A 143,308-nucleotide genomic window follows, 5' to 3' on the forward strand; every position below is an offset into this window, starting at 1 on the left:
ACAAATTCTGGTGATATCAGGCTTGTTGAAAAAGCCCAGCTTAGGTTAAATTACAACCCAACGGGTTTGTCACTTTTTGACACAACAATGGGTTAAAACAATGCTATCTTGTGCCAATTCGTAAATTTTTTACACAGTGGCTGCTAATTCAATCAATTTATACGACATTTGTGCATTTTTGAAGGATTTGCTTTTGCCGCCATGACGTTGAGGTTAGGGGTTGGGTTTTGTTATCAATTTATCATCATAATCGTATGTTTTGTATGATTCACTTCGTACGAATTCATATGAATTAGCCAACTCATAAAATATGTACAAATTCTTGAGATCTGGCTGGATAAAAAAGCTCAGCATGGTTTAAATTACAACCCAATGGGTTCATCTCCCAACAATGGGTTAAAACAATGCCATCTCATGGCAATTCGTAAATTTTTTACACTGTGGTTGCTAATTCAGTTAATTTATATGAGCACATTCGTGCATTTTTGAAGGACTTGCATTTGCCCCCATGACGTTGGGGTTAGGGGTGTGGTTTCGTTATCATTTTTTTTTAATGATAATCGTTTTTATATGATTCACTTCGTACGTTTCATGTTATGAATTCTGGTGATATCAGGCTGGTTGAAAAAGCCCAGTTAAATTATAACCCAACGGGTTCGTCTCTTTTTGACCCAACAATGGGTTAAAACAATGCCATCTCATGTCAATTTGTAAGTTTTTTACATGGTGGCTGCTAATTAAATTAATTTAAACGAGCACATTCGTGCATTTTTTAAGGATTTGCTTTTGCCCCCGTGACGTTGGGGTTAGGGATGAGTTTTTGCTATCTTTTTTATGATAATCATGTGTTTTTCATATGAATTATACCACTGGTCTGTTAAATGCTGTATTCTGATTGGCTGAGAAATGTTCCGTGGGTATGCATTAATTTCTGATAACCGCACACCTAATTTGTCAAATGTCTTAAAAATAGGCACCAGAGCAATGTTTGTGGTAACCGTGGTATAAGAGGAATAATTGACTCCGGTCCTTTGAATTATTTGAAAATAATGCACACCCGCGTTGTAACGGTACTCCGCTTCACGTCGTGCCGCATTGCACCTTGGGTGTGCATTATTTTCTTATAATTCAATGGCCCGTCCTCAATTTTTCCTTACTTGGCCAACTTGTTAAATATGAAAGAATTCTTGTGAGACCAGGCTGGATAAAAAGCCCAGCATGGTTTAAATTACAACCCAACGGGTTCGTCTCTTTTTGACCCAAAATGGGTTAAAACAACCCAGCATTTGGGGTTGAAACAATAGTATCTCATGGCAATTCGTACATATTTCATGAGGCAGCTAATTCAAGTAATTCGTACAACCACATTCATACATTTTTGAACGCCTTGCTTTTGCCCCATAATGTAGGGGTTAGGGGTGGGTTTCATTATAGTTTTTTTATGATAATTGTATGTTTTTGTATGATTCACTTTAGCCAACTCATAAAATATTTTATGATTTCTGGTGAGATCATGTTGGTTGAAAAAGCCCAGCATAGGTTAAATTACAACCCAACGGGTTTGTCACTTTTTGACAATTTTCCAAAAATGGGTAAACTAATGCCAAATAAGAACTATTTTTGGTTCCCCTATAAGGTTCTTAAAATAACCACTTCTTTTTACTGTACAGCCTGTAAAACCTTTATCCACTGTGCAACAGAAAAGGTTCTGTGGATGTTTTAGGTTGGAACCATACAGACCAACAAAGAAAAGTGTAAACCACACGATAATGCTACAAGAGCTTGGTACAATTAAAAACGTTAACTCGCAAATCAAAGAAATTAAAATCAATACTTTGTTTCAATATCCAACTAACCCTTTACCTGGGCATAATAAATTGGAGTTTGAACAGGCGCCCATATTTTGGCATATTAAAACCTTCAACGTTCCCCATTATGCTGATATGCAGGCTGGACCCTGACTTTCACCTAATTGTGTGTATTTTAAAAAGCCATTTTCTGTTACACTGCACAAATCCATTATATCAGTGACTCTCGCTGTAATAATGCGACTGAATTAATGCACCAAAACAGATTCTGCGGCCTGCAGAGAGAGACAATGACAGATGCCCTTATTGCCAGCGCGCCACCTCTCCGCCCCGTTATCAATACTATTAGTGCTGGTGTTAATAAGGGGGAAGTATTAAAAAGCCCTTGTGTGTGTCAGTCAGTGAGTGGATGTGGAAAGAGCCTCAAAGTCGCTGATAAACCCTGACACCTCACAGCGGGGTTAAAGTGACAGACAAAGCATCTGCAGAGAGACGGGAAGGAGGGGCTCTTATCAATGTGGTAGAAGGGTCCAGATTCCCTTTCGAATTTTTTCAGCAAATGCAGGGTTGCATTATTCAACTTTTTAGAAACGTGCAAATACGGCCAATCTGGATTTTTAAAAGAGATTAATGTAAAGACTCACTGTATCAGAGAAAAGTGGTTTGCTTATTTGAAAAGAGAAACAAACATCATAAATAAATTATCCTGAAATTAAAACGCAGGTCAACCAACATCATCATCTTTGATACACTAAATTAAATCTTTGTTTCAATATCTATACAAGCAAATTTACATTAGTAATCACTTTTTATCAACTTGATAAATACATCAACTTGATATACCAATTTACTGTAAAAAAATAAAAATGCAGCATGAAGGTAAAACAACTTGGTTTGAGTTGAGGTCTGAGACTTAAAGTTGACATCACAAAACAAGTTAACTAAATTTGTTAATTTAAAGAAACATAAAAATATATGTTGATTTGGAAAAAAATGCACTTTTTAACAGCGTAAAGAAATTGCTTTCTGCTACGACACAAACAATCTTCTTCTTAAATAATCTGTAGGTCACATTTGCTACAAATAATGTTTGCAACGCTCTCCATGTAAAGCAAATAAACACAAACAAATGTTAGAAATAATAAAACAGATTTATCATTAATTTTTGCAGTTCACAAAAAAATGGTGCTAAATAGCACTAAGAGTGCTCGTAATCATAAGGGAACCATTTTTAGGGCTATAAACCTCACCTATGTAAAACCATATTGTGCCATGTTGAACCATAGTGGTGCTTCATGCTTTAGCCTCACTAATGGTTCTTATAGGTGCTATAGGTGCTCTTTAGCGCTAAAATGGTTCCCCATATGATTATGAGCTTTAAGAAACTGTTTAGCACCATTTTTCTATTGTTAAATGTATTGCAGAGGATTTTCTTTTTCCGGGTGGATCATCAAGACTATTGGTCCTCCTGGTTGTCAATAAGGAGTGTTGCGCAATTGCATTTTTTAAAAAGTGGAGAAGGCGGTTCTTTTATAAAATTCGAGAAAATCCTCGGCTATACCTTTAAATATTATAACATGAATTATATCAAAACAACTTAAATAAATGAAGTAATTAGACAGAAAAGTTAGTGTTTTAAAAGCATTTATGTTCTTAACAAAATCAAAACGTCTATAAGACGGAGATATTTTTATTTCAGTCAAATACAACATTTGTGACCCTGGACTATCTTTAGTATTTATCATTATAATATACATACATACATATATATATATATATATATATATATATATATATATATATATATATATATATATATGTGTGTGTGTTGCCAAGGGCTTCATCTGAACAACTTTAAAAGTTATTTTTCAATATTTAGATTTTTTGCACCCTCGAATTTTCAAATAGTTGCATCTTGACCAAATACTGTCCTATCCTAACATCAATGGAAAGCTAATTTATTCAGGTTTTAGATGATGTATAAATTTCAAAACATTGACCCATACTTTACTTTCTTATTCTAAGTGAACTGTAAAATAGCATCACGACTGATGTTGATAATTCCCACAAACATGCTTCAACAACATGTTTGTTGTAACTTTCTTTATTGATATTTCATAATGTTAAACATTCGTTCCTCCAGAGGCCTGATTTATATTAAGTCAGCTTTATTTAGTCTGATTTTCATGCGTGGAATATGTTTTGTCTGCCGCCGAGGCGAAGGGATTAATTTATGATTGTACCAAATGAATATCAAACAACATGTTTATTCTAAAAGCCAATAATGACTAATGACGTTTGTCATAAGGCCTATATGAATATTTAATGAAATTAATATATCTGTGACAGCCTATTTCATTTTGCCTATATTACAAATGTGTAAACACATGGACTGAGGCTGAATGCGCGCGCGTGTGTGTGTGTGTGTGTGTGTGTGTGTGTGTGTGTGTGTGTGTGTGTGTGTGTGTGTGTGTGTGTGTGTGTGTGTGTTACCCTCCTCTCTCACAGGGCTCTTATCTCCAGGCTAGTGATCACAGAGTTTATCTTTTTAATTATGTGGCAGGTCTCTTCTAAAGACAGACGGGATGTGTGTGTGCTCTCCTGTGTTATTTCCGCGTCTCGGTCCCCACTCATTCAACATCAAAATCAGCCTATTCCCATTGCACCCCCTCACCTTTCTATCAGGACCTTTATGTTAGGGGAATCGGGGGTCCCCGTTCGACCTGCATGTGCTGGGAAAAACGCTGATAAGATTTTTGCTTCTGTTATGTTCTTTTATGGCATCGCTCCTTTATTTTTAAGAAGGTACAGAATTAAAATTATTTGTGTCTTGCTCTGAACTCAAAGCTGCTAAATAAGCATCTGCTTTTTTGACCAACAGATCAATTTTTTATAACCCAAAAAAATAAATGTCAGGAAACCAGCATGAGGTACAGTACCGCGTTTCCTGGTATAACTTGGGATAGTCTACCATGAGATTCTATAGGGTGCATTATTATCAGTCATCTTGATATAATGTGTCAAAAGTACCTTTAAAATCTTTGCCTTTCAAGGAGGGGTACTGATCCGCGGTTTGCGCCTGACATCCGCTCAATATATCGTCTAAGGTCAAGCATACACATACTGCATCGTGGAATGCTAAGACTGTGGATTTTGAAGCCTCTCTCAATTTAGCATTCGGTCTGGAGTTTTAACAAGCAATGCCAGTACGCTACGGTTAAATCTTGGGAACCCAGACGACACATGGTACCACTATAATCTCGAACATCTTTCAAAAATACAGAGGATGCATGCATGTGTCAAAACAGTCATTACTGCATAACTTCAATCCCTGCTGAGCCACATGCACACAATATATCAGTGTTAAATACTTGTTTGTTTACATAAATATATCACAAATAATGTAACTCGCGAATGTCAGGCGAGATGTTTATAATTTTATACAATTATTGACAATATCTAGTTGCAAAACATTTCAATAAAACCCAATAAACAGCTTCTAGATTGGTATTTAATGACAGGATCCCATTGTGACAACTTGCCCCATAGTAAGTGTCACAAAGACCTAAAACATAGACAACTGGGGTTATGTAGCTTTGAAAACCTAAGGTATTAATATGATGCTGGAAATGATTTCATTTATTTAAAGGTGCCATATATTAAATTAAATAATAAATGTATAGTCATAGCATCAAAATTGCATTTGGGAGTTTGGCATATCGTACCGCACGATGGATTATTACTTACCGAATTATAAAGTTGAGTAATATAACCATTCAAGTGATATGTAACCTCAATGAAATATATAAATGTATACACAAAATGAAAACACATATGCCGAAAATCTATTGCTCCTAGCAGGTAGGGCGACTCATCTGAATAAATCTATTTTGTGGCCCCTCTAGGAGCTGTCAGCTGACCCTGTGTTGCAGGTTAAGGGTTAAATGGCTGTAAATGGCGATGACTAAAGCTGTAGGTGGTGGCTTTGGGAGATAACCTCCTCATGATGCCGCCTACCCTCACATTAACCCTAACATGAGGGGAGCCACCCACATCACCGGAAAACAGCCCCGACTCGAATGCAAATGGAGTGCTCTGTCAGTAAGCCTCCGTGTATGAGACGTCCAGCAAAGACAAAGGGTTCAAATACAACAATGTTCAATTCTGTCAAATGTCCTATTAACTTGACTTGGAAACAATAACCATTATAAGAAGATAATGTCTCTTTAAATCAACGGTTGACAGTAATTAGTCTAAAATGTAATTTCGGATTTTGATGTGATATTATTTTGCCTGTTTGTGCATACAAACAGTAAAATAAACAAAAATGAGCACACTATACTTAATCTAGAATACCGTATATGCTATAGACAAAAATATACCTCTTTTTCTTCATGCACCTTACAGATTACAAAGACCTATAAGTCAGTCTATGAAAGACAACACAAAGCACTATACTGTAAACTTACCATCCACATATTTTGTTGCTTATGATAACACTTATATAAATTTCATTTCAATGATTATAAAAATCATTTTCAGTATGTATTGAATTTTTCTTACAGAAACCCTGCATGATCACTTTAATTTTTTCTTTATTTAGCCATCAAATTATAAATTATGCTTACTGTATATGGTTAAGTATACGGGATGTAACTTGTAATCTAAATCTTGTGGTGGTCAGGTGTACAAATAAGGTGATTTTTATTTTCTATTTGCCTTATAAATTATAGTAAGTTCAAAATAAGTTTAGCGCACAAAATTTTTTTAATAGAAAATTATATAAAAGTTTAATACGACAGTATTTTTGTGATATTTTTGGTGAGATACTACACTGTGAAAAATTTTGTTGAATCAACTCAGATTTACAAGTCATTTCAATTTACTATTATTTATCTTGACTAGAGATGAGATATTATAACTACAGATGAGTTGTTATGACTTATAAAATATAGTTGGAAAAAGTCAACTTAATTTTATAAGTAGCAGCAACTCAACTCAAGATAAATAAAAGTAAGTTGACATGACTTGTAAATCTGAGTTGATTCAACAAAAAATGTAAGGCAGCAAGATTTTTTTACAGTGTATTTTGACAAATTAAGTACAAATATAGTATAACAAAGTATAAAGTTTAAAATGCTGACCATTTTCAGGTCAACACAGGGGTACATTGTAATAAGTTGGATCAACTTAAAAAAAATACTTTAACTGCACTGTAAAAAATACTTTGCTGCCTTAAAATTTTTTGTTAAATCAACTCAGATTTACAAGTCATGTGAACGGAGATGAGTTGTCACAACTTATAAAATATAGTTGAGAAAAGTCAACTTAATTTTATAAGTTATAACAACTCACCTGTATCTATAACAACTCATCTCTATTCAAGATAAATAATAGTAAGTTGAAATTACTTGTAAATCCGAGTTGATTCAACAAAAAAAATTTAAGGCAGCAAAGTATTTTTTACAGTGTGGTAACACTTAAAAATGTAAGTTATTTCGACTTATTAAAAATAAAATACAGTAAAATATAAAAAACGAATATATACTATATAAATTATGCATTTAAAAGCTTAGGAGTGTTTTTTCAATATTAAAATGCTCACTTGAGAATCCTGACAGATGTTATTTTTCTCCATAATAAACAGTTACAGTAATCTGGGGTCAAAAGTGAAGCACAGAAAGTTTACACAGGCCTGCGAGTGGATTTGGCCAAGGGTGTGAAAGCTTTAATGAGCATTGGGGAGGTCTGGTTCTGGAGTGGTTCACATTATCTATATCCAGGACCTGAGTTTTTGATCTAACTCTCGTACTAGACCTCCACGACTGCAGCATCATAGAGGTTATACTCATGTCAACACTGCAAATCATGCTATAATGACTATCCCACATGCTTCGTTCTAAACTAAATGCTGAATCCATCCATTGTCTTTTAACTGTCCGTTTCCATTTCGCTAACCCCATTAGGATGGATGTGGTCCACATATGATAGAGTTTGGTCACAGCTGTCTTGCTTTGCAATAGTAACCGAAAATATACAATAAACAGTGAATCCAGCCACCAGTGTAAAAAACGGATTAGGGGGTTTTACGCAAATGCAATATACTTTGTTCAAGAGCAGAACATTGACAGTGGCCCTAAATTATTTTTATTGTTAGCGTGAAGCATGTCTCAGATACACAGACATGTATACACTTGCCTAGGATATAATGGCGATTAAATATTTACTAACTTTTTGGTTCCCCTTTATAGGCGTCTTATAAATGCTTACATAAGGAAAATTATAGTATGCATTATGTACAGTACATACATGTTGTTAAATTGTACATGTACTGTAATTACATTCCTGACTTTATGGTATGAGCACAGTAATATCAAATGCTTTTTTCTTGTGCAAGTACATATATTAACCCTAACCCAAAATTTAAAATTCTGTCTTGATTTACTCACCCTCATGTTGTTCCAAACTTTTTCTGATAAACCCAAAAGAAGATATTTTGATAAATGATGATAAGCACAAGGCTGGTGGAAACCATTGACTTCCATAGTAGGAAAAACAAATCCGATGGAATCCTGTGAAATTCAATAGGAACTGTCAACTCGTGCTTACCATCGTTTATCAAAATATATATCATCATTTATCACAATACTTCCACAGTATTTATTTAAAATACTATGGAAGTCAATGTTTTCCATCAGCTGTGTGCTTATAATTTATCAAAATATCATTTTTTGTGTTTATCAAAAAAAAAAAAAAGAAATTCATACAGGTCTTAAACAACATGAGGGTGCGTAAATGACAGAATTTTTATTTTTGTGTAAACTATCCATTTAAAACACCTAATATAAAATAGGAACTACTTTTTTACAGAATAATTAAATATTAGGGATGTTTAAACACACTATGAATTAGTTGCTGTAAATCTTATTGGCGTTTTGTGCCTTCACATACTTTTTATGGTTTATATCTGTATATTGTGAATATCTTTTTTTATCATTTATTTCACACACTGGTTTAGTTTTGTCAAACTTATCAAACTTGATGTATTTACATTTAAATATTTAGCATCCAGTGAGTGTGTTCTTGTGTTTATGCAGCATCTGTTTGTATGATATCCCAGTGATTCTGAAGGCTGAGGGCCTCCCGGTGCAACCATGGTACAGTGATCGGCTTTCTCAAGTGTGACTGCAAGTATTGTTCTGCCAAACAAAGTCCTCACACTGATGTGTAGAAACCGCTTAGCAGACAGAACTTCTTTAACTTTATACTGTTAAGCTGCAAAACACAGATATCAAGATTTACGTTCAGCCGCAGGAACACATCCAATGTAGAATTCGATTTTGAATAACAAACAATATTTGACCCTTACTGTAAAATGGTGACAACAAATTAAAAACGAAGAATGTCTGAAATATTTTACAAGTTCACTTACTTCAAACCTTTAAAACTTTACTTTTAATTTTGGGTTTATTTTTTAATTGTAAACATTTTTCTGAAAATATATGAAGGTTTAAATGTTGATATAACTGCCCTTATTCACTATACATTAAGTTTTTTATGATGCATAATCAATAACTGTATATAATTGTAAAGTTTGCTAGAGAACTAGTTAGTTGGGGAAGAGCCTAACATGACCCCTTTATTGTTCTGTTTCTTGACCAACATGACTCATGATTAGATCTTTGACTGGCAGCTCTATGGCATTAGTAAGATCCACAATGGGAAAGGGCAGCAATAGGAAGTGCATCTTTCCTCACTTACTAACCACTGTCTATTAATGAGCTATTCTGGGGGCTTCTAATGTGATATAATTTAACTATAAAATGCAAAATAGTTCAGATATAAGGGAGAGAGAGGAAGGTATGTTGCATCAATGATACATTCACTTTTTAAGATTAAAAATATTTATTTTTACTTCCATTATTAATACTTTTTGTTTTAATATTAATAAACGTTTTAAATACTTAAACATGCATAAACACAACTAACTTACAGTTACGGCTAAGCACAAATAGCACTTAATATTAATAGAAAAATAAGCATTCATTGCATAATAAAAGCGGGCCAAAAAAAAAACTAAATACAAAAGTGTACGTAAACAAAGACGTGTAAAATTCACCGATCAGTGTGGTGACTGCCTGAGGCAAAATCACACAAAATAACTCTATCCGATCTCTATCTAATATATGATTGGATTTTAACATGACATATTTCATCAGTGGTTTGCAAAACCGCTATTTGACGTCTTAAAAACAGTATTTTAATGTTTTAGCTTTAGGTTGTATTTTATTTTGAAAATTGTAACAATGAAATTTTAATTAAGTTTTGCATCACGAAAGATAAATGCTTTATTTTCGAATTAAACAAAACATATATAAATAAATTAAAAGTGTATATTTTAAGAGATATTTTAATTATAACTTAACAATTTTGTATTTGTTTCAATCACGTTTGATAACCTACAAAAATAGTCCAGATTAAATTCTATAAAAAATAGAAATATTACGTAAATAAAAATTCATAGTCGTGTACTGAAGTATGTATTTATAGTTCCTCAAATCGGCAAATTACACTCACGCTTAATAGACTTCAATGGTATTTGAGTATGAATTGAAAGCACGGGATTTATAATAAATAAATTGCCATGAATTGTATTAAAAAATTATATTTTTGGATCTCAATTTCGTTGTTGCAATCCGTGTTTATATATTAATTTTGCAAACATTCTTATCTACGGAATATTAAAACGTTTATTATTTGTTTATTTTCCCATTTCTTAATTTATTTAAACGATATATTACTACAGACGAAATACCAAACTGATGAATATATCGAATATGTACAAAATTAAATCTTTAGTAAACGAAAAAACGATTGCATCACGATGACATTCAGTAACTCACTTGTATGTATTCTCTATTAAACGCGCGGTCTCTAGAAACGGGTCTGTACAAATGTCTGCTGAAGTGTCTGTGTTCTCACGTCACCTTCAACACATCTCAGTCCCCATGAAACTGCTCGGGTGAATCTGAACATGTTCAGCAGATATTAAAGGTGGACATGAAGCTATAAGGCGTTTTTTAACAAGTGACTGTGCGCCACCTCCTGGGGATTTACAGAAAATTCATCAGGACACCAAAACTGGGAAAAAAAATAGCCTGATAAACAATAAACACTATCAAAGATATTAAAATGGGATAATGGTGGGAATTGTATTTTTTTATGGTCTCACTGGATCTAGTATAGTGCGTTAAATCATACTGGTCTGGGATAAAACACACTACATACAAAATTGTGCTTTGGCTTGTTTTTTATGTTTTTTTTTTGTTTTTTTTGCTATAAAAAACATTAAACATAAGCATTTGAATTGCAGGTAACGATCATTTGTCATAAAAATGCATCTCATTTTCTAATGTTTATTTTAGGCAATGCTCAAATTGTAGTTTGAATTGCAAAGTAGCACGTCGGAGGCCTTTTCCCTTGACATCGCGTCTCATGGATAAAGACTGTAATTAGCGCGCTTTGACGTGCGGTTAAACGTGGCATGTTCATTACCGCACTGCTACCGCAGCCACTATGAATTTATCTCATCGTATAGGTCTTTTTTACCGCAGAGGCTCATTGTGATGGGTTAGGAGAGAGAGAGGCCAGACGAATCCAGTTACCTTGACACCCTAATAGACTGCTTTCTTCAACCAGTGCAATCGAGCAAACCAATGGAGCAAAAATCATTTGGGTAAGCAACGTAATCACAATCAGATCACTGCCCCCCTCTTTATTCAATCTTTGTAGTTTTGGTCACGATGCCGCTTTATCAAGAATATATTGCATACTCTCCTTTATCCTCATCTGTATGATTTTGTTTTCATCCACTCTTTTGCGTCATTTTACCATCACTTCCCCTCGTATATTACATCCTCCAGTTATAAAGAGATGCTGACTTCGCCACTGTTTAATCTGCGCGCGGAAATGACCTCTCGGATGAGCCCGGGTCGCTATCTGCGGCTATAGAAGTATGTTATCACCGTTATTAGCGCCCGTTAAACAGTGGCGGAGTGTGTCGAGACACTGGGCGAAATTGGAAGCTTATTGTGATTGATGGGTTCCTATTAGGCGCGCGCCGTTATCGCGGCGGATCGAGGGGAACGGGGCACTGAGTTGTAACACAACAGATTACCTGAGCCTGTAGTCTCCCGAAGGATGTTTAAATAAAACATAGTCGTTCTCTTTCTTGCTTTTTTCTCTCCACACCTTCATTTTCACTCGCGGGCCTCTCCGCCTACCCAACGTCATGTGCAATTTGCCCGAGCCGCTCCACTCAATAAACTGACATTGCGCTCATATTTCCTTTTATTTCCCCGACGATAAAGGAGAGAGGAGTACGGAGAGGGAATCGTATTTTGCTCCGCGCTCTTCCACTGATTTTTCTTCCCTTCCTTTCCTTTTTGGCGCACCGTGCCAACATGATTGATTGTGACTCGCAAACCGGGTGTCCGGCTCTGCCCAACAAATGACTTTGGCCCCTACCAGTAGACCTTGACCAGACAGAAATCAATATTTCACCATTAAAATCTATCAAAGAAGAGTTAAGGTTGCAGCTGTCCAAGGCGCCCTTTTGGCGCGGTGCGCACATTAAACTCGACACTTGTAGTACACGGGTAATCAATATATAGTGGTTCACTGTTCACATATCATTTGTGGTCACCTTTTGGGTCGTGATGGATACTTGGAGTCGTCGTGATTCATTTTGTCACCCCATTACAAAGAACTGTGTCAAGTCGTTCATTCGTTTCATCTGGAAAGAGATTCCTATTCCTCAAAATATAGGCGTGTGAGGTGGAACCAGCAAATAGGAGTGTAAGAGCACTAGAACCTAGAGATTTTTGCCAGTGGGAATGTTAAAATCTCTTTGAAATAAGACAAACATTCTCTTGAGACCAGATCACATGGTGACAACATTTATGCGATTACAAATTTACATTTATGCATTTAGCTAGTGATTTTATTGAAAGCACCTTTCAAGATATTTTATTAATGTTTCTTCCTTGGCCATCTAATCCATGATCATTTGCACTAATGCTCTACCAATTAAGATATAAGAAAACCAGATTAAGCTTAATCTGGTTAAACTGTGCTTTAAGTTATAAACAACAATCATTTAAGAGCACTAAAAAGTAAAATATTAGTTTACGTGTTAACAAAAAAAAGTACAATACCTAACTATGTCATTTTTGTTTTTATTCTATAAAGAAATAATTTTATCCTCTGCAAAGTTTTATTTTGAAACCTTCCTCGTCCAATTTAGTTAACCTCACAATGAAATGCTTGAGGTCTGTTTAGCATTCAGGAAGGAGCATCATTTCCACTCAACCTCAAAAACAGCCTGCTGTTCAGCATGATTACTTGCATGTATAGATATCCAAAGACTGCATTCTCCTTGAACTTTGCTGATTTTCTTTACCCATAGTGCTTACAGCGAAGGTCCCCAGCCATATCAACCCATATGCTACATCTTACCTGCTGCAGAGACAATTATTAGTTACTAGCAACCATCATTAAAATTGGATTTATTCACCCTCCGCTGGGAGCAAGTCTGCACTCCTGACCATGTGTGTGTGCCCTCATACAGTATTATGATCTGGTCTGGCACAACAGCCCTTGCATACAAACCATTAAACATGGATGCCAAAAATATGTTTGCCAAATTTCTAGGGTAACGGTTTAGTTACTTACATGTCATGGGAAGACTCTTTCTAGTCTAGTCATTTTTGCACATTTGTTTATACAGAAATGCTGCTGATTATATTATTGATTAAAAGATACATTTAATGAATAGTATGGAGTGTTGTCACACGGAAATACGTTTAAAATATTTAATTAAATAGTTGACTATAAGCTATTTGGTGGACTATAAGCTATTTGGTGTGACAACCTGCCTCTAACCTGATATATAAACTGATAGTGTGATAACGTCTCCTTGTGACAACTAGTACTCTGACAAACTGTTGGCACCATATGTGAGAAACCATACAAATTGTGGTGGAACAAAAGTCTCTCAGGTACTCATATTCAAATATATCGCAACATGATGGATTTCCTCAACAACAAGCCAATTCACCATCTGTAAATACAGTATTATCATTTTCAGCTCCCTGATGTAAAAACGTTGCAAGATTCAGAATGCTTGTTGGAAGATTTATTGCTTCCTAGATAAGGAGATCTCGAAAAGACAATGAATATTTAGGTCGGAACCGGCAAAACGGAGATGGTAGTTCTGACATGGAGGAGGAGGAGGAGGGAAAGAGGCTGCAACGATAAGTGATTATAGTCGGGTGCTCTATAAATCATCTGCTGCTGAGCACATTCTTCAGGGTCTTCACTGTTATCAGCACTATATAGACCGAATGTCAATGCCCCTGAATAAATCTCGCTCTTAGTGTCTATGTCGAACGATTCACCATTACGAGACCTTGATCCTGCTTGATCACCACATCAACCCTTCTAAAGGCTGGTGTATGGAAAATACACCTAAACCTTACAAGTCACTAAGAAAACAACCTTGTATGGAAGTGGTTTTTAACTTAAAAGTGTTGCTGTGGTGCAAAGGTCATGGGTTTGATTCCCATCAAATGTATTTTAAATGCACTGTAAGTTGCTTTGGATAAATGCATCTTCTAAAGTGGAAGTAAGGCAGAATTTGCATTTAGACTTTATATGACCTTTTCTTCTCCATTAACAACTTTTTGTCGCACATTTGTGATAATGGACCAAGGCTGCCCAATGAAAATGAAAGCCACAATTCTTGTGTCAAGTCCTGTGGTCATCTCATTTTTTACACTACGTGTTGATGCAACACGTTTCGGGCTGGTTCAAGGTTACTGCGTTTACATGGGTTTTCTGCGCCCCGGTGGATAAACTAATGCGCTATTCCGACAATGTCCCGGCTTTGTTGATCCTCTTTCTGCTCGTTTCTCATGATGGACGATGCGGTCAACAAGCCCATTCACTGCTATAAAGGAGCTTAGTGTCCTGTCACTCTGTATCAGCACCCCTGCGTCGTGATAGAGGTGCGCGCGCATGATGCATTTCTTAACCTCACAAAATTACCTCAGCGACAGCACGAATGAGCCAGTAAGACAAAACAACCATATTAATATATCATAGTTAAACAGAATTGGGAATTTCTGCACTCGGATAACAATTTAGTGCGCACAGTAACCATTACGCGAACATAAGCGCAGAGGAAAAAGCCTTATCAAAGGGACTGCCAACAAAAACATGCATTTCTTTTTGGGGCCGTGCGTAAAAGCTCGGGTATTTTAGTGACTGCAGAAGAGGGTTCTGCTTGCCTGCGCATCCGCTATCTGTTAATTGAGGCGAGGGAGAGCGCAGTTACCAGACCTGTCAATGTTAATCAAGCCTCATCTCTTAACACAAGCCGCGGCTTTGCGACGAGCCGAAGATTAATATTCCGAGCGAAACAGATGATAAATCATTTGTACATAATTAGCGCTAGGCAAGGTTATAGCTGACACGAATTTTTATCTTAATTACGGAGGAAATTTGTTCCATTAATTTAATTTGTCGCGCACGGACGCGCACGCTCCTAACAAAGTTAATCTTACACCTGTCAGCGCGCTGCTGAGGTGGGCTATATCTCCAAACCTCGATTCAAACCTTGTGATCTAAAAGTCTGAATTTTAACCCAACTGGGACCTCGTATGCGCGTGATGCCAGTTGCGCAACTTCGTTAACGGCAACTGGAGCGCATCCGAGGAAGTTTTGGTTTGTCAGCGAGACTATGGCTGTTAATTGGTCAACAATTTCAACTGACTGCGTATATAACCAATCAGATGATGCGACGACATTTCGTCATGACGTCATCACACCTTATTTAACAGAATGGGCTACTGGATTTTGCTGCGTTATCTGCTTAAACACATTTGAAATCTGGTTACAGTGCCAAAACGCCTTAACCTACGTTACATTTTTGCATAAAGGTGGATAAATTGTGTGTTTACTATTGTTGAATTGTGCATTCAGACCGCAAATCAATGCAATTACGAATATAATTGGCTTATAATTAGTGAATCAAGAGTTTCAAAGGCATTTGCCTCGCTTGAATAACTATTAAATCCACTCTTCGTTACCAAAGTAAAAGTCTGCTCACGAAGGTGGATATAATGCAGGCATATAATGTTTTATAAGATCTTAATTACAAGATGAGATTGATAGTGTTGATATTTTAACAAACAATATCAGATAAAAAGGTGAAACATTACAACAGAAAGCTCTTTAGTGCAAATGAAGCATCACCCGAATTGTAGGACAATATTGCCCTCTGCTGGACGTTAGTTCTCGTTTCAGATTATTAGAGATCACATTTTAAAAGCAGCAAACACAAAATTATACATCTTTACAAATTCTTAAGCACATTTCATTAAAAAAATAAAACAATAATAATGAATAATTTGTGTGCGTCTTATTTTTTAGCTGTGTATTAGCCCCGCCCCCTACACTATTCATCCCACATACGTTTATGTTTGTGTTCACTCGTAGTCTTTTAGCGCCCTCTCCTGGTCACGTTTGTAGTCACATCTGATGGTCAAATCAACACATTCAAGTCCAGTTTGACTTCGAGTTTTAATTTAATAGCAAGGTACGTTACCGTATAAATTGTTCAAATACAAGTTAAACGAATAAAGCAATTATGAAATATTTCGATACAGTTTTAGTACAAACATGAAATAATGGAAAAAATAAACACTTTTCTGTATTCAAAACCTTGTGCAGATTCATGTCTTTTGAAATATAAATGGAAAAGATTATATTATGAAGTATATGTAGTATAACAATTATATGCTTACATATATGCAGTTGTAAATTATTTAACTTACAGTGGTTTCCATTCCGAGTAACTAGCAGCTGCTAATATGTTAAACTACAGTTATGTTATGTACGACAGAGAGATATACTGAGACAGATAGAAAGAGATTAATATTCATAAATATTTCCACCAAGTATTTAAGCCAATATTTTATTCATTTGAAGATTTTGCATAAGGAAGCTGTTGGGATTTAATTTAGCAAAATGTGATATTTATATTTCTGTCTCATTATTTCCACGAGTGATTAAAAAAATACATTCAATTGTGCATTTTAGCTTTCTCGTGTACCACTGTGATAAAATCACACACCATCAACGGTGTTTATATGAATCTGGTTGTTTTAATTGCAACGGACTGCTAAAATAAATAACCATAAAATAAATGCATAGGCTACCTTTGATTTATAAAAAGATTCTTCTCTGGACCGCATGCCTTTTCAGTTTGTCTTTGAATAACGTGTACTTTTTTTGTAAAGTGTTTAGCTTCTGATCCACCATAATCAATCTTCAGGCGTTCATGCTTGTTGATTAATATTCATAATTAGGAGACTTTAGTCCAATGAGATTTCACTTTGGGCGGGACTACCTGGCTTGATAGAAACCAACCTACTAAAGCTACGTTTCAACTCGGATTTAGGATTTTTCAACTCAAACAGAAAATAAACATCTACAACGGCACTTGGGGTAGGAAATCCGACCTCTGATCTGGGTCAGATGGATCAACCCCGGACGACCTTTGGGAGACGCGTCATTCCACACGTAACGGTCCAGATGGGCGTAGCTTTATCCCATCAGCCATTACCGTTTAAAATGATGCCTCCAGTGAGCGCAAAGCTATCTTGTGAAAACATAAAATCAAACGTACAAAAAGTCCTTTCACAGCACAACATGATAAAAAACTAAGTCTCTTTTGTACGTTTTATTAATAAATTCAAATAATAAATATGCTTTAGGCGCTTAAAGGCGAGGTAGAAAATTTAAAGTTGCAATGAAAATAAAATGAAAAACTGTCATTTGTTTTGGAATATTGTGGTATTTATTACAAATGACTTATCTGTGAGCTTCATTGTTTTTTTAAAAATTCATGTGCCCTCATATTTAATTAAAAACGCAAATCTCCTCTCCTCCACAAAACGATTTCTCTTTACTTCCGGTCATATGGTACGGCAGGTGGGCGGGGTCCGGGAAAGGTCGCAGCAAATAGCAACATGACCTAACTTTAAACGATCCAATCAGTTCTCGACGGAAGAATTAAAGTCCAGCCCTACCTTTATTTCATTTCAGAAGCAGTTTCGCTCAGATCACCTTAAGACAATCACTACCTCCTTTTCACTTTAAACCGGGATTTAATGTTAACACAAAATACTTTAAATGTTACTTAATTCAGAAGTTATTTCCGATTTTGAGGTGGGATCCCAAATCTGAGTTGTCTGGAACGCCTTATAACTACAGAATGTAGTATTGAAAACAGATTAATGCAGGTGTATCGCGCCCTATTTGGTTAGGACAGTATGTATAGTTTTAATAGTTTATTATGTATTATTTTCACTTCGAGCAAATTAACACAAAAACATCAAAAAATGTTTTTGCCTGGTTTCAACAAGGCTGTGGTCATGAAATTGTGATGAAAGTCAGCTGGGAATATTGTCCTTGTCCTCTTGATGAGGTGTCCACCAATGTCCTCTATATTATAGCTTTTTCATTAGGCAGGAGAAAAACAGGCCACCCATAAAACGTTTGCTCCGGGCCCCTTGAACGTTAGTAATGGCCCTGGATTGCCATCAAGCAGATTTCCTACACAAATACCTTTCTTTGACATTTTTGACATTCAACAAAGCCAAAATGTGTAAGAGAAGAAGAGAGAGCTGCAAACTGTCATTCTCAAAAGGAGAACTAGTGCAGGGCTGCGAGGTCTATAGTGTGCTTAATCTCCTGTCTCCCGTCTAAGGAAGGGAGGGACTTGCTGTCTCTCCTCATATTTCGTCTAGGTAGTGTCACACTTGCAGTCACACTCTCAGCAGGAAGAGGCAATGATCTTCTCCGATATGTCACGATCTGATTTGGCGACAAGAAACCGGAGCCGTCCTCCCCCCAAACGAATCGAATCCACAGCACTTCAAAAGAGAGGCAAAGACACATTCGATTTGGTTAACAGAAGATTAATGTATTTCTATTCTAAAGGAGAATGCCGGCTGATTTTTACAGTAACATCTTGATATCAAAAATACATATGGTTGTGCTATGAGTCTGTGTGTGAGAGATAGTGTACAGTATACAGAGAGCACTAACCTCTGATAGTCTGCTCCAATGAGACTCTTCCCATTCACTGCCAAGATTCTGTCACCAATGCAAAGTCTTCCATCTGCAGCAGCTGGTCCATCTGGAATCAGTGTCCTGATGTAGATTCCCGGAGAGTTCAAAGGAGTATGCTGTATAGAGAAAGAAAAAATAGTAAAAGAAAAGAGATGTATTATTCACCTATTTAAAATGTAGAAAATGGGGAATTGTTGTGAAAGCATGACTTTATTTTTTTTCTTTTGGCATTTTTTATTTATAGACAGTCAGAAGACGGAAAGTGATGGAAAGAAGGGAGGGAAACAGGATTGGGAAATGTTCATGCCAGACTCAACTCATCCTTTGTGAGCACCACTGCACAATGTGTTAAAAATGTATGCAAATTACAAAATTTCAAAACACAAAGCAGAAATCTTAATAGCAATTTAAAGTCCCCCTAGTTTCAAGAAATTCTTATTTGTAATGAAATATTGTAGTGTTTATTATAAATAATTTATCCGTGTACATTATATATATATATTTTATTCATGTTTCCTCATAAACTTAAATAAAAATATAAAAATCTACTTCTGACGTCTTGTGACAATCATTTTCTAATGATGTCAGCAAGACGGTTTGGGCGGGGTATCCGTTAACCCCGCCCCCTCCAACTGTCAGTCGGCTGCGAGTTCCATTTCTGAATGAAACGCCCACTTTTTTATATTCAGGCAATTCACAGTGGGAAACACAAGCAACGGCCACTATTTTCATCGTGTGATATTCCATATTATTCGTAAATACGTCAAAACATTGAAGCAAAGTCAATTTCCAGTACATATGGAAATGAAGTCCATAAACAGCATATTATATTATAAATAAAGTCCACAAGTGGTACATAAATTTAAAGGGATAGTTTACCCAAAAATGAAAAATTTGTTATTATTTACTCATTACCCTCATGTCGTTTGAACCCCCAATGTCTTTCTTTGTTCTTCATAACCCAAATGCAGATTTAAAAGTTTTTACTTTTACAAGTTACAAGTGTCCGAGGCAGTCATCATCCACTCCCATAGTAACCAAAAAACTTTAAACAACCCTTCTTAAAGGAAAACACCACCGTTTTTCAATATTTAACTATGTTCTTACCTCAACTAAGATGAGTTAATACATACCTATTGTGCATTTTTAGTTTTTTTACAGCGCTTCGTGATTGTGTTGGCATTTAGCCTAGCCCCATTCAATCCTATGGCTCCAAACAAAAGTTTTATTTTGTGGCACCATACTTACTCATGTAACTACTCATGTAAAAGTCTTTAAATAGGGAAAACATTTAAAGAAGGCTTATAAATTCATCCCTGTTTGGAGCCATAGGACTGAATGGGGCTAGGCTAAATTAACACATTCACAATGCGCTGTACAAAGATTAAAAGTGCACGCATTGAAAAAAGATAGGGATGTATTAATTTGTTTAAGTTGAGGTAAGAACATAGTAAAATATTGAAAAACGGTGGTGTTTTCCTTTAAAATATTTGCATTTGGTAAGTGATGTGACGTATTTCCCTTCTTTGTGCGAAAAAAAAAATACTATGGAAGTAAATGGGGTCCACAAACATTTCTCTAAATATCTTCCTTTGTGTTCATCAAAACAACGAGGGTGAGTACATGATGACAGAATTTTCATTTTTGGGTGAACTATCCCTTTAAATCTAGCATTTGGGTGAACTATCCCTTTAAGTCTGGCATGCCTACGATGCCAATGTTATCTAGGTTTTGTAACAGAGCTTTAGTGTAATGTGGTGCACACCGACATTGACCACCACCAGCAATATAAAGGAGACTCACAAGTCCATCGATCAGTCCCATTCCCAGGCCGTATGGTCCTTTATCCAGGTCCACTACAAAGACGGAACAGATATCATCAGAGTTTGTGCCCAGATTGTGGGAGACATGGACAGGGAAAGGAAAGCCACAACCACTTAAAGGGCCTGGAGTACGGCAGGAATAAAACAAACACACACAGGACTCAGTTCCCATCTGACAAACACACAGACTCGTACGTTGTTCCTATAAACAACATCAGTATGGGCACAAAAAGGTAATCTAAACAGAAATTAAATGATGCAAAGTGTAAACACACCCACACAATACTAACTATATGCAGACTTATTCAAGAAATAAACACATGCAACTTATCCAAGTGAAACACAAGCAGTGTACACAAATCAGTCATGCCTGTCATCAAACAACAGCTAACATGTGCAGATGCTGACGGAGTCATATCTATTACGTATGCAGTGCATTGTCATGTTCCCAAAATGTATATACGGTATATCATAAATTGTATAAAAAATGCACAAGAGGTGCACAATTTATTTAATAAATGCTGTTTGAATACCGCATAACAGTAATGACCCGACAGACAAACACACAAGAACACACACATCCACGACCCAAATGACGTTTCTTTGACTTGCCTTCGACACCATTGCTGATGAAGCCATTGATTTTCTTGTGTTCTGGGGTGGATCGCATGCAACCGTTAGATTTAGTGTGAGAGTGTGTATGTGTGTGCTCTTGTGAAGCATGCTCAGAGTAGTGGGTTGTATTGGACTGTGTATTTGAGTGTAAATACATGTGTTCGGGATAGAGGGGCGTATTGGGGGGAGTCAGTATACAGGAAGAGTCTGTCGATTGGGTTTGGTTGGTGTAGCGGCCGCCGGTCCCGTTTCTGTAGTGAATGCTATGTGGCGGTTTGTCACGTGGGCGTTCCTCGGCTCCGGCCCCTTCGCCTCTTCCAGCGAGACCAGCTGGGGAGCAACGCACCTCCCCTTCACCTTCCCCGCGCAAAGGGGGTGCTGGATGCGGACTGCTGTGGGGCTGATGAGGGTCACGCTGGAGAAAAATAATTTCATGTTAACACAAACAGAAACAAGCATGATATTTGGGGTAAAAATGATAACTTAAATGTCTAAATGTGGCCTGTTTATGGATTAAAAGCCTTGAAGAAAAAATTATACAGTATGGGATAATGTAGTCTCGGGTAGCCAGACCTTCATACTGTAGGCCAAATGAATGACACGAAAAGCAACCAATCACGTTTTGCTTTGTGCCGCATCATGTTTAGGGGCAAGAAAATGTCTCCATAATAACAGACTGGTGTGCAACAAGTAAATCATTCATTTAAAACGTCTTTGAAGTTCATAACAACACTGGCAAAATATCTCTTTTAGATTCCACTAACTGTGTCGAGCAAAACTTTTGGAAGTCTTTTAAAGACTATATCGTAAAACTTGCATAATTTTTGGCTTTGGAAATCCTGTATAATTCAACCAATCAAAATATACACAGAGTTTAAAATGTTGTTGGATTCGTTTTTGCTTCAGTTTTTTTATAAATTGGGTAAGAGTGCCATCTAGTGGATAATAGCGTAATTACAGATTACCGTAAAAACTCGTCAGGGAAGCGTCATTGGCAGGGAAATGTTTAAGATGTTAAATGGTTAAGATAAAATATTATTCGGCATTGAATATCTTTCTTGAAATGTTGTTAAGGGTTTAAACCACAAGACACTGTCACAGACATGACCCATAACCAGAAGTAAATACAGAGCTAATCTTATAATCAGATTAAGAATGTCTCTCGTGTCTAGAATTTAAATCTCTGTGTTTTAGGCCACCACCCTTTTAAAAAAGGGCTTTTGTTAAGCAGTATGTTGCCATAAAGGACCTTTAAAGGGTTAGTTCACCCAAAAATTTTAATTATCCTACGAGTTAATCACCATCAAAACATCCTTGAAGTATATGATCATCTTTATTCAGATGAACACAATCAGAGTTAAATTAGAAAAATCAATTATAAAAATGGTAGTAAATGGTGCTTCTGATTTAAAGCCCAAAATCCATTCTTCACACAGCTCCAGGGGGTTAATAAAGGTCTTCTGAGGGCAATCAATGAGATTTTGTAAGAAATATATCAATATTTAAAACTTTACTATCTCGTGGAACATGCGTTGGTCATTACCGGAAGCAAGTTATTTTTGTTTGTAAAGTTTAAAATATTGATCGATTGCCTTCAAACGGCCTTTATTAACCCATTGGAGCTGTGTGGATTACTTCTGTGAAGGATGTATGGACTTTTTTGGGCTTAAAATCAGAAGCACCATTCACTACCATTATAAAGCTTGGAACAGCCAGGACATTTTCTAATATAACTCAAATTGTGTTTGTCTGAAAAAAGATAATCATATACATTGAAAATGGCTTGAGGGCGAGTAAATCATGGGCTAATTAAAATTTTTGGGTAAACTATCCCTTTAACATCCACAGAACCTTTATGTTTGACAAAAGATCCTTGTGGTGAAGAAAGGTCCTAAAGAAAATAATAAGGCCAGAGAGAAATGGTTCTTGGTGGAACCAAATGTGCTTCTACTTTTTTAGCAAATAGTGCAATTAAAATAAAAAAAACTTTATAGCCATGATCTGATCATTGTTTTTTAAATAATAGTTAAAAAGCAGTTGTTTCTGTTATTACACACTTGTGTGTGTGAAAGTGAACTACATTACCTGGGATTCCTGGCGGTCTGCGCAGCCATTAGAGGAATGGGTCTTGGTGCGCAGACCCCACAGAAAGTGACGTACATAAAGCAGTTGCCGGTATATACTGTCCTCAACACAATCACTCTCCAGATCAACTTTAAAGCCAGCGCTCGGCAGCACAATAGGAGGATGATTCTCAAAACTCTCCAGTAGATCAACTATTGAAAAGACACATGCGGAAAAATGCATACTAGCATTTAAAATTTCTATGTATATACAAAGGAAAATATTGTGGCTATGCTATTACAAAAAACATATATTTGACAAATACATATGCAACAAAGTAAAAGGTGGGTCTACCTGTTCTGTATATATAAGCCTCGTCTTCACTACTGGGTTGCCAGATTGGCACAGGACCCAGTTCAGCCATGAGCTGGTACTGTGTTAGGATTCTGTGGAGCTGGACGGGCTTTATAGAGGGATGCTCTGCACATAAAGCTTTCCAACTTATCTACAGACAAACACACACAAATGCATGAACACTAAATGTCCTCAAATTAGCATAGAGGAAGAATTAAGTAACTTTGCAAGCTAATGTAAACACATTGTGTACGCATCCGGATATGCAATAGTTTCCTCTGAATGCATAGATTGTTTTTGTTACCTGTGTGAGCTGTTGAGGGGGCGTGGCCAGTATGCTCAATGTGCTGCAGAACTTTGCGAAAAATTTCTGGGCGAGATGACTATGCCCAGCGCCTTTAGCCCAGTCCAGTACCATCTTAACACAAGCCTGACTCTGCAGAACTCGGGAACGCTGAAACCAGCCGCGTGCAGGGCCTAGAAACAAAACACGTACACGCGTACACTTGTTATGCAAATAAGCATTATTGTAAGTGGTCATTTACATGCATAAATAGACATTTAACACGCTGTGTTTTAAATGTCACTCTTCACACACTCTGTCAGTGTAAGCGGATGTTCGTGTGTCAAGACCACCCATGATGCTCTTTGTCTGTTATGACATAAGGAGGATTACGGGTGTCTGGAGAAATAATCTTCATCTGACCACGAGTAATGCACACATGTACACAAAGAAACGACGTGTTTCCCATGTGTTGCCCTTTAAAAATGGAAACTAGTGATGGTTTAAAAACACTGTGCAATATGGGTTGAAAATTATACTAGATAAAATCATACAGAATCTAATCTAGTTATAAAATAAAATGTGTACAATTTAATCCTCAAGCACATCTAAAGTCTTTAGAGACACAATTAGTGCAGAATTTTAACATTACATGTTTTTGGCATATGTTAATTTATAAATAAAATATCAAATCATAATGACATGCTTGATAAAAGCATGGCCGTAGAGAGGGTTAGAAAATTAGTGATCTCCATGGTGTAGTGTTAAGATTTAACAGATGCAATCTAATTAATTTTGTTTAAATGTTTTTCCATTTTACACTTTGGATACACACTATGTCTGTTTTGGGGGATGGTTGTTGTTATATTGGCCCCTATTTATTTTATAGATCACACTTTGTTAATACTATACTGTTGACTAAGTGTGGATTATTTATTTATTTTTCATGCAACAATGCTTATTATTGTAATTATTTCAATAAAGCTATATTATATGAACAAGAACTTTGTTTAGTGCTTTTATGGATGTTTTCAGCATGACTTTGTTAAAAGAATACTCAATTTTCTTAGTTTGTGATCATTTAGAGCTTTAAATTGCTGCGTTGAAACTGCAATTTTAAACTGCATTGAAACTGTAAACTGTAGGGGTCCAATAAAGTCTATTAAATTAAGAAAACCCCTTAAATGTTTTTCTCAAAAAAACTTTCTTTTAGAATGAACAAAGAAAGACATAAACATTTAGGATGACATGGGGGTGAGTAAATATCTGGATTTTATTTTTAAGAAAATTTAATATTCCTTTAAATTGAATGAGATAACATAGCCTTCTTCAAGGCAGGTGTTTGCATATTTTGGTTTTCTTTATTAAATGTAGTATCCTGTCACCAATAACCTGCCCACGCTGAATTATGTGCTATATTTGATAACTGTCAGTTTAGGTGATGGTTAACGCATGTTGCCAGATATTAGTACAAAAACAAAAGAACATAATAGCTTAAAGTTAAAATCTTGTCTTTCAGAAATAATTCATTGCTTTAACTTACCTGCACCTACTTCTAAACACAGAATCTAAAGAGGATTTTAATAATGGGATCTGGCAACCCTGAAAATGCTGCACCTACGCGCACCCTCACAACTTCCATCAGCGTCTCACGACGACTTGAGTCAATCTCTGTCATTTTACACTAAGCTATACAGTAAACTGGATTATATACACAAGGGCCAATATGAGTCATTTAATTTTTGAAAATTTTGAGAAGTCTGAACCTTGGTGACCTCATAGCTGGCTGTGGCTATGGATAAAATTTACTTGTTAGTGTTTGTTGAAGGTTACCAACTATTTTGTTTTAAAAATATTTACATTCTGCTAAATACATTATTAACTCCTCATGCATTCAATAAATAAAATCATGCAGGTTTCAACATGAATATGATGAAGTTATGCAAATTTTTCTCATACAGATCTCATACAAAACATCCATTGGCTCAACGTTTGAGTATCTACAGTATTGTAACACTAGATGGCAGAATGAAAATATGCCTAGAATCATCACTCTATATTAGTTTTTTTCTATTCTTTGTATTTTTGTCCTCTCTTTTCACCTCGCCTTTATCTTTATCAGCTGCTGACACAATACTCGCACCCTGCTGTTCCCAAAGCAGCACTGTCTGCTTTATAAATATATATCACAGGGTGTGTAAACGTGTCTTTCAGCGTGTGTGTGTTGTGCTAAATATCGGTGAAAATAATCATCAGGTAGAAAACAAGCTACAAAAACACACCATGAATGTGATTTGATCTAACCTTTATCGATGAGTTGATTGAAGAGCGATACGTTGGTGAAGAAGAAGAGGTAGGCGAACATTTGACTCTGAATCTCAGAATGAACCTGGTACTGCTGGAGGAGATCGGCTGTCGTTTGTAACACGCTCACCACCCTCCGCACGGCCTCCGGCATCACACACACGGTACACACACACGCTCCCACGGCCCGACGACACTGCTCGGATGAAGGCTCCGTCCCAAACGGGTTACAGTCTAACAGGCCAGGCAACACAACATACAAGGTCTGAAAAATAAAGAACAATAATTTGTTGTGACAAAACTATTCACAAAGTTTTGGGGGTGGTGAAGACTAAAAGACCAGATCATACAAGCATGCAGGAAGACTTGAATTGAATAATTCATTCCCGGTAGCTCTGGTAACATCCTATTATTTGGTGGAGGCAGATGTAGGATACTAAAATCTACTGCACCTTAGTGATGTAGTAGACGCACTGCTGGAAGGTGTACATGATCACTTCTTCCAGTATGGTCATGGCTTCTTCGTTCGCTGATATAGTTGCTGAGAGGAGCGATTCTTTAGATCCTGCTGCAATAAGAAAAGAAACAAATAAATGACATCAAAGAAACACAATACAGAAAAAAGATGACTAAAGTATTTTTAGTGATCTGCTACAAAGTTGGGCTTTGGACTTGATTCAAATATATAACTCGAGTATTGTACATTGTACAGTCAATGCATTGCTCTTAATTTTTAGTTCAACTTATTTTACATAAATTCATACCAATTCATTTATATTTAAGTTAAAAAGTTACACTTGAAGGGTTCGTTTCCAAAATGCAATAAATCCATTTTGATTAATTTCGGTAAAAATGTGTTTCCTATACCAAGAAAGTGACAAGATGAAAACCACTATTTTCTGTTACAAACTTTCACATAGCATCTTTAGGTTATAATAACATAAAAAATTCAAATCCATAATTTGATTTTCAAAGATTTATTATAAAAACTAATTCTTTTTTCCGCAAAATGCAATAAATCCATGAGATCCAAGTTTTTTCAAAGTGCTATAAATCTATTGAATCAATATATGAAGAGTTTGGTTCCAAAACGCAATAAACGCCATTTTTGAAAAAAATGAGTTACTGCCAAAATCAGTATTATATCAGGTCAGTAGTTAAAAGTAAATAATTAATTTTACGCAAAATCCAATACCCGCCGTGATATTCTGTCATCTTTTCTCCCTTTGTTCCCAAAATGCGACAAACGCCACTCCTCCTTTTTTACAGAACGCAATAAATCCATTCCTGATATTACAGCGGACCATTCACGCAATGTAAACAAACATGGCGGCGCGCTGAGTACACGGAATCCTAATTTTCCTCATCTACTTTGTACTTCGTGATCAACAAACAAAACAAAATAATACTTTAATAGCATTGCTAAACCTGTGATGGTTTTCTGTGACGGGAAAGAAACGTAAGCCATCAACATCTAATAATTTCCGCGAGAGGCACTCGGCTGCTTGTTCTCCAGACAGCATCAAGCTTCTCATGCTAAAACATTGACCCCAGAGGATCTTATGAAAACTTTACATTATTTTACTCAAAGTCAACGAAAATCGAGCGGGACCAAAACATTTTACAGCTGATCGCTGTGAAAATGTAAAGAGACGACGTCAAATATAACCGCAGCAATGTGTTCTTAATATAACAAAGTAAGTGTTTTGGTTAATGCCATTAATGTTTATTTTTTAATCATTGTATACCACTAGTCAACTAAATAAATATAAAATGGTAAAGATGAATGCACATTTATACATTGATTTAATAGATTTATAGCATTTTGAAATAAAAAACTGTCATGGATTTATTGCATTTTGTGGAAAAAATAATTCGTTTTTATAATAAATCTTTGAAAATCAAGTTATGGATTTGAATTTCTTATGTTTTTATAACCTAAAGATGCTATGTGAAAGTTTGTAACAGAAAATAGTGGTTTTCATCTTGTCACTTTCTTGGTATAGAAAACACGTTTTTACCGAAATTTGTCAAAATGGATTTATTGCGTTTTGGAACCAAACTCTTCATATAAATGTGTATTCATCTTTGCCATGTTGTATTCATTTAGTTGACTAGTAGTATACACTGATTAAAAAAATAAACATTAATAACATTAATCAAAACTCTTACTTTGTCATATTAAGAAAACTGTCATTGCTTCTGTTATACTTGGGACGTCGTTGCTGAACTTTTTTGACAGCGATCAGCTGTAAAATGTTTTGGTCCTGCTCATTTTTCATTGACTTTGCGTAAAATAATGTAAAGTTTTTCATAAGATCCCCTGGGGTCAATGTGTTAACATGACAGAAGCTTGATGCTGTTGTGTGAGAACAAGCAACAGCCGGCATTTTTCCGTCACCCGAGTGGCTTAAGTTTCTTCTCCGCCACAGAAAACCACAGAAGGTTTATCAATGCCATCAAAATTGTTATTTTGTTTTTGTTTGTTTGTTGATCACGAAGCACAAAGTAGAAAACTAGGATTCCGTGTATTCAACTCGCCGCCATTGTTGTTTACAACGCGTGGAATGGTGCACTGTGATTGGTTAAGCGGATTTATTGCATTCTGCAGAGAAGGAGGACTGCCATTTAGCGCGTTTTGGGAAAAAATAGAGAAAAGATGACAGAATAACACGGCGAATATCAGATTTTGTGTCAAATTAAGAATGTACTTTTCAAAACTGACCTGATGCAATACTGATTTTGGTGGTAACATTTTTTTAAATGGCGTTTATCGCGTTTTGGAACCAAACTCTTAATTTATTACTTATTAGTAAGCTAGTAGTTTTGGGTCTGAAATTTGTTGTTGGCCGCATTTTTGGCGCTTTTCCCCACGGGTCGTAAGCAGGAAAAATTGCATAGATTCTCAGATCATTTCATCCTTTCAAATTAATAAATGAACATTATATGAAGCAACACAGCTAACATTATTATATAAAAATCTCAATGTTGCATGTATTTGATATTGTTTATATCTGTTTTTACACTGTAGGATCTGCATAATATCTTTCACATAGAGCAACAGAGACTTAACTAGAAATCCAGGAGATTCGAGGGAATAAATACATAGTATTTACAGAGGATTCAGAAAACATCATATCATATGCTTTAATAAAAAAGTCTGGAATGAATGCATCATGTGTCAAGTATGCAAAAGAGAGAATAATGCACCACCACTTCATGTACAGTAGAAGTACAAAATGATATAAAATATCAAAAATGTAACGGGATACAAAAGGTTTTTAGAAGGCACTGGCAGTGCTAAGAAAGGCCAGGAACACTGTGCCAACATCTGCTCCCACACATTAACCACTGTTTATCTATCTATATCAATTGTACATCTGCATTGGCTTGTTTTCTAGTCAGCTCAAAGCTGCTGCACATCAGACAATATATACAGTAATCAGTACTATCTTTTAACAAATACATTTTATTTATTCAGATCTTAAAAATATATAAAACCTCTTTATTTTTTACCTTTATCGTCCATGAGTTCAATAGTCTGCATGTACGTGGGCGATTTCTGCTGGATAAAATACAGTATTTCGATGGCGTTGGACATCCAGAAGAAAATAAATTGGAGGTCGGGTACTAAATCCGAGATGCTGAGCAGAGACAGTGATGCAGGGTCCTGACTGCAAAACAATTTTATTTTAAGTCAATAGTTTGACAGAGGTTACCCTTTCAAAATTGCAGATGGCATACTCAGCATCGTATGACCTTAGAGGGTCACACAAACAAAGACACACAAGTTCACATATGCACGCATTGCAAGGTGTAACGTGATACTTACTGCTGAGCTTGCTTCTGAGCCAAGTCCTTTGTCTTCTCCTATGAGACACACGGATGAGCGGCAATTAATGTCATGGCATTTTGAATAGCTTAATGTGGGAGGTAGAATACAACCTGGTATCATCTCTCTACCTTTAATTTCCCATCAACAGTGTTATTACACCTTTCATCTGCATTTTTTTATTCTTGTTTAATATTCAAGATGACAGTCGACCTTTTATAATTGGATTTTAATAATTAATGGGTTGAGAGACAATTTTAAGCAGTCATTAAATGCATCATAGTTCCTTTGGTGCTGGTGGATCAGTGGGACGTTACCAAATTACACAATTCCTTTGTTCTGTAGCGTTCAAATCTACAATGGCAAATGTTATATTTAGTTATTTTGGCAGCCTATGCAAAGTTCCTAACCTAAGCTTGCATTCAATTGATCAGCTCTGTGCAAATGCATTTTTTGCATTATGTAAACGGGGAGCATTTCTTTAGGGGTGTCATATTATTTCATATTTTCTTTTGCCTTTGGTGTGTTAAAAGCTGTTTGTGCATATAGACAATTTTACAAGATGTAAACAACACTGGTCTGTTTCAGTTTGTAACTGTTTATTTTATTTCACATATATCTTAAAGATGTTTGTTTAACTTTTTGATTCAGTTTTATAAGTTCTGTTGGTTGTATTTTATTCCAACGTTTATTCCAAAACTGAAACATGTAGCACTTCCGGACCAGTGTTGTTTACATCTTGCAAAATGGTTTATAGAAGATCTGTAAAGTCGCAAAGACATCACACGCTTGAGGTATTCGACCAATCACAACGCATTTTCTCATCACGTTTTTCAGAACAATGAGCTTTGTAAAAATCTATGCGTTTTGAAAAAGACAGGGCATAGAGGAGCAACAATAATGTACGGTGTGTGGAAAATAATGTATTTTTTTACCTTAAACTGCGTAAACACATTACACCAAATACACAAAGTAATGTTCTTTTAAGCAACGTCATATGACCCCTTTCAGTAATGGTCTAAAGAATAATGTTTAAATAAACATCTTAACTAAGTCTATTTAGTAAAGATGTAAGGCAAAGCATAGCCAAATATGTCAAATACTGTATTTAAAACCCTTCAATCACTGCCTCCTCTGGCTATCCGACTAGAATATTACCTCACTGTTTACTGCATAATGCAAAGTTTGGTAACATTTTACTTGAAGGGGTGTTCATAAGACTGACATGACACATTCATAATCATGACGTGACACGTGCTATGAACATGTAGGGGATTTTATGCATGTTTATGACAACTGTCATTTGTTCAATTATGTCATTTTTAATGCAAAGATGACATTGTTTGAGATGTCTTTGTTATGGCAACTTGACATTAACCAATACCTTATAACTTGTCATGACAACTTGACATTACCAAGACAACATAACTGACCACTTTTTACCAGTGATACAAATTGATTTGTCGTTAAAATGTCATTAAGTGTTAATACTCTGTAATATAGTTTTATAACAACGTCATGAATATTATTCTTGACCTCAACTACAGTGGTACAAATATAATTTATTATTAAAATGTCATTAAGTGTTAATACTATGTCAAATACACTAAAAAAACTTGTAAAATTTACTTTAAAAAATCCTCGTAACAATTTGCACAAACTTTTTTAAAGTAAAATGTACTTGTTTTTTTAAGTAAAACTTACCTAATAAAATAAAATAAAATGTACTTAATAATGCATGATAAAACATATGTTAAATAATGAAGTAAATGTTACTTCATTATTTATTTTTTTGAAGTTAGATTTATTTTAATCGTTTAGGTAAAGTCTATTAGTTTTTTTTTTTTTTTTGAAAATTGAAGCATTGCTGTACTAAAAATATTAAATAAATCGTATTTACTGTTTGTTATTTTCTTTAACATATTTCTATGGACCTAGTAATTTTTAGTGTTATAAATGGCATTATAACACAAAATTCAAGACTGACTACAAGTCAGTCATTGAATAAACTTGATTCTGAACAGAAATGCACACAAACTGCATTTTTGACATGCATTGTCAGCATTGTGGAGAAAATTACAATATAATGTTCTGAACAGCGTTCATGTAAAGAAACACTGATCACCTGAACGGTGACTTCACAAAATTATAATTTACAACAAAACAACATCAATAATATAAGAGCTTAAACCTTTATGACATTTTACTAACAAATATTTAAGTAGTTAAAGTTCTTATCAGTTCTTATTCTGTGAAAAAGCTTAAAAAAAACATTCAGGCGCAAAGGATTGTGGGTATTCCTTACAAAATGTGCAAATAAATTACTTGAATCTGCTAAAGTTTTTGATTAAAATTTACTTTAGGACTATGTGCAGTGACTATAAAACAGTTAAATAATACAAGAAAATATCTAATACGACTTACTATTCCCACACAGTTAATTTTTTACATGATTAATTGTGTATTTATCATCATTTTACTTAGGAAAATCTAGTTCTCAATAAATGTTAATATTATTATGTAGAAATTATGAGAGATAATCTAATAAATATTACTACACCAAAAAGTTTGTTTTTTCAGTGTAGTTTTAGAACAGCATCATGAATATTTTTCAGTTCATAAGGTTTCCTCCATGCGTTTAACAAATAAAATCAATCATTCAATAATAATAATAATAATTAAAATTGATAAAATTATATTATATTGCATTTGGAGACTGATTCACCTAAAATTAAATGAAAACAGTACAATAATGTGTTAAGCCATGCACCATTGGGTCCATATCACTGCAAAGTTAATTACATTAAATTTAATTGATTAAAGGTTTTGTTAGTTTTTTCTTCTATGTCAGAATATTTCAGAACCCTCTGTGTGAGGAAGAACAAGTTCTGTTAGTTGTCAGCTTTTTATGTATTGTGCACATAAAGTTAAGTATAATCTTTTGACGTCTATTGCATTTTGTTAAGGTATTTACAATTATTTGACAGTATTAACACTTAATGACATTTAAATTAGTGTTTAATGTAATGTTGTCATAAATGTGCATAAAATCTCCTTCAAGTTCATGATACGTGTCATGTCATGATTATAAAGGTGGCATGTCCCTCTTATGAACACCCCTTCAAGTAAAGTTTTACCCAAAGTTTTAATAAATGTACTTTGCTAGATGTCATGGTATACTTTTAATGCAATGAGTGCTGTTTAGTTATAGTATTAAGAATGGAATGAATATGAATTGTATAGCTAATTTTGTGACAGAAAGGTTCAGCTCAATAAAATAATAAGTCAAAAAAAGAGTTCAAGATTGTAGGTAATTCATAAAATGCAGCTATTGTGCAATGCATTGTGGGACACAATATTAAAAACAGTGTAATGTGTGCTTTGTTAAAGTAGGGGACTTATTCTGTGCATAATGTGTGACCCTGAACCATAAAACCAGCCATAAGGGTAATTTTTTTATTAAGATTTATACATCATCTGAAATCTGAATAAATAAGCTTTTCAGTAATGTATGGTTTGTTAGGATAGGACAATATTTGGACGAGATAACAGTATTTGAAAATCTGAAATCTGAGGGTGCAAAATTGTAAATATTGAAAAAAATCACCTTTAAAGTTGTCCAAACTTAGCAACCCACATTACTAATAATAAATTTTTTTTTTATATATTTACAGTAGGAAATTTACTAAATATTTTCATGAAACATGATCCTAATGATAAAATCAATAATTTTTAACCATACAATTTATGTTTGGCTTTTGCTACAAATATACCTGTACTACTTAAGATTGGTTTTGTGGTCCAGGGTCACATTATATACACTTAAGGTGTATTACGAGTAGTATTGTAGCATGCAATTCCAAACACAGCCAAAAACAATCTCAGTACCATGGGTTTCACTGCAATACAGTGTGAGGAACCCAAGGTGAGTATATTTGTTAGGTAATCAGGTCAAATCATGTTATGAATATTGACAAAACTACAAACCCATGCTATGGTTTGAATCCTCTTTGCAATTTTCAGTAATAGTTTACCGAAGCTGCCAGGTGGAAATGTATTAGCTGAGTGTTTGATGCACAGGCAAAGCAGATATGCTGGAGTCAGCTTGTGGTCATCCCCGCTCGGCTCAATAAGCGTCAGCACCCGGCTCACCAGTGTATCCTCATGAGCCCGCTCAAATTCCAACGCAAGTTTTCGTTTCTGTGCATTTCGAACTGTAGCCTTAGTGCTGCGCCGTGACGCCACTGGTTCATGTAATACGGCACCACACATACGACATGCCTCCCCCTTTTCAGGTGACTCGCCATCACAAAGACGTGCCAGCGCTCGAAGTCTAGTGAGGGTTTGGGCAGGAAGAGGTTTTGCGCTCAGTGGGTCTTTGTACAAAAATATGTAATGAGCACCAAATGACAGTAAATCGCCGTGACGCAGTGGAGTGGCCCGCTCGATGCGCATGAAGTTAACTAGTACATTCCCATGGGCAACAGGCTCCAGGAGTAACCGCTGCTCCGAGGATGAACGTCTTGATGGAGCGCGGCGTATTCGGCAGTGAAGTGGAAGGACATCTGGAGATGAGAGGCAGATATTCGGCCGGGCTGACGCTGTTTCCTGACCTACTGTGTGTTGATCCCTGTTCAACAGGTAGACCAGGCAATCCTGAAAACCAAAGCAAATGCAATCAATCAAATATGCATCAAGCACATGTTTAAATTAACTATAAGTTATAAACATTTTGAATTGCTTACAGTTTCTCAACCAATAAACAGGGAATGAGCAAATCAAGATGCACACTCACCTGTTGGTTGAAGCCTTGAAGGAGCAGCAAGTGTGGCGATTGGTAAAGAGAGTGTTTAACTCCGCCCCCATTATGCTCCCTACGATTCTCAGAGTCCCTTGCAGAGCGTGTTCTGATCGGCCCGGGTAGGGTGGAGTAGTATCGCTTGGGTTCGTCGCCAGGCAAGCCCACTAAGTTAAGGCTGGTTTCACTGAGGCTACGGCAGAAGGATGAGCCGTGCTGGAGCGTCATTGTTCCTTTAGCGCGATTTCTCTGCAGCTTCCTTGCTTGAGCATTTATATCTGTTTCAGAGAGAAAATCAATAAATAGCTTGCTGTCTTCAGCCAATAAATAAACTGCTGCCTGTAATGATCTGTTAAAGAAATGCACTTATAAGTAGGGCCGCAACTAATCTGTGAAATTGATAGTAATTGATTATAAATATAGTTAAAAATTAGTAGGTCTGTGACGTCACTTGCCCACTGCACCACCTTCGCTTTGGACAGCTGATGGTCTTTTCTTTATTCACTCTGTAAAAAATTACTAGTTGTCTATTTCATTGCTAAAAAACAATTTTATTTTGTGTATTTGGTATAATACAATGTGTTCGCTAAAAAAACCCACATTATTTTCCAAAAACCGTACATTTTCTAGCGCCAGATTTCACTGTCTTCCTGAAATGGACAGATTTGAAAAACTCTGAGTCCCTGATTGGCCAGCTAATCTGTATGTTGTTATTGGTCTGAATACCTCTGACGTCAGCTGGAAATGTGACGCTCCGTACCATGTTTAAAGATTTTCACTTATAAAATAATCGTTTGTCTTTGTGTCTGGATAATCGTTTAGCTTTCTAGCTGACTAATCGATTCGATTAATCGGAAAATAATCTAAATATTTCCTAGTTGCAGCCCTACTTATAAGCATCAAAACAAGCATACAATATGTGAAATTATAATATGTTTACGTTTAATTTTTTGCTATCTGTTACTGAAGGGTTTAGCTGAGCGCTGATTGTGATGATATAGCGGAAATGAAAATACGTATTTCAAGCATTCAAGGACAAGATTGCACACAGCTTGGAGTGGATATGAATGGGATATGCAAAGCATAATAAAGATAAATATGTTCATTTTAGTGGTCCATGCCTTGCTGTGTGACCTCCACTTAACCTCACCCAAAGATTTGGCTTTATAAACCTTTCACTTTAAGGAAAATAAAAAAATAAAGATGGTTATATGGCTATATAACAGCATGAAATTGAGTAAATTATTTATTTGATTAAACCTTTACATGCTGGGTTTTAAAAAGAAGAGGTAATTTTTAAAGAAATTAATACTTAGACATATCTATACATACATGCCTGGACAATATACTTGCAAGGGAATATGCACTGTTGTACAGGGTCATGAAATGATAATATGGGGAAGGTATATGGTGGTATAATGTTGGATAAATTCAACACTGGACCGTAACATGGAGTAATATCATAAATAATGGGTCAGCAAAATAATGGAGGTGGGGCTGGTGGTTGACACCATACCTGAGAACAATCCCCACCTTTAACAATAGTTGTACTGGGCTGTACCATACGCCAGCCCCTGGGTGAGCTCCGATAGCATCTACCATTCCCGCTTCTACTGAGGGATGAAGATTGCACAGGGGAGTTTGTGTGGGTCCCTGGGCATGGGCAAACACCACAGGACAATGTATATATAAATCACCAACAAATCTATTAAAATTCAAACAGATGCTGTTTGATTCACTTCATTAAGCCTTTCATGCAAATAACTCCTTATCCACCCTGGATGTTTGTTGACTTCTTGTAATTCACTAAGGAAGCTACAGTAGTTTTGTTTTTTTAATTCTGTTATCTATTGTTAAATGGTGTTGTTGTACACATTTGCATTTTTTCCAAAAAGTGGCAAGTGCAAATCCAACATGACTGAAGAGGATTCATGCTGCAATTTTGTTGTATATACATAAATAGAAAAAAAACACATTGCACTCATTTTTTTACACAAATGCGTGCTTGGAAAATCATACATTTTATATTGTTGTGTCAATCAACAACAGTGTCAAAACTAAGCTTGCATTAAACGGGTAACAGTTAAAAGGTAGTTAAATGTTTTTATCTGAAGCGTTAAACCAACCAACGCAAATGTGAGGTCATGACACCCTTGCACGAATATCCTGATTTTGAAGGGTAAAGATCATCTGAAAATTTTTGCATGTTAACAAATAAATATGTTCTTGTGTTTACACACTGCCTCTGAAACTTTCGTCTGTTATAAAATATTCGGATCAAGTTAAATTTTCTGCGTTTTTTGCATCCAAGAGGTGTTTTAACATCAGAGCCACCGTACAAGCGAACAGCAAAATCCAGAGTAGCGTCTAACAAGTTGATCCACTTCTTCTTGCAGCACAATGTGTGCCAAGCAAAGTACGAAATAGAAAGAGACAGAATATAAAGTCAGATATAAATACAGATTTGTTTTCCGAAACAAATTAATTCATATGCATCGGTGTGCAAGGTTTGTGTGCGTGACAAATTTTTAGGATGACAGATGGGTGATTCTCAGGAAATCGAGACTTAGAAGGTGTCCAGCATCAGATTTTTTTTAAAAGCCCTTGAAGCCATTTTTTTTGTTGCACATATAAGATTAACGTCTGAACTTACTATAACCATTATTTTTAGAGGATTTAAAAATATTTCCTATAGAATTATTTACATTATTTAGATTATCATTATCAAAAATTATCATTACCACAACATGATATTTCATTATATGCATTAACTAAAAAGTTGTCTAGGTACTATGACAAACTAAATTTCAAATTTTATCTGGAGAGAAAAAATAAGAACTGCTTACCTGGTAGCCATTTTGAGTGTCACAGTCAATTATGTCCCTTCCAACTAATTTTTTTTATTTTTTAAATGTTAGTTCATTGAGGGCTTAAACAACGATTTAAAATTGTTGCGGAGGATGAGTTATTTTTTTCTTGGACACATTTATATTCCTTTTTATTGTCTCTACATTTACCAATGATCACCAAATACCACATGTTTCTTTACTGTAAATGTTTATAGTATAACATGCACTGAAGCTTTTAATTTTTTTATTTTTTAATTATAAATATTTCCATGTAAAAGAACCCAAATCCAGTCATGGACACGTTGCGGTAATAAAAGAAATTCCCCTTAAATGTGGAAAACACAACAAAATTGGTTTGTATGATGTCGTTTGAAATCATGTGCAAAATAGTACACGAAGAGATGTTTGTAACTGTATGCTAAGTCTAATTTCGCACGAATCACCCAAATACGAAAAATGTATAGGAAAGTTTTAGACTACAGTGTGCAAAGATCTTAAGTCATGTTCTTGGCTAAGATCCTTTATTGGCACTGGGACTGTCTGTCGAACAAATTATCATTCAAAGGTCAGTTCATACATTTAATCAATTGATGTGAAAATCAAAAAAATGACCTTGTTAGTACTATGCTTCATCTGTTGACATTGTGACACTATACAGCAAAGTCATATGATGTGTGCCTGTGTGTGCAGTAGAGGTGGTGTGCAGAGCCCCTCTTTGTTTATCAGCATCTCTTCACCTTCTCAACCAAGTCGAGTTTAAGGTGACCATAAACAAGCTTACAGACTAGGATCCTCTGATAGGCCTCTAAAAAGTCAATAATGCATTTAGAAACCGCAAACAAGTACTGCAAAAAACAACATGTACCTCTTTAAGAAATTCTGTACCACATAGCGCTGTGACAAACCCAAGGTAAAATTTCCAAAATGCATTACTTAAGCAGATAATTTTACCAATAAGTCAGATAACCAGAGCATCTAAGTTACACAATGCTTTCTTGCTGTGTCTTCTGGAGCGAAACATTTTGTGGTGAGCCCTCGGGTACAGAAACACACACACACACTTGTTCTTTCTACCCACCGCGAAGAAAAGCAGTTCAACCTAAGGATAAATTATCCAGCGTAATGTGCCTGCTGATATTGATTTAACTTCCACCCTGTGTTTTGGCTCAACGGCCACCTTGTTGAATTTGTAATTTAGTACAACAGCATCCAGGCACAACCACAATGACAGAGAGAAAGAGAAATAGAGAGAGAGAGAGAGAGAGTTGCATAACAGTGTTATGACTACTCTGCAATAAAAAATGAAATAGTGAAACTGAGCCCTCAATGCAACAACTGGAAGCTAGCCATACAACAACAGACCCGGTCATGCGTTTATCTCTGGCACCTGCTCCTGACATCTGTGTGTCAGTATTAGTGAACCTGACTAACCCTGAATGACACTTTACTTATTTTACTCCAGCAGCAAAAGATATTGAAACATTTATACTACACAGTGTTAAAAGTTGTGACATCTTCAACACAACTTACAGTACGTCTCCACCTGGCAGCCCTATCATATTAGCCTATGTTTTGCAAATCTCGCCAACATCCATGTGCCTTAGATTTGGACTGTGCCATGATTTTAACCACAACCACCAAAGACAAAACTCAATGTGCAATTTCTGATTGGTTAAAATAACATTGGAAAGGTGCTTACAGCATCCGATGTCTGGTAATATAGATTAGTATTTTTTTTTAAATGTGCAATGTTTTCAACTTTTTTCTAAACTGGTAGAAAATAAATAAAAGCACATGCATTTGTTTATCAATAAAAGTGTTACCTGCAGTTATTGTGTCTTTTTCTTTAGCAGCTAGCTCCTCCACCTCTGCTCTTCGTCTCAGCTCGAATCGTCGAGAATACCCCTCCTTTGGCTTCCAGAGATCTTGCAGAAGAAGAGGTTTTTCGTTGCTCCCCAGCGCCCGGAGGCACTCGGTCCGCCACCGTCGCTCCGGACCCTCAAACCGCCCAATTACGTCACACAACACGTAGCTACAAGCTGAGGCCTTGTTTAAAGAGTATCGGTCAAGCGCCTCCTTGATCAACTCTTGGGAGCTGGAACGAGGCGTCGCAAGGACGCTCTTGTAGTTAGCACCAGCGCTAATTTCATCACCGAATATCTTCAGCACACCTGGTGCTGAGGATTGCGTGGAAAGCTCAGCAGGGTCATCCCGTGCCTGCTCGGGTAGGTCGGTGACGGAACGGCGATCTCGATAACTCAGTGTCCGATACAGAACCTGCGTGAAGGTGCGACTCTGCCGCTTTAGACGGTTCTTGGATGGCAGAGACATGCTGGCTGAAGAGGAACCGTAGAACATGGTGCCGGAATTTGCATTAATTAAAAACTTTCTAAAACAGAGAAAACGACAACAAAACAATCTTGAGCAGCATTAACATCACATTCAAGAAACTGGAAAATTAAACTTTAAGGTGGCATATAACAAGTATATATGTCTGGTACAGTAAACGTATCAGACTAGATGTGCTGTATTCTACTGCACAGTACTGTTCAAGCACATATCTAGTGTAAACACATCCAGCATCTGAGAATAATGGCACAGAAATAGACAGGATGGGCAAGGCTGAATGTTGTGTAAAGCAAATATAGGTGTTGGCAAGTGTCTCATGGAAAATACCGCCTGATGGAAAATATAAGAATAACAGTCCTGGGCAGCTATGATAAAATCATTTATAATATTCAATAGCTAACTGAAATACACAATTAACAGCATAATATCAATACAGACTGTTAAAAATCTATTGAATATGTAGATAAGATGAGATAGATAGGTGAGATAGAAAGATGAGATCGATAAATGAGCTAGATGAGCTAGACAGATGGATGACATAGATAGATAAGATAGATAGATGAGTTAGTAAAATGAGACGGATAAATGAGACAGATAAATGAGATGAGCTAGATAGAGGGATGGATGGATTAGATAGATAGATAGATAGATAGATAGATAGATAGATAGATAGATAGATAGATAGATAGATAGATAGATAGATAGATAGATAGATAGATAGATAGATAGATAGATAGATAGATAGATAGATAGATAGATAGACGGAGGAGATAGATGAAGGAGATAGATAGACGGATAGGATAGATAGACGGATGAGACAGATAGACGCATGAGATAGATAGACGCATGATATAGAAACTGTAGATAGATGAGACATACAGACAGACAGACAGACAGATAGATAGATGAGACAGAGAGATAGTTGAGACAGACAGATAGATGAGACAGACACAAAGATAGACAAGACAGACAGACAGATGAGACAAACAGACAGACGAGACAGACAGACGAGATAGACAGACAGACGAGATAGATAGACAGACAGAGGAGATAGATAGATAGATAGATAGATAGATAGACAGACAGACAGACAGACAGACAGACAGACAGACAGACAGACAGACAGACAGACAGACGGAGGAGATAGATGAAGGAGATAGATAGACGGATGAGATAGATAGACGGATGAGACAGATAGACGCATGAGATAGATAGATGCATGATATAGAAACTGTAGATAGATGAGACATACATACAGACAGACAGACAGACAGACAGACAGACAGACAGACAGACAGACAGATAGATGAGACAGAGAGATAGTTGAGACAGACAGATAGATGAGACAGACACAAAGATAGACAAGACAGACAGACAGACAGACAGATGAGACAAACAGACAGACGAGACAGACAGACAGACGAGATAGATAGACAGACAGAGGAGATAGATAGATGGATGGATGGATGGACGGACGGACGGACGGACAGACAGACAGACAGACAGACAGACAGACAGATAGATAAATAGATAGATAGACGGATGATAAAGATAGACAGATGAGATAGATAGACGGATGAGATAGATAGGAGGATGAGATAGATAGGAGGATGAGATAGATAGACGGAAGAGATAGATAAACGGATGAGATGGATACAGACAGACAGACAGATAGATGAGACAGACAGACGAGACAGACGAGACAGACAGACGAGACGAGACGAGACGAGACGAGACAGACGAGACGAGACGAGACAGACGAGACGAGACAGACGAGACGAGACGAGACAGACGAGACGAGACAGACGAGATGGACGGACAGATGGATAGATGAGACAGATAGATGATACAGACAGACAGATGAGACAAACGAGACAGAGACACACATAGACGAGACAGACAGACAGACAGACAGATAGACAGACAGACAGACAGACAGACAGACAGATGAGACAGACAAGACAGAGACACAAATAGACGAGACAGACAGACGAAATAGACAAACAGACATGATACAGACAGACAGATAGACGTATAGAAATACAGACATATAGAAATACAGATAGATAGATAGACAGACAGACAAATACACAGACAGACATTCTGAGATAGAGAGTCAGATAGAGAAACAGACAGATACAGCAGAAATGAGTGTCTCCAATGCTGCAGGCATAAGAAACACCTCCTAAGTGTGCGTGTGTGTGTGTGTGTGTGTGTGTGTGTGTGTGTGTGTGTGTGTGTGTGTGTGTGTGTGTGTGTGTGTGTGTGTGTGTGTGTGTGTGTGTGTGTGTGCGTGCGTGCGTGTGCGAGAGAGAGAGAGAGAGAGAGAGAGAGAGAGAGAGAGAGAGAGAGAGAGAGAGAGAGAGAGAGAGAGAGAGAGAGAGAGAGAGAGAGAGAGAGAGAGAGAGAGAGAGAGAGAGAGAGAGAGAGACTGCATCAGCTAAAATCCTCACTACTCGGCAGTCTGAACGGAGACCATCTGCTCGTGCGTGAAAACTCTTCAGCGTAAGAACGTGAAGCCTATTCACAAAGTGCGTGTGGATGACAAGCTGCACCTTTTAAATAATCTATCAACCTACAGGCTCAGAGTACATTCGTGTCTATTCAGTGCATTATTGTGCAAAATAACCAATATCAAACGTGTAAATTAAGGGGTAAAGATAATTAAAAACTGTAAATTAACACTTTAACCTTCACAAAGAGTTTACACTACAATGCAGAACTGGCCCTAAGCAATTTCCCATGTGACTAAAATATCAGCACCTTTTCAACAAACTAACGATTACATTTAAAGACAAAGTTTCATTTTTAAAGAAAAAAATTATTTACAGTACGTCAAATATATTTCAGAGCTTACCAGTCAAACGCGTTTTATTCCCTTGTGTGCTGAAGAGAATGTCATGTGAAGGCATTAATTTTACACGAGCGTCTCTTTTTGCGCGTCGGGCTACTGCGGGTGACAACAAAGGCACCTGCTCACGGGTCATAATCCGCTTCTGCGTCTTAAGCAGCCAGTCTCAGTCCTCTGATCCCTCACAAGCCTCTCGATCGATTTCTGTTATGCACATTTGCCAGCATTTCTACTTGTGCATATGTTAAATCGGCTCTACGGGCCGGTGAGATGTAGTTTAGGTCCGCCCAGTCACTGTCATGGAATGCGACAATGTCTACCTGTACAGTAAGAGAGTGAGGTGTCAAACACGCATTATCGTAAAGCGTGTCCTTATTTATGCATTATTTGGCTACACAAGTAAATGCCCCCACCTTAAATGCACTTGCTGGCAACATCTTTCTGATGGTTAAGGTTATACTCACGCTCATTGCAGTAACGGGCTTCATTCCTGTGCGTTCTTTCAGTTATGTGCAGTATTTCCCTTTGTGTCAAATCCATTTGGTATCGAAATATCTTATTGGTAGATTCAGAATGGGCAAATTTATTTTTCACCGCTATTCTTAGTCAGTCGTCGGAGCTTTTTAGTCCTTTAGCCTTGTTTTATTTGCCCGTCTCCACTGACTACACTGTGGTCTGCATGCTTCGGCTTCTGCATTCCACGCGCCGAGTGCAGCCGGGAAAAGCCGAACACGGAGATTGAAGCTCACGTGCGTTGTTGCGCTAGCACCCATAGATATGTATATAAAGGCTAGATGGCTCGTCCGCGCTGATGGCCAATTGAGTTGAACGTCCGCATTTTGGCGGCCATCTTAGGACAGGGCGCTCGCTCACTCGTAGCATTGAGTTTTAATGATGCAGGTACTTTTAAATGACCATAACTTGCTTAATTTTTTACCGATTTTCAAACGGATTGGTTTGTTATAAACGTCAAAGATGTACCTATGACACTGAATACGTATACTAAAAATAAATAAAAAATTCATGAAACATGTTAAAGCATCCAGAATTATAGCCACGTTAATAACGTTTGTAAAAAACCAAACCGTTTGTAAATCCGTCAAGAATTCAGCAAGTTACGAGCATTTTAGTTGGCGTATGTCACTCACCTTCCGTCCACAGCAGCAGGGAGCAGCACTATGGCAGCACTGACCTAAGATGGCCGCCAAGTGACGACACAGCTGACTCCGCCTTGAGCCATCTAGCCTTTATATACATATCTATGCTAGCACCCTCCGGCTGCCAATCTAGGGATCTTGGAAGTTTAAAAAAATGTAAAACGAAGGCTTCAGTGAGCATTTTGACACTGAAGGCACACATAAACAATGCAATTACGTTGGATAATAATATCGATCATATCCAATCAAGTAGCATTTATTTACTATATAGCTCCTGTCTGTAACTTTGGTTAAAAAACAGTTAATTAGGACGAAGAGGTACATAATAAAATCAGCGTTCAAAACTTTTTCCTTACCGTAACCCAATTCGCAATGGTACGCTTATAATAATGATTTATATGTACACCCACACCAGATAATCTAGCTTAAATATAGACTTTATACACCCAGTGATAACTTGGGATCATTCGGTAATGGTAATAATTTTGAAAGTGGTTAAAAATTAGGTTAGAAAAGCACCATTTGATGAAAAACTAAACAGGTGGCGACAATGAAGCGTAACCAACACATAATTGTGACATCTGGCGGCGTGGAGGTGGAAGTGCGTTTTTTTCGTTAAATGAAAACAAATCTTTTCTGCCTTACATTTTTTGTTAAATCAACTCAGCAAGTCATGTCAACTTAATATTATTTATCTTGACAAGAGATGAGTTGTTACAACTCATAAAATATAGTTGAAAAAGGTCAACTTCATTGTATAAGTTATAACAACCCATCTGGTTATAACAACTCATCTCTAAATCTTAGATTCAACAAATAAAATTAAGACAGCAAATATTTTTTTTACAGTGTGTACATTAATAAAACCTATTGTTTAAGCTTGAGCATTTGGCATGACATTTAAACTTAGTAATCAGCATTTAAAAATTACCATAATATTTTTTTCTTATATTCTCACCATTTGGATGGTCAGCAAAAACAGATTTTTTACAAAATATAAAAAAATTCTATTAAAATTGACATTGCCCTGCGGCATGACTGTGTTCAATATTAATTACACAGTAATTACTATGGATATAATGATGATTGAATTAATTGACTGACTGTATAAACAATTAGATGTACCACTTATAAATTTGTCCATTAAGAATGATTGCTATTGCCATTAAATAAACTGTATATAAAGAGTTGCAAGTATATAAAGTGTGCACGAGTTGTCCATACTTTGCATTTATTGATCAACCCACAAACATACAAAATGTATAGAATGCAGGACTCAAATAATGATTCAGCAGGGATGACATTTCATTGATAAAAGCATTGATATGAACAATATCTTCTTAAAGAATACCGATACAAAACCAGGGGCAATACAAACATTGCAGCAAAACCACAATCACAAATACCTTCATGTAAAAGGTACAAAAGACACTTTTGTTAAGCTGAGTAAATCAGTAGAACGGCTAAAACAAAAAGCCTTGAACTGTTCTTTAACACCCAATAAAAGGCACAATGATATTTACAGTGAGGTCAGGGTTAGGTTTCAAGTGGATTCAGTTTAAATACAGGATCCGGTTTTTAACCACCATCACTGAACTACTTGCAGGGTTGATGCATTTTCATGAGAATTAAAATGAGCTTTGGTCAAAATGAGTTTATTTTTCTTAATACTACCATTACCAAAAACAGGGGCAACATGATGCATGTAAAATCTGGCTTTGAATCACAACCAAATTTAAATTATAGATGAAGTAAAATTTATTGAGGTAAATAGTATTACATTCTATTTTTTCACTTAATTTTTTACATTCAGTTAATTTTACTGACACAAATCCTCATGCATCATCTAACTTTCAGTATATTGTTATATTGTTACCAAACCAAAAACTCATTTAATTTCAGTCTGAATGGCAGTAAAAGCTATTCTGCAAATGTAAACAATTTGGAGCAACAGTTCTTAAGACAATCCCAGGTAAACACATTTTGCATTAACCAGACCACATTAAACAAAAAACATTTAAAGACACAAAATGCACCCTCACAAACAAAACAAAACAAGTCACAATCCTTAATTCAACAACATATCAAATGATGATTAAACATAAATTATAAATAATGCAAAAACAATTGCTTGGGTAAACAGAAGTATACATTAAGGTATTTTAAAACCAAACATTACTTAATAAATTATATTTTAACATTAATGATAAAACACTTAATACTGTAGGGTAAAATTACTCTATACATATACATACATTAATAAAGTCTATAATATCCTCAGTGTATTTAAGACAGTGTTTGCTCAGCCCAAAATTAGGGCGGAAGCGAACTGAAACCTTATTCATTTTGGTCCACCAAACATATATCATTTTTCTTGATATGATATCACAATCATACTTTAACGAAAAAAAAAAGACTTTTCATCTGACACCCTGTTCATTCTTAACCCACTTAAGTGGACATTAACATTTTAAATTTTAATGGTACACTTTTAAATAAACAATTAAAAATATTTTAACTTGACATGATTATAAGAGACATCTGTTGTTAATAATAGAATGTTTACTGACTAAAGCGAGGTATAGCATTATGATATGGATTATATACAGCTGATTTACGATTCAAGCAGGAGCCTATTTTAATCTTTATAAAGCCATACATCAAAAAATCCAGTTCTGCAAAAATCACTAATGCATCTGAAAATACTGACTACTAATTGTACATCTCTCAAACCGCGCTTATTTAAAAAAAAAACAAAAAAACATAAATTAAACTGTTTGTACAAATAAATTACAAGACAAACTAACCACTATTTAACACATTATCTACTTAAACATTACTTTGTTTCAGATGTAAAACAATAATAAAATACACATTTAGTAAAACAAATGTTACATTAGATCAAGTAGGTACTTAAAAGGCCATACAAATGTAAATACTTGTTTAAACACTTTTACCGCAGACATAAACTGTATATAAACTGCAGATATTATTGATGTTTGTGTGTGAGTATGTCTCCATTAATCTTGACCAGACAATCTGTGTCGCCCTGATTACAAATCTTGTGTTATAGATAAAATAATTGTTATCTATCTATCATATTCAAGGTGATTTAAAAACTTAAACAGTTACTAACATGTGAATAGCATTGAATGTTTCAGAAATATGATGGCATCAGCCAATGAGAAAACCCTGAGACCAGAAACTTTGGCTGACCAGTCCAATAAAACAAATGGCTGATGGACAGACTTTCAGTGTTAACCAGTGGTAAACCAAAGACAAATCTAAAGTGGTGGAGATCTACAAGTTTTAAAGCCACAATATGTAAGATTTTTGTAATAAAATATCCCAAAACGACTAGCACAGTGTGATATTTTTAATGCAATTGTGTTTATGCCAAAAGTTCCCAAGGATTTGTAAATCCAGATAAATAATTCCTCGTCCCTTGTCTCCCTTGCACCTGTCACCCTTTTAATGACTGAATACAGGGTTCCCATACCTTAGTTAACTTCAAATTCAAGGACCTTTTAAGGACTTTCCAGGTCCAATACCCTCAAATTCAAGGACTAAATGTGGGGACACATTTCAAGTAAGAGCAAGGTTACATCATGTTACCTTTTAAGATACATTGTTACAGTTCCCTTTTGAGGGAACTCGTGCTGCGTCACTGCAGTGACACTTTGGGGTAAGTGCATCTGAATGTGTATAGCAAATTCAACCAATGGTGAGGCTTAACGACATAGAAAAGGTGACGCGAGAGCCAGGATGTATATCGCTATTTGAAATATTACGGGGACACAGGAGGTATGGCAAGGGAGACACAGTGTCTCGTTCCCTTCTCAGGGAACAACAGTTACATACGTAACCTGAGACGTTTTCATGTGTCAAACACAACTATGCAAAAAGCATTTTGGTATGAATCAACATTTGCATGCAAAATATATAAGCATTTAAAGCGAATAGTTTAGCATGTGCGCTTAAAAAGTCTAGAATTTTTATGATTTTATCCTACACTACACAGGGAATAATATGAATTTTCTTTCCAGAAAACTTTCACTGTCAATGACATGTATGTATGTTTTCAAAAACTTCCCAGGGCCTTGAATTATTCCCCCAGATTCACAAACTTTCAAGGATTTCAAGGACCCGTTGGAACCCTGTAAATATCCACGCTATCCTCAGTTTCTGGTTGTAGATGTGAGCAACACAAGTGAACAAATGTGGAAGTGGTGGTTATATAGCAACTAAAACGCAGCTGTTGTGCCTTGCAGCTAATTCATTATGTGATCAAACGTACAAACATTAATTTATTACCACATCCGGTAACATGATTAGCGAATTTCATACGTCTCTGGAGGGTTAAAACGACATCACCCATCAGTCCACACTCCTTCATAACATCATTAAGCTTCACCTTTGTGGTGAAAATCCTACATAGTGTGGCATTAAAGTCTACAATTTAAAAAGATAGTACACTAAAAATGAGAATTATTTCACCCCGTCACTCCAAATAAGCTTGATTTTTTTCTTTAGTGGAACATAAATAAAAGAAAATATTTGTAATGGAAATTTTGTGATTTGTATTTTCTTAATATTAGGCCCAGTCCCATCTGCTTTCATTGGACTAAAAGAAACCTTCTGTAAAAATCTCATTGTATGTTCCACGAAAAACAAAAAAATGGAGTAGGTAAATGATGATTTTTATCAGATCGAACTTCATGTAAACAATCCCTTCAACCACTCTCAAAGCAAGAGCAAGAGCCATGACTAAATTCATTACATCATACTTTTTATATATTATATATATTATCTACTTTTCATTGATACTGAATGAAGTATACTCTAAAAAAAAAAAAAGGTACAAAAATAGTAACTGGGACGGCACCTTTTAAAAAGGTCCTATGTACCATACAGATTATGTACCTTTGAGGTACCAGTATGCACCTTTTAGGCATAGTTTTAAAAAATGTACCACCCCAATGACAACTTTTGTACCCTCTCCTTAATTCTGAGAGTGAATTTCTTTTAAATAACACTTTACATAACCATCTTATTATGGTATGGATTAAAAAAACTGACTCTATCTTTTTTGCCATTAAATCAGACGTCTCCAGGCAAATCTGTCCCTGCACATTGTCACCAAGCACTTGTGGTATATCTTAAAGATGTAATGCATCTAAAATAACTACAACTATACAGTAGCTGCATTTTTCTTTTTCTTGTTGTGGACAGAAATAAGAATATTTCCCCATTGGCAGTGAAAGAAGACGTTAAAAATACCTTAAACTGTACTCAAGTATTTGCTTTCACAAATAAGTGGCAGTGATTTTACCTCTAAAAAACTTTGTAAACTTGAATTGAATCAATAGACTCTTCCAGAAATGTTCATGTTCTGGATCCTTTATCAGTCTGGATTGCACACGGCGTCAGGTCCAAAATGACCCCTGCTGTCTGTAGACTCACAAAGGCTATAGTTGTAATTTCTGTTGTATGTGCTAGTTATAGACCTATCAATAAGTGACAAGAATTATATCAGTCAAAGAAAAAGAAAATCGGATGACACTTTACAGTAAAGTTATATTTGTTGACTTTAGTAAATGCATTGGCTGACATGACCTAACAATGAGCAGTATAGTTTTTCCGCATTAATGTCAATACAATTGCTCATGTTAGTTCATTCTGCATTAACTAATGTAAACTATTACAAAATTTGATTAATAATGTATTAGAAAATGTTGAAGTTAACATGAACTAAGTTTAATAAATGCAGTAGACGTATCATTCATTGTTAGCTAATGCATTAACTAATGTTAACAAAACAACCTTATTGCAAAGTGTTACCATAAATGTAATTTTCAAAGAAATAATATTGTTTTTCTTCTACAACGCACTTTCAACTTGCTTACATATATGTAAATGATTTTGTGGGTGGATGTATGTATATATGTCACCGGGCCGTACTGGTTGGTTGATTGACAGGTTTGTACAGGTACTTCCAGATGGCATAGTAATGGACACCCGCCCCCAATACGACAAAGAGATGCCATATAGCGTGAGCGAAAGGTACTATGCCGTCGCTTTTAAAGAAGACCGTTCCCAACAAATAAAACCCGCCACCAACAAGCAGCTCACACAGACCTGACCTGTCTGCCTACAATGGAAACAAACAGATATATGTGAGAAATTAGTTTGCGCTGGTTTGTCATGACGTTGTCAATTTATAGATGTTCATTTTCTTACCATAGAAAGGATGACAAGGGCAGGAAAAATTCCCATTGCCACGTAACAGATCAGCTCTACAACTTTAAACCTGAAATATAATATACGAAACAAATCTATATGAATATACATTATTTAATAATTTAGGGATGATTTTCTAAGCAATACAGAGAAAATGTCATAAATTAAAACATTTGAAAATAGTAAACACTCCTAGAAGAGAAGTTACAAAAGCTGTCACAGGGATGGTACCCTTTAAATCTTTCCCCGCCAGCGTTTAAAAAAAAGTTGCCAACCAGCGCCAGCATTTTTTTATGAAAAATGTCTTCTTTAAATAAATAAACATACAATATATCAAATAAAAGAACAGACAAAAAAAGTTTCATCCTATCTTCATTTGTTTTGTTTTTATTACCTCTCAAATTTAGGTAGATTTCCTAAAAATACCAAATTTTCAGCTGAGATGAGTGCATTTTTGTAAAGGACTTTTGTTAGAGATCAGATTCAGATTTTTAGATCAGTGGATGCTTCAGTGTTTTATAAGTTGGGTAAGAAATATGGGTTGCCATAAAAACTCGGCATTGGCAGGGAAGCTTTTTCTCTTAATTGACGAAATAACTTGTCAATTGGCAGGGAAAGAGTTAATACCCTTATATGCACCACCTCTGAGATACCAATATGTGCTTTTGAGGTACTAATATGCATCCTTTAGCTATAAGGTGTACTGCCCCATTGACAGCTTTTTGTGTATGGAAAACACACACCGTCGAAAACGCACATGCACTTACCTTTCATGAAAGAAAAATACATAGGCAGTTCCTCCAGACGCCATCACCCAGACAACCCAACGCATGTGAGCGGCCCATGGGCCGAGCTCCCGCAATGTCAACCTGTCAGAAATCCATTAGACTCTTACTTAAAGAACACCTATTATGCAAAATCCTCTTTTACAATGTGTTTGGATATAAATGTGCATTGGCAGTGTGTAAACACAACCACCCTACAAAGAAAACAAAAACAACCCACTTTAATCCCCATTAAACCAAAGCAGTTGTATAATTTTTTTTTATGTGACTTTACACTGATAAAGCCCCGCCCATGGGCACTGAATGACTGTCCTCAATGTGTTGTATGCTTTCCGCCATATCTCAATAGTGAGATACTTTTACAGTCTGAAGGGTCTTTAAAACAGTGCAAATGAATTTCTTAGATTGCTTTTTAAAGATCATTTGTGCTCACCAGGGTGTGTATGAAGCAGCAATGAAGAAGTAGATCACCATCCTGTCGCACATGTGGAAACAGTGTTCAACTGATCTGAAAATTTAATTAAGCCTTGATTAAATTTGGGTTTTAAGTGCATAAGTGTTAAGCTTGTTTTTTAGGCTATTGCAGGAAAGCTTGATAATCAAAATGTTTATACCGAAGATGACTTTTCTTCCAGGAGACTGTATGGAACACTGTGGATATGACGAAAAGGCTTGACAGCCCCGCCCCATAGAGCCATGCTGAAATTTCTTCCCAGTGGTCGTCAGACAGGAAGTACAACAAGACCCCGCCCACAAAGCTGGGAATAATCCAGAGCTGAGGAAATAAGAATCACACAAACACAGGTTTATCGTTGTGTTAAAATGACTTAGTATTACTCGTAGAGAAAAGTACAGGTATTCCAAATATATCATGTTATATACTCATGTTTAAGCCTGCATACACATTACTCACCGCATGTGTGGCACAGTTAGCAGCATGTTCATATTCGGTTGGCTGGTATCTCTTATTAGATGGTGCACGATTGTTCATAAATCTAAAGATTAGAGAAATAAAACCAAAATTGTAATCTAAAGAAAAGCCATCTGTCTTTCATTTTATTCCTTAAAGGTCCAGTGTGGGTTTTTAGCTGCATCTAGCGATATTTTGCCAATTGCAACCAACAGCTCAGTCCACAGTTCAAACCTTAATTTCGAAAAGCATAGAGAACCTACGGGAGCTGCCAAAGGACAAACATGTTGTCGTCTAAGACAACAGCCCTGTCCTAAATGGCACAGGATTTCACACACTTTGATGACATCATGTAGTGCAGACTTAAGGGACCCTTGACACGAGTCCACAAGGGCGCACCGGAGTCGTATTTTGGGACAGACTCGAGCTTCACACCGGAAATAGGAAGAGAAGTGGTGTGAACTCCTCCCATCCATTGTCTTATTGCTCTTTCAAAAAAACTTCTGGGTTGGTAAAGTGTGTGGAGCCTGCAGCAGTGCGTGGTTCGCCGAAGACTTCAACAAGGGTGCAAAGGGGGTGCTGATGAGCACACTTCAGAGCCTACAAACGAGATGGGACACCCTACAGCAGGGGTGGGCATCGAGGGCCACAGTCCTGCAGAGTTTAGCTTCAACCTTAATCGAACACACCTGAATGTCATTTCCAATCAGTCCTGAAGACTTCAATTAGATTTTTCAGCTGTGTTTGATTAGGGTTGGAGCTAAACTCTGCAGGGCTGTGGCCCTCAGGACCAGGAGTTGCCCACCCCTGCCCTACAGACTCGTAGAATAAACGAGCACACGCAATTTAAGGTCACGAGACCGAAAGTCCACATGAAGTGCGCCATTTGGGACAGGGTCAACGTAGGAACAAAACAATCTCTGAAGAACAGTTTGTCCATTTAGGGCTACTGTAGAAACATGGCAGCAACTTCCATGTAAGGGAAACCACACTTTATGTAGAGAAAAAACGACTCATTCTAAGGTCATTTATAAAGCTAAAGTATTATTGTTTGAAATAATTAGCTTATTGTTTGGATGTTGTTGTAAAGCACTGTAATAAAAGAATACAGTTCATCATGCAAGGTCTTTATACACCACTGATAATATAGTTATGTATGCTATATTGCATTCCTGTCAAGAGATCTTTCTAAAAGTTACACATTTCACCTTAAGGCACTGATTTAAGAGACTGATTAAAGTAATAGTTTAAGCAACATCATCATGATGTTACAATCCGGCATTAATTTATTTGTTATGCTGAAAACAAAGGATAGTAGGAAAGAAAAATGCTCAAAAACAATTTGGTTAAAAACATTGCCCAAAATACCTTCCTGTGTGTTCAGCAGAACAAAGACATTTATATGGGTTTAAAACACATGACTGTGAGTAAATGATGACAGAATTTTCATTTTTGGGTGAAATATCCATTTAAAGCCTCTGTATTTGTATTACTAAATCCACTTGTAATGATGAGATAGCAGGCAGAGGATCCAAGTGCAGGTCATGTTTAATATAACAAAAAAAAAAAAAACAAGATAATCCAAATTGGGTACAGACACAGAACAGATAACCAAAGAACAGGACCAATATCACAGTAAAATAATACTTGACAAAGGACGAGAGAAACACTGGGATATATATATACACAGAGAAATTAAGGTTGATTAGACACACCTGGGAGACAATCAAGAACAAGGGCCAGTGGATCAAAGAATTACACAGAACTACAAACATGGCAGACACTGACAAGATTTCAAAAAAGAGACACAAGGCAGGGCAGGTACAGAGCATCCCCCACATCCTAAGAGCGGCTTCCAGACACTCCCAAAAAAACACATAAGAGTCCAGGTGAGCAGGAAACCAAGGATGAGCCAGCAGGGCAGGAAACCAGGGCGGAGCCGGCAAGGCAGGAAGCCAGGACGGAGTCGCAGGTTGAACCAGAGACCAGGGAGGAGGTGGAGGCGTAAATGGAACCCATGGTGGTGCTGGTGGTGCTCTGGAACTGAAAACAGGGACTGGAGAGAGAGAGGCTGCCTCGACAGGTTAGCGAGATTTTAGAAGTGAAAAACAGACATCATTGGCAAAAAGTTCAAGGACAGCCATCCTGGGCAAAGCAGCGAGTTCAAAGAGCTCAGGATCGGCCATCTTGTGCCAGGCAGAGAGTTCAAAGAGCTCAGGATAAGCCATCTTGGGCAAAGCAGAGAGTTCAAAGAGCTCAGGATCAGCCATCTTGGGCAAGGCAGAAGCCGTTTCTCAATGTCAAGGATACTTCCTTGGCAGGACTAGTCCTTAAAAGTCACTTCCTTCAGAGGCTAGGCGAGGCTCCTTTTAAGCATTCGGAGAACACGTTAAATGGAACAGGCTAGCAAGTGCACGTCATTACGTCATTGCGTGATTGAAAGGTGTGCTTTTGGTGCTGCGCGCATAGGATTGTGGGTGATTTCAGCACATGAAGATCGCGAAGGATACAAATTTGCATCCTTTCCTGTATATGGGATATTTCTCAAATGAAGGACTCAGTCCTCGACATTGGAACAGTCCTTCGACGGACGTCGATGACCTAGCATCCTCGAAATTCTAGCTTCCGAGGATCCTTCCTTGACATTGAGAAACGGCTAGAGAGTTTAAAGAGCTTGGCCATCTTGGCAAGGGCAGAGAGTCTATGGAACTTGGCAGCAGCCATGTTGGCTGACCTACAGGTCAAAGGAAACTCAGGGGCGACAATCTCGGCTTTAACAGGAAACTCAGTAAACACAGATACAGGCCTTATAGTCAAAACAGGAAATTCAGAAACCTCAAGCTCAGCCAACTGGGTCAGGACAATAAACTCATAGGATTCGGGTGAGTCTTTTCAGCCATCTCTTCTGTGGATTCTGGCATGGTGGTGGCCGACTCAAGTTCATGAGCTTAGAGACTTCTTGTGAAACAGAAGAGCAGAAACCGCAAACACAAAGAGCACATAGGACAGATGACCAATGGAACAAAAGAACTACACAGAACTACAAACATGGCAGACAATGACAAGACTTCAAAAAAAGAGACATAGACGGGGAAACACAAGACAGGACTGTTACACCACTGTTCTCACTCTATGGTGTTCCTGTAACTGAACTGATTTAAAATTGCACTGGTAGTGCTTTATTTGTGGGTTTAATTCTCAGGAAACCAAAACACTGATAAAAATGTATGCATAGAATGCACTTTGAGTCACTTTGGATAAAAGCATCTGCCAAATGCATAAACGTTACGCAAGTCTGTCAATACATTCTTGGTTAATACTGCAAGTGTACAGTACTTGCCATTGACATGTTTCATTTCATCTCAATTCAGATTCAACCAGGAGTGATTTGATTCAGTGAATGATTGAATCAATTGAACAGGTTAACCAAGCAGAGTATTCACTTCAGGATTAAAGATGCGGTGTCTACGGCTAAATATGGCTACAACCTGAATATGTACAATTGAACCAAGGCTTCAGAGATTGTATCGCGCAAAAATTGGCGTGTGAACATTATTCTGTACAATACAGTATCGAATCGTATAAAATTTAAGCTCATATGAAACTAATTGCCACACTTGATATAACATTGACATTCATCTGAACTTCATCAGCTGGTTGCTTCATTCGAATGAGCTTCTTACAGAAGCAACTGCTATGTGTTTTATTAACCAACAGATGGCGCTGTTTTCGACACTCAAAGCTTTGAATCGTAGTTCGAAACAAACAGAGGAAGTATCGCATTTGAGGCTTAATTTTCCCATCACTACCTGAATGAATACTCGTGTTTGTGTTAGGGGGCTCGGTGGCTCCAGTGCTCATCATTTTAGCCCCGCCCAAATAACTGTGATAACAGTATTTGGAAAAACTTTTTAACAGTGTAACTTCATTCTTTGTAATGTGTTTCAGCAATACATTTCTATAAATGTTTTATTATGTGTTTAAAAACAATTCTTTAAAATGACTTTACACAGACTGCATTTAAACAAACTCATTATTGATAACCTTTTCACTTGGCTGGCAGTGCCTGTTAACCATACACAACCACCAGCCAGCATCATTTATCTTTTACACACAACCCAGCATAGTACTGATGTCACTGTTGTCATGGAAACATATGAGACTGTGACGGAAAAGACATGAGGCTCAGAGGCTGTGTGTTATCACCCCCTCGCTGCCTATTTACCACAAAAGTCACACATTGAAACACAATATACTGTATTGTAAAAACGTATAATGTTTAAACCGTCACAGTTTGTATTTGTCAAATAGAGGAACTTTTTGAAGAATAAACCAGCTTCTTAGAAAGAGAGGTAAAAAGTAGGCTATGTGTCACTAATTTTAAGTGTTGGACAAATGACTGCACATTATAGTGGAGTTGTGTTAATAGACACAGTAAAAGTACATAGCCTAAATATCTGACCTCACAACAGTAAAAACTGAAATCCATTAAAATTAATAAAATATATCTACAAAAAGCATCTCAATGGTATTCAATAACAAACCAGAATAGGTCAAAAAATCCATACAACAAAACGAATGTTGTACTAATGTCATTATTGCCATTTTATTAATCAAGATCAATGTCTTTATTCATAAATATTTCCTCGTTGGTGTCAAATGATCTCTGCCAGTGATCTGACTTTTCGTTGTAAGCTTAGAATTTCTTCTCTTTACTTAGATTGAACGGGTAAGTCCAAGGAGGCTTCCATGTCGTTCCGCCATACTGATAAACTATAATAGCAGAGAGGGATAAAAAGCACTAGCCTAGCAACACGTTTCCATAACGCGTTTTCATTCAGAACACGTGAACTAGCTGAAACGGATAAGAAGATCAGTGATAACATAACGGCTACCGTATGTGATGGGGGGAAATTCTACTTATTGTCCCTTTAAAATGCTCTGTAGGGTCACAGGCAGCACTGAAGTCTGAGCCGGTATGAGATTTTGATGATATGATAACCTTAACCTTAAGCAAAACTGCCACGGTTTCACAGTGTTGCGGTATTGCCATTGCAACACTAAAATGTGTGTTTTTTTTTACGTCTGTTTATACAAAAAACATACAACATGTGTGCCCGGTTAAAATTAAGTCATTAAATTATAATATACTTTAAAAAATATATTTTTTGTAATATATTAAATGTAAACATCAAATCAATTACATGACGATTTAATACATTTTGTGTAAACACAGCTCATACATTGGAATGGTATCGTTACAAGCCCATGGGTGAGGGCATACCCCTGGTTTCAAAAAGAAAAGTTTCACAATTGATGCAAACGTTTTACTTTGAATCGCTCTTGCAATACTTTTGTCACTTATGTTTTATGTCTGGGGTCTCTGAGCCCCCAAACATTATTATTGTAATATTTTTCATGGTTGACTGTTGCATGTTATCAAACAGAAATTGTTTACAAGCACTTTCATGAGAAAAGGTTATGGTATATAACAAAAACAACAATACATGTCTTTTAACATTTAGTAATTTCATATTAGGTTAAATTCTAAATCTATTTCTTAAATCAATTTTAGGCATAACATGCATTTGTCCTCGTTTCTATCACCAGTAACACAAATAGCATGGCCTGATTTTGTTCTGGTACATTATACTGATAACTGACACAACCAACACTCAATTAGCTCAAACCACCCACAAGCAAAAAAATCCAGTAGACATAATGTTAATCTTTAATATTTTGTTCCAAACATAAATAAAGGTACAAAATTTGCAAAATGAATGCAGATGAATCAAGCAAACAGTGTTTAAATGTTACATCCCTGCTGAAAAACAAAAGAAACCATCACAGATATTAATGGATGTAATGGTGTGATAGGGAGATTTATTGGTTTTAACAGAAACTATTATGGTCTCTGTGGGTCACTGGTAATGTATTGGGTTATATTGGTAGGATGTTATGGCAAATAGAAAACATTAAATCCCATTATTTTAAGGCCCAAAACACACTACATACAGACATTTTGTGATAAATAGCTGATGTTTTTGGTTATTTGTAATAGAGGCCATTAAAATGTGCATTGTTTTCCAGCAAGGATTAATTGAATTCATGAAATATTAACGTGAGCCTGCGCAGCATCACTCAAAATGTGTTTCATCCAGCCGCGTGCGATAAAAACTGAACTGATCCAGATGTTACCCCCTCGCATACTAAAACCCTAACATCTTGGTCTTTTATATTTCTCGCTTGTATTTAAAGTCCAATATGAAAGATGGCCACAGTTCTTCAACCAACATCAAAAACATCACCACTCCCATATGCACATCAGTCTGTATGTCACATCGCGTTTGTACAAAACGATTGATACATATGCGTTTGCCTCAGACACTTATTTTACATTTAATGTAGATTTAAACATTAAACCTCTTCAATCATGGATTTATACAACGATTGTAAACACGATAACGCTTCGCTTGTCTTTGTGACGCGTGGGTGGCACGACACAAAAGACAGAGAAGAAACGACAATTGACATATCGCGTATGCACTATATACAAAACAACGCTGTCGTTATTTTACTGTATTTACTCACCTTACAAGTTTCATTTAAAAAGCGTGATGCCCAACAGTTGTGCGCAGAATTGTAACTGTTAGCGATTTAATCCAGAGCTCATGTAGTGCTCGCCTTTCCCCCGAAAAAAGGGATCAATGAAAATACTCATTTGTGTGCAGGAATACGGGACGATTTGTTCATCACTAGCAACAATCCGGAAGTCAGATTGTATAACGGTATCATAAGAAGCGATCTTCCTGCAACTGCAAAAAAATCTACTGTATCATGCGTGTGGGATGCGTCCCACACATGTAGCCTATAAACTAGTAGCATAGTACCCTTATAAAAAAATAACCCTTGTTTTACTTCCATGTTTTTATGGCTTTGTAGTAAAACTGATTACTATAGTAAAGCTACGGTTACTACAAAATAAACCGGTTGTGCAATGGTTACTGTAGGAAAACCATGGTTTTGCCAATGGTAGTCAAATTCCTAAAAACATGGTTACTAAAAAAAAAACATGGTTAATATTTGCATTATACTATAAAATTGGGGTAAATGCAATTTTTTTCTCCAGTATACTATAGTATTGGCTAAACTGTAGTAAAAATTGTAGCACACTTTAAAAAATATATTGAATTAAAGGGATAGTTCACCCAAAATTAAAATTCTGTCATTTACTCACTCTTATGTTGTTACAAACCTGTATAGAACAACGAAATTTAATGAACAAAGATATTTTGAAGACGATTTGTAATCAAACTGTTCATGAGCCCTATTCATTTCCATAGTATTCTTTAATCCTAGTATGGAAGTGAATGGGGCTCACAAATGGCTTGGTTACAAACATTAGTCAAAATATCATCCATCGGTTCATCAGAAAAGTGAAATTTATACAGGTCTGTAACATGATAGTGAGATAGACAGAACTTAAATTTTAAGGTGAACTATCCCTTTAATTGTCACTACTGTTAACAATAAATTATACCAAAATATTAACACTTTAGGCACTGAAAAACTGTCCTATGAAAATTACGCATATCTACTAAATTAAATCAAGTTGGTATTGGGTTTTTCCACATTTTACCCAACTGCGTGTTAAAAGGGACGCATCATTTCTTGGGTGATTTTAACACACCCAATCATATTACTAGACTTTTAACAGCAAATAGCTTAAACCTGGACTTGCTAAAGCAGGGGTGGGCATGAAGGGCAAAGTTCTGCAAAGTTTAGCTCCAACCCATATCAAACACACCTGAAAACCCTAATCAAAGGCTGCAGGATTACTTGGAAATGACATTCAGGTGGGCAGGAAAGCCCACCCCTGTGCTAAAGGTTTACAATTACATAAATGTATATCTGTAGTAAACCTGCAATGCCTTTCCCATAATGTTCAATTTTTTCCAAGGTCATTATCGCATATGATATTGATAGAAATAGCAAATTTACTCATGTTTCACCAGACCGGTGCTTTGAACAACTGAATACTTTTTAAAGTCAGGCAATGCATTGTAGTATGAAGTAAACCAGTGCTTCTACCAATACCAACAGATTCATCTAAAAACAACAAAGTTCAAGGGAATGGACATCAAGGCACCTCAACAAAACAAACTACATAAAATCAGGTTTTGTACATTTATTGAAACTGACAAAATATCAGTAAGAATACTTCAGAACATGTAACAGCATACACCGTGCTGAAAAACACATTTTTTGGATGTTAACTGCAGTAGCACCCACATAGAAAGTCGAAGACCTTGCGGACTCGAACCTGTAACCACACGTTGAGATGGCCAGGGGAATCTTCACCTCTCAAATCTGCAAGACAACACAAACAATCAGAATCCAAATTTGGAAAGCAAACTGCACTTAAAGGCAACTCAGTGTAGCTCAGGGAGAGAGTTTATCATCAGACCCATTAACCATGGATCAGTTTAATAAACAGTTTCTCATCATTGCAGCCTGTATGCAAAAAGCATCTATAAAATAAAACCATAGGCCTGCATGTGCACATTGGGACTAATACATTTGCACTCTTAAAAAACACTTACATCAACAGTAGCAATGTGTGTTTATCTTGTTTAAAGGAACAACTCACCTCTAGATCACCTTTACAACTGAGAACTTCAAAAACCTCTCAAGTTTCTGTGAAATCTGGTGGGAGAAAAAATAACTTCAGTCGAAACTCTACAGTTTGGAAACTTGTTATAATGGGGAAAAAAAACCTTTTATAAGGAGAGCCTCAGACTAAAAAGTAGAATCAACCGCTGACATGCAGCGTTCATACGAGGTGTCAGAAAAATAAGAAAGTCATCAGCGGCTCAATTTCTCAAAAGGTTTATCTACTGCACTGCATGTAATGACTTTTTAAACAGTAACATTTCGGACTTACCATCCCTTTGTCCACACCATGTCGGTTGATTAAACCACAAAAGCAGAGCTTTTTTTAAGTCACACGCATAAGCATTGGCGCCATTTAACCAAGCCCACGTGGTTCTGCGCGTCCCTCGTGTATGCTATAGATAAAAAAAAGGAGAACATAAAATACACGTTTGTTTAACACAAACCGTACAGAATAACTTGTTTAACAAACATCTACGGGATATAAAAATAGTCTAATATGGTTTTAAACTATCGGATAGATAGAAAGCAAAAGTGAAACGGTTAAATGTATAAGTAGCATTGAAGAAATTAATTGCTCCTGAAGAGAAACACAAAAAAATAGAGAGAGACACTTACATGCTTGCAGTTTCAACTTTTTGAAGAAGCCGACATTACGAGCAGCACCTATATCCGCAGTTGGAGAAAGAGAAAGTCGAGAGTCGTGCCATGCTATTTATAAGTGCTCTTCTTTGCGACGTCTAGCAGCGTTTAAAAGATGTGGTGAAACTCGTGTCTGCCCTCTAATGGTTGGCCTTGGCACATTCATATTCTGTTTATTGTCCCGTTTAAAGTTCGCTTTAAAACGAGATTTTTCTTTGGAAATTGAATAATTAAGTAATAAAAATCAGATTGGCGGTGGTTATTATGAGACGTCTGCTAAATATCGCTTCATCTTCTGTAGATCGGCTGCGAACATTGAAAAGTAAGACGTCTGCAATATCTCTGCAAGACGTCTTGGCGAAGTCTTGAAACATTCGAAATCTTTGCGAGCTGCATGCATCTTCTGGAGATCTAGAATCCGAGCAAACGCAGACGAATCAGCTGACCTCAATGCTCAACTCATTTCATTGTTTACACTTATTTCTTGTTTAATTGTATTGAACACAAACTAAAGATAAAAAAAAAACAGCTGCATATAATTTGCCAGTTTTGTAAAAGTTTGGCATTTAGTTTGCATTCATAAAATATTATTTTTTATATACCCTACCTCGTATCACGTGTAATATAGAAACCTAATATATGAAATCATACCCGTATGTATACTGTATGCGTTAGTCCAGTTTCACTTACATATTTTGCAGTAAGGACGAGAGGACTCCTGCATTTACATTGCGTTTATGCTTTAAGTGCAGAATAAAACACAAAAAGGTTCTCAAAGAAAGTACCGTGTGCAAGAAAATAATCTCACTGGCAACATTTTAACAAATATACTGTAACCAATAATAGATAAGCAGTCTCTGCACCGTTCTCTAACAGATGTCTGTATAGATGAAGAAACCTTATACAATGTTGAAACACATTATACATGTATTAATTTGACCAGGTATTATCCAGCATCACAGCATGAATTGTTCTGACAAGTTTGTTTACCAAATTAAATTTATGAAACCTATGTGCTGAATGTTCTTTACATCCAGAGCCTCCTACCCAATATACTGCAAAGCTATGACATTTACCACCTGTTCATTTAATCACTACACAAGACCCAGAGCTGGTCATGACACTTTACATTTTAGACTTTGCATGTTCTACATAAAGAAGGAATTCTTTAAAAATGAATGAATTTATAATAAACCTAAAAATTAATGCATTAAAAAAACTGTGATGTAGTAAGTGCTGAAAGTACCATGTGACACTGTGCATATAATCACAAATATTGGAGACTGTTACACAAGACTTTGATGCGACTTTAATTACAATACAACATTCAGTACACCAGGGGATTTTAAACTGTGGGTCAGGAGGACCCACTTGTCGGTCACACAGTAGGTTAAGGTGTGTTGCACACCTTAATGATGCAACAACAGTTTGGCCAATTAATAATTAACAATGACAATGGTTTTGAAAGAATATACCATAAAATATTTGATATTGCAAATAAACTTATTTACTTTTCAGTGGTTCTCAACGTTATTCCTCGAGGCCCACTGCCCTGCACATTTTGTATGTCTCTCTTATTTAACACACCTGATTCAAATCATCAGCTCATTAGAAGAGATCTCAATGACCTGAACTGAGTCTGTCAGATAAAAGAGACATACAAATGTGCAGAGCAGTGGGCCTCGAGGAATAACGTTAAGAACCACTTCTTCACATTATGAAATATTATGAAAATAAAATGACTCCACTGAAAGAGAACAAATGTGTTTTACCCCATTAAAAAAATGTATATTTAAAAATATTTTAGTGGGTCTAGAATAGATTATACTTGTCTAATAGGTTTTAAAATGAAAAGTTTGGAAACCCCAGCTTTACACAATACTAGTCTCAATTAAAGTTAATATTAAGTTGTAATATAACTGAAATAGCATTTGCAATTGACAGACATTAAATTAAACTGATGGCAGATGAGGTGTGGGGATGATGCTGGGCCAGAGTTGAATCTGTGCATCTTAGTAGATCAGGGTGCTTCATCCTTAAGAGCTGCATAAAAAAAGAGAAAGGATCTAAAAAGAAAAAGAAAAAAATATTTCTCTCAAATCAACATTGGACTATCAACCCCAAATTAATAATAATGCAATTACATGCAAACAAACCTGTCAACCGTCAATATATAACAGATACTACACACCTGTGTCCAATACATCAAGATTCTCACAACATTTTAGGGCTAGCTTAATACCACAGTTCTGGCTATTCTTCATATTCTGTGTGGTTGTTAATTTGCAACTGTGACAAAAATGAACTTTTCATTAACATTACCATTTGTTAACGCCAGAAGAAGTTTGTGCTCTTGTGCCAATTATGGCAGAAAACGGTTACTGGATAATTTAACATTCATGTTCATAAATATTATGTGCTGTAAAAATAGTTTAAAGTTTGTTTGCGGTTCATGTAAGGCTGTGAAGGGCTAGCCACCACCTTCTCTGCAATGTCAAATGACGCATCTCCGTTGAGGTCGGTGTTGATGGATCTGTCCCAAGTTGAGAGGTCGGATACTCAACTTTGTTTGCTGTTCCAGACTTCTTACGGGTTTGAGGTCAATAATATCAAACATCCAAGTTGTCTCGAACACAGCATTAGTTCACAGACTCCAGTTCAGTTCTATCTGTAACAAAAGAACGCAATGAGAACATTATCACATCAGACAAAGTATTTCATTTATATAAATTGCACCCAAAGAAAAACCAAAATATTAAAAACATGAAAGATCAAAATCTTCATTTAAACCCAAAGGACTAGCCTGGTAATACCATTCTCTGCTACTTTGCTTGAGCGGAAGTACGAAGTCTGACGTAGTCAGGCTTAACGGGGACATGGTCTTTAAATAAAACACCCAAAATGACTCTTTGTAAGAGTTTTCACTATCTCCACCACAGTAAGAATTCATTTCTTTCTTACATTAAAGGTCACGTTTTTCCTGATCCCATATTTCAAACTTTAGGTAGTGTGTAATGTTGCTGTAATAGCATAAATAATACCTGTAAATGATAAAGCTCAAAGTTCACTGCCAGCCAGGCGATGTATTATCTTTAAGAGAATTCCCCTTTCAATACAGCGAACGGCCGGTTTGGACTACAGCCCTTTACTTCCCGGTTGAATGACGTCAAAGCAAGTGTGTTTGACTAAACTCCGCTCTGGCTAAGCTAAGCTGCTGTCAAATCACAACACACTAAACCAGTGGTTTTCAATTTGTCCTAGGGGACCCACAGCTCTGCATATTTTGTTTGTCTCCCTTAACTGACACACCCAGTTTTGTTCATGGATCTGTCCCTTAATGCGCTGATCATCTGAATTAGGTGTGTTAGATAAGGGAGACATGCAAAATGTGCAGGGCAGTGGGTCCCCTAGGACAGTGGTTCCCAAACTTTTTCAGCGTGCGGCCCCCCTTGTGTACAGTGCATTTTTTCGCGGCCCCCCGAAAGAAAATTTATGACAAAAACAGTTTTAAAATGTAATATTTTAATTAAACAAAACATATAAAATTATCCCTAGTAGTGCTGTTGGTTAGTTGGCTTATTATTTTTTAGGTTTAATTACACAGAATTCATGATAAATGAATGTATTTTATAAAATGTCGTAAAACTGGGGCCCCCCTGGCACCATCTCCCGGCCCCCAGTTTGAAAACCACTGCCCTAGGACAGTGGTTCTCAACTCCAGTCCTCGGGACCCGCTGCTCTGCATATTGTGCATGTCTCCCTTATTTAACACACCTGATTCAGATCATCAGCTCGTTAGGATAGATTCCATGAACTGAACTGAGTGTGTCAAATATGAGAGACATCCAAAATGTGCAGAGCAGTGGGTCCCAAGGACTGGAGTTGAGAACCACTGCCCTAGGACAAGATTGAAAACCACTGCACTAAACAAGCTACACAATCAGAACTCTTACGTATTTCTGAAGGAGGGACTTCATAGGACAAAGAAGACACCAGCCTGTTTTTAGGACAGTGAAAGCACTATATAGATAAGTAGATTGTGTGAAAAATAACCGCATGTGAAACATGAACACATGTTATATTGTGCACTGTAAACACAACCAAAGCCTCAAAAACACAGGAAAAACGGGACCTTTAAAGTTGTTCAGTATTATAATTGTAATCAATAAAATGACAGGCAATTTTATTTAAAGATCATTTCCCCTTTGGGTTTAAATGCAGATTTTAATCGTTCATGCCATGAAGGCAATAACACCCAAACATCTGTCCTTGTATTGTTTGATTAGAAAAACAGGTCTAAGCACCTAAAGCTGGGAGAGCATGGTGAGGGTTCTGATTTTTGTGTATATCCAATTTGAATGACTGACTGTACACACTGTGTATAACAACTCTTTGTGTTTGATTTGTGTGACCTGAGGCGCATTATCTTGTATCCAAAATAGCTGCATTGGTTTATAGTTCATGCAGCAACAACCAGTTGTCATACATGAAAAATAAAATAATGTATTTTTATCCAATTCATCCGAGAAATCATTTGGTAATTAAAATAATGTACCTTAAAAAAACCTTTCATTTGTAAGACTGCATTAATTACTTTATGTGGGAAGAGACTCATAGGTGGAGGCAGAAGTTTGGTCTACACTTTCCATAGCTGGTGCACAGGGATTGTGGTAGGCTAGTGACACAATTTAAGAAGACTGGTTCAAAATCTGCTTTACAACCAGAGGTTGAATTAAACTTTCTTATTGGCTGTCATTTTGACAGATAATGCATTAACAAATCTGTCATAATCAATTAGGACTAAAATATCAACAAAAAACTTAGAAAATGAACAAAACCAACTATCTGAATCAGTTTGAACTCTAACCTTGAGGTCTGGATAGACAAAGTGTGTGTTTATCTGTGTAAAAGTTGAAGACTGATGCAGTTGTCATTAAGGCTGATTTAGTCAGACCTACCCCAATGCCTCTACACAGTAGGCTATGCGCCACTTTTCATTTACACGTTTGCGTCGTTGTTCGCATCGATGTGCATTTACACATGCAGAACGCTAGTAGCCAATGTCCATAGGCATTTACCAATGTAAAATACAATATCAAGGCAAAAGCTGAAAAAATAAAAAGCGGCAGAAAAAACCCTTGTTGGGGGCCAATTACACCAAATGCTTTTTAAAGATGTGGAAACGCAAGGTGCACCTTGATTTGGTCACTTTATAAAAAGTAGTGCAGCTTTTTATATTGCAGGGCAACCACCGAGGCTGCTGTCCTGTCAATCAAATGTTGAAGCGTGAGCGCTCTTTTGCTGTTAACTGTCATATAAGCAGAAACTTTAAAAAGAGGATGCTTGCACTGACTTTGAACGAAGGTGAGAGGTGCATAAACACACAGGAGACAGAAAGTGACTGAAGTATGGTTGTTTCAAATAACTGTAAACATCGGTCCCTACAACGAAAGGCCCGCCTCTCCCCATATTCAATTGGACAAAGGAAAGACACAAATGACGTCGGGTGCTTTTCCGCTCTTAGCGCTCCTTAAAAAATGCATGTTACAGGAGAGGGCAAAAGGCATTCAGTGCACATAAACCGCGCACATAACGCTCAATGCTGCAGTTAAAAAAGATTTACCTCATAGTAAAGACCACTGGATCTGCAGCGTAATGATGGTCTTCAGAAGGCCTCTCATGGTGGTCTTGATTCAGAGGTTTGAGAAGACTACCAAGCACCAGAGCCAGCTAACAGGTGGACCAAACATCAAGCCAGAATTCTGCATGAGTCAGGTAAGCAGAATAAAAGACACTGTAAATAAACAATAATAAAAGATGGTCATTAATGACTTTCATATTCATGTTAATGCTTTGAAAATTATCTTATTTCTTTCAGAATCTTTTGATAATATTGCCAAATGCAACAAATGGAAAAAAGCATGCTTTATGACAACCTCAGCAGCAGAACCCATGACTTTCTCCTGGGTAGACGAGAAAAAAAAAGTTTGGTATCAACACCCATCTAACAATTAAGGTAAAAGATAAAGTCTTATGATCCCTGCATTCAGGTTAGAGTATGGGGTAAGTTGACCGTTCTATGGGAGTTTCTCAAATGCAAGGTTGCATCCTATGGAGGCTGCGTCCATTAGACCTGTCCTTCTGAGATTTCGAGGTTAGAAAAAAGCCAGAATGAGATGGTTTAGTTTGAAGTCCAAGGCAACGTCATGGTTTCCGCCCCAGTGGTCATGACATGAAAACTTTAAAGAGAGAAGTTGAAAATTAGCAATGCATCACCAAAAAAAATCCAATACTGTACAGTGAATAAAAGTCATGTATCAACTGTCTTTACAACATGGACAGTTGAACATTTTGTAATAAAAAATAAAAAAAAGAGAAAACAAGCAGATTGAGATGTTCCTCGACGATGCTTGATGACGTGGTAGCCGAGACTTTTTTTTATTAAACAAATATTCATGTACAAACAATAAGGCAATAATAATAGTTGTTAACATTAAACAACAATACACATACACATATTAATTAATATTTAATTAAATGCAAAATAATAAAAAAAAAATAATAATTAGGGGCAAGGGTTTTTCTTCTAAATCATTTTCACTTATGATGGACAAAAGACTAGTTGCATTTTTCTTCTTAATCGCTTTAAGGGCTTTTATAAATGAAACAAATTCAGCAGGAAATGCATAAAACGTGGCAGCCGAGACATGCAGCCTTCTAGGACGGAGCATTTTTCCAAAAAAAAAAAAAAAAAAAAAAAAAAAAAAGGACAGAGCATTATTTATTTTTATTTTATATATGTATAATGTACCCCCTGACTGAACTTGTATTTCTTATTATTTAAAAAAAAAATATTAAAAATAATTTTAAAAGGACGCAGCTGTGCGGTTGAGAAACGACCGGAAACGACTTATATGTCGCAAGGCCATCACGTGACCACATTATTTACCAGAAGACCGTTATTTGCTCGATTACCCTCAACTTTTTGTCGCAAATAACATCATTAATAACCTGTAAATAATCAAATTTGTACACATTACGTTCCTCTTCACTTTATAATAGTATGTTTTTGGTTTAATAGTCGGCTTTTAGTTAGTTTTTCTGTCAGTTTGATCGTCAAAATCTTGGTAAGTAACTGTTATTATAGCTTGTCATTCCTGGGTTTTAATTGTTAGAAATACGAATTAAAGAACAGATATAACTAATATAACTGAGACAATTAATAAATACAATTATCGAACCACTCCAATAGAACAACGTTAACGGTTTTGAGTGGTTTAAGGTCTGACTGACAGTAACGTTATCCGTATAAGGGCCATTTTAACGAACGTTACAGGGCGGGAAAGGTTTGAGACATTTAATAACTCTATTAAACTGGCTGGTTTATCCCCACCAATGCGTAACATATAAAGTTAACGTTACAACGTGGCTTCGGGACTTCGCAGCGGCCTGAATAGCATTGTATTGCTAAACGTTAATAAGCTTTTAATCGCGTATAGAACGCGATAATTAAGACGATAATTCTGTAGGTCGACTAACTTACATGCATGCATAACATATTTTCTGTTTAAATGGTTAACTTACCTTGACACTGAAACTCCGTCACTGAAGCACTGTTGCTTCACCCGTTGGAACATCCTACTAGTTTAAGGAGTTAAAAATCGAGTTGGAAAAGAACAAAAAAATCGTTCTATGATCGTTCGACACGACACCCAGAAGCTGCAAAAACCGATTGAGGTTACACTCTACTGAATGAACGCAACGTTGAGTGCAGGCAGCCCACACATCTTTCAGATGTGTTCGACTTCATGCTGATCTACGCGCAAACCGATCGTGACATCAAGTACCGCGAGTTCAAACCTTTTCCGGGGCTTTCCCAAAACTCTCGCGGTACTTTGATGTCATACCACGTGCTGTCTGCGCATCTCGGTGTTAAATCAAACACACCTGAATGTATTTGTTGGCTGCACTCCCTTGCGCTCAGTGATGTAGGTGTAACGAAATAAATGTATTAAATTGATATTATATAAATAAATATTGTTATAAAAATCTTTATACAATGATTAGCTGTCATTAATAAATTAATCTTTGATTTGAAAAATCAGTATACGTAAATTTCCCTCTCAAGTTATGAAATGCCTAAATAAGATCAAAATGGTGAAAATACAACAATGTATATTTGACCAATTTAGCATTTATTAACTTTTGCCTTTTTGAATTGACTTCAGAAAGTTATCTACAGCCACACATCCACTGTATACCAAGTTATGATGATCAATTATGAGAATGCAAAAGGATTGATAGATCAGTAAACAAACAACAAAAAGGTAATGTCTTAATAGATTTCTGCTTTTGTTACTTAGTCATGTATTTGAATTACATAATTCAAAATCAAACGTTAATAATTATAGGGTTTCAACTTGTTGCAGCTTTACAAAAAATGTAGAATTTGTAGGAGCATGGACAACTGAGTAACAAAGTCATATTATGCAGTTGGGTGCTCATGGTGGCCTCCGAATAAATACATGGACAGGCTGCTAAAGAGGGTCAGGATGATGGAGATGCAAGAGTCAAAGACAGCACAGACCAAACACCAGGCCAGAATTCTGCATGAGTCAGGTAAGCAGAATCAGTTACACTGTATAAAATCATTTATTAATAGACAGTACAATTAATAACACATTATTTTTCATAGCTGTAAAAAACAAAAGAATGAAACCGTACCTGCATTTTAGTTTCCAGCCTTTTTCACAAAGTTGCCGACAACTGGAAGAATGTCCCAAATTGCTGAAAAAAAAAATTCAGTAAGTCCTTATAAAAGAGACAGTTTAAAAAGTAAAACGGCTTCATTTAACTTCAAAAATACCCCTAAATCCTTAAAGAACACGCCCTAATTTTGGGAATTTAGCTTATTCACCGTATCCCCCAGAGTTAGATAAGTCCATACATACCTTTCTCATCCCTGTGCGTGCTGTAACTTTGTCTGATGCAGCCCCCGCTAGCTTAGCTTAGCACAAAGACTGAAAGTGAATGGCTCCAGCTAGCATACTGCTTCCAAACATGACAAAATAACGCAAACATTTTCCTATTTATGTGTTGTGATTTGTATAGTCAAATTCACTACCAGTCTTTTGTTCTAAGCTAAGCTAGCAGGGGCTGCGTCAGACAGAGTTACAGCACGCACGGATATGAGAATGGTATGTATGGACTTATCTAACTCTGGGGGATACTGTGAATAAGCTAAATTCCAAAAATGTGGGTGTGTTCCTTTAAAAATCAGCACCCCTAGTTAATCTGGATGCTAAAACCTAAGGCAGGTCCAAGCCTAGGATTTAGTGTGTTTATTTGTAAATGTAAAAAATGCAGCTAACCATTCCCAGATCCAGTGGGCAGGTTAAAGAGTATTTTTTAATATGAGACAGAAAACAGAAACACATTTTTAATGGCATTTAAAGACAACATACCACTTCATAAAATTAAATTTTCTGTTTAATCCATAGATTGAGTAATTTTCACTCTAGAGACCCTGGGGTGACCACCAAGGACGAATGCAAAGTAAGTGACCTACAAAACAAAAAACATTAATATTTTACGACTGTTTCGAGATAAGTACTCTGCATATCTATAGCAATATGCAGATTCTTGAGTAAAATTTCTCTCAGACAATATAGACTCAGATGGCTTCATGGTTGACCATACTGTATTTGTAGTTTAACAATTTCTATCATGTTTAAGTTCTCACACAAAAATTGCTAGTCTAAGAATTCTACAAGAAACCTTGTTCCCCACAAAGGCTTGATGGGTTGTGCAACTTACCTGCTTCCATTTACAGCTCCAGTGAGTGTCTCTAAGGTAGATCCTAATGCAGATGGATGGAATGTTGATCCGCCTAACATGCAAGGTAAAAGAGCATTTGATAGCATAGTGGATAAACAAATAGCTTTTTTTCATTTTCACAGCATTTTCAAAAACCACATAACACTTGCTATTACATTGATATATATATCATAACAATGTCAAACTCTGATCCATACAAAACAGATTTTCTGTACCGAGAAATTTGGATGACCATCAAGACAGTAAGTTTTCAAAAATCTGACCTCAATTTTAGTAACCATTTAAGGATTGTTTTTCTTTTAGTTTATTTAAATAATACCCTAAAGTCCTCCGTTCATCTTCGGAAACACAGTTTAAGATATTTTAGATGTAGTCCGAGAGCTTGCTGACCCTCCATTAAAACTGTATGTACGATATACTGTTCATGTCCAGTTAGGTAATAAAAACATCATCAAAGTAGTTCATGTGACATCAGTGGGTCAGTTACAATTTGTTGAAGCATCAAAAATACATTTAGGTCCAAAAATTATGACTTTATTCGGCATTGTCTTCTCTTTCGGGTCTGTTGTGAACCGTGTGCATGACACTGCTGCTGTACGACGCTGCTGGCGTGTTATCTGGTGCACCCAAGCTTTTTTTTTTTCGTTTACAGTCTGAGGGAGACGCTGTAAACAAAACAATCTTCGCAAACATGTCTGAGGATAACACGTCAGCAGCGCCACTGTGCACGCGCATTCGCAACAGACCCGGAAGAGAAGACAATGCTGAATAAATCGTTATTTTTGGACCAAAATGTATTAATGATGCTTCAACAAATTCTAACTGACCACTGATGTCACATGGACTACTTTGATGATGTTTTAATTAACTTTCTGGAAATGAGACAGTATACAGCACATACATTTTTTGGAGGGTCAGAAAGCTCTCGGACTAAATCTAAAACATCTTAAACTGTGTTCCGAAGATGAACGGAGGTCTTACAAGTTTGGAACAACATGAGGGTGAGTCATTAATTACATTATTTTCATTTTTGGGTGAACTATCCCTTTAAATGGAAAACACCACCGCTTTCCAAAATGTTACTATGTTTTTACTTTAGACGAATTTATACTTACCCATCTTTTTGCAAAGCGTGCACTTAATCTTTGTACAACGCGTTGTGAATGTGTTAGCATTTACCCTAGCCCCATTCATTCCTTAGGATCCAAACAGGGATGAATTTAGAAGCCACCCAACCCGTTTTCCCTATTTAAAGACTGTTACATAAGTAGTTACACGAGTAAGTATGGTGGCACAAAATAAAATGTGGCAATTTTTTAAGCGGATAAAAATGAGAACTATATTGTATGGCAAAAGAGCACTAAGTTTGCAGCACTTCGACCTCGGCGCACAGTAACATCATCACTCCTGATTACTCCACCTCTCGCTCAAACTCAAAAGAGGGGGAGTAGTCAGGAGTGATGATGTTACTGCGCGCCGAGGAATGAATGGGGCTAGGCTAAATGCTAACACATTCACGACGCGCTGTACAAATATTAAGTGCATGCATTGATGAAAGATAGGGATGTATTAATTTATCTAAGTTGAGGTAAGAACATAGTAAAATATTGAAAAACTGTGGTGTTTTCCTTTAAAAGCAGCACTCCTATTTATTTTGAGTGCTAAAAATATTTGCCACAGACAGTTTAAGGCCTTATGCTGCATTCACACCGCCAACAACCTAGTCACTGTGTGTCAGCCATTTCTTTTAATGAGTTTATCAGAAGGCGTTCCCAATTCTGGTTGTCCTAGTAAAAACTACAAACAAATGAGTAACAATCCTCTCAGTAAATGACAAAAGAGTGATGACATGAACTTCACTGCTTCACTCTCATTGGTAGTTTCTCCCAAAAGTCCTTCATCAAGTTGAACTTTACTCAAAGTTGTGGCATAGCTGGACATGCCCACTTCCTGTTGTCAATGGTCACAGTTGCTCATGTTGCTTAATGGGGCAAAGCTTTCATTGGAATTAACGAGATTGTGTTTGCTAGTCGCTGGTGGTGTACAAGCAGCATTAGTGTGTGTGTCTTTAAAAATATATCAAATGCAAATTACCTGATCTAACATTCCCAGCTACGGAGGGCATCCTTTATTCAGTCCCTAATGCAGATGGTTGGAGTGTTGATCCACCTAACATGAGGGGTAAAAGAGCGTTTGTTAGCATAATGAGAAAGAAAACAGAAACACATTATTAGTGGCATTTAAACACATTAACACTTGTTTATACTACATTTTCTGTTCAATCCATAGAGCACTCGTTTTGAGTCCTGAAACCCTGGGGTGACCACCGTGAACAAATACAGAGTAAGTTACCTAAAAAACACAATAATAATATTTATTTATAAAAAGTTCTTATAAAAAAGCATCATCATTTACTCAGATGAAGTGTTACCTTACCAACATGTTCAAGGAAGGTGCAGGTCTGATGATCCATCCAACATTGTACCAGTAAAATTATCTGAAACAGACAAATGCAGTTATAAGAATTTTACCTAAACTACACACCTATTTGATTCTTAAGTTTAAATAAATCAAAATAATGCATTTAATAGTAAAGCATTTTAAAAGCTACACTCCTAATTCATTTATCTTTGCTATTGCAGCTGCAAAAAGGCAGTCTTGACGGTACTAGGATGAATGCAAATAAAGACTAACCACCTGACTTCAGAGGTCCAGTCTCTTGTGGGAAGCAGGTGTTTGTTACCCCAAATACGGATGAAGAGTGATGAAGAGGATGATAATTTTTTTTCTCAAACATCTGCTGAAGATCTTGACAGGCGGGAGACAAAATTAACAGACTGAGGGTTTATACAAAGAATCTTACTCAGCCAATATTAAAGATAAGATATTTTTACAAAATGTTCTTTTCATTGTTTAGGATGATTTTATGTAGAAAACAGTACATCACAAAAAAGACTTTAGCTGTGTTTTCACAGGCAGAGCCTTACACACACACTAACCACAATTATAAACGCAACACTAACACAGAATTAGACAGATTTGTGAATAATATTTGAGAGAAATAGGCCTTTTGGGGACATAGAAAATATTTAAGTTCAGCTCATGAAATGAAAAATGGGGGCAAAAACAAATATTAAGAAGTGCAATACAAATATCAACCATAATACTGATCGTTTTAATCAAGTAAGCCACTATATCTTTCTAGAATCTTACACAAGACTCGTGTAACTCGTGTACTCGTGTTACATGAACGATCAAAATAAATTAACGTCAGACAGGTGGGAGAAATATCAATATTAAAGCATGAAAAACTGTTATCAACCCAATTTCAAGGTATTATTGAAATGATCCCACACCAAACAGTTTATTATTTAAATGCATTATTACTACATACCTTAAGCAAATGTTCCACGCCTTTCTTCTTCATGGCATTGCGAGGTCAAGCGGATGTTGTTATGTAGAATCACGACCTTGACGTAAAGACGCACATCCGTAATTTATTTAACAATGACAACACTTTCAGGTAATTTTATCTTCTAGATCCTAATTAAAGCTATATAGAAAGAACAGCCTTTCACGATTATTTCCTGGTAATTTTTTGAAATGTTTTATTTTAGAATGGAGATTAATAAAGCAGACGCGGAAAGGTTTTGATTATTTTAAATATGTTATGTTTATATGTTGTTGTTTTCGCATACTGTCATGTAAAAATATCTTTAAAGATAAATGAATGAAAGTTTTCATTGTTTAATTTGAATAAATGTGTTTTATAAAATCAATAACTGCTTTAAGATCAATTGAAAATGGTGTTTTAATTACTTAATATCGATGACACAGCATGTATGTGTAGATGTGTGTAGAAATAATTTGCTGTAGTTTAGGGCAATTCAATTTGTTAATGAGGGATCTTGTAATCTTACAAACATCTGGGAAAGAGCGGCTTACCGTCTTTCTAAGCTCTTCTAAAGATCTGGGAAAGAGCGGCTCGGCATCTTTTAAAGCTCTTCTAAACATCTGGAAAAGAGCGGCTCCGCATCTTTTAAAGCTCTTCTAAAGATCTATGAAAGAGCGGCTTGCCGTTCTAACATCTTGTAAAGATCTGGGAAACGGCGGCTCGCCATCGTTCTAAATAACATACATCTTGTAAAGATCTGCTAGGTGTCTTGCAAACAGCTGGGTCGGACGTCTCGGCGACGCCTTCCAGATGAGCAAACGCCCTATATAATACGTCTTCCAGACGAAAAAGAAGACATCGCGGAGACATCTCCGCGACGTACGTGTGCTATCTGGGTTAGTTAGACCAGTGCTGTTTATAACCAATAATTATATGCTAGTGTATTTCACAAAACAACTAAGCAAGATTCAGGCTTTATTCATGGTTATAGCTTGCTGAAAACTTTGTACAACATATTTTACATTTAAACAGACAGAGAGAGCTAATGTACATATTAACAGTTGACTTAGCTATGAATAAATTCAGTTGCGCTTCTGAATGGGCTGTAAGATTTGTCGATTTTGGGTCCGTAATATATGATGGATTCAGTTGGTTCAGTCCAAAATGGCGACAGCGCGACAGTAGCGCCATCTAGCGAATGTTATCAAAACTGCAACGGAGTTTGGCCTCTTGGTATTACTCTATTGGCGCTTTTCCATTCCATAGTACTCCACGGTGTAGTTTAGTTTGGGTCGGGTCAGCTCACCTCACTTTGGCATGGTTAGCTTTTCCATCGAGTTAAGTATCACTTCGGAGTGGGAGGGATTATAGGCGTGTCGTTATATTTACGCTGCCTACTGCTGTGACATACACGTGAGAGCGTTGTTGTACATTCCCATACATTCATTTATTTCTCAGTCTGCCACAAAATTAAAATTGGCCACCACAAATAGATGTTTGCACATCGCGTTTATAACTACCTCTGTCTCACATGACAGTTTCTGTTCAAACACCCGACCCGTGGCGTCAGTCGACGGCGCTCCGCTGAGCCTCATTCAAGTTGCATTTAAGCATTTATAATGCGGACGTGCACGTCGCGAATGTGCCGCCACAAACTGCAAGTCTGGAAAAAACTGTTATGGTGTCCCGGATTCTCAACTTGCGGATGTTTTTCATCGCTAAAAGGGTGTTTGGAAACTTATAGCAGAACACAGATAACAACATGTTTGCTTGAGACAGCGCAAGATAGCAGTAAGCTAAAGCTAATATTTACATTATAGCGATGATGTGACGATTCTCTCAGACCAATCAGTGATCTACAGTGTTTTCGCGTCACGTTTGGTATCAGCTCGGGTCGCTTCCCAGGTAGCCAGTGCATTCGGGCCAGATCCGGCTGAGTGTCGGCGCACACGGCTGTGTTCTGGCTGCGGCTTACCAGCATTAAGCCAGCACTGGCCCAGCAAAAGTTGCCAGATTCGGCTAGGCTGTGGATATGCGGATTTGGTCCGATTTTGGCTGACAAATGGCATATTTTCCACATATTGGCTTTCACATTTCACGTTTGTTTTAATAAAAATATATTAATTTAACAATTGATATGCATATAATTGTTTCTATTTAATGTTTTGATATTTGTTTTTAGTTTTCCTGATTAATGGTAGCCTATGTCAATAAGTGAAAAGTAGTGTGAGGAAAAGTTAAGCTTAGAAATTTTTCCCTAATAAAATAAGGGAAGGGGAGAAGCATATTTTAATGTTAAGAATAGGTTTGTAGAGGCATAAAGTGCCATTAGCCTATTGAATGTAAGTATCTGGGCTATTAAGTTTATACTGAAATATTTTCTATGTATGTAATATTTCAACAAACATATATTGTATTAATTAATGGTCAAATACTAAATTGAGATTTTATAAAAAAAATTAATAAGCTGTAAAGCTTGTCAATTTGTTTACTTTATTACAACTACAATTTTTCAGCCCTTTTCCAGAATTTGAACTAATTTGATCATAAAGATTGATCTATTTATAATTTATCGATTACAATTTTTAGACAATTAAAGCTGGTTAAAGGAACTTTTATTTTGGAAAAAGAACTGCTGCTGTTTCAAGACATGCGCACTAGCTGCGACATCTAGTGACGACATTTACCGGGCTTTAACGGTTGTTGCTGCAATTTCTCTGAGGTAAGACTTTTTGGAAGTTATTTAACATAATTTTAATGCATAAAATATTTATACTCTGCACATATTAGATATATGTAAACTTCATTTAAAAGAAGGACAAACTGGTGTGACTGATATAGTATAGGCTACGTAATTTTTTAAATGACCACAATCCCACTTCAACAAATATGTAAATTAGCATTTGAATTTATTATTAAAATACTGAAGTCTTTCTAGATAAATTTGAGTAGAAAATCGATTTTTATAATTTATCTGACAAGGAGAATTCGGACATAAGAAATGAACTCTGCTCAGTTTAATGAACTTACTTAAACAGTAATATTTCGTTTAGCAAAACAAACAAATAATATTTCGCAACTCATAAAACTGGTCTGAGGATTTGCCTCAGCAGTCTATGCAGCAGGCGGGAGTAACTGAGGGATCGTGAAGCTATTCTGCTAAACACTCGTAGCCACCTCAGCCAGTTCCGCTATTATACAGCTGACTGAGGTAAAAAAATTTTTACCAAGGGATAACTTTGTCTGGTACAGAAAACGTTTAAATTTCACAGAACAGAGAGCATTGCAGCTACAGGACACAGCTGGTAGTTAAACTTCTTTACTTAAAGTGCACCTGCAGTAAAAATATTTCCACCTCACTGTTGCACAACATTATAACCGATTTTATCTATTGAAAGATACTTTGTAGAAAATGAGTGAACCTTAATTATGTAATTATTACTCAACATTTTGTATCTATGATCTGTCTGTCTGTTATACAACTTAACAACTTATTGTGATTGTTTTTGTCACATTTAGATTTCTCAAGATCATCAGTTTGGACAGAATTCATTTGAAGAATTAATGTAAGTAAAAGTACAATATTGGACGGGGCATGGATATTTCTTGGGAATCAGTTTTGTTGCATTGTTAATGTCAGGACTGTCTGAGGGGTCAATTGGGGCCTGAAGTATGATAGGGATTTGTTTAGGGCTACAAATATATATTACAAATAACAAGTCTTTAAAAAGTCTTTACATTAAGTAGTCTAAACTAAACTTTGATATGTAAACATTGTTATGTAAACTATAATAACAAGATATTTTATTAGATCACAATTCCAGTTTATGGATTTGGCATTTGCAGTCATTTTGAAATATAAATATAATGGTAGAGAAAACACAATTATCTGTGGATGTGTGTGATTAAGAGTAAGGAAAACTTACTTTTTTATATAATTGAAAATCTCAAAACAACCCTTAAAAACCAAATTGAGTTCTCTTTTGCTGCATCTTGCAAATATTACAATTTTAAATAGGCAAGGCTTAAAAAGGTATAAAAAATAATAATGAACTTTCTCGATAATACAACACTGGCACAATTGGGCATGTAACCGTTTTTTTTTTACCTTAGTGGTGTGCCCTTATTCTAGTACTTATGTTTCTAGTAGCTATGTTTACATGCAACCAATTAATCAGTTTGTAATCGTATTGATGGCTCAATCGTATTAAAAAGTCGTCATGTAAAAACCTTAATCAATACGATTGAGGTAGATTGGATGCAAATTTGAATCGTATTGAAAGGGGTGGTGTAGTCCAATCTGTGATCCGATCAGCAGGAGAAAAGTATGCATGTAAATGCGTGAATCGAAGTATTTTGTCGGATGCAAAAATACATTGTGCATGTGCACAGAAAATTTGTGCTCAAGTTCACGTCGTATATTTACCTCTTATTTGCTTTGGTTTGGCTTTGGGGTGGCATTCCCAAGTCCTCTCTTTTTTTCGTTCATATTTGGGCTAATGTTTAAACTGTCTTTGCGAGTTGTTTTTTCTGCGGGTCAGATATGAAAGGATTTTGTTCATTAGTTATTGGTATTTGGGCTGTGATAAGTCATTGGGATGCTTTTGGGCTAATTTTGAATGTCCATGGGGATGGTTTTGATATGTGAAGCTGCCAACCCTGGCTGTGCGCTTGCACAGATGTTCGGTTTATATAAAATGTACATGAAAACAAACATTTTGAGGTGCAAACATTTAAACATGTTTAGGGTGCATGTAAACTGTATTGTTGTAACCTTTCATCGGATTAAATTCAGTCGGATTGACAAAATTTTGTGCATGTAAACATGGCCCTTGTGATGACAGTTTGTTCGAGGATAAGAAAACTGCCATCTAGGGTTTCAGAACGAAGCAAGAGCCATCAATATTATATATGTATTGTATGTTTATGTATATATACATTAGCAAGTAAATGTAATGGTTTTCTGAATAAATATACATAAATAACATAATGTATCTAAAAATTATTACACAAGAAATTCAGATCTTTCATGTGTTTTTCAGAGCACTAGTAGGTTCCAATAAAGGCGGGAACAGAACAGACAGAAAAGGTACAGTATACTTTCTTTCCATGTCCGCCTTGCCCACGCACACATCCGTACCGCTTTAAAAAGTATATATTATTTACAGGACATTCACAAATTTAGAAAAAATGAAGAAAAGTAGCAGCTCCACCACTACATTGAATATACTGTTCTGTATGAGTGTGCAACTCAGCGTTCCCACAACGCGCACGCTTGACATCTGTTCCTCAGACATGAGGGCTCGCGAAGCACGCACACAGTGCGCAGTCAACACATGCGTGATCACTAAACTAAGTTTTCTTTCTTTTTTAAGTGAACATAAACAGCTAGATGTGTCAGTATCAGTATATTAAAGCAGTGCAGTCTTAAAGCTGTTCTGGGTCTTAAAGTGACAGTAGCCTACTGCTTTCTGTGTCAGAAATGTTCTTTCCACCCAAAAATGAAAATCACTCACTTTTCTTAACTGAACAACTTTTGCAGCTGCACATTTAATTCATACAGTGAGGACTGTGCAGTGTTTTGTGTGTATTTATTGCTAATGTTAAATCATAGATTCTAATAACTAATATTTTTACATTTAATACAGATGCCTGAAAAGTAAAACAAGATGAGTATAGTGTTATGATAAAAAAAAAAAAAGATTTGGTTGTTTGTCAGTAGCATTGTTGTAGTGACAGCCAAAATACATCGGCCTAGGGCTGGGCAATATGGCAAAAATCCATATTGAACGATAATGATATATATTTCGATGTAAGTTGTTAATGCTTCCAGCTTTAAAAGAGTATGCCAACAATGACTGAAGCCACAAAAATAAGAGGGTTCATTTATATTTTAACCCTTGTGTGGTGTTCGGGTCTGTGGGACCCGTTTTTAATGTTTACTGAAAGAAAAATTATGAAATTAATTTTTGTTTCAACCTCAGATTCATTGGCCTTGGCTCATTTTCTATGAAGAACATAAAAATAATCAAATTTATAATTACTGTACACTGTGTACCCCCCCTACACATTTATATTACATATGTGGTGTTCGGGTCCACTGGACCCGGGGGTAATAAAAGAGCGAAAATTGAATGTGCTATGTAACTTCACTCTGTTTTTTTCCTATCTGGGACTCCTGTAAGTGCATGAGTGTGTTTGTATATATGTCTGTACATATGTGATGGATGCATGTCAGAGTTTTGTCCTTCTGCTCTTGCTGTAATACCGCAAGGATACAACATGTTATATATCATGCATGAACATTTATCTGTCCCTACTGTCCCAAACACTTTACCTTCTCTCCAATAGGAACCATTCTACATGTTACCATTATCTCCCTTTCAAAAAAATCCATAGTTTTATTGTAGTAAAAGAGTAGTAATCATGGTAATTTGGTATATTGATAACCATTTGTAAAACCATGGATTTACCACAAAACCTATGGTGTGTGTGTACGTGGTACCTGGTGTGTGGACATACGATGGACACAATATATGTGTATAAAATGCAAGAAATGCATACACAACACAACTTCACAGTACAAATTTGCTTCTTATGTGTTGTGTTGGCTGGCATGAACAAGTTATGTGTTCAGTGTGGATAATATCTTATGATACGGCATCTGTTCAGTTGGGGCCTGTGCTGTGTAGACTGACACAAACGTGTACAATTTCAAAAAGTTAGAAGAATTAAACATCAACAGTGATAAAAAAACTTTGTTTCATTTATACTTATTTAAGATAAACATGTTTTCCCCCAATATCTGGATCAGAATAGAATTTTATTCTTCTATTTTATATTACCACAAAAACGAATGGCACTTTAGTTTATAAATAGTCCTCTATCATTGGTAAATGACAAATATTAACCATAAATTCTGTCTATATTACTTGCAAAAAGGCTAAAGTAAACATCTGTAAACAATATTACATAAATTTGTATGACTGCATTGGTTTAAGATACTAATAATGCTCTGGGTCCACCAGACCCACAAACATCGTCTAAGTAACAAAAATACGAACACCACACAAGGGTTAATCTGCGCCTCGTCAGTTTTTTAGCTAGCCAAACCACTTCCATATAAAGGAATTCGTGCTACCTTTTTGTCCACAATTTATCATCTTTGGATATTCGTTGCCACTTCCACTCATTTTTGTTTAGTTTTTTTGCTGTTGTGTCGAGTTTGCAAAGTAGGAAATGGACTTTGTACTACTCATGTGTATTACATATAGGCCAATGTATTTTGGCTGTCACTACAACAATGCTACTGAAAAGCAACCAAATGTTTAATATTTCCTCTTAATCATAATACTATACTCATCTTGTTTTACTTTTCAGGCATCTGTATTAAATGTAAATATATTAGTTATGAAATTGTCTGTCAACATGATTTTAACATGAACCTTAGCAATAAATACAAATAAAACACTGCACAGTCCTCACTGTATGGATTAAATGTGCAGCTGCGAAATTTATTCAGTTAATAGTAGTGAGGGGTTTTCTTTTTTTTTGTATAATGAATATTGAACACTCAAGACAGCTTTGAACACCCAAGACAGCTTTAAGACGGCACTGCTTCAATATACTAATAAACATACAGCTGTTTATGTTCACTTAAACAAGAAAGAAAACTTAGTGAGCCCTCGTGTCTGAGAACCATATACGACCTATACATGCTGGTAAACAGGCACGTCACCTTGTGGAAACGCACAGTCGCACACTCATACAGTACAGTATATTCAGAGGCGTCATGCCCATTCAAACTGAGGGGGCAGTTGCCCCCTTGGTTTTTTGAGCCTCAAAATCAAAGAAGCGCCCATTAATCTGTTATTTGTCTTTTAATCTGTTTACTATGCACAATATTATTAATTCTGTGCTGCATCCTTGTCACTTTTCGGAGATTTTCGCCGTTTTGATAGTGTTTTGATTGTGTTACATTACTTCTGGCGGCAGGCGCTGCATACAGCGCAGTCGCTGACGCCATCAACGTCAGAGCACGCTCACGAGCTCTTTGCTGTTGCTGCTGCATTTTGCTATCCGAGGAATTAAAACGTGCAAGAAACGCTCACAACATTTCCAAACCCCAGTACGGTAATGTGCAGTTAACCTCCTCTGTGTAGAAAATGTATGGTTTAAAATGTGACCGTCTCAATGTTATATTAGTAGAGATTTCTAGATTCATCTTCTTGGTACAACGCCAAAGTTCGCCAGAGTTCACGGGGGCGCGGAATCACACATGCTCACATATGAGGTAAAGTTGAATGCAAAAATCCGTTCCTCTAATAATTTTTATCTTAAAAAACTTTTAATCATTATTGAACATTAAACTCAATCACGTGGCGATTTAATTTTCGTTTAAAATTACATTAATTGTATAGGATTATGCAGTTGTTGTGCAAAATGCATTGACACAATTAAACAAGTCATTTAACAAAACGTAAATAAAAAACATGCCGTTCCAGATGTAAATATGATGCCAATATGTCATTATTCCGATTAAATAGTATTTGATATGAAAGTTAGTCAACACTTTTATTTTGGAGGTTTTAAATTTCGTCATGAAGGCAGAAACAGGAAGGCTCAAAATAGTGCCATGGAAAAGACTGAAAGCTCTATAATATTGATTGAACGAATTGCTTCGAAAATTGATTCAGTTTTTCAAAGCAGTTCCAAACACCACACACGCTGGCGACCCCTGCTGGTCAACCCTTACGAAAATTAACCATGGTTTTATTGTGGTAAAAGTGTAGTAACCATGGTTTTTTGGTCAATTGATTACTATGAGCAAAACCATGGTTTTACTACACTAACCATGGTTTAACTATGATTTTTGAAAACCATGGTTGACAAAACCATGGTTGTTTGTGGTAACCATGGTTTTACTACAGTAACCATGGTTTTTGGTCTTAACTGTAGTAAAACCATGGTTAATTTTCGTAAGGGAAAAGAGTGTAAAAGCAGATATGTCCAAACATTTTAAACTTTTTTTTACAAAATAATAGCAAGATTTTTATTAAAATATGTTTTAAAAAATATTTAACTTAACTAAGACATAGTTAAAAGTGTATTATGTGTTTTAGTTTTATTTGGGGCAAACATAGCATTAAAACTAACTACCCTTTTAATTATGCACATTTTTGCCATTAAATCTGTATATAAACAAAAAGTAGACAAAATGGTAGTGTTATTAGTCAGATCGGATAAATGTTTTATGAACTTGCATAATAAAACTGACCCGAGTTCACCTAAACAAATTGGACACTGGTCATTTGTGATCAACTTCCCCTAGTGGTGAACCATCGGATTTTCGAAACAGTTATGACGTAATGAAGCCTTGTTTGCTAAAATCACGTGACTTGGGCCAGTTTGAAACACGCTCCGAACCACTGATTCGAAACAAAAGATTCGTAAATGTTTCGAAGCCTCATGAAGCAGTGCTTCGAAAACGACCATCACTATGTATGCACACATTTCTGTAAGCTGTGCACACTGTGCCCCCTTAAAAAAAATTGGTGCATGACGCCCCTGAGTATATTCACTGCAGTGGTGGATCTGCTAATTTTCTGTTATGTTTTCAGTTGATAAGATGTGCTTTTTGATTACTGAAATTTAATTTAACCAGAATCCAGAATAAAACGAAAAACACGGAATTTGAGAAAAAATGTAACTGAATCTGGGGAAAAAACAATAGGGCCATAGCTGTGCTAAAACCTGACTCCAATTGGCTTTTTTGAGGTCATTCAATTAAGGGTTCACATTTTTTTCACAAGCACTAAGATGTTTTTTGGTAGTTCTCAATAAAGACATGAAAGATCAGAATGTTTTTGTGTAATTATTTTTAGACACATTGGGGCGGTTTCCCGGACAGGGATTAGACTAGTCCTAGACTTAAACAGTTTTAAGAGCTCTCCAAACTGAAAACAACTTGCACTTACATATCTTAAAATACATCAGTGCCCTTTGTTTTACCTCAAAATGCACACAGGTAATGTTTTTAGTAAGGCATGTTTGTTAAAACTAATTATATTTCCTAATTAAACTAAGGCCTAGTTCTGGATTAAGCTAATCCTGGTCCGGGAAACCGCCCCATTATGTTTATCAATGCCCTTGACTTAGATAAAGTTTAGATCGCATTTTATGACAAATTTGTTCAGAAAACTGTGAAATTCACATACTTTTTCTTGCCACTGTATATAAAGCCATTACAATGTTAATCTATGAAGCTATAAGTCTTCCACCCTAAAGTACCTTTCATTGTTTTTGAAGCAGAATAGCTTGTAGGTAACATTTAACCCTGGAGAACCCACGGATCAAATGTGGCCAATGTTAATTGATTCTAAGAGAAGGGTTCTTGGGTTCTCCAGGGTTAAACTAACATGCTTGCATTTACCTAATTAAATAATTTTGTTTCTTTTCAAGAATCCGTCAGAAGAAATTCAACTACTGTTCGTGCACCAGATGGTGAAGTAGAAAAGTTCGTAAAAACTTCTGCAGCTTGCATCTGACAGAGATGCAAAAAGAATAAGAGAGCGGGCCTGAAAACAAGCAAATTCAAGGTATTTCAATTGTTGTTAAAGGGATAGTTCAATAGATATTCTTTCATTATTTACTCATCCTCATGTTGTTCTAAATCTGCATGATTTTTTCTGATGAACACAAATTAAGATGTTTTGCGTAATGATGGTAAAAACACAGCACATTGTAACCATTGACTTCCATAGTAGGAAAAAGTATTTTGAAAGTATTGTGATAAATGATGGTTAGCACACAGGTGACGGTACCCATTAAATTCCATCATATTTTTTTATTCCTTCTATGGAAGTCAATGGTTACAATCTGCTGTGTGTTTACCATCATTCCTCAAAATATCTTCTTTTGTGTTCATCAGAAAAAATTCATACAGGTTTAAAGGTAGGGTAACACATTTTGAAAAATGCTAACGGTAGCCGCCTAGTAATGAAATCACGATCCCACCCTTAAGTCAAATCGCCATCCAAAGTCACGCCTCTTTCAAAACACATGAACATGCACAGATCAGACGGTCACATTTCATGTCTCATTCACCAGTGAGAAAACTTTGCAGTACAAAGTGAATAACACTTCCAAAATAACCAACATAAACAACTGGTTTATATCAGAATTAGTTTAAGCACACGTTCGGTTGTGTAGACGTAGTAACTATATCGTTATGCTAATCCGTAAACGAACACAAATTTCATAAGCAACACAATGTTTCATCAAAGTAGAATATCTGAATCCATCTCAATACAAACATATCGCGTACCTACCTTACCAAAATAAACAACGACCCTTTCAGACCCTTTGCCTCCTGCAGCTGTTTGCATCTCGTGCTAAAGCAGTAAAGTTACAGATGTTAATTTGGGTTTTTGCTCTTGCTGATCCAGGCAGTTTTTGCTGTTGTTGTTATAAAATATGCCTTTCGTTTTGTGGCTCCTGTACAGGTTGTCAATTCAGCAGAAAAGTTTGCTTTTCTCGCTGTTTACAGACAGGAGGTGAGCGCACGTGAACACGCATCTTAATACCAAGTGTAAACAGCCTCTTAACCAGCATAACTAAAAATCTTTCAGGATCAAATCTGTTACCCTAACTTTAAAACAACATGAGGATGATAACAGAATTTTAATTTTAGGGTGAACTATTCCTTTAACATTTACCCAATTTAACATTAATGCCTTCAGTCTATCTGATGAAGTAACCATGAGTCATTTTCTGTTCCCCCTCTTATCTCTTTTCTCTCAGTCTTTCCTTCTTTTAGGGTACACTTGAGGAGTGTCCAGATGTTTATTAATGTTTTATTAATGTAATGTTATGTTTCAAATAAACATGTAAACATACTGTATATTTTTCATTTTTTTTTAAACAACTACAGTAAAGTGTGACTCTTAACACATTAAAAGCATTACAAACATTGAGGATAGAACTTCTAATGTGCAGTTTAACTTTTTTTAACTAAATATAATAAAAGTTTTTTTAAGAAGGGATAAGTACATGCCATCTTAAGGGCTAAGGTTATAAAATATTGTTTTGTGGAAAAAACACTTTAAAAAAAATTCGGGCTAGTTTCGTCTGAGTGTACAGTTTAAGCCGGCATGATTCTGGCACTTTGCTGGCAGTGTCGGCTGACTTTAAGCACCCGGACATTGGCCAGTTTTGGCTGAGTGTACAGTTTTAGCTGGCGTGATTCTGGCACTGTGCTGGCAGTGCTGGCTCACTTTAGGCACCCGGACATGGGCCAGTGTACTTGGGCCGATTCTGGGGCGTCATTCATCCCAGAGTTGGCCCTTTTCTGTCAGCCGGAACTGGGCCGTGTTTTTTTTTCTGGCCTGCCGGATTTGGGCCATTATTGGGCCAAACTGTTTTGGCTACCTGAGTTGGAACCCCAACCGAGGTGGTACGAAAAAAAGTATCGGGTACTACGTACTGCACCAAATGGAAAAGCTCCCAAAAGTAAGCTGACCCGACCCAAACTAAACTAAACCGTGGGGTACTATGCAATGGAAAAGCGCCATATGTGCTCTCATTCGCAGAATTTTGCGTGTGCGGCGCTACCGGACCTGATTGCGACCACTTTAGTCAATGCTTATACAGCCGCGAACTTCCCAGATTCGGCTCTTTAAGAAACGCGTCAAATACAAAATTGAAGTAAAAATGAACATGCTGCATACAGCACCTGGAAACAGACATACGCTGCATCCCAAACCGCCTACTTCCATACTATATAGTAGGCAAAGAGTACGAGAAGTAGTGCTTTTCGCCTACTATATAGTATGGAAGTATGCTGTTTGGGACGCAGCCATTACTATTTTACCCGCAGCTTTTTCCTGTGTGGATGCTGGTCGCGCGCATTGGTCAAAATAAAAAAATTAAAATAACACGTCTATTTTTGAAATGCATTGTTGTAACGCGCTCGTTACTAAGACTGTAACAAGTAAAATATTACCAAAATTTTATTAGTAGCCTAATGCGTTATATTACTGCGTTACAGCAAAAACTAATATATTACTGTAATATATTATATTTTGTAATGCGTTACTCCCAACACTGCATAATGCTAACTTATAAACTATAATGTTACCTCAATAACACGATATTAAATATGCAATGTAGTGTTGTAGTCGAGTCCAAGCCGAGACAGACTCGAGACCGGGGGCACGTTCAATCTCACACCGGTGCGCAACGTTTTGCTACGATTTCCGGGTTGAACGACATGTTTCCTGGAAACGGTGTGCAACGGAATGCAACAGGTTTTAGAAGCGTTTTCTCTTGTTTGGTGGGTGTGTCAGAAATGTCGGTCCAATCAGCGGCAAGATGTATAAAACCACACGATAGTAAAGAGACAGCTCGCTCAATGGGTTCAAGTTGGAATGTTGTCTTTCATTCTGGACAGCAAGGTCAGTGACTGAAACATTGAGGGTATTTTACAGTATTAAACACACATTTATAACGATTTCATCAGGCTTTAGAGACATTTAAAAAAGAACACAAAGAATGGCCTCTGAGCTACCGTAGTTGCAACTCTTGCGTCATCACAACAGGGTGTTCAATGCATAGATATGTATATAAAGGCTAGATGGCTCAAGGCGGAGTCAGCTGTGTCGTCACTTGGCGGCCATCTTAGGTCAGTGCTGCCATAGTGCTGCTCCCTGCTGCTGTGGACGGAAGGTGAGTGACATACGCCAACTAAAATGCTCGTAACTTGCTGAATTCTTGACGGATTTACAAACGGTTTGGTTTTTTACAAACGTTATTAACGTGGCTATAATTATGGATGCTTTAACATGTTTCATGAATTTTTTATTTATTTTTAGTATACGTATTCAGTGTCATAGGTACATCTTTGACGTTTATAACAAACCAATCCGTTTGAAAATCGGTAAAAAATTAAGCAAGTTATGGTCATTTAAAAGTACCTGCATCATTAAAACTCAATGCTACGAGTGAGCGAGCGCCCTGTCCTAAGATGGCCGCCAAAATGCGGACGTTCAACTCAATTGGACATCAGCGCGGACGAGCCATAGCCTTTATATACATATCTATGGTTCAATGCATCACCGTTTCAGTTTAATAAACGTTGTGCAACGTTTTGTCGGGGCTGAACGCAGCCCTGGTCAATCACGCTGTGTTAATTGAATTAATTGATTTCACCTGCAGTGTGATAAAATGTAACATTAATGCAGTGTTAGGGTTAATTGGATACTTTAGTGAACATTTAAGTGATGTTTTTTTTTTTATTATTGAAGACACCTGATAATGAGCAGAATCAGAAAACGCAGCAGATCCCAGTGCGGATAACAGAAAGCTTTATTGAAATAATAATGTGGGTAAACAGACAGTAGCACTGAAATGTAGGGTTCGGAATGTAGTGAATAGTTATAGGTGCGGAAAGCAGCAGGCAGTCGGTCAGAACTGAATGAGATGCTTAGTTGTGAAAAGAAGCACTACAGGACATAGTAAAGGTTTTCTTGCTTTACTAAAGACTTTGTTGAATTACAAACTTGTGTGTGGTTTTTCTGTTACAAATTGAACATAAAGGAAATAAATATATATTAATATGTACACAAAATGTTTCTTATTAACAACTTAAATAATTAGCAGTATTTAGTCTGAATAAGATCTAAGTAGGTCACATAACCATAGTTAAATAACACTGGGTGACGATTCCCTGATATACCAACAGAGGGCGCCACCAACACGTGAATGCTGCATCACTGTGCTTAAACACGCAAAATTACGTCTAATGGTGACTGCTACAGATTAATCATCAACTAAAATAACACGAACATCAAATAATAAACCAGATTGTGTTTCATAAACATCCCTTAATGTAGTATAACACAAGAATACGTTGATTTACTGAATGATGTCAATGATATAAGCCACATAACTGACAATCATTATGAGCTCTCGTGTAACGTCTGAATTAGAGCAAAACAGAAATATCTTGTCACTATAAACTTACTTTGCATGTACGCACACAGCAACTCAATACACACTTGAAGTTAGATTTAAATGAAGCTTAGATTAATTAGTTTGCACGCGATAAGTTTCTCACGTGCAGCACCTGCTTTTTCTCTTAGAACAGTTTCTTCCTCTTTCTGTGACGCTCTGATGACGTTGCGCTTCCTGATTGGTCTAAGGCATCTGAGATATTTAGGACCTTTGAGCCTTTTGAACAGCCGCCCCCGAATTCAAGAGTTGAATTCGCTCATCTTAAAAGGTCTGTATCCTGACATCAACTATCCTCAGGTAAGGCTGGAAGCTGAATGAGTCGAGCTACCGGTCGCATGTATGTCCTATCCTTAACTGACACATTAGCTGCTCGTACTCTGCCATCTGAACCTGGGAACACCTGAGTGATTTTTCCTACTGGCCACAGGGCACGAGGTAGTTGGGAATCAACGATCATAACCACATCACCAACTCCAACATTTTCTTGTCTGACTTCCACTTCTGGCGTACTTGGAGACTGGGCAGGTAATACTTAAGGAAGTGCTTCCAGAAATGATCTGCAAGTAGCTGGCTGTGACGCCAACGTCGACGACTCAACATCTCTGACTCTTGGTAGACCACCTGAGGTAAAGAGGTATCTCGTCGTCCAATGAGGAAACAGTTCGGTGTAATTGGGTCAATGTCGGCTATATCAGAGGAGGTATATCCAAGGGGTTTGGAATTAAGGATACCTTCCACCTCCATCAGGACTGTTCTCAGCACCTCTTCTGTGACAGTCTGCGCCCCGATGGTCACTCTGAGAGCCGATTTGATCGATCGGATCTTCCTCCTTCAGCAACCGCCGAAGTGAGGTGCACCTGGTGGGTTGTAAAGGAACTTGATCTGTTGGCTGGCAAGGTGACTCTTTAGTTGACTCTGTAGGGCATCAAAGGATTCGCTTAATTCACGTTCCCCTCCTTTGAAATTAGTTCCCTGGTCACACAGCAACTCATGTGGCTTTCCTCGCTGAGAGATGAACCTTCGTAGGGCCATCAGGAAGGAGTCAGAGTCCATACTTGTGAGAATGTCAATGTGCACTGCTCTTATTGTCATACACTTAAAGACTATGCCCCATCTCTTCTCATTACGACGGCCAATTTTGATCAGGAAAGGCCCAAAGCAATCCATGCCTGTTGAATAGAAGGCTGGTCTGAAGTACCTTTGTCTGGTGAGAGGTAGATCGGCCATAAGAGGCACTTCTGGGCGGCTTCTCCATTTCCTACACTCAACACATTGACGTTGATGTTTGCGGACTGCTTCACGACCCCTTAATATCCAATATGTCCTTCTTATGTCTGCAAACAACCGCTCTGAGCCAGGATGAAGCAGTTTGTTATCGTAATCTCTGATAACTAATTGAGTGACAGGATGTTGCGGGTCAAGGACAATTGGATGTACTATATCTGCCTCTAAAACGTCACAATGGCGCAAGCGGCCACCTACTCTAATAAAACCTGAATCTGTGTCTAGTTCAGGGGAGAGTGAGGCTAATCGGCTGTTGGTCAACACTGGCTTTCCTGACCTCAGGAGGCTTAACTCAGTAGGAAAAGACTCAGCTTGACATTGACAGAGGACTGCTCGTTGGACATCTCTCTGGGTGTCAGCACATGAAGTATAGGCCGCCCCATGAAGCTCCTGACCATAGGCATTTAGGTATTCTGAGAGGGTATTGTACTGCTCTGGCTTTGGCAAGGGCGTAGTTACATTTACTGATGCACAGAAAAAAGACTGTTTTAACTCACTGCTTTGTGTTTCGGAAGGCAAGGGGGGTTGTTCAGGCCAACTATCTGGGGGCAGCTTAAGGAAAGGTGGTCCTTGGCACCATCGGCTCCTGGCTGAGAGGTCTCGAAGGGGTTTGCCTCGAGTTATGTCGTCTGCTGGGTTGTCACTGGATCGAACATAACGCCAGGTAGCTGATGCAGTCAACTCTTGGATCTCTGCTACTCTGGTTCCCACAAAAACCTTGTAACGACATGAACTGGACAACAACCATGTGAGCACTGTAGTGGAGTCTGACCAGAGTGTGACAGAGTGGATGGGGATGGTAAGCTCAGTGACTAAAACCTGAGAAAGTTGTGCACCACTAAGAGCTGCACACAACTCCAAACGAGGTATGGACTGCTGCTTGCGAGGGGAAACACGAGACCTGGCAGCTACAAAGGTAACTTCTACGTCACCCTTAGTGTTTTTTGTCTGTAGGTAGGCTACTGATCCATATGCCTGTTCCGATGCATCACAAAACACGTGAATCTCATGTCTACAGGATGGTTGATCCATCTGTGAACTGAAGTAGCATCTGGGCAGGGTTATCTCCTCTAATGCACTTAACTCTTTCTCCCATGCTGACCACATGTCAAGTAAGTCATCAGGTAACTGTGGGTCATCCCAGTCCCTCCTCTTTTCCCACAGACGCTGCACTATTATTTTGGCTCTTGTCGTAAAGGGAATGATGTAACCGAGGGGGTCATACTGACTTGCCAGAACACGGTAAATGTTGCGCATAGTCACAGTAGAATAGGATGTACCTCTGTGCTTGTAATGCAGTGTGTCAGATCGGCAGTGCCAGTGCAGTCCAAGTGTCGACTCATGGACGTCTTGTTGGCCTTGACGAAGCCAAAGATCACAGGTGTTGGATCTAGATTCAGGGGGAAGGTGAGTGATTACAGACGGACAATTGCTGGCCCACTGTCGAAGTTCAAAGCCTCCAGATGACAGAAGTGAACAGAGCTGATCAACTAAATCTTTAGCTTCTTCCTTGGAGGTAAGACTATGTAAACAATTGTCGACATAGAAGGACTTCTCAATAACATCCCTGACCTTCTCCCCAGGCTGACTGTGATCCATGACATGCCTTTGCAGGGCGTATGTAGCGCAACAGGGGCTGCATGTCGTGCCAAAGGGCAGCACCTGCCACTGATACACATCAGGATATTGCTCTGGTTTTACATCCCTCCACAGGAATCGAAGTAGAGACTTGTCATCAGGAAGCAGCCTCACCTGGTGAAACATACCTTTAATATCACTGCTGATAGCTGGAGTTCTCACGGAAACACAGTAATACTGCCAACAATTTACAATTAGTGTTGGTCCTGGAAGGAGGAATTGATTTAGGCTTTGACCTTCATAATGAAAGGAGCAGTTATAGACAACTCTGAACTTTCCGTTATGTTGCACTATATGGTGGGGTATGTACCACGACTCATTGGAGCTGTTCACCTCGCTTTCCTCCAGCTTTACTGCATAGCCAGCGTCTACTAACTTAGTGATCTCAGTTTGGTAGGTTAAAGCCTGGTCGTGGTTCCTAAGCAGCTTCCTTTCTACACTTCTGAGCAGAGGGAGAACAGCATCTTTGGGCATGGTTAAACTTGGCATGTTCTGTACCCGAAGCAGTGGTGTGGCATAACGCATTATTCCATCTACTTCCACTCTTACAGTTTTCTCCTGCAGTAGTCTAACAGCATCCTGATCCAGTTTAGATCGTGTCACAACCTTGTCATTGTGGTAGGGAACTACATCCATTTTCCATAGTCTCTCAACGTGATCCAACAGGTCTGAGTTGGGGAGGACAGATGTGAAAAAACATTGATGAGAATTGACTCCATGCTGAATCTCATGCGTGGGCCCTTGTAAGGTCCATCCCAGGCGGGTCTTAACGGCTGCTGGTCCACCAGGTGGGCCTAACAGAACAGGTTCAATGGGAGTGATTAGATGTGGGCAGTCTGAACCAATTAACAGCATAGGTTGCACTTTATCGATCTGTTGTAGGGGAAGGCCAGCTAGATGTCGATATCTCTTTTGTAAGGATACCACTGGGTATGTATGCTCGGCTAAACCTAGTCTGTCAGCTGTAAATGCACCTTTGATATGGAATTTCTTGTTAGGGTTAGACACAGGAGACACTGTGAAGGAGACGGCCGCCCCATGCAGGACCTGCTGATCTTGTTTCATTGTTCTCAATATAAGGTCTTCTGACTGCCCCTTGAGATTTAACTGCTGAGCTGCGGCATGGAGGAGGATAGTCCTTTCTGATCCATCATCCAGCACTGCATACGTCTCCATTGATTTATCCCCATTTGTGATGATTACCTTGCTCAGTTTAAGAAGGACTCTGCGGCTGGTGACAGAACGGTCCACATATAAGATATCCTTTGTGGTGCTCACAAGACAGGTGGTTTCATTAGGTTCAGGCTCAGAGCTGGTATCCACAGCTCGCTCATTAAGCTCACGTAATACGAGGAGATGTTTCCTGTTGCAAGTCTTACACAGTGCTTTCAGAGTGCATCTGGATGCCTGATGATTACGACCGCATCTCCAACAGCGGTTATTCTTTCGAATCCATGACTCTTTCTGATCTTTAGTCAACTCTCTGAAATTAAGACATCCATTGAGAAAATGACTGGAATTGTCACAATAAGGACAGTAAGCATGTAATTTTCCTCCATACTTGTTAGAGCTAGATCTAGACTCTGAAGCAGGCACTCTGAGTTCACGGTCTGTTGCAGGCTTCTCTGTGCCCAGCAGGATGCTCATCGATTTCCCTTGTGACTTTGATTCATGACGAGTATCTCTTCTCTTGGTGGATGAATCTGGACCATGGATAGCTGTTTTGCCTGTATCATCCTGAACTTGAAGTTCATATTCTAACCAGTCTGCAAAATCCAATAGGGTAGGAACAGTAATTCTTAATGGGTGGACATGCCTCTTGAAACTAGTCCTGAGCTCATGAGGGAGTTTACCTTGTAGTCTAGACACGTGCGAGCCACATTCCAGTTCAGCTGCTCCTTCAGGTCCCAACTGCTCCAACATACTCACTAGAGAGCGCACACGGAGCGCAAATAACTTGAATGCTTTAACATCTCCTGGCTTAATGTTTGGACCTTCCAGTACCTCTGTTATGTTTCGCAGAACGAGCTTGTGAGGTTCACCATACATCTTCACAAGGGCTCGAATAGTGTCTGTGTAAGGTCTAACTGAATTGCAGTAGGAGTCTGCCACCAGCAGGGCTTCCTCTACCATCAAATGATCAGTCAGGATCTGATATTTGAAGCACCCACTTGCCTCTTCTGGCAGGAGGTTCTCTAGTGCCATCCGCAGTCTCGAGAACTGTCTTGGGTCAGCTGCTGTTAAGCGAGGTATTGTAGGAGTTGGCCCCCTATAAGCTTTCTCCTGTTCATGGAACTTTATAGCTCGAGGTGTTATCCCAGTTTGGGGTAGTCCATGCATCTCCTGCTCCCCTGAATAATGTCCATGTATGACTCGTGGAGTTTCATCTTCATAAAAGACAGCTTCAGCAGGCTGTGATGCGTAAGCATAAGACCTTTGTGGGGGGGTATGATGGCTCATGTGCTCTGATCTGGGTAAAAATGTCAAGTCCCTCATCTCTCTGGTCAGCTGCTCAGTCTGAACTGATCTACGTGGAACGTCATGGGAATATAGTGTATGTTCACTCTGGGTGGCAGATAGCTGCTGCCTCTGTCTGGATGACACACTAGTACGCGGGGCTGCTACTGGGGTTACTTGTGGTCTAGGTGCCTCGGCACGTGTTGCTAATTGCTGTATCTCCTGCCTTATGTTGGAGTTCTCTGTCTTGAGCCCTTGTAATGCAGACAGGATCCCAGGTAGGATGTGACTATGCAGCTCATCATTGCCTCTCTTCATCTCAGCCCACATAGACTTAATTTCAGATAACTGTTGTGATTGCAGATGCTCATCATCCTCTTGCCATTCATCTTGGACATCTAGATCATCTAAATATGATAACTGGCTCTTTGGGGAGGATGATCTTGATACAGTATCTGTCCTCAGTGGGGCTTCATCCCTTACAGCTTCATTTAACCGACTAGTTGGTAATGCTCTTTTCACATTCTCTGTTCCAGTAACATTATAATCCGCTAAACGTGCAGGCGGCCTTATTTGTCGTCGAGGTCTGACAACACGGGGATCTGGTTCAGAATGGGATGTCATCTCTCTGCTGTGATCCGCATCCGGCTCGAAGGACCAATTGAAATGTAGTGTTCGGAATGTAGTGAATAGATATAGGTGCGGAAAGCAGCAGGCAGTCGGTCAGAACTGAATGAGATGCTTAGTTGTGAAAAGAAGCACTACAGGACATAGTAAAGGTTTTCTTGCTTTACTAAAGACTTTGTTGAATTACAAACTTGTGTGTGGTTTTTCTGTTACAAATTGAACATAAAGGAAATAAATATATATTAATATGTACACAAAATGTTTCTTATTAACAACTTAAATAATTAGCAGTATTTAGTCTGAATAAGATCTAAGTAGGTCACATAACCATAGTTAAATAACACTGGGTGACGATTCCCTGATATACCAACAGAGGGCGCCACCAACACGTGAATGCTGCATCACTGTGCTTAAACACGCAAAATTACGTCTAATGGTGACTGCTACAGATTAATCATCAACTAAAATAACACGAACATCAAATAATAAACCAGATTGTGTTTCATAAACATCCCTTAATGTAGTATAACACAAGAATACGTTGATTTACTGAATGATGTCAATGATATAAGCCACATAACTGACAATCATTATGAGCTCTCGTGTAACGTCTGAATTAGAGCAAAATGAAATATCTTGTCAATATAAACTTACTTTGCATGTACGCACACAGCAACTCAATACACACTTGAAGTTAGATTTAAATGAAGCTTAGATTAATTAGTTTGCACGCGATAAGTTTCTCACGTGCAGCACCTGCTTTTTCTCTTAGAACAGTTTCTTCCTCTTTCTGTGACGCTCTGATGACGTTGCGCTTCCTGATTGGTCTAAGGCATCTGAGATATTTAGGACCTTTGAGCCTTTTGAACAAGCACGTCTGGGCGCAAGGGCCACTCCGAGGCAGACGGCTGAGGCGGGGAGCACACACAGGCACTGGGGAGAAAAACCACACACGTTCAGGCTCCAGCCAGACAAATGAACGGTGGGAGAGAGTATCTTACACAATAGAAAATCCACAAACGGCCCAACGGCGAGGGAAATCCACCACTCAACTGGGCTCCGCCAGCGAGGGAAATCCACCACTCGACTAGGCTCCGTGTCTCACAAGACTGGCGGGTGAAGGGGTCCTGAGACGGGCAGAGAGAGAGAGAGAGCGTTAGTGGTGCTGACGGGAAAGACTGGACAGCTCCAGAGGCGAAGCACCGCCCCGCTGGACAGCGACAATGCCGAGGAGAGCGTCCGCCGCAGCAGATGGAATAGGCAGTCTCTAAGGCAGGCAGATAGTGTTAGCAGTCCTTAATACGGAAAACTGTCCTTGGAGCCGCCAGCGATCACAGAGGCACGAAGTAAATCCTGGGCAGCAGAGATCACAGATTAACGGGGTGACAGGGCAAAAACAGACTGGAACAACTAGATAAACACGACAGGACTAGACTAGAAACTAGCTGGGCTAGTAAATGGCGAGCACATACACAGACGGACTTGCAATGAACACAAAAACACACAGGGCTTAAATAGTGAACCGAATGGCCATCAAATGAACTGCAGGTGAGTGACGCATGTGAAACAGGTAACACTAATGACACCTGTGACAGAGACGCGCACGTGTGAAACTATCAACACAAAAACACCAACACAGAGAAACCAAAATATAGCAGTCAATAAAACCAAAGTCATGACAGGACCCCCCCCACGACCGCCACCGGGCGGTCCATGAGAGGGCTCACCTCGTCGCCGACGGAAGTCCTCAATCAGGTCAGGGTCCAAGATGTCCCGGGCCGGTACCCAACACCTCTCCTCTGGACCATAGCCCTCCCAATCTACTAAATACTGAAAACCCCTGCCCCGCCGACGCACATCTAAAAGGGATTTAACAGAATACACAGGAGCACCGTCCAAAAGCTGCGGGGTGGGAGGGGAGGGAGCAGAAGGGACAGGGTTAAGGGGAGAAAAAAAAAACAGGCTTCAGTTTAGACACGTGAAAAACTGGATGAACCCGACCGAGAGCAGGAGGCAATCTGAGCTTGACCGTCACCGGGTTAATAACCTTCTCAATACTGTATGGCCCAAGGAAGCGAGGCGCCAGCTTACGAGATGACCCTCGGAGAGACAGATCCTTGGAAGAAAGCCATACCTTCTGCCCACAGATAAAGCGGGGCGCGGGTCTACGGTGACGATCGGCCGCGGCTTTGGTTCATCTGGAGGTTTCGAGTAAAGTATTTCTAGCCCTCCTCCAGGTGCGTCTGCAACGTCGAACGAAGGCTAGCGCAGACGGAACCGCCGCATCGGGTTCTTGAGCTGGGAAAAGAGGAGGCTGAAAACCCATGGAAGCCTCAAACGGGGACATTTTAAGGGATGAAACAGGAAGAGAGTTATGAGCATATTCTACCCAGGGTAACTGTTGGCACCAGGAGCTCGGATATTGAGATGTCAGACAGCGGAGCGCACGACCAAGATCCTGGTTAGCCCGTTCACATTGCCCGTTGGTCTGTGGGTGATAACCTGAAGACAAGCTGGCTGTAGAGCCGATCTGTCTACAGAACTCTTGCCAAAAACGGGAAATAAACTGAGGACCCCTATCAGAAACTACGTCAGAAGGCAGACCATGTAAGCGAAAGACGTGTTCTATCATAATCTGAGCCGTTTCCTTGGCTTGGGTAGAGGGACAAAATGCGCTGCTTTAGAGAAGCGATCGACAATGGTCAAAACTACGGTGTGACCTCTAGAACTGGGTAATTTGGTAACAAAATCAATGGCTATGTGAGACCAAGGACGGGAAGGGACAGATAAGGGCTTAAGCAGACCTACTGGGGCTTGATGAGAAGCCTTATTGCGGGCACAAACCTGACTGGCTAACACAAACTGTCTGACATCGGAGCCCATAGAGGGCCACCAAAATCACTGACGGACGGCAGCCAGCGATCTCCGAACTCCAGGATGACAAACTAACTTGGATGCTTGACCCCACCGGATGACTTCGGAACGGAGCGATTTCGGAACCCAAAGCAGACCCGCTGGGCACCCCTCTGTCACTTCCCCCTCCCGTCCGGCCTCCCTCACCCGCTGTTCGATGCCCCAACGTAGAGCACCCACCACTCGCCCCTCCGGGAGAATGGTTTTGTCTCTGACAGAATCGGAAACATCGAACAAGCGAGAGAGGGCATCGGGTTTAGTGTTCTTTGAACCAGGCCGGTACGAGAGGATGAAGTTAAATCGGTCAAAGAAAAGCGCCCAACGAGCCTGGCGAGATGTTAACCTTCTGGCTGAACGGACATATTCTAAATTCTTGTGATCCGTCCAGACCAGAAAGGGTTCCGAGGTCCCCTCCAACCAGTGACGCCACTCACCCAAAGCCAGTCTGACGGCCAGCAGCTCCCGATTGCCTATGTCATAGTTCCGTTCTGCTGGATTAAGCCGGTGTGAGAAGAAAGCGCAGGGATGCACCTTGCCATCCTTACGTGATCGCTGAGACAGAACGGCACCAACCTCGACATCTCTAGCATCCACCTCAACAATGAACTGGGAGGTAGGATCTGGAATAGAAAGAACAGGAGCAGTGATAAACCGGGACTTTAAATTATCAAAGGCCTCCTGAGCCTCCTTACCCCAGACAAACCTCTCCTTGGTGGAGGTGAGAGCCGTAAGGGGTTGAGCAATCCGACCAAAGTTTCTAATAATCGCCGGTAAAAATTGCCGAACGCTAAGAAGCGCAGTAAAGCCTTACGAGAGTCGGGGACAGGCCACTCAGCCACCGTTCTGACCTTAGCTGGATCGGGACGTATCTCACCCTCCGCTATCACAAAACCCAGAAACGAAACCGACCTTCTGTGAAACTCGCACTTCTCCGCCTTCACATATAACTTGTTCTCAAGCAATCGGCGTAAGACCTGGCGGACATGCTGGGTGTGTTCCTGCATGGAGGGAGAAAAGATGAGAATATCATCAATGTACACAAAGACAAATTTGTTAATCATGTCTCTCAGCACATCATTAACCAAAGTCTGGAAGACAGACGGAGCGTTACAAAGCCCGAAAGGGAGAACGCAGTACTCAAAGTGTCCAGTAGGAGTATTAAATGCTGTCTTCCATTCATCGCCCTCTCATATGCACAGCAAATGATAGGCGTTGCGCAAATCTAACTTGGTGAAGAACCGCGCTCCCTGCAAAAGCTCAAAAGCAGAAGACATTAAAGGAAGAGGGTACCTATTCTTAACAGTAATGTCATTCAAACCCCTATAATCAATACAGGGACGTAGGAAGCCGTCCTTCTTTTTAACAAAGAAAAACCCCGCCCCTGCGGGAGAGGTGGAGGGACGAATGAGACCAGCACGGAGGGCATCATTAATATAACGGTCCATAGCCTCTCTTTCAGGACCAGACAAAGATTAAAGTCTACCTTTAGGCAGAGAAGTGTCTGGGAGAAGTTCGATAGAACAATCGTATGACCTGTGGTAGAAGGGAGGTGGCCCGGGCTTTACTGAACACCTGACCGATATCGGCATACTCCGCCGGGACCCCGGTCAAATCAACCGCCGAAACCTGAGGGAGAGAAGAAACAGAACCCGAAACAGCAGAACCAAGACCAGACACATGACATGACTGAGACCAAGCTAAAATAACATTGAGTTGCCAATCAACGTGGGGATTGTGTTGTGCCAACCATGCATGTCCTAAAATAATGGGTGAGAGCGAGGCATGAAGGATGTACAACACAATCTCCTCACGATGATTGCCGGAAATAAAAAGACCTACAGGGGGAGTGCAGTGCGTGATCTGTGCCATCTGCTGACCTCTGATGGACCAGACATCCAAGGGAACCTCTAAAGGAACAGCAGGAATGCCGCAATCACGAGCCAGATCCTCACTAATAAAATTGCCCTCGGCGCCCGAGTCGAGCAACACAGTGGTGGAATGATCAAGGCCAGCAAAGGACAGGGTGACGGGAAGTTGAGTGCATGAAATCGGGGAGGATTTCCTTGAAGTGGCACCCACCAGGACTCCCCGGTTCACCGATGGGCGATCCCTTTTACCGGACAGGATTTGGCAAAATGACCCGGCTTGCCACAATAAAGACAGAGGGAGTTCTGTAGACGACGCTCTCTCTCTCTCTCTGCGAAAGACGCATTCTACCCAGCTGCATGGGCTCACTCTCCGAAGTTAAAGGAACACTGCCCTGACTGTACTGAGAGATCTCACTCTGATGGACACGGTGACGAAGTGTGCGGCGTTGATCGCGGAACAGCATCCGGGCTTCCACCCTCAACGCTAGCTCGATGATGCCGTCAAGAGTGTGGGGCAGATCGTGGGTAGCGATCTCATCCTGAATGCTGTCGCTGAGACCCTCAAGAAACTGTGCCCGGAGTGCAGCCTCGTTCCAGCTGCAGGCTGCTGCCAAGGTCTTAAACTGGATTGAATAGTCAGTAACCGAGCTCGCTCCCTGAGCGAGGCGGACCAGCCGGGCAGCGGCGGCATCCCCACGGGCCGAACGGTCAAAAAGCTTCACCATCTCCTCCCGGAACTCCTCAAAAGAATGGCAGCAAGGATCCTGGGCGTCCCAAACAGCGGTGCCCCACTGGCGTGCTCTGCCTACCAACAGGGTGATTACGTAGGCGATTCGAGTGCGCTCAGTCGCATAGCGGCGAGGCTGGAGAGCAAACACCAGTGAACACTGGGACAGGAACGCCCGACAAGAGGAGGGGTCACCGTCGTAAGGTGGAGGGTTGGCGGCATGGGGCTCCGAAACACGGGAATGGTGAGTCTGGTCAAGACGCGACGAGAGCTCGTTAAGACGAGCGGACAAATCCTCCACCTCCCGGGCTGTTGTCGTGAGCTGATCAGTGTGTCTACCCAACCAAGCCCCTTGCTGGGCGATCGCTGAGCGAACAGATTCTGCATCTGCGGGATCCATGATGGCAAGTCCGTCCTGTCAAGCAGAAAACGCAGCAGATCCCAGTGCAGATAACAGAAAGCTTTATTGAAATAATAATGTGGGTAAACAGACAGTAGCACGTCTGGGCGCAAGGGCCACTCCGAGGCAGACGGCTGAGGCGGGGAGCACACACAGGCACTGGGGAGAAAAACCACACAGGTTCAGGCTCCAGCCAGACAAATGAACGGTGGGAGAGAGTATCTTACACAATAGAAAATCCACAAACGGCTCAATGGCGAGGGAAATCCACCACTCAACTGGGCTCCGCCAGCGAGGGAAATCCACCACTCAACTAGGCTCCGTGTCTCACAAGACTGGCGGGTGAAGGGGTCCTGAGATGGGCAGAGAGAGAGAGAGCGTTAGTGGTGCTGACGGGAAAGACTGGACAGCTCCAGAGGCGAAGCACCGCCCCGCTGGACAGGGGCAATGCCGAGGAGAGCATCCGCCGCAGCAGATGGAATAGGCAGTCTCTAAGGCAGGCAGATAGTGTTAGCAGTCCTTAATACGGAAAACTGTCCTTGGAGCCGCCAGCGATCACAGAGGCACGAAGTAAATCCTGGGCAGCAGAGAGCACAGATTAACGGGGTGACAGGGCAAAAACAGACTGGAACAACTAGAGAAACACGACAGGACTAGACTAGAAACTAGCTGGGCTAGTAAATGGCGAGCACATACACAGACGGACTTGCAATGAACACAAAAACACACAGGGCTTTAATAGTGAACCGAATGGCCATCAAATGAACTGCAGGTGAGTGACGCAGGTGAAACAGATAACACTAATGACACCCGTGACAGAGACGCGCACGTGTGAAACTGTCAACACAAAAACACCAACACAGAGAAACCAAAATATAGCAGTCAATAAAACCAAAGTCATGACACACTGAAGGAAAGAGAAACACAAGAACTACAACTGACTTCCAGCCACTGCCTTAGATAAAATCAACTTAAAAGACATTAAATCTCTCTTAATACTAAACAGGCTGTTCTTATTTCTGTCAGCTGTCTACATTTGTCTGATAAAAATAACAGACCGTGTGTCTCAATTTATTCCCTAGCTCCCGAGGTCGTAATTCAGTATATCGTGTACACAGGTTCGGGCACTGGTACCCTAGCTCACTTCACATTGGGACAATGTTCACTTATTTTTCTGTCACGTGGCTGCTTAAGTGCGTTGTAATCACTTACAGCTGTTACTCATCAACAACTGCAAAACCAACATCTCTCTGACTTAATTTTAAAAACAGTACATTGTGAAAAATGCTGTCATTATTCTCTTACATATCTGTGCATAAAATTGGAGGCATATAATTACATTTTAAATGTGATAAATATATTTAAAATTTTAAATAAATATTGTTATTTTAAATATTGAGTAGATTGTGTGTCAGGGGATCTCTGGATAATCCGTAATTCGTTTGTAATTATAAAACGAAAATACCGTTTTTCTGTTTTTTGTTTCAAAACGAAAAACCAAATAACCGTTTTTGCTTTTGGAATCAAAAAACGAAAAACCAATTAAAAATGGTCCGTGTAGGTCTCAATTTTTCATTTTTTATTTGTGGTATAAAAATCAGTTCATGGTTTCTATATTTCATTTACAGCAGTGGTCGGGGCTAAAACGCCCCTTTCATCTGATTGGCCAAACCATGGCTGGATTTTTTCTGTCAGGCAGAATAAGAGTCCGCAGGGTGCTGTCAAGTTCCTAGTGAAGCAGCATTTAATGTTTACCCCGCATGATAACAGATGCAGAAATATTTCTGAACACATAATTAGTGCTGCGAAGTTTCGCCTCTGCGACATTTGAGAGATCAGAAGCCATATGCTGACACATAGTTTGATGTATAATTTATTATTTCTGTATAGCATAATTTTTGTTATACGTGTTCCAGTGATAAGTGTAAAGTATAATGATACTGTAACATTATTACAATGACGTCCATCTCCCACGTGTATTTTAGAGAGCTTCAAAGTATCTGAATATGTTCTGAAATGTTATAGTAAAAAGACAGTAGCGGTCATAACCCCGGTCTTTGAACGGGAGCGGGCGGTCTGACTGACAATAGCCCACTCCTGACATATTAACATAACAGCGTTTCCGCACTGACCTGTATAGCCAGCTCCAAGGAGCTGTGCGGTACTGAATCCGTTGTCAGTCAAAGACTTTCTTTTGCACGAATGTTTGAAATAGTTTGGCAAAAAATACTTAATTTGCCAGTAAGGCCATATGGTTTTCGTTTATGTTGGTTAGAATTTTAAATGATAGACAATGTCCTATTTAATTTATGTTTCTCTGTTACATTTTGAGTTGACCCTAAATGTTTTTTTTTTTTAATTCTGCCCTGTAAATCTGGCAAGATGTCTTGCATCCCAGTGTTGCCACGAGTGCACCTTAAAAGAGAGCACATCCATCATGGTCGGTTTTTGGAGGAGAGACGCTAAAAAAACTGTCTTCCGAACATGATTTTGTTAAATAGGCGATAGATGTCGGTTAAATAGTTTAAAGTTAATTTCACTTAGCACTAAAGTTACAGTTTGTTTTCATATTTAGCTTATAATGTGAGACTGGGTAGCATAATGAGTGAAAGAAGTCATATTTATTTTCTTTATTTTTCCCAATTCTGTTGACAGTACAATGTTAAAATAATTTTTATATTGACACGTCGACAAGCGCAGAGCTCTATTCATACCTTAGGTGTGGGTGTCATAACCGAATAAATAATAATAAAAAATTTTTTTTGGACTGTAAGCAAATGCGACTTAGAGCATGATTTATTTGTCATCTTACACCCTTATTAAAATGAATGTAATCTGTTACCACACTTAATGTTTAAAATTATTTCATTGGTATGTCTGCTAAGATGGACAGGACAGGATTTCAAATGGAAACTGTTTAAAAAACATATAAAAACATTGAGAATATTACATAAATTGTTTAATGTTTTATTTAGATTTTCAGCTGATTTTGTTCTGGGCCATTTACCTGATAATTGTATCGCTTTAACATAACCACTGTTGAACAAATATATAACTAATAACACATTTTAAATAACAAATATCACACATAAAGAAAAATAGGCATAACATAAAAAGAAACATAATCTGATGATTTATTTCAATTTCACAAAAATGCATGCACATAACTGAGCTTAATTTGACCTCACAAAGATGTTTATGATGCTCATACAAAAATACTGCAGGAAATGGAAAACACAAACTTTTCTACACATAACTATACCAGAGCCCTTTGCGATTTCTAGAAGATTAATTGAACCTTGCTAATAGTACAGAGCAAAAATTGTCACATGAAGGTTATAAACGTCCAAAACAATTATTTTCGTTTAAACAGGCATACAGAATTTATTTCTATCTTTTATTATTATTTTTATTCGGGTGTGACACACGCACACCGAGGTTGTGTATTAAATACGAGTGCCGAGATATTGTAATATTTCATTTCATTTTACGTTAACTACACTGCTCCTGGACACATTAATGATACACCAAACTATGTGTCAGCATACTGTTGGCTTGCGATCTTTTAAATTTCGTACATTAAAGGCAAAGCTTTGCAGCAGCACTAATTATTTTTTCAGAAATATTTCTGCATCAGTTATCATGCGGGGTAAACATTAAAAGCTGCTTCACGTCAGAAACTTTAACAGCACCTTGCGGACTCTTATTCTGACTGACAGAAAAATTCCAGGCCGTGGTTTGGCCAATCAGATAAAAGGGGCATTTTTGCGCCGACCACTGCTGTAAATGAAATATAGAAACCATGAACTGATTTTTATACCACAAATAAAAAATGAAAAATTGAGCCGTAATCTAGTTTTTCGTTTGTTAAATAAAACGGAAAAACGAAACACGACACATTTTTTGTTTCTCGTTATTTGATTTCAGATAGGATATCAAATGACCAAAAGATACACGGACCCCCTGACCATTGTGGTTCTTTACTGTGTAGCAATGTGTGTTTATATTTACAACTAAAACAAACGTTTGTCTTTATAAAAGTTCTGTAACATTTCATAAAGTTTATTGAGTTGGATCATGTAATGTTCGGTTGGCGAGCTTCAGAAAAGGTCAAGTGATTTCCGGTTAGGGAACATAGGGACCATCGATGCTCACTGGTTTTTGCGTTGCATTGTGGGAATTTTTAGGGAACGAACGTTCCAGTGCACTGAACGGATTTTGCGATTGAGACAGCCCTTAAAGGGCCCATGGGATACAGAGGTTAGCATTGCTACTTTGTAGGTGTGAGCAAAAAATAGATAATTGAAATTTGGCCCTCTTTATGATGTCATAAGGAGCTCTTATTATAATAATACCGCCCCTTTAATGTGCACTATCCAACCACAGCACTGACATTTAGTGCAGAGAGAAAGAGAGAGAAAAAAAGGACTTGGCAGCACAATTGAGTTTAAATTACAACAAACCACCATCATTGTGATCAGTGTTTGCACTTCATCCGCTCATTTGCATTTTAAATGACACACCCAAAACGACACATTTTTGCTCACACCTACAAAGTGCCAATGCTAACATCTTCATGCCATGGGCCTTTTAAAATGGCTGACTCCCTGATCAGTGCCCTGACTACTGAACAAGGGAGCTGATTGAGACACACAGAGTTAAAAGTGTATTATCTGTTTTTAGTTTTATTTAGGGCAAACAAATCATTAAAACTAACTACCCTTTTAATTATGCACATTTTTGTCATTAAATCTGTCTATAAACAATAAATAGACAAAATGGCAGTGTTATTAGTCAGAAGGATAAATGTTTTATGAACTTTTATAATAAAACTGACCCGAGTTCACCGAAACATATTAGACACTGGTCATGTGATCAACTCCCCCTAGTGGTGAACCATCGGATTTTCGAAACGTTTCGAAACAGTTATGACGTAATGAAGCCTCGTTTGCTAAAATCACGTGACTTGGGCCAGTTTGAAACACGCTCCGAACCACTGATTCGAAACAAAAGATTTGTAAATGTTTCGAAGCCTCATGAAGCAGTGCTTCGAAAACGACCATCACTAGCCAAAACACAATAACATCAAATGATGTTGTTTAATGACGCTCTGAAGCAGCGTGGAATATGGGATTTGTAGTCTTTAACTCAACTGCTGATGGCCATCAATCAGACGCGAACGAGAAATAACGTTGACAGATAAGATAATCAAGTCTTATAAATGTTGCGTTTGATGACATCGTTTATTTCATTTTGTAAGTTTATATGTGATGTTCAAAACGAAATTGTTAGGCATAGATGTTACAGTATTAGTCCAAATTCGATGGTTAACACAGCACAGAATTACGTTTTCAACTTACAATCTACAATCTACGATTTTTCACATAATGTATTGACAGTACAAATCTTATTGTGAAGTGTCTTAAAATGACCATTTATATTGTTGTACAATACCTCTTCATGTGCATATCGTCCGCGGGAAGACGCGCTGATTACAGTCTACACAATAATGTTGTGATCAATATAATGGCATACGTTTTTTGAAGGGTTACGAATCAAAACAACTCACCCATCGCGTAAAACACAAGCAGGATCAGAATCTCTGTCTAGTTAAATGTTGTCGCGAAGCTCTCTCTATCCAGATAATGCAACACCAAATTGATCCTCAGTCTTTCTCTCGTTTTGTTCCAAACTCTTCTTGGGTCGTTTGGTTGGGCTGTACACTTACGGGAGCTGTCTTTGCTGACACAACCAGCGGCAGACGGTAAAAAGTAATCCATAAGTCCTTAAGCAAGCGCGTACCCAGACAGGCGCTTACGCATAGTTCCGCATTTGTCCACGACACTGGCTGCGTCCGAAAACTCAAGGCAGTGACTTGTTGCCTCGCTGCCTCATGAGGCCATGACTTTGGAGGCATGAAGACAGCGTGTTTGAAATATAAACAGAGAGCGCCTTTGTGATAACTAATCACATATTTGAAAACTACAATACTAATTTCTAGAAATGCAATTAAAATGTGTAAAAAGTGAAAATATACATTTATTTACACTAAATTTGTGCTCCAGTCGCTTCCTTGGCTGCCATTTTATTTTTCTGAACTCGACCACTGTTGTCATGTGGTTTACGTCAGTAAAGGCGGTGACAAAGGGTCACACAGATATTAACGCCATTGACAGGAGACTGCACTGCCCCGTGTCAATGTTTTGAATGGCAATTTTCTCACGATTTACAAGTAGTTGAAAACATTACAGATATTGATAGTAATCAGCTGGACAAAATATATAACACTGGCCTAGTGGTTTTTGGACATTAAATATTTTACAAATTGCACCTTTAAGTGGCGTGTTTCCCCGTTCCTTTTTTGTGCTAGTTTCATGCATTAGTGATAGGAGAAACAACGCTTTTTGAAGCTTCGAATCAATTGAACCAATTGCTTCGCAAATTTATTCAGTTTTTTGAAGTGTTTGAAACACCATACACGCTGGTCAAAATATGTCCAAACATTTGACACTTTTTACAAAATAGTAGCAAGATTGTTCTAAAAATATGTTTTTAAGAAAAATACAATTTTTATTTAATGTGATTTTAGTTGTATTTGTGGTAAACAAATCATTAACACGAACTTCCTTTTTAATAATGCACATTTTTGTCATTAAATCTGTCTAACAAAAAAGTATACAAAATGGTAGTGTTATTAGTCAGAAGGATGAATGTTTTATGAACTTTTATAATAAAACTGACCCGAGATCACCCTACACTGGTCATTTGTGATCAACTCCCCCCTAGTTGTGAATCGTCTGATTTTTTTTTTCTTTTTCTAACATCATATTTGTAGCAAACCTCACTACATTTTAATAACAGCTGATTGAGGCGGCCAAATATGGACCAGATTCCGGTTAGAGAATCAGGAGAGGAGGAAAGTCTTTAGAATGAGACATTTATTGATGGTCCAACATCTGTGTATGCTGCTCATATCAATGTAATGTAATGTAATGGTCTACAAAGAAACAAAGAACATAATTACAAATAATAACCATTCTCAGATTAATATTACCTAACAAATATAAACCATAACACCAAATAGTATTATCAGTAGACATATATAAACACAAATATATTTAACAGAAATGTTCCTGAGACAATATGCTCAACAATACCATTAAAGGACACGTAATGGGTGCTTATAGTATAAATTAAATAACTAAACATGTTTGTGACCGTAACATGTAGCGCTAGCATTACAATAATGACTTAGCAGAAACATCGCGGCAAAATTGCGGCCGCTAATAACCGATTATACTGATCAATATAAACATTACAATGGACATAAGTAGTTGTAGTGGGCCACCATTCGTCAAACTTTTATGACCCCCTTCCCCACCCGTTGACAGGTCGTGTTTTATGACCCCTTTGACAGGGGGGCTGGCCCATCAATCAAAATCTGTACAAGTTGTCAACTTTAGACAGAAAGTATTTAATGGTTTTATTGCCGGTCATTTAGAGTGATTGTTTTTCCTGTTTATGTGTTTTATGTCACGCGTATGCTGTTATGTTTAATGACGGCTCGTGTTTCGACATTTGCTGTCAGCTCTCACCCTTCCTCCCTCCTTTCTCACAAGACCTGCATTCTTTCACAGGGGTGCCTGTTGTAAAGCGATTAAAGATTTCTAAAACTCAATGTTGGTAAAACAATCCCCCATTACGGTGTCAAAAAAGTAAATGTTTATTTTAGATTTAGACAAATCATGAACAAGGCTACGATTAAAACATTGGTTTGTAACATCACAAGTTATTTAATGAAATATTCCGTATACGTGTATAGTTTAAGCAATGATCTGAGCCATAACCTTCGGAGCCGGCAATACTATAATCTTTAGACGAAAGTCTAAACTAAATACAATTTTAAACGATTCATGAGTTCCGTGAATCTTTTCATGACCTGCTCTATAGTTTCACGCGTATTAAAGATCCGGCGGTGCCTGACAAAGCGCCGGGTGAGTGTTCATATATGCCGTTTTAAATTAAAGTTAATAAATGTAATTCTGTCCACTATGGCAAAATAGGAGTTTATTTTTAGATTTAGAGGATTCTTTAATCATGTCTATGATTAAGACATGTGTATACGTGCACCGATGGTGACAGAGACCTTATATCTGACGTTAAGAAACTTTTAAAAGATTAAAGACGTGTTCATCCATCTTAGGAGGTTTTTATTTTTAATTAAATGATTCTTAAAACCATGTGTGAAAATGTGTATATTATACAAAGAGTCTTACATTGTCTGCTCTGACAAAAATAAAATATTATTTTAGATTTTATGTCAATTGACTGCGTGTATGACAAATACAACATGATAATACGTTTGTATTGGCAAGAGACTTCTTTAAAGTCCCGCAAGAATAAATATTTTAGTTGTAACTGGTTAACCTTAAATGTACTATTATCTATTTAACTATAAGCTATATTTTACTGAACAGCCTCAAAGTTTCTGATGCTGAACTTATGACCGTATGTGATAGATATTTCACAGCAGGGTCGGTTTGTAATCTATGTAGAGTCTTTTAAAACTGTAATGGTAAAATGTAATATGGACACTCTGTCAAAAATAAAGCATTTGTTTGTAACAAATTATTTAATGAAATATTCAGCAGTGGTATAGCGATGAACAGTGCCAAAACCACCGGGGACACCAATAACACATTCTATAGACTAAAGGCTATTTATTTTAAACTAAATAAAAGTTTAATCTTTTCAGACATAGTATTCTGAACACACCATTAGATCGCGCTCCGGCGTTTACAATAGAGAACATACGCGGATGAGTGTTCATATCCACAGTTAAGAAACTTTTAAACGATTAAAAACACTTTCATATCATTTTCTGAGTTTGTTTTAAATTAATGACATCTTAAAATCAACTATGAATATGTGGTTATTACACAATAAAATGTAATTCTGTCCGCACCGGTATAATAGGGGTTTTATTTTAGATTTGGGACTTTCTTTAACCAAAGTCTCTGATTAAAACATGTGAATGCGTGTACCAACGTTGCCAGAAAACGTACGCTGATGCGCTCATATATCTGGCGTTAAGAGCCTTTTAAATGTTTTAAGACATTTCACACCCTATTCTGAGTTACTTCATTAATGTCATCTAATATCCAAGTGTACATGTCTATTTACGATAAATGTAACACGGTACACATTTGTCAAAATAAAAGGGTTCTTGAACATGTTATTCCAGTGGGTGTTTCTTGTTTTGCGAGTGTTCGACATATTTATTGATGTGGAAAAAGTTTGTTGTTTGGATGAACAGTTTCAGTCTCTCTCTCTCTCTCTCTCTCTCTCTCTCTCTCTCTCTCTCTCTCTCTCTCTCTCTCTCTCTCTCTCTCTCTCTCTCTCTCTCTCTCTCTCACTCTCTATCACCAGTCCGCTATCAACCAGCAGACAACCCCCAGATGTCTGGACAGAGGGAGTGTTGGTAAAATAAAAGAAACTCAGCCCCCATTGTCAAAAAGTAAAAGGCTTATTTTAGATTTCAGGCTTCATGACTCAGATACAGATTAAAGCATGTTATTTCTTATTCGTAATTTAAAGAAAACTTAGAAGTTTTAAGACATTTCATCACACATCCTATGATGACTTAAATCCTTGTGTTAGCCCTTATGAGGACAACAAAACGGGTGCAAATATTATTTATCAAAGTTTGATGTTGTTATAAAACAGGTTGTCACATACGTGACAACAATCATTTCTTTAAAGACAAAACATTTAACAAATTTGACATTTTGTTAAACATGCTTCTACATAATATTAAAATCACGGGCTTACGTTAAATAGGTAAACCTTAATTTTTACTAAATAAAATAAAAATAAACTATTTGAACATATTATCTGATATTAGGTTAGGTTTAAGATGAAGCAGTGTCTATAGCTTTACGAATTACATCGTAAAACCCCCAGCGGATATGGTGTGTGTGTGTGTGTGTGTGTGTGTGGGTGTGTGTAATGGCTGTTATCACGTGGTGCGGACCAAACGACCAAGGCTGCGGGGGGTTGTGAAGCGAAGAATGTGTTCTGTATAGATGAGAAGTTTTTCCTTCTGAACACAGAACATTTACCAAAAACGTAACCCCGGATTAACACATCACAGAACAATTTGAACAAACGTGTCGGATTCGTACACACCAGAGGTCTGTTTTATGTTTTGCAGAAACTGTGGAAACTTTTGATGCTGCCAAGGTGTCCGAATTCGCAAACAAACTATCAAACGCAACGCAGCGGAAACAGTGGACACGAGCCTTTTGTTGCTGAGAAGACGATTGAACTCAGAAACAAACAAGCAAGCAAAGTTGTCTACGAAACTACAGATTCTTGAAAAAGATGGCACAAAGATCATTCGAACGACTACGCAATGGCCAGAAGGGGTATGTGTACGGGACCGACCTTTTTAAAGATATGCTTAAAAAGAACTACAAGCGCGAGATGTCCAATCTACTATGTACTGTGATATACAAAGATGCCAATGTGTGCATGCCTCCAAACGATTGCGAAGCTAACGCCGGTCGTGTAACCAGACTCAAGGAAAAAACAGATGGTGTGAAAAGTATAGATGGCTCTCTCAATAACATGGTACAGACGGTTGTACAGGCCCAAGAGGAACCCCGTGTGATTATTAGAAAGGCCCTAGAGATATTTTATGAATGTGACGAGGCCGAGTTCTACATCATCAATATCATACTTATGTCGGCCTTTGTAATTGACGTATGCATTGATATCCTTGTAAAGAAACGAGAAATTAATGTGTGTGAAATCATAGAAAATGCCGTAGATTTCATGTTTGATAAGGGTCTTGGATCATGCATGCACTTTCTATGGTATCTAGATAATATCATAACGTTTAATGATGACTAAAAAACCAAACCTGTGAGCCAATGGTATATTTTACGCAAGTTTTACAGTTGTTTTTTTAGTTTTCCAAAAGTTTCATTCTGTTTTATTTTTTACTCAACATTATGATGGCAAACCATGGCCGTCAACATTTGTATACTTTAACAAAAACTATGTTCTAGTAGTTTCAATGTATGGTCACTGTTGTTTTTCATCATTGATTTTGTTTACTGATTATGTTTTTTTTTTTTTGTATGTTTTGCTGTACCGGTTTCATAAAAACAAAAAATATACAAGGATTTTTGGTCTTAATGTCTGTGTTGTTACCATTAGAACATTTAGACATCTTGTTCAGACAACGTGTGACATTGCTCATTCTTCATATGTTTTTGCAAATCCACACAGAGAAATGTGAAAGATTAATAGAAATTACATGTGGCTACATCACATGTTTTTCAGAGGCGTAAAAATAAAAGTCAACAGTGTTAGTATGGGAATCTAAAACAGCACATGCACAATATGATCCTAATTTTGTTGCCTGACGTCTGTCACATAGTCAAAGATCATCTACTTCATGTCTCTACGAATCCTGACAGAGCTTTAGTTTCATATACACAACACATCAAATGTAAATCACGGTAAACTAAATACATTTGACAGTCAAGATCTCTAATTTTCTGACAACCCCAAAAAAGATGAGGAGGTCATCATCAAACATCACTCACTTTTAAGGTACCGAAAGGTTTTTGTTTATTTTAGTATATCTCAACACTGAAATTTTAGTTAAGCACACAGAAATGCACAGATTTTACGTTTTCAGTATACATGTGTACATCACATTGTGATTTCAGACTCAACTAGATCGATGATCTATCAATATTAGCCACAAATGTTGTTTGTATGTGTGCTCTGATTTCACAAAACATCCATTTACATTCAAAACCTTTTGGATTCAACGCCTTAAAGTCATCAATTTATTTCGTTCACATCAAACGCACCAAAAATTTTGAATGTGCAAACTGTTTTACTTCGTTTTAAACATGTTTGTGCGTTTTCGGTCTAGATTTTTATAGAAAACTTCAGAACATGACAACATTTTAACATTTACAAAATGATGAAACATTTTACTTTTAAGTGGCTCCCATGAGTATGTGTTGCTGTGACAAATACCTTTGATTGTTTGGAAATTATATGAATGCAGAGAAACAACGCAAAAGTTTTGAACTTTAACATAATTTATATGCGTCCTGATTTTTAAAAACAGTAAGCTGTAATGTTTCTTACACACAGATCTAAACACATCACAAGTCTCAATGTTTAATAACATAAAAACCTGTATGCAAAGGTTTGTTGGTGTATTTTTAGACACAAGCTGTTTATTTTCATCTTTAAACAAATGTGTATGACAAAAGTTGTCCTGCCTGAACTGACACTAAGGATCGATGCCGAAATGTTAAATCTAAGTATTTTGCAAAACAACCTTCACCGTCATATAGATGTTTTCAATCTAATGGTACCTGTTTAAATGTGACCATACTATTTCAAACATTACCAAGTTGTAGATGGTTGTGACACAATTTACAAAGGTTTTAACACACATTACTGTTTGTCACGATGTGCTTCATCGCATTGCTGTTGCATGCAACAGACTCTCAAGTTTTATGTTAAAAGGATTACTAAATAAAAACCTAAGCATTCTGTATTATGTTGCCACTGATGATTTTACAAGTTTACAGTTTCAAACATTTTTGCTATATTCGCTGTGAAAGATTTAGTAAATAAATCTAAAACATAAACAGTGTTGAAGCGTTACCTTAATCTTCTAGCAACAATTTTCAAGAGATTACCAACATGTATGATGTACTAACTGTCAGGGGATCTGTGATATTATTTTCTGAAGTAATTAGTTATCTAATGGCTACTGCACAATAACTTATGCGATAAAGAGTTTGTTACATAACCTATAGAAACGAAACAAGATAAATTACAAAGTCACTGGCATGAGGTTTACACTTAAACAAATCACGCAGATGTTTAAAGTGAAGTTGTTACGCCCAGAGAGGACTGTCCCTAACTCCAGGACTCCTATCTCCGCCTATCCATTACAGTCATTAAATCGGCGCCAGTATGATTCATTCAAACACAATCGCCTAACAAGTTTCAAGAAACTATGGACTCCTACTGCTACACCGACACATTCGCGCTACCCACCCCAGAGCAGTATGAAGATGAGAGAACCTACAGTTGGACTTGCGCACTCAATAAGTCCACCATAGTATCTGATGGCGGACCATCAACCTACAACAACAACACAACCCTTTGTACGGATCAAGTAATGTCTGATGATGTTCCAATGGACCGGTGCCCCCAAGAAGGATCCGACAAAGCCTGATGAATCAATACACGTTGCGTGTATCGATACCACAGACTGCTTGGTTTCAAGATCATGAATAGGCTTAGTGATACATCTGTTACAAACTTGATGACAAAAAGCTAATGGCGTTCTATAGAATATTTAGAGACTATTACCTGCGTGGTTTGTGCGTATTTACAATATCAAATAATAATCAAATTGCTGTTGGTGAAATGAACCGGTCGTGAAAAACGTTGTGATATTTCTACACTACAATGATAACATATGATGTATTTCTTTTACTTGATGAGAAATAAAAAATATGTACCACTTTAAACATCTGCGTGATTTGTTTAAGTGTAAACCTCATGCCAGTGACTTTGTAATTTATCTTGTTTCGTTTCTATAGGTTATGTAACAAACTCTTTATCGCATAAGTTATTGTGCAGTAGCCATTAGATAGCTAATTACTTCAGAAAATAATATCACAGATCCCCTGACAGTTAGTACATCATACATGTTGGTAATCTCTTGAAAATTGTTGCTAGAAGATTAAGGTAACGCTTCAACACTGTTTATGTTTTAGATTTATTTACTAAATCTTTCACAGCGAATATAGCAAAAATGTTTGAAACTGTAAACTTGTAAAATCATCAGTGGCAACATAATACAGAATGCTTAGGTTTTTATTTAGTAATCCTTTTAACATAAAACTTGAGAGTCTGTTGCATGCAACAGCAATGCGATGAAGCACATCGTGACAAACAGTAATGTGTGTTAAAACATTGTAAATTGATTCACAACCATCTACAACTTGGTAATGTTTGAAATAGTATGGTCACATTTAAACAGGTACCATTAGATTGAAAACATCTATATGACGGTGAAGGTTGTTTTGCAAAATACTTAGATTTAACATTTCGGCATCGATCCTTAGTGTCAGTTCAGGCAGGACAACTTTTGTCATACACATTTGTTTAAAGATGAAAATAAACAGCTTGTGTCTAAAAATACGCCAACAAACCTTTGCATACAGGTTTTTATGTTATTAAACATTGAGACTTGTGATGTGTTTAGATCTGTGTGTAAGAAACATTACAGCTTACTGTTTTTAAAAATCAGGACGCATATAAATTATGTTAAAGTTCAAAACTTTTGCGTTGTTTCTCTGCATTCATATAATTTCCAAACAATCAAAGGTATTTGTCACAGCAACACATACTCATGGGAGCCACTTAAAAGTAAAATGTTTCATCATTTTGTAAATGTTAAAATGTTGTCATGTTCTGAAGTTTTCTATAAAAATCTAGACCGAAAACGCACAAACATGTTTAAAACGAAGTAAAACAGTTTGCACATTCAAAATTTTTGGTGCGTTTGATGTGAACGAAATAAATTGATGACTTTAAGGCGTTGAATCCAAAAGGTTTTGAATGTAAATGGATGTTTTGTGAAATCAGAGCACACATACAAACAACATTTGTGGCTAATATTGATAGATCATCGATCTAGTTGAGTCTGAAATCACAATGTGATGTACACATGTATACTGAAAACGTAAAATCTGTGCATTTCTGTGTGCTTAACTAAAATTTCAGTGTTGAGATATACTAAAATAAACAAAAACCTTTCGGTACCTTAAAAGTGAGTGATGTTTGATGATGACCTCCTCATCTTTTTTGGGGTTGTCAGAAAATTAGAGATCTTGACTGTCAAATGTATTTAGTTTACCGTGATTTACATTTGATGTGTTGTGTATATGAAACTAAAGCTCTGTCAGGATTCGTAGAGACATGAAGTAGATGATCTTTGACTATGTGACAGACGTCAGGCAACAAAATTAGGATCATATTGTGCATGTGCTGTTTTAGATTCCCATACTAACACTGTTGACTTTTATTTTTACGCCTCTGAAAAACATGTGATGTAGCCACGTGTAATTTCTATTAATCTTTCACATTTCTCTGTGTGGATTTGCAAAAACATATGAAGAATGAGCAATGTCACACGTTGTCTGAACAAGATGTCTAAATGTTCTAATGGTAACAACACAGACATTAAGACCAAAAATCCTTGTATATTTTTTGTTTTTATGAAACCGGTACAGCAAAACATACAAAAAAAAAAAAAACATAATCAGTAAACAAAATCAATGATGAAAAACAACAGTGACCATACATTGAAACTACTAGAACATAGTTTTTGTTAAAGTATACAAATGTTGACGGCCATGGTTTGCCATCATAATGTTGAGTAAAAAATAAAACAGAATGAAACTTTTGGAAAACTAAAAAAACAACTGTAAAACTTGCGTAAAATATACCATTGGCTCACAGGTTTGGTTTTTTAGTCATCATTAAACGTTATGATATTATCTAGATACCATAGAAAGTGCATGCATGATCCAAGACCCTTATCAAACATGAAATCTACGGCATTTTCTATGATTTCACACACATTAATTTCTCGTTTCTTTACAAGGATATCAATGCATACGTCAATTACAAAGGCCGACATAAGTATGATATTGATGATGTAGAACTCGGCCTCGTCACATTCATAAAATATCTCTAGGGCCTTTCTAATAATCACACGGGGTTCCTCTTGGGCCTGTACAACCGTCTGTACCATGTTATTGAGAGAGCCATCTATACTTTTCACACCATCTGTTTTTTCCTTGAGTCTGGTTACACGACCGGCGTTAGCTTCGCAATCGTTTGGAGGCATGCACACATTGGCATCTTTGTATACTGTATCACAGTACATAGTAGATTGGACATCTCGCGCTTGTAGTTCTTTTTAAGCATATCTTTAAAAAGGTCGGTCCCGTACACATACCCCTTCTGGCCATTGCGTAGTCGTTCGAATGATCTTTGTGCCATCTTTTTCAAGAATCTGTAGTTTCGTAGACAACTTTGCTTGCTTGTTTGTTTCTGAGTTCAATCGTCTTCTCAGCAACAAAAGGCTCGTGTCCACTGTTTCCGCTGCGTTGCGTTTGATAGTTTGTTTGCGAATTCGGACACCTTGGCAGCATCAAAAGTTTCCACAGTTTCTGCAAAACATAAAACAGACCTCTGGTGTGTACGAATCCGACACGTTTGTTCAAATTGTTCTGTGATGTGTTAATCCGGGGTTACGTTTTTGGTAAATGTTCTGTGTTCAGAAGGAAAAACTTCTCATCTATACAGAACACATTCTTCGCTTCACAACCCCCCGCAGCCTTGGTCGTTTGGTCCGCACCACGTGATAACAGCCATTACACACACCCACACACACACACACACACACACACACACACACACACACACACACACACACACACACACACACACACACACACACACACACACACACACACACACACCATATCCGCTGGGGGTTTTACGATGTAATTCGTAAAGCTATAGACACTGCTTCATCTTAAACCTAACCTAATATCAGATAATATGTTCAAATAGTTTATTTTTATTTTATTTAGTAAAAATTAAGGTTTACCTATTTAACGTAAGCCCGTGATTTTAATATTATGTAGAAGCATGTTTAACAAAATGTCAAATTTGTTAAATGTTTTGTCTTTAAAGAAATGATTGTTGTCACGTATGTGACAACCTGTTTTATAACAACATCAAACTTTGATAAATAATATTTGCACCCGTTTTGTTGTCCTCATAAGGGCTAACACAAGGATTTAAGTCATCATAGGATGTGTGATGAAATGTCTTAAAACTTCTAAGTTTTCTTTAAATTACGAATAAGAAATAACATGCTTTAATCTGTATCTGAGTCATGAAGCCTGAAATCTAAAATAAGCCTTTTACTTTTTGACAATGGGGGCTGAGTTTCTTTTATTTTACCAACACTCCCTCTGTCCAGACATCTGGGGGTTGTCTTCTGGTTGATAGCGGACTGGTGATAGAGAGTGAGAGAGAGAGAGAGAGAGAGAGAGAGAGAGAGAGAGACTGAAACTGTTCATCCAAACAACAAACTTTTTCCACATCAATAAATATGTCGAACACTCGCAAAACAAGAAACACCCACTGGAATAACATGTTCAAGAACCCTTTTATTTTGACAAATGTGTACCGTGTTACATTTATCGTAAATAGACATGTACACTTGGATATTAGATGACATTAATGAAGTAACTCAGAATAGGGTGTGAAATGTCTTAAAACATTTAAAAGGCTCTTAACGCCAGATATATGAGCGCATCAGCGTACGTTTTCTGGCAACGTTGGTACACGCATTCACATGTTTTAATCAGAGACTTTGGTTAAAGAAAGTCCCAAATCTAAAATAAAACCCCTATTATACCGGTGCGGACAGAATTACATTTTATTGTGTAATAACCACATATTCATAGTTGATTTTAAGATGTCATTAATTTAAAACAAACTCAGAAAATGATATGAAAGTGTTTTTAATCGTTTAAAAGTTTCTTAACTGTGGATATGAACACTCATCCGCGTATGTTCTCTATTGTAAACGCCGGAGCGCGATCTAATGGTGTGTTCAGAATACTATGTCTGAAAAGATTAAACTTTTATTTAGTTTAAAATAAATAGCCTTTAGTCTATAGAATGTGTTATTGGTGTCCCCGGTGGTTTTGGCACTGTTCATCGCTATACCACTGCTGAATATTTCATTAAATAATTTGTTACAAACAAATGCTTTATTTTTGACAGAGTGTCCATATTACATTTTACCATTACAGTTTTAAAAGACTCTACATAGATTACAAACCGACCCTGCTGTGAAATATCTATCACATACGGTCATAAGTTCAGCATCAGAAACTTTGAGGCTGTTCAGTAAAATATAGCTTATAGTTAAATAGATAATAGTACATTTAAGGTTAACCAGTTACAACTAAAATATTTATTCTTGCGGGACTTTAAAGAAGTCTCTTGCCAATACAAACGTATTATCATGTTGTATTTGTCATACACGCAGTCAATTGACATAAAATCTAAAATAATATTTTATTTTTGTCAGAGCAGACAATGTAAGACTCTTTGTATAATATACACATTTTCACACATGGTTTTAAGAATCATTTAATTAAAAATAAAAACCTCCTAAGATGGATGAACACGTCTTTAATCTTTTAAAAGTTTCTTAACGTCAGATATAAGGTCTCTGTCACCATCGGTGCACGTATACACATGTCTTAATCATAGACATGATTAAAGAATCCTCTAAATCTAAAAATAAACTCCTATTTTGCCATAGTGGACAGAATTACATTTATTAACTTTAATTTAAAACGGCATATATGAACACTCACCCGGCGCTTTGTCAGGCACCGCCGGATCTTTAATACGCGTGAAACTATAGAGCAGGTCATGAAAAGATTCACGGAACTCATGAATCGTTTAAAATTGTATTTAGTTTAGACTTTCGTCTAAAGATTATAGTATTGCCGGCTCCGAAGGTTATGGCTCAGATCATTGCTTAAACTATACACGTATACGGAATATTTCATTAAATAACTTGTGATGTTACAAACCAATGTTTTAATCGTAGCCTTGTTCATGATTTGTCTAAATCTAAAATAAACATTTACTTTTTTGACACCGTAATGGGGGATTGTTTTACCAACATTGAGTTTTAGAAATCTTTAATCGCTTTACAACAGGCACCCCTGTGAAAGAATGCAGGTCTTGTGAGAAAGGAGGGAGGAAGGGTGAGAGCTGACAGCAAATGTCGAAACACGAGCCGTCATTAAACATAACAGCATACGCGTGACATAAAACACATAAACAGGAAAAACAATCACTCTAAATGACCGGCAATAAAACCATTAAATACTTTCTGTCTAAAGTTGACAACTTGTACAGATTTTGATTGATGGGCCAGCCCCCCTGTCAAAGGGGTCATAAAACACGACCTGTCAACGGGTGGGGGAGGGGGTCATAAAAGTTTGACGAATGGTGGCCCACTACAACTACTGACATAATCTAAATATAACATAACATGTAATGTCATACAACTCTCTTCAACTTACTTGTATGATATGTACACATTACAGAACCTTAACAGCAGCATATGTAAAGATTGACAGACGTCTTTACCGGTGTGCAACACTGAAAAATGTTCCCTCTAGGAAACATCTAAAGAACATTAGTTCCCAGTACATTGACTTTCTGACACAGCCGCCCCCAATTATCTGTCAAGATAATTGAACACTCTAAGAAAGACTGTTGGTGGAGCTCATGTCATTGTCCTCAAGGTGAGGCAGTGGGATTAATCGCACAACTGGGCGAGTATAAACTTTGTCCTTAACATTGACCCTGGCAATACGGATTCTACCATCAGCTCCAGGTAAGGTCTCTGTAACTGTTCCTACAGGCCAGAGTGAACGTGGAAGTTGTGGGTCGACAACAAGTACGACTTGCCCTACTTTCAGTTCTATGCCATCTGTCTTCCACTTGGGACGTCCCTGCATACCTGGGAGGTATTGACGAATAAAGGCAGCCCAGAAACAATCAGCCAGCACCTGACTATGTCGCCATCTCCGTCTTCCAAGCAGGTTGTTAGGGTCATACAAAACCTGAGGTAGAGACGCATCTCGACGACCCATAAGTAGTAAGTTCGGAGTCACAGGGTCTACGTCAGCAATATCCGAGGATATGTAACCGAGTGGCTTGGAGTTCAAGATGCCTTCAACTTCTACCAGTAGGGTCTGAAGTACTGGTTCCGGCACGGACTGCTCTCGGAGGATCACACGTAGTGCTGCTTTAACTGATTTTATCTCGCGCTCCCAGGTACCCCCAAAGTGAGGAGCAATCGGTGGGTTATGGCGAAATCGGATTTTCTGCTCCGCAAGCTGTTCCTGTAGTGTTGCAGACATAGATTCAAAGGACTCCCTTAACTCCCGATCACCTCCAACGAAGTTGGTGCCATTGTCGCACAACAGTTCCATAGGCTTGCCACGGCGGGCTATGAAACGCCGCAGAGAGAGCAGAAAAGCATCACTGTCCATATGCTCCAATAGATCCAGATGCACACACCGTGTCGTTAGACATTTGTAGATAATCCCCCACCTTTTTTCTTGGCGTCCAATTTTGACTGCGAATGGACCAAAGCAGTCTACACCAGCAGAATAAAAAGGTGGCTTGTACAGATTTAACCTGCAGGGGGGTAGATCCGCCAAACGTGGGGTTTGAGGCTTGGCCCGCCACAACTGACAGTCTCGACAAGTATGCTGGTGTTTACGAACTGCTTCTCGGCCTCGAAGTACCCAATACTGTCGCCGCAGTTCCGCTAGAACCCTTTATGAGCCAGGGTGAAGGAGTCGTTGATCTGTCTCCTTTATCAGCAACTTAGTGGTATGATGGCTAGGGTCTAACACAATTGGGTGTATGGCCTCTAAATCAAGTTCACTAGCACGTCGTAGCCGTCCACCGACTCTAACAAGACCAGTGGCATCATCATATTCAGGGGCAAGTGAGCCTAAGTGACTGTTATGTAGAATAGGATGTCCGGCCTTCAAAGCTCTAACCTCAACAGGAAAGGAGTCTATTTGAGCTTGTGACAGAAGCAGCTTTTCCGCTTTAATATATTCGGAAGCCTCCATAGAAGAGTCAGTGTTGGTGCTAGCCGCCCCATGCAGGGATCTGACTGTGGCCTTAACGAGCTCTTGCCATGTGTGGAATTGGCTTGGATCTGAAGGAAGCGAACTATTAGGTGCTGAAACAGATCCCACAAAGACAGATTTCTTTAGTTCACAGGGCAGCACACAGCTCCAAACGAGGCATAGACAGGCATTTTCGAGGTGCCACTCTAGACCTGGCTAAGACGAAGGTAAGAATAACTTGTCCTTGATGGTCTGTGGTGCGTAAGTATGCCACCGAACCGTATGCCCTTTCTGACGCATCACTAAAGACATGAAGCTCTCGGGTGACAGAAGGGTGGTCAGCTGAGACTGGGGTGTATGCTCGAGGGAACTGAAGCTTTGCAAGAGTTGGGAGTTCTCCTACCCAGGTAAGCCACTTCTCTCTCAAAGGTAATGGTTCTATGGGGTCGTCCCAACCGAGGTTGTGCTTCCAGAGGTTTTGGATAATAACCTTGGCCCTTGTAGTGAAAGGGGTAATGAACCCCAAAGGGTCATACTGACTCGCCAAAGTTTTATATATGTTCCTCATGGTAGGCTCAACAGTTTCCACAGAACGTAAATTGTACCCCAAGGTGTCACTTATGCAATTCCACCGCAGACCAAGAGTGAGTTCCTGAAGGTCAGTACTGCTTTGGGCTAACCAACGTTCGCTATTCGCTGACCTGGTTTCTGGAGGTAGGTGTTGGGTTACCGTTGGCACATTGCACGCCCACTGTCTAATCTCGAAGCCCCCTTCAGAAAGGAGTTGGCGCAACCCATCCACTATCTCTTTAGCTTCACTTGTCGATGGTACACTGTGAAGGCAGTTATCGACGTAGAATGAATGCTCCACAATATCCACTAAGTTGGCCATAGCATCTTTATGTGCTTGGACGTGATGTTGAAGGGCATGAATTGCGCAACAGGGGCTGCAGGTGGTGCCGAACGGAAGAACCTGCCACTCATATATATCAGGTTCTGCCTCCCTGCACATGTCTCTCCAAAGGAAACGCAATACGGATTTGTCCCCAGGCAGCAAACGGACTTGGTGGAACATACCTTTGATGTCCCCACTGATAGCAACGGTGTGTTGGCGAAATCTCAGGAGGACACCTAGTAAGGATGGTCCCAACGTTGGTCCTGGTAGCAGCTGTTCATTTAAGGACTGTCCCTGATGTTGGAAGGAGCAGTTGAAGACAATTCTGTCTTTACCATTGTGTTGCACCATGTGGTGCGGAATGAACCAAGACTCTGCACTTTGGTCTGCTTCCTCTGCAGTTATCTTAGACACATACCCGGCTGACTCCAACTTAGTGATCTCATTGCAGTAAACTTTAGCCTTCTCACGATCCCGTGCCAGTCTGCGTTCAATACGGCGTAAACTAGGAAGAACAGCTGTTTTATCTGCATGGAGTAAGTTTAGGGGGGTTCGTCTCAGCAGTGGTGTAGCATAACGTTGCATACCATCCACTGTCACCCTGAAGGTAGCATTCTGCAGTAAAGTGTAAGCCTCTTTGTCCTGTTTGGACCTTGTAACCATCTTGGTATTGTATGGAAGAGTGTCAACTTGCCAGAGTCTTTCCACATGCTGGATCAGATCGTCACGATTTGGAACTGTCGTAATGTGAAGACACTGCTGACTTCCACCTGAGGGCTGCATGGGACTCATCGGGCCTTGGAGAGACCATCCTAACGGTGTATGAACAGCAATGGGTCCTCCTATGGGGCCTAGACAGGCTTGCTTAGACAGTATTCAACAAAGCCATCATGATAGGCAGGTGGCAACTTGCTGAGCAGACGATCCACATGAGAGCCACACATAAGCTCATAACCGTTCTGGCCTTCAAGAGTCCTCAGCATACCTACCATCGATTGTACCGATAAGGCAAAGGAATCAAAAGCATTAGCATCGCCCAGTCTTAGTGGTGGACTGTTCATGATAGCACCCAGCTCTGACTGCACAAGTTGTCTTGGCTGTCCATACTTGTCCTGAAGTGCCTGCAACGCAGCAGAGTATGGATGTGAATGATACATGTAGGCTTTAGCCAGCTGCTGAGCACTAGGAAGTTTCAAATGGCTTAATAAGACATGGTATTTGTACTGCTCACTAAGACAGCTGTGACTACTTAACAAATTGTCCAGTCCTAATTTTAACAAGGCGAAGTCACTCTCATTACCACTTTCAAACACTGGTAGCTTAGGTTGTGGAATGCCATAAGCAGAAGCAAACAGTAACTCTGTATCAGGGTATGCAGAATGTGCATAGGGAAGATGCGGCAATGAGGGTGGCTGAGTAAAGCTAGAATTAGGTGGCCTGGCTGATGCCTGCTGGCTGGTAAATGGAGGTTGCAGCTGACGGGCATATGTAGTCACTGGAGGGGGAAATGTCTGCGGTATCACATATGGACGTGTAGACATCGGCAGTGCAGCAGTGGTAGACTGCTGTGGCACAGATGGCATGCTCATACTCAAGGAGTGTGCAGTAGTGGACATAACAGTGGCTACTGAGAGAGGTTGAGGTACCACATACGATGATGACATCACAGAGCGTAATGGCGCAGTTATGTTGGGAGTCTGAGGTACTGTAGAGACTGACACTGATTGTGGTAAGTGAAGCACTGGAGGAAAGGAAACACTCACGGATTCAGTGGTAGGTAATGTCTGCTCCGGTGGTCTTAGTGACGGCTGCGAGTCATCATCCAGCAGTATCTGATCAGCTGAGGAAGGCTGCATAGCTGAAGTCATTACTGATGACTGAGGAAAGGGCTGCAAAGAGCTATGTGATGGACTCATGACTGGACTACTCTGATTGTATTGAGATGGAGGTAAAGGGCTGGCTGGGGAGCATGAAGGCACCGGGGTGGCTATACCAGAGTCTATAGAAAGCATAGAAGATACAAGCTTCGCTACCTCTAATTCAGTCTCTGCTTGTTGCAGTTTTCGTTGTCTCTCTAGGTGTTTGGACAAAGCCTCCTTAGCTGCTAGAGCCTCCTCCTGAACATGCTGAGCTTCCTTAGCTTGTGTCTGCAGCCGCTGATATTCCATGTCAGCGAGTGAGTCCTCCTGTATTTGCTGCTTAAGACTATCAAACTGTCTCTGTTAAATCTTCTCCTCCAAAACGGCGGTCTGGACACTTGAGAGTTCTGGTGGAAGATAAACGCCAGTGGAGGTAATAGAACGCCTACTGGTCCGGGAATGAGAGCTGTTACCGCTATGAGACGTTTCCTCGAGCTGCTTCTAGGTTGACTGGAACCTGGCAATGAAGCTTTAGGAGGATGGTCTGCTGCTGGTGGGTAATCAACCTCATAATCGGCCAGGTGAGACGGCAAATTAGTCTTACGGCGAGGTCTATCCATTGTCTCTGTGTCACTTACTGTTGGGTCCATACTGGTTTGATGTTGCTCTCAATCCGGCTCGAAGGACCAAATTAATGTAGCAAACCTCACTACATTTTAATAACAGCTGATTGAGGCGGCCAAATATGGACCAGATTCCGGTTAGAGAATCAGGAGAGGAGGAAAGTCTTTAGAATGAGACATTTATTGATGGTCCAACATCTGTGTATGCTGCTCATATCAATGTAATGTAATGTAATGGTCTACAAAGAAACAAAGAACATAATTACAAATAATAACCATTCTCAGATTAATATTACCTAATGTGGCAGATTAGTTAGATCCTCCCTGTAGTGACGTCATGTTATTGGTAGCCTATCGTCCCGCAGGGAGGTGTGTATAAATGGCTGTTTGGTGCGGGCCGGATGTGCGTCATCTGTTCTGTGCCTGCGCTCTTCCTGTTTACCGGCATTCAACAGAGGTCTGTGGTTAAAACACAGCCGTGTGGACATTCTAACACCGCTTGTGTCATTTGGTAGGGCTTTGTGTACACTGAAGAGGTAAGCATCTTTAGCATTCGTCTTTGTCTGATACCGGATTATGTTATAGTAACACTAGTGCTTTGTGTCATTTGTAGTCTATTGTAAACAACCGTACGTGCTGTCTGGCTCGTTACACTGCCTAGTCCCAGGTACGTAAGATTTAGTATTGCCAGAGGTTTTAGGTGATGTGGTGTGGGGGTCAGTTATGTTTATCTTTACTGCAGCATTCCCGTGTGTTTACCGTTTGAGTTGGGACATCCAATATATGCTGTTTGGCATCTACTTCATTTCTATCCCGTGGATACTGACGTCAGCTCTGCTTTTTGGTGTGGCAAGCGGCTGCATTATTTGGTATGTGCGTTTATATTTCCAATTGCTGTTTATAAACTATAACTAGTTTACTAATCATCTTATTATCTGTTAGGGCTAAGACTGTGCGTGCTGCATTCCCCTACTACATATAGAAGCACGCTGCTGTTTTGTTCCTGCTTGATTTACTTTCGTTTCTTTTTCTTTATATTTTTGCTGTGTGTTTTCATCATTTTTGTCCTGGGTGATTTAGCGCGGCCCGATTTTGGAGTTGTTGGTTAAAACCTGCTCCTACTGTGACTGTATTTAAAGATCTTTTCCTCGTACGTTGGGAAACAACGAGTTCGAGGGCCGCGCTCATTCAGATTATTTATTTCTTCATTTTCCCTTTGTTGTGTTTCTCATTTTGGACTGCTTCAGAATGCTGAGATTTTCTTTTGGACATTGTTGTCTTTAAATTTCTTTTCCTTTTTCTTTTGTGTTATTATCTAGCTGTTTAAGCTAGAATTTATTTATTTTTCTTTATGTTGGAAGGGCTTCTTTTGCTCCCCTGCATTTAATAAGTTTTCATTGATTATTTTCTATTGATTTGATTTATTTTGTTTTGTATCACAATTACAGGAGCTGTGTGTCCGACGGCAGTGAGGCTTTCCTTCACCGTGTGCTGTGTTATGCTGTGTGAGCACCACTGATAAAATCACGGGTATTGGAGTGAGTGTGTGTGTGCGTGTGTGCACTTAGTGTGATTCTTCTCTTTTGCTCCCTCTCTTAGCCTATCTGATGCCAATAGGCTACAGCTCTGAAACAATTGTGAATCCTTATTGTGGATTGTGATTTCCAGCTTTAGTAATTTGCTGGGTGACTATTATTCCTGCATTTTAAACTTTTGTACAAATAAACAAACTCTATTTTGCTACCCACGTCTCTTGCTCATTTTGTTCAGTGGAATGTACCTGGGTTCCTTATAATATTTTAAGTGAACTGATTCCCTGGTCTAGTCCCAGGGTGGCGTAGTCTATTGTATATGTGACCCGTCACGGAAACCAGGGACTCAAGTCGGCAGCACAAGTTTCGAGAAAATGAGAAACAAAGTTTTTTTTGCGAAATTTGTGATTTTCGTTTTATTGCAGAATCTGTTAGTTGAGATCACGTAGAAGCCTCTCCATGTTTGAGATAGCAGTTTTTGTATATTTAAAAGCGTACAATTTGCGGTTAAAATAGGCTTGTTTTTCCGGAGATTCTAGCGTGCAGCTGGGGGCGTCATTGTCTGTGTGTATATTTACATACTGTATAAGCTTGTGTTTTCGCCTCCGCCCCCAAAGGGAACAGCGTGACTACTAAATAAGGATAGTTCGCCCAAAAATGAAAATAATGTAATTAATGACTCACCCTTATGTCGTTCTAAACTCGGAAGACCTCCGTTCATCTTCGGAACACAGTTTAAGATGTTTTATCGTTAGATTTAGTCCGAGAGCTTTCCCCTTCATTGAAAATCTATGTATGGTTTCCATGTCCAGAAAGTTAATTAAAACATCATCAAAGTAGTCCATGTGACATCAGTGGGTCAGTAAGATTGTGTTGATGCATCGAAAATACAGTTTGGTCTAAAAATAGCAGAATTACAACTTTATTCAGCATTGTCTTCTCTTCCGGCTCGAGCGTGAAGTCACGTGACTGTAGTGACGCGCTGCCCTGTTCCTCAGACATGTTTGCTAAGTTTTTTTTTTTTTTTTTTTCAAACGTATAGCCTGCGTCTCCCCAGACTGTAAAGCTCGGGCGCACAAAACAAAAGAAAAATAAAAGAAGCTGGGGCGGAACAAATAACAGTCAGCCGCATCGTACGTCAGCCGCGTCACTGACTTTATGCGGCGCCGCAGTCGGATGACGTCAAAGTACCGCGAGAGCTCTTCAAGAAATCTTACGGAGTAGTTTAATTTCGACTCGCTCCCGCGGTACTTTGACGTCATCTGTATGTCAGTTCTTGCAGCGCAGCATGAGTCCAAACACACAGAAGTTACACAGATATAGTTGTATTCTTCATATAATTGGCTACATGTTTTGTCTATCAATATTTTCCATGAAGTCATTGGCTGATGGAGGAACGAGCGAGCCATTGGTAACCTCTCTAAAGGATGTCACGTTTTCGACGGCGCTGTTTGGATGATCTATTATACTACTTCCCTATTTTAAATACAAACTTTGAAGGCGGGTTCATGTGTTTAACGGAGTGTAAGCTCATATACCCTTACATGTTACGATTTAAATAGTCTTCAGATTATATATTATATTGTATTACCAGACATTCATGCGAAATCGGATGTAAACAATCTATATTTCACGGATTATACGCATTTGTTGACAAATATGGTCATTGGATAATCTGAAACAGACTGGATTCGACTTGTGATCCCCACAAAGGTAAAAGAGTCATGTTTATTTTTGCGGGTTGTCATTTGGTCATAAAATACTACATATGATGCTAGAACATCTCAAAAAGGGTTTTACAGGGGGCATGGCTTAGCTAAATGAGATGTAAATGAGCCCTATTGTCTCCCCCAGCTGAAAAGAAGAGTCCCTTTCGTCTCGATTTTCTCGGTTTGAGTATTTCTGAGTTCCTATATTCAAATGGCCACAACTTCTCCAAATCTTATCAGATTTCCATGTGTTACACATCGTTGGAAAGCTTAGAAACTGCACTTTCAGAATCTGTGAATAACTCAAAATGCCCAGATCCGAGTTGTGTCCCTACTTTCCGTGACTGGTCACATATCTTTTGAGTATTGAATATTACTGCAAAAAGACCACTTTGCCACATTTTGGCGTAGTCGGCAGGGCCCCACTTGAACAGAGACGTGGGGGAATATTACTTTACCAGCTGGTATTGCCATTATTTGTTTTCTTATCATTTCACAGGAACAAGACAGCAGCGTAGACTCTCTTTGAAGGGTCTCTTTGGCCATCTCTCCTGATTGTGTTTCAGGTCCAAATTTACTTCCTGCCCCGCCTTGCCTGGTGGTAAGTGTTTTACTAAAATTTAGCTATGGCAGAAGAATTACAAGAACTTCGGGATCTTGTGGCCCAATTAAGAGCTGATAATGAGAGACTTAGACAAGAACAGACCCAGATTGTTATTCCAGGTCCCAGTACAGCTCCTATTTCTACCACCTTACCCTCTGGTGCACAGCAATCTGCTGGTGCAAATGCCCCATCTACTGAGAGATTTGTGTTTGTACCCCGAGATAGGAAGTGTCCAAAATTTAGCGGTAGACCCGGTATTACCATTAATGAATGGGTAGAGGAGGCCCAGGCCTGTATGCGGGTTCGCCATTTGTCCAGAGCTGATCAAGCATTCTTTCTTTTTGATAATCTAGAGGGAGAAGCTCGGGATGAGATCAGGTATCGGTCTGAGGCAGAGAGGGGGGATCCAGATAAGATAATTCAGGCCTTAAAGGAACTGTACGGGTGTTCTTTATCATATGTAGCATTGCAACAGGCCTTTTTCTCCAGGAGGCAGCAGGAAGGAGAAACACTTTTAGAGTTCTCTATTGCATTGATGGGCCTCCTGGAGGGGGTAAAACAGCAGTCGCCACATGCCATACCAAATGCAGAAGCTCTATTGCGTGACCAGTTTGTCGAGCATGTGCTCGATATTGGTCTTCGTCGGGAACTTAAACAGTTAGTCCGCCGTGACCCTACCTCTTCCCTCTTAGATGTTCGTAGCGAGGCAATGCGCTGGGAGCGGGAGGGAATGCCTGGGGGTGCGAGAGGGCGAAGTCAGTCCGTACCAGTGGCCTATGGGGTTCAGTATGCCATACAGGGCGAGTCGCAGGCAGTTTGTTTGAGCTCCCCTCCCAAATCGGAGCTAGCAGAGTTGCGGGAAATGTTGAAGGCACAACAAGAACAGTTAAACCAACTTACCCAAGGTTTCGCTCGCTTGCAGGTCCCTAATTCATATAGCCGGTCCCCACGTTACAGTAATATAGTATGTCGGAGGTGCCAACGTTCTGGCCATTTTGCCCGGGAGTGTGATGGAGAACGTGTTCTCCCTCGCTCTCCAGCAGTAGGTACATCTTCGACTGGGGCTAGGCAAGTTCGATCTTCACAGCCGTCGCAAAACTAATCCCCACCGGGCTGCGGAGTCACAGCGCGGATGGGGAGTCGTTTGGCTCAAATGTTGTAAACCGTCTAAATTCTGTCTCTCGTTTGGTGTCCTCCTGCCCTCATCTTAACGTGCTCATCGGTGGTGTTCAAGTGCCATGTTTAGTGGATACCGGTTCTATGGTGTCCACGATCACCGAGAGTTGCTTTCATCAGCATTTTGAACCATGGGGGCAGGAGCGTCTTAGGTCTTGTCAATGGTTGCAACTTACCGCGGCGAATGGTCTTGCGATTCCTTATATCGGGTATATGGAGCTCGATGTCGAACTTTGTGGTAAGGTAGTACCGGAGTGTGGAGTGCTGGTTGTCCGAGATCCTCCTGGTGGCGCCGGTGGGCATGTCCCGGGTGTTTTGGGGATGAATGTCCTTGGCCGGTGCTACCAGGAACTCTTTGGGCAACACGGTACATCCCTTTTTGATTTACCAGCAGTGTCACAGGCCCCTAGTCCCGTCACAAGGGCATTACAACATTGTAGTAAGGTTAGTGTCCAGACCTCTGTTGATCGTGTTGGTGGGGTTAGGGTGCGGGGGCAGGGGGTGTGTCACATTCCAGGTGGTACGATGAAGTTGGTAGCGGCAACTTGCTCAGAACATTATGCTACTGGTACCGTGCTGTTCGAGCCTCCAGATGCAGGCTTACCTGCTGGTTTGTTGGCCTCCCCCGCACTGGTTCAAGTGACCCGGGGCACGGTGTATATCCCGGTTGTGAACGTGGGTACCACTGAAATAATTCTTTACCCCAGGACGTCTTTAGGCACATTGAGTGGTGTCTTTGTCATTAGTTTGCCAGAAGGTATTACTGAAGTACGATCCTTAACCGCTACTGTAGGCTCCCATAGTTCCTTGGTCCCCTCTATTGTGGAGGACCAGATTGATGCCATAGATTTGTCAGTTTTGGCAGGGGAAGAGCAAAGCCGGGTCCGGGCCTTGCTTCACAAATACAAATTTGTGTTTTCAGCCCATGAGGGTGATCTGGGGTGCACTAACCTCTTGTCCCATGATATTCCGCTTCTGGACGATACCCCTGTCAGGCAACGGTACAGGCGTATACCACCTTCGGAATATGAGGTAGTAAAGTCTCACATTAATCAACTTCTTGAGGCACAGGTTATCAGAGAAAGCTGCAGCCCCTATGCGTCGCCCATTGTTTTGGTTAAGAAAAAGGACGGTAGTCTACGAATGTGCGTAGACTATCGTCAACTTAATTCTAAAACTAGGAAGGATGCCTTCCCTTTGCCTCGTATTGAGGAGTCCCTTGATGCCCTGACCGGTGCCCACTGGTTCTCCACTATGGATTTAGCCAGCGGGTACAATCAGGTGCCTGTTACTGAAGCTGACCGGCCTAAGACTGCTTTCTGTAACCCATTTGACCTATTCAAGTGGAATAGGATGCCATTTGGTCTTTGTAACGCTCCCAGCACCTTCCAACGTCTGATGGAGAGGTTGTTTGGTGACCAACAATGCCAATCTTTGCTTTTGTACCTAGATGACATTGTGGTGTTCTCTTCCTCAGTGGCTCAACATCTGGAGCGTCTGGAAGTGGTCTTGGGTCGGTTAGGGGCTGAAGGACTAAAAGCCAAGTTAGGGAAGTGTGCATTCTTTCAACGTGAGGTAAAGTATTTAGGGCATGTGGTGTCGTCCCAAGGTGTGTCCACAGACCCAAGTAAAATCGAGGTGGTATCGCAGTGGCGCACTCCTACAAGTCTGTCTGAGTTGCGTTCGTTCCTGGGTTTTGCCAGTTATTACCGCCGTTTTGTCGAGGGGTTTGCCAAGTTGGCGGCCCCTCTGCATAAATTGGTGGCCGAATTGGCAGGTGGTAAGACAAAGAAACGTAGAGAGGTGAGTTTTAATGGTGCCTGGGATGAGATTTGTCAGGATAGTTTTGAAGCTTTAAAGCGGAAACTCACCTCTGCCCCTGTGCTTGCCTACGCAGATTTTACTTTACCATTTATTCTGGAGGTTGACGCAAGTTTTAGTGGTCTGGGGGCAGTTCTTTCCCAAGAGCAGGGTGGAACCGTGCGGCCAATTGCGTATGCCAGCCGCAGTCTTAGGCCCACTGAGCGCAATATGAACAACTATAGCTCTATGAAATTAGAGTTTTTGGCGCTCAAGTGGGCCATGGCTGAAAAGTTCCGGGAATATTTGTTGGGGCACAAATGTGTTGTCTTCACCGACAACAATCCCCTTAGCCATCTATCATCGGCAAAGCTTGGGGCGACTGAACAGCGTTGGGCAGCACAACTTGCAGCTTTTGATTTTGAGGTGAGGTATCGATCAGGCAGATGTAATAGAAACGCAGATGCTCTGTCGAGGCAGCACCCACTCGACTCTAGCATGTTAGGGGACTTGCTTCCAGGCACTGCAGTTCCTCGTGCTGTACAGCAGGGGGCTGGTACGCAGGTGGCCGTTCAAGCCACTCAAGCGGTGATCACAGCCCTGCCCAGTTATACCACTGCAGAATTGAGCTCTTTGCAACAGGCAGACCCTGTGATTAATGAAATTTTGCCCTTTTGGAAACGAAAGGTGTTCCCTAGAGCGGAAGAACGCAAACGGTTGTCTAGGCTGGGATTGATCCTGCTTCGTCAGTGGGATCGGTTCATTGAGAGAGAGGGTGTATTGTATCGACGAGTGTTCCGCTCTGATGGGGGTTAGGAGCGTTTTCAATTGATTTTACCCACTACCTTAAAATCTGAGGTTCTGAGGCAGCTTCATCAGGAGCATGGGCACCAGGGGAATGAGCGTACCACTGAGTTGGTACAGCAGCGGTGCTATTGGCCTGGAATGTCCTCAGAAGTGGCACGATGGTGCCAGGAGTGTGAAAGGTGCCAAGTCGCTAAGCATGGGGGTCCCACTGCCCGTAGTTTTATGGGCCATTTGTTGGCGTCAAGACCTAACGAGATCGTAGCCATTGACTTCACTGTGCTTGAACCCTCTCGTTCAGGAGTTGAAAACGTCATCGTGATGACTGATGTATTCACGAAGTACACCATGGCTGTCCCCACACGGGACCAACGGGCGGAGACTGTGGCCCAGGTTCTTGTGGCCGAGTGGTTTTACAAGTTTGGGGTCCCTGGTCGGATTCATTCCGATCAGGGCCGAAACTTTGAATCCCCTCTCATCCAGCAGCTCTGTCAGTTGTACAAGGTCGAGAAGTCTCGCACTACTCCTTACCATCCGGCTGGTAATGGCCAATGCGAGCGCTTCAATAGGACGTTGCATAATCTCCTCCGCACATTGCCTGTTTCTCGGAAGAGGGACTGGGTGTCTTGCCTTCCACAAGTACTTTTCTGTTATAACACCACCCCGCATCAGACCACTGGTGAGTCCCCATATTTTCTAATGTTTGGGCAAGAACCACGGCTCCCAGTTGACTTTTTGTTGGGCAGAGTTCAGGAGGTGGGGGTAGGTAATGTTCATGAGTGGGTTGTGGAACATCAAACTAGGCTCCATGTGGCCTTTGAAGGGGCACGTGATCGGCTAAGGGTGGCAGCGGAGAGACTTAAAATACATCATGATCAGAATGTGCGGTGTGTGTCACTTGAGGAGGGCCAGTTGGTTTACCTCCGTGAGTGTGGCATGAGAGGTCGCCATAAGATCCAAGACTTGTGGAGCCCAGTTGTGTATAAAGTAGTGAAGGCACCTGTTGAAGGGGGTTCAGTATATACAATTGCACCGGTTGATGAGTTGGGTAAGGTAAGGCATGTTCATCGCTCTTTGTTGAAGGCCAAGATTTTAGGGGACCATCCAGTTTCGAGCCCTCAGGATAGGCCTTTGGCGGATGGGGCGTTGCCTTTAGAGGATGAGCCAGACGAGGGCGATTTGCTACTGTTCGTCCCTGAAATCCCCCAGGCTCAGAGTCCGGCTGTTAGTGATTTAGTCCCTGCAGCTGTTCAAGCTCCCTTGGATATCTTGGACCCTTGCCCCCAAGTGACGGTACCTGGGATACCAGTAGCCCAAGGACAGCACCGTTCTGGAGAGATGGGTCTCGCTCCGGGATCTGTTACTGTGTCTGTAGGCCCACCAGGCACTGAGGTAATGGCTTTGCGGAGATCAACGAGACCCAGAGCAGGCCAGCACTCCAATGTCCATCACCTGCCACGGTCAGTGGAGGTGCCTGGTGAGGCTGTGCCCCTAGGTGGGTCTGTCTCTAGTGGGATCTCTGTCCTTTTCAGGCCTTGGAATTGATAAGTGGAATTGTGGGGTTGCCGTATTCTATCGTCGGGGCGACGATACAAAAAGTAGGGGTAGATTGTGGCAGATTAGTTAGATCCTCCCTGTAGTGACGTCATGTTATTGGTAGCCTATCGTCCCGCAGGGAGGTGTGTATAAATGGCTGTTTGGTGCGGGCCGGATGTGCGTCATCTGTTCTGTGCCTGCGCTCTTCCTGTTTACCGGCATTCAACAGAGGTCTGTGGTTAAAACACAGCCGTGTGGACATTCTAACACCGCTTGTGTCATTTGGTAGGGCTTTGTGTACACTGAAGAGGTAAGCATCTTTAGCATTCGTCTTTGTCTGATACCGGATTGTGGTATAGTAACACTAGTGCTTTGTGTCATTTGTAGTCTATTGTAAACAACCGTACGTGCTGTCTGGCTCGTTACACTGCCTAGTCCCAGGTACGTAAGATTTAGTATTGCCAGAGGTTTTAGGTGATGTGGTGTGGGGGTCAGTTATGTTTATCTTTACTGCAGCATTCCCGTGTGTTTACCGTTTGAGTTGGGACATCCAATATATGCTGTTTGGCATCTACTTCATTTCTATCCCGTGGATACTGACGTCAGCTCTGCTTTTTGGTGTGGCAAGCGGCTGCATTATTTGGTATGTGCGTTTATATTTCCGATTGCTGTTTATAAACTATAACTAGTTTACTAATCATCTTATTATCTGTTAGGGCTAAGACTGTGCGTGCTGCATTCCCCTACTACATATAGAAGCACGCTGCTGTTTTGTTCCTGCTTGATTTACTTTCGTTTCTTTTTCTTTATATTTTTGCTGTGTGTTTTCATCATTTTTGTCCTGGGTGATTTAGCGCGGCCCGATTTTGGAGTTGTTGGTTAAAACCTGCTCCTACTGTGACTGTATTTAAAGATCTTTTCCTCGTACGTTGGGAAACAACGAGTTCGAGGGCCGCGCTCATTCAGATTATTTATTTCTTCATTTTCCCTTTGTTGTGTTTCTCATTTTGGACTGCTTCAGAATGCTGAGATTTTCTTTTGGACATTGTTGTCTTTAAATTTCTTTTCCTTTTTCTTTTGTGTTATTATCTAGCTGTTTAAGCTAGAATTTATTTATTTTTCTTTATGTTGGAAGGGCTTCTTTTGCTCCCCTGCATTTAATAAGTTTTCATTGATTATTTTCTATTGATTTGATTTATTTTGTTTTGTATCACAATTACAGGAGCTGTGTGTCCGACGGCAGTGAGGCTTTCCTTCACCGTGTGCTGTGTTATGCTGTGTGAGCACCACTGATAAAATCACGGGTATTGGAGTGAGTGTGTGTGTGCGTGTGTGCACTTAGTGTGATTCTCCTCTTTTGCTCCCTCTCTTAGCCTATCTGATGCCAATAGGCTACAGCTCTGAAACAATTGTGAATCCTTATTGTGGATTGTGATTTCCAGCTTTAGTAATTTGCTGGGTGACTATTATTCCTGCATTTTAAACTTTTGTACAAATAAACAAACTCTATTTTGCTACCCACGTCTCTTGCTCATTTTATTCAGTGGAATGTACCTGGGTTCCTTATAATATTTTAAGTGAACTGATTCCCTGGTCTAGTCCCAGGGTGGCGTAGTCTATTGTATATCTTTTGAGTATTGAATATTACTGCAAAAAGACCACTTTGCCACACTAACAAATATAAACCATAACACCAAATAGTATTATCAGTAGACATATATAAACACAAATATATTTAACAGAAATGTTCCTGAGACAATATGCTCAACAATACCATTAAAGGACACGTAATGGGTGCTTATAGTATAAATTAAATAACTAAACATGTTTGTGACCGTAACATGTAGCGCTAGCATTACAATAATGACTTAGCAGAAACATCGCAGCAAAATTGCGGCCGCTAATAACTGATTATACTGATCAATATAAACATTACAATGGACATAATCTAAATATAACATAACATGTAATGTCATACAACTCTCTTCAACTTACTTGTATGATATGACCACATTACAGAACCTTAACAGCAGCATATGTAAAGATTGACAGACGTCTTTACCGGTGTGCAACACTGAAAAATGTTCCCTCTAGGAAACATCTAAAGAACATTAGTTCCCAGTACATTGACTTTCTGACAATATTCTCTTCATGCAAATCACTAAAAATATATTTTCATTCTCACATATTTAAGTTATCTTACTAAATAAAGAAAGAAAAAGGGAATTGCTAGAATAATGTTAGACTCTGTGGTTAAACGAAATGACAAATAAATAAACATTTAATTTACTTTTTGATGAGCACAAGAGCAAGCCGGTAGCCTACTCGTAAAGAGCGGAGCCGAGGAGCGCGCATATCAGACGTGAACACGAAAGGAATAATGGGTTAAATTATGCTTTCACTTCATTTCCTGACAGTTTCACTTGTTAGTGAGGATAGTAATGACTAACAAGATGATGCCGAATTACATACAATATAATTACCTAACTAAATCTGATAGAATGCAAACACATTACAATATTTTTTCCACTCTAACATAGACCGACGGGCAGGGCGAAGATACATTTTTGTAGCCCGACAGGAATTCGCCAGCCCCGGGACGTCGGGCTAGCGATTTTGCGAGTCCTGCATAGGTTTGTTTTGTAGAAAGACTTTCTTTAAAGTGAATTTCGTTTTGTATAAATTGTATCTTAATATTAATCAATGTTTAATCAAACAATTCTCTCGATTTAATAAATAAGAAGCAAACCAAGAACGTCTGTGGTGTGGATTGAAGTGAACCCACTATAAATTTCCGCAGCCTACGTCTTTCTGCTTTTAATGCATTTCTTAAATTAATGTCTCAATTACACATGGTAGGCTTATAGGTTGTTATGATAGGCTATTTGTTGCTTAAAAGCAATAGGCTATATTGTATAAAGTGTAGCAATAAACGTGGCGTCACTTATATAGAGAGCTGGGGCCTATACCATAAAGCCGGTTTAGTTGGTTAGCCAGGTAAGTTTAGGATTAGTTTGTGCAAATCCTGGGTTTTGGGTACCATGAAAATAGCTTGTACCATCAAGGCCTGGTCAGATTGGCTTGGTTTTGTCAACTTGAAACCAATCCTGTAACCCTGAGTTTGTTGCATTTTCATGGTACAGGCCCCTGGTAGGCTATATCAAACAACATCACTGTGATCAGATGTTTTCTTTCTATTTTTTACCCCGCTGTCATATTCGTTGTGTGTTTATGTTATTGAGAGGAAAGCGCGCAGCACATATTTATAACGTGTTGTTATTCAAAATACGTTTTCCACTTGCTTGCAAAAAAAGTTCTCAAAGTGATCATGGCTGAAAGCTGCTCGGGAATATTTTTCTCATTAGAACCATAATGTACGCAACATTCAACTGCTTTATAATAGTTTTTAAATAGTTATCAGGCTTACTTATAATTTTACTGTTTTTAACATAACATAGATAAAATACACCACATAAAGTAGTATCCATGTCTAACTATACAGAGTAGTTTTTTTTACATTTCTGATTGGGCGGGCCAGCTGTCAATCTGGGCGGGCTGTTTGCATTTCATCAGCTCATTTGCATTATAAAGGACACATCCAACACATTTTTTGCTTTCATCTACAAAGGCTGTTTCTCAATGTCAAGGAAGGATACTTGAAAGCCAGAATTTTGAGGATGCTACGTCATCAATCTCCATTGAAGATTGTTCCAATCTCGAGGATCCTCGGAATTGCAACCAAGGACTGAGTCCTTCATTTGAAAAATAATCCATACACAGGAAAGTATGCATATGTGCATCCTTTGCGCTCTTTGTGCTCTCAAATCACCTACAACCAGGCCCTGCTGCAGGATGAAATGAGTGAGGGGGCATGTGAAATTGTTGAGGGGGCTTAACTTTATACCAACAATGATACACTGAGATCTTGCTTTGGAAAGACATGTTTTAAATGCAGCGCTCCATAAAACACTCCATATGCAACTGCACAGCACAGGTAACCAGAAACTCACTAATGATGATAGATCATGAGATATTATTTGATAGACTAGTAAATGTGGATTAAGGATGTTTAAAATCTCTAGGCTGGTAATCAGGACATGAATGGATTAAATCAGCATATTTGCAAAGGTTTATTTCTCCACATATAAATTAAAATTAGCAGGGTAACTGTTCAGTATACCACATTATATATGTCCTATGTGATTTCCATTATAGACGAGAGTAGGCTATTCAACGGCAATAAACATCTGCAAAAAATATCCTAACATTATTTCTCAAAACGTTGACAAAGTTATTTATATAACGGCAATGGATGTCTCATATGGCAATAAATTTCCACATATAACTTAACATAACAGCATAATGAAAAAAATAAACAGAGAAGGAAGCAGGATTTACATGTAAATTTTATTACCGGAAAAACAGCAATATTACTGAAATAAACTCTGTGGTAGGCTAAATGCGCCAATCCATAAAAGTGGATAAAACATTATTATCTCTTAAAACTTTATATGACAAAATTATATTTAAAGGAAATGTATTGTTACAGTTATTCAAAGAGGCACAAATTATTCCATATATTAATTCCTGTTTAAGAGCACGTTCGTCTCTGGTTCGTCTCTTTAGCTGCTTGACAGGTGCGCATCTCCGTCTTTCAAACAGGTATCATTATAACCTTTATAACAAGAGTAAACTTTATAGTTGCTTCCACTGTGTTTATCTGATATGAATAACACACGTCGGCAAATTAATTATTATTTGAAAATAATATTTATTTATTATTTGCAAATTTTTATCTTATTTGAATAGATTTTTATTGCTGCGTCCACAGACATCAGGGTGTATTTTACAAACTAAATGTAGGCTATTGTTTTACCAGTGCATATGTGTATTTAAATGTCTGAAATCTAAAATAAACATAATGAGGTTGAAAACACTGCATTGATATATGACAGCGCTGAGCTCGTCCGTCTGGCTCAGCGCCAATCAACGCGAAAGACGTTTGAATCTGGCAGTAATATCACGTCACTTAACATTCTAAATACCATATGGGGATAAGGTTAAATTATTATTTAACTCAAAAGGTTGAACATTTTATTTGTAACCATAAATACAAAAATGAAACAGACGGGGCACAAATCAGATCTGAGGGGGCTATGCCCCCTTTTGCCCCCTCGTGGCGCCGGGCCTGCCTACAACCCTATGCGTACAGCATCGAAAGCACACCTTTGTACTGATGCAATGACGTGCACTTGCTAGCCTGTTCCATTTACGTGTTCTAAATTCTAAAGAGGAGCCTCGCCTAGCCTCTAAAGGAAGTGACTTGGAAGGACCAGTCCTGCCAAAGAAGTATCCTTGACTTTGAGAAACAGCCAAAGTGGCAATTTTAACATGCTATAATAAATATTTGTGAGTTATTGTGATCTAAAATTCATGTATGCACCCAGGGAACACCAAAGACTTAAAGGATAAAGGAATTTTCCATATTTATGTTTTACAGGCATTTAAAGTTTTTTTTTAATAACCCCTACTGCAATCTTTCACTTTTGCCTCTCTATCACCATCTCTGTTTGAAACCTAAAATTACAATTTGCTTGCAGAGTTTAACTTCTAAACCAGTGTTTCCCAACCTTTTTTCTGCCATGGCACAGTTTTGATAAGTAAAAAAATCATATGGCACACCACTTTCACAATAAACATTAACAAATCTGCATAAACCTGTATGGGTTATTATACTGGAATATTTTATACTGTATAAAACTTAGTATTAAATGTGAAACTTGATCTTGCTTTGATGAACACTAATGATATCCTGGCTGGAATTGATGACAGTGACACACGCAGCTGTAACCAACTTAGCAACCTGCTAGCTAGATTTGAGTGCTTTTTCAAACACTCTGTGGCAGTGTTATTTTCCACAGCACACCAAACAAGTGGTCACGGCACACTAGTGTGTCACGTCACAGTGGTTGGGAAACACTGTTCTAAACAACTGCTGTCAAGATAAGTGTTCATCTATTCCAGCATCCACACATGTGATATAGTAGACAAATCTTGTTTCTGACGTGACGTGTAAGTCAAATGGATATTTACCACAGCATTTACAGTTTGTTTTTGTTTTAGATTAATTTGAAGTCACCACTATGGTGATTAGTGTTCCCTTTCATTGGGCTTTTGTCCCTTGACCTTTTCAGATCTGAATTTGCTCTCTTAGCAGTGCAACAGAGTTTTTTGCTTTTAGCAATTGCAACTCGTTTGTTGCTTTAGAAAGGAGAGTCTCAACAATGGTGAGAGTAAATGGTAAGAAAGAGTTTTCTACAGTCTTGGTACCTAGCATGCATTGCAGCATGAAGCTTTGTTGTTGATTGTCACCATTGTTGCGTTTCATAGGTGGATTGACGTGTCCCTAAAGGTTACAGACAATGTTCTGTAAATCTATAGAATGTTCAGTTTTTGAATAAACAGAAATGTCTGTGAAAATAACTGAGAAAGTACCGGTAATTTTCTGCCAGGACATTTTCCGTTACTTTACAGATTATTTTTTTAGAGTGTAGATCCACAAACATTGTCTAAGTAACAAAAATATGAACACCACACAAGGGTTAAATGTAAGTAAAACAATTCCAGAATTTAGCATATAATTTTCTCTACAGACAGAAATGCAAGCGCATAATAAGAAAGACAATTTTTTAAAGTTGTTATTTATTTATTTATTAATATTGTGTTTTGTCAGTATAGCTATTAAGCCATCATTAACAATCTCGTCATGGTAGTTCTTCACTGGAAAGATGTTGCACATCTGGTAAATAAATCTTATCACAACACATGTGCATCTAGAAAGAAATATACATTCAAAATTAAACTGCTCATCATTTTCATATCAAAATATGATATAGATGGCTGATTTGATGATATACTGTACCTTCTCTTTGACTTTCTTCTGTAAATCTTTTTTAATGTCAGTGGCCACTACAATCATTCAAATGGTCGTTGGCCTCACGAAAAATCTGATCCAGTGCTTTCAGAATCAGAACATCAACATTATAATCAGTCTCGATCTCTTCATGGTAGTTCTTCACTGGGAAGATGTTGCACATTGGTACACCAATGATATCACGGCACATCTCCATCTAAAAAGAAATAAAACTAGAAAATAGCTTGCACATCATAGTTCCAAATATATATCAAATATATGATGACTGACTTGATAACTGTACCTTCTCTTTGATTCTTTTGCTAGTGTAGATCTTCCTTAGATCATTCTTCACCAGTGGACATGCTTCATCTATTTTGGTCATGACAACCACTTGAGGAATCCCTACAGTGATGTCACAGAGGAAATGTAAGACATTTTATTACAGCACAAACTGTAATATGCTGATATCAAGAAAAGACAACACCGTGTCAAGTGAATTGGAAATAATGGTGACAATTCATTATTAGTGACATTGAAAACAAGGATCACCACATCAAAAATAACTGTAATAAATGTAATAACTGTAATAAATGTAAAAATGTAATAACTTCAGGCCTATTCATCATAATAACAAAATCAGCAATTAAATATCTTATACACAACAGATACATTCAGGGTTTAGTTTTACCCTTATCCCTGATTTTGTGGCGGATTTCTTTGAACTTGTCAAGAAGTTTGTCATCTGTGAATGTTACTGTATCAGCAGCCACGACATAAACCAAACAGAAAGCCTTGTCAGAGAGGTTGGGGTTACTGTTATAATGCTGACCATCTTGAGGGAGCTTTCTCTCATCAAACTAAATTTGTAAAAAATGATATTTGAAAAACATCAGGCATATTGCACACACACAAATCCTATGTCAAATGTTATTTTTTATGTGGTCTTTTACTCTAAAGCCATCCTTCAAGAAGCCAAGAACAGCTTTGACAATGTCATCCGGATCTGACCCGTCCAATCGTCCAGCTTCTAAGCCCATTATGTCTCTGAAGATATAGGGCAAAGCCTTATTTTCACCCTTGATGTGATATCCTTTGAGCTACAAGAACAAAATTATAAAATCATTTAAACATTTAGCAGACACTTTGGTAACACTTTACAATAACAGTACATGAATAATCATGTACTAATACATAAATTAATAATTACTTTAATATGAAGTAATGATAAGTTAAGCCATGTTCAATAACTAACCATAACTATGTCATGAGTCATATGAATTCATGCATGAATTACAGCCACCTTAACTACACATTAATACATGTTTGTTAGTTAATGCAT

At 38.5% G+C, this 143,308-nt stretch overlaps 2 protein-coding genes, 5 long non-coding RNA genes and 1 other non-coding gene across 16 annotated transcripts; 3 read left to right on the forward strand and 5 right to left on the reverse strand.

Moving 5' to 3' along the window:
• Positions 1 to 18,045: 18,045 nt before the first annotated feature.
• On the reverse strand, positions 18,046 to 43,236 carry radil (Ras association and DIL domains). Of its 3 annotated transcripts, none has more exons than XM_065254206.1 (16): positions 43,136 to 43,236; positions 39,753 to 40,318; positions 36,614 to 36,733; positions 35,078 to 35,358; positions 34,270 to 34,938; positions 30,283 to 30,320; positions 29,967 to 30,124; positions 26,903 to 27,018; positions 26,451 to 26,715; positions 24,168 to 24,340; positions 23,864 to 24,014; positions 23,531 to 23,721; positions 21,443 to 21,860; positions 20,811 to 20,863; positions 18,984 to 19,123; positions 18,046 to 18,808 (listed from the first exon to the last, which is right to left on the reverse strand). In XM_065254206.1, exons 2-16 carry the CDS (start codon positions 40,285 to 40,287, stop codon positions 18,709 to 18,711), a joined length of 3,408 nt encoding a protein of 1,135 aa, XP_065110278.1. In that variant the 5' UTR covers positions 40,288 to 40,318; positions 43,136 to 43,236; the 3' UTR covers positions 18,046 to 18,708. The 3 variants fall into 3 exon arrangements, with proteins under 3 accessions (XP_065110278.1, XP_065110277.1, XP_065110279.1); XM_065254205.1 differs by having other exon boundaries at positions 20,811 to 20,953; XM_065254207.1 differs by lacking the exon at positions 36,614 to 36,733 and having other exon boundaries at positions 20,811 to 20,953.
• A 2,249-nt stretch (positions 43,237 to 45,485) lies between these two features.
• Positions 45,486 to 59,083, reverse strand: LOC135735706 (monocyte to macrophage differentiation factor 2). Of its 4 annotated transcripts, none has more exons than XM_065254208.2 (8): positions 58,813 to 59,083; positions 52,225 to 52,306; positions 51,926 to 52,086; positions 51,745 to 51,819; positions 51,294 to 51,395; positions 50,527 to 50,596; positions 50,248 to 50,437; positions 45,486 to 49,737 (listed from the first exon to the last, which is right to left on the reverse strand). In XM_065254208.2, the coding sequence occupies exons 1-8, from the start codon at positions 58,824 to 58,826 to the stop codon at positions 49,691 to 49,693; spliced, it is 741 nt and encodes a 246-aa protein (XP_065110280.1). In that variant the 5' UTR covers positions 58,827 to 59,083; the 3' UTR covers positions 45,486 to 49,690. The 4 variants fall into 4 exon arrangements, with proteins under 4 accessions (XP_065110280.1, XP_065110284.1, XP_065110283.1 ...); XM_065254212.2 differs by having other exon boundaries at positions 45,486 to 49,793; XM_065254211.2 differs by having other exon boundaries at positions 50,193 to 50,437.
• A 1,311-nt stretch (positions 59,084 to 60,394) lies between these two features.
• Positions 60,395 to 61,527, reverse strand: LOC135735475 (uncharacterized). The gene is made up of 4 exons (XR_010527609.2): positions 61,513 to 61,527; positions 61,166 to 61,289; positions 60,872 to 60,927; positions 60,395 to 60,591 (listed from the first exon to the last, which is right to left on the reverse strand). It is a non-coding gene; the product is annotated as an uncharacterized lncRNA (long non-coding RNA).
• LOC135736161 (small nucleolar RNA SNORD60) lies at positions 61,011 to 61,095 on the reverse strand. Its single transcript, XR_010527815.1, has one exon. It is a non-coding gene; the product is annotated as a small nucleolar RNA SNORD60 (small nucleolar RNA).
• An 8,503-nt stretch (positions 61,528 to 70,030) lies between the features above and the next one.
• LOC135735707 (uncharacterized) lies at positions 70,031 to 74,841 on the reverse strand. 2 transcript variants are annotated; one of them, XR_012336554.1, is made up of 9 exons: positions 74,768 to 74,841; positions 74,071 to 74,181; positions 73,810 to 73,870; positions 73,643 to 73,725; positions 73,468 to 73,542; positions 71,353 to 71,425; positions 71,001 to 71,100; positions 70,261 to 70,323; positions 70,031 to 70,142 (listed from the first exon to the last, which is right to left on the reverse strand). It is a non-coding gene; the product is annotated as an uncharacterized lncRNA (long non-coding RNA). The 2 variants fall into 2 exon arrangements; XR_010527687.2 differs by lacking the exon at positions 74,768 to 74,841 and having other exon boundaries at positions 70,908 to 71,100; positions 74,071 to 74,173.
• Positions 70,034 to 74,155, forward strand: LOC135731798 (uncharacterized). Its single transcript, XR_012336555.1, has 6 exons — positions 70,034 to 70,155; positions 71,037 to 71,091; positions 71,369 to 71,437; positions 71,578 to 71,615; positions 73,663 to 73,716; positions 74,016 to 74,155. It is a non-coding gene; the product is annotated as an uncharacterized lncRNA (long non-coding RNA).
• Positions 74,842 to 79,818: 4,977 nt separating the features above from the next.
• On the forward strand, positions 79,819 to 86,664 carry LOC135735476 (uncharacterized). The gene is made up of 3 exons (XR_010527610.1): positions 79,819 to 79,856; positions 85,229 to 85,365; positions 86,570 to 86,664. It is a non-coding gene; the product is annotated as an uncharacterized lncRNA (long non-coding RNA).
• Positions 86,665 to 126,525: 39,861 nt separating this feature from the next.
• LOC135735708 (uncharacterized) lies at positions 126,526 to 136,570 on the forward strand. 3 transcript variants are annotated; one of them, XR_010527689.2, is made up of 5 exons: positions 126,526 to 126,559; positions 126,635 to 126,761; positions 126,835 to 127,422; positions 129,633 to 129,734; positions 136,276 to 136,570. It is a non-coding gene; the product is annotated as an uncharacterized lncRNA (long non-coding RNA). The 3 variants fall into 3 exon arrangements; XR_010527690.2 differs by lacking the exon at positions 126,526 to 126,559 and having other exon boundaries at positions 126,570 to 126,761; positions 126,835 to 127,430; XR_010527688.2 differs by lacking the exon at positions 126,526 to 126,559 and having other exon boundaries at positions 126,570 to 126,761.
• Positions 136,571 to 143,308: the final 6,738 nt, after the last annotated feature.

Source organism: Paramisgurnus dabryanus, chromosome 4, assembly GCF_030506205.2.
Source record: "Paramisgurnus dabryanus chromosome 4, PD_genome_1.1, whole genome shotgun sequence".
NCBI lineage: Eukaryota > Metazoa > Chordata > Actinopteri > Cypriniformes > Cobitidae > Paramisgurnus > Paramisgurnus dabryanus.

What these genes read in the sequence shown, in the direction of transcription:
- LOC135735706 (XM_065254208.2), bottom strand. An exon ending in GCTGCTTCATACACACCCTG is followed by an intron (nt 51,396 to 51,744) that starts GTGAGCACAAAT and finishes GATTTCTGACAG; the next exon opens with GTTGACATTGCGGGAGCTCG. An exon ending in GTATTTTTCTTTCATGAAAG is followed by an intron (nt 50,597 to 51,293) that starts GTAAGTGCATGT and finishes ATTATATTTCAG; the next exon opens with GTTTAAAGTTGTAGAGCTGA.
- radil (XM_065254205.1), bottom strand. Translation starts at nt 40,287, where the DNA reads ATGTTCTACGGTTCCTCTTCAGCCAGCATGTCTCTGCCATCCAAGAAC. An exon ending in CAGTACAACTATTGTTAAAG is followed by an intron (nt 35,359 to 36,613) that starts GTGGGGATTGTT and finishes TCTCTGAAACAG; the next exon opens with ATATAAATGCTCAAGCAAGG. An exon ending in CAGACCGCCAGGAATCCCAG is followed by an intron (nt 21,861 to 23,530) that starts GTAATGTAGTTC and finishes ATTTTTCTCCAG; the next exon opens with CGTGACCCTCATCAGCCCCA.